General features: G+C 44.3%; 3 protein-coding genes and 1 long non-coding RNA gene across 12 annotated transcripts in view; 2 read left to right on the top strand and 2 right to left on the bottom strand.

The window, feature by feature from the left end:
• Window positions 1–11,878: 11,878 nt before the first annotated feature.
• Window positions 11,879–66,005, bottom strand: PRRG2 (proline rich and Gla domain 2). 4 transcript variants are annotated; one of them, XM_040433973.1, is made up of 8 exons: window positions 65,664–66,005; window positions 65,282–65,364; window positions 31,347–31,449; window positions 30,489–30,652; window positions 24,127–24,175; window positions 21,553–21,685; window positions 17,568–17,723; window positions 11,879–13,291 (listed from the first exon to the last, which is right to left on the bottom strand). In XM_040433973.1, exons 3-8 carry the CDS (start codon window positions 31,438–31,440, stop codon window positions 13,261–13,263), a joined length of 627 nt encoding a protein of 208 aa, XP_040289907.1. In that variant the 5' UTR covers window positions 31,441–31,449; window positions 65,282–65,364; window positions 65,664–66,005; the 3' UTR covers window positions 11,879–13,260. The 4 variants fall into 4 exon arrangements, with proteins under 4 accessions (XP_040289907.1, XP_040289914.1, XP_040289904.1 ...); XM_040433980.1 differs by lacking the exons at window positions 65,282–65,364; window positions 65,664–66,005 and adding an exon at window positions 59,174–59,758; XM_040433970.1 differs by lacking the exons at window positions 65,282–65,364; window positions 65,664–66,005 and adding an exon at window positions 32,545–32,714.
• A 200-nt stretch (window positions 66,006–66,205) lies between these two features.
• Window positions 66,206–73,448, top strand: LOC121002539. The gene is made up of 3 exons (XR_005779298.1): window positions 66,206–66,338; window positions 69,676–69,735; window positions 73,195–73,448. It is a non-coding gene; the product is annotated as an uncharacterized LOC121002539 (long non-coding RNA).
• A 28,698-nt stretch (window positions 73,449–102,146) lies between these two features.
• On the top strand, window positions 102,147–136,816 carry LOC121002552 (nitric oxide synthase interacting protein). Of its 5 annotated transcripts, none has more exons than XM_040433996.1 (9): window positions 102,147–102,242; window positions 115,856–115,955; window positions 117,422–117,527; window positions 122,240–122,321; window positions 123,451–123,592; window positions 123,742–123,863; window positions 131,307–131,494; window positions 135,919–136,027; window positions 136,569–136,816. In XM_040433996.1, the coding sequence occupies exons 2-9, from the start codon at window positions 115,886–115,888 to the stop codon at window positions 136,638–136,640; spliced, it is 891 nt and encodes a 296-aa protein (XP_040289930.1). In that variant the 5' UTR covers window positions 102,147–102,242; window positions 115,856–115,885; the 3' UTR covers window positions 136,641–136,816. The 5 variants fall into 5 exon arrangements, with proteins under 5 accessions (XP_040289930.1, XP_040289955.1, XP_040289943.1 ...); XM_040434021.1 differs by having other exon boundaries at window positions 123,745–123,863; XM_040434009.1 differs by having other exon boundaries at window positions 102,150–102,242; window positions 115,866–115,955.
• A 5,468-nt stretch (window positions 136,817–142,284) lies between these two features.
• Window positions 142,285–144,179, bottom strand: part of RCN3 (reticulocalbin 3) — a 10,994-nt gene continuing 9,099 nt past the window's right edge. For both annotated transcript variants that reach the window (XM_040433988.1, XM_040433990.1), the window contains exon 7: window positions 142,285–142,663. In XM_040433988.1, the coding sequence (XP_040289922.1) occupies window positions 142,556–142,663 (108 nt within the window). In that variant the 3' untranslated portion in view covers window positions 142,285–142,555. The remainder of the gene's footprint in view (window positions 142,664–144,179) is intronic.

Raw genomic sequence — 144,179 nt, forward strand, 5'->3', positions numbered from 1 at the left:
TGCGGTTTTGTAACGACTTTTGGAAACTTAACGAGGTTTCCAAATTCGATGCGTATCCCATGCCTCGGGTGGATGAGCTCATCGAGAGGTTAGGACAAGCCCGGTATTTTTCTGTTTTGGACCTCACAAAAGGGTACTGGCAGGTGCCCCTAACTATGGCTGCCAAAGATAAAACTGCTTTCATCACACCTGAGGGGCTGTATCAATATATGGTCTTACCCGTTGGTCTGCATGGTGCCCCTGCCACTTTCAGCGACATCTGGACATTGTGCTTCGTCCACATAGTCGGTAAGCTTCAGCTTACCTGGACGTTATTGTCATCCACAGTACCGACTGGGAAAGTCACCCACCCAAAGAGCAGGCTGTAGTGGACTCCCTTCGGAAAGCTGGCCTAACCGCTAAATGTGCGATAGGGTTAGAAGAGACTAAGTACCTGGGGTATGTCATTGGGTGCAGAGTTATCAAACCCCAAGTTTACAAAATACAGGTGATATGGAATTGGCCCCAACCTGTCACCACTAGGCAAATAAAGTCATTCCTGGGAATGGTGGGCTATTACATGAGGTTTGTTCCCCACTTTGCTACTCTTTCCGCGCCCTTGACAGGTCTCTTTTTGATGGGACACAAGTCAAAAATAGTTCGCTGGGATGATCGGGCGGAAGAGGCTTTCTCCGCTTTGAAGTCAGCCCTGTGCGGGTCCCTTGTTTTGGTGACGCCCGACTTAAAGAGGGAGTTCGTGGTACAAACAGATGACTCCGAAATAGGCCTTGGTGCTGTACTGTCTCAGGAAGTCAACGGGGAGGAGAATCCCATTGTCTTCCTAAGCTGCAAGCTCACCCCAGCCAAAACCAGGTACAGTATAGTGGAGAGAGAGAGTGCCTGGCTATCAAGTGGGCACTCAAGTCTCGACGCTACTATTTGTTGGGGAGAAAGTTCCGCCTGGTGACCGACCACTCCCCTCAAGTGGATGAGCCAGGCCAAAGACAGGAATGCCCGGGTCACCAGATGGTTTTTGTCTCTTCAGAACTTTAAGTTCTCTGTAGAACACAAAGCAGGCCGGGTGCAGGGAAACGCGGATGCCATGTCCCTGGTGCATTGTCTGGCGTGTGTCCACCCCCTCAGGGTTGAACAAAGGGGGGCGAGGGTATGTGACACAGTAAGGGGTTGTGTCTGGCAAGGCAGGTATTTTCCTCCCAGCATGTGCAGCTGGTTTCCAGCCAGGTGAGGTCAAATACCGGACCGGAGTTTAAGTGCCGGTCCGGGTTTTGGCAGCACTTGGCTATCCTTAAATAGGAAGCTGGGCTCAGCAGAGATGTCTCTGTTTTTGGGATCTGAGGCTTTGTGCCCCGCTGGAGGGCTGAGAGCCGCATGCTGGGGAAACAGGTCCCCTAAAGCCTGCTGTGGACTACTGGAGGCAGAACTGCCAGCAAGGGGACTTGTGTTATATGAACTTTCCATTGTGTGTGAATTAACACCAAGACTGCAAAGTTACGTGCTGTTTTGTGCAATTGTCTCAAGTGTGAATAAACACTGATGTTTTGAGTTAAGAACTTGTATTTTGCCTCTGTACTGAGCCCGCTTACCCTATCTACAAGAGCGAAACCCCACAACATGATAGAGATTATATATATATATATTATATATATATATATATATAGCAAAACCCTACTATATACAGTCATGGCCGTAAATGTTGGCACCCCTGAAAATTTTCAAGAAAATTAAGTACTTCTCACAGAAAAGTATTGCAGTAACACATGTTTTGCTATAGATGTGTTTATTCCCTTTGTGTGTATTGGAACAAAACCAAAAAAGGGAGGAAAAAAGCTAATTGGACATAATGTCACAACAAACTCCAAAAATGGGCTGGGCAAAATTATTGGCACCCTTAACTTAATATTTGGTTGCATACCCTTTGGAAAAAATAACTGAAATCCGTTGCTTCCTATAACCATCAATAAGCTTCTGACACCTCTCACCCGGAATTTTGGATCACTCTTCCTTAGCAAACTGCTTCAGGTATCTCTTATTGGAAGGGCGCCTTTGCCTCGTTTACATGACACAATAAAAGCACACAGAGCTATGGGGACTGGATATTGCGGATGTGCTAGCGGCCATCTAGCAACCCATGTCCTTAGTTCTATACCCAAAATCCGGTTGACAGGTTCCCTTTAAACACAAGACAAATAGGTCCCCCATAGTGTATATCAAGAGTGCTCTATACGACATCTGCTTATTCTTTCCGATACACTATTGAAATTCAGACTTACTAATGGCACATACAATCTCCATTTCTAATGAAATGATTAGCACTAGTTTAGGTTGGATTTAATGACATGCACGATAAGTAAAGAAGAATATGTAATTGCTGATTAGCTAATCAGTTCATCAACTATCTTCCGCAGAGATCAAGCCAGAGACCTTCTTTGCTACAATGTGTGTACTGTGTGCATGCTACAGATAGGGGAAGGCATTTTCTTTGGTGTTTTCTGTATGTGCAGCGTTCTAGAATGTGCACATAGAAACCCATACGTTTGTCTTCCTATGAGCTGTGGACATGGCCAGCAGACACATAGCATGGTCACAGCCTGCGGGATGCTTCAGGCAGTTTGGAATATGGATGTGTTATAGGCGCATATGAGCAGTGCTGATCTTTAGCCTAGATAGTATATGTTATTATATAGTCTTTATAAGATGGGTGATCTGATTATTATTTTTCTTCATCAATCCAAAATTATTTTACATCATCATTAACACAATTAGCTGTATTTGTCAGGATAGGTTCATTTCACCCATTGACTCAGTGGCGTAGCTAGAAATTACCGGTCCCCACATCAAATTTTTGAATGGGGCCCTTCTTCCCCAGTAATATTTTCACAACCCCTTCCATTCATGCCGCCCCATTTTTGTGGCTAGTAAAAGATCGCTCTCTCAGACCAGGCCCGGCAGCTTTTCCATCCGTTTTCTACACTGTCTATGCTGTCACTGTATATAATTTCATTGTGTAATACTGTTGAGGGGGCCCTGACAAATTTTAGTCCTCCTCCTCCTGGATGGGCCCCCTTCTGGGTCAGGGCCCCAAAGCAGCTGCTTCCCCTATAGTTACGCCCATGCATTGACTTGAACATATTAATTTCATAGTTTCTTTTTTGGGTGTGTGTTTGACACAGCTGGTACTGTAGAAGCAGTTTTAGGAATTGCTGTGATAAGAACAACCCTATTGTCGTCTTTAAGGTCAAGATACTCCCACCAATGTAGGGTGGCTGAGGTGCCACTTCCAGGGAAAGGCCTCATTCACAAGTCAGTGGTTTGGTCAGTGATTTACATTTGAGCCAAAACCAGGTGCGGTTCTAAACACAGAACAGGTGCAGATCTTCCCCTTATACCTTATGTCTGTGGAGGCTCCAATCCTGGCTTTGGCTCACAATCACTGATGGAAATCACTGACCAAAACACTGATATGTGAATGAGGCTAAGGCCTCATGCACACGACCGTTTTTTTTCAAGGTCCGCAAAAACGGTGTCCGTAATATTTTTTTTGTCCGTGGGTCTTCCTTGATTTTTGGAGGATCCACAGACATGAAAAAAAAGTCGTTTTGGTGTCCGCCTGGCCGTGCGGAGCCAAACGGATCCCTCCTGAATTACAATGCAAGTCAATGGGGACGGATCCGTTTGACGTTGACACAATATGGTGCAATTGCAAACGGATCCGTCCCCCATTGACTTTCAATGTAAAGTCAGGAGTCCCTTTTATACCATCGGATCGGAGTTTTCTCCAATCCGATGGTATATTTTAACTTGAAGCATCCCCATCACCATGGGAACGCCTCTATGTTAGAATATACCATCGGATTTGAGTTAGATCGTGAAACTCAGATCTGACAGTATATTCTAACACAGAGACGTTCCCATGGTGATGGGGACGCTTCAGGTTAGAATATACTAAAATAACTGTGTACATGACTGCCCCCTGCTGCCTGGCAGGTGCTGCCAGGCAGCAGGGGGCAGCAGGGGGCAGACCCCCCCTGTATTTAACTCATTGGTGGCCAGTGCGGCCGGCCCCCCCCCCCCTCCCCTGTAGTTAACACATTGGTGGCCAGTGCGGCCGGCCCCCCTCCCTTCCCTGTAGTTAACACATTGGTGGCCAGTGCGGCCGGCCCCCCCTCCCTCCCCTGTAGTTAACACATTGGTGGCCAGTGCGGCCGGCCCCCCCTCCCTCCACTGTAGTACTGTAGATTCATTGGTGGCCAGTGGGCCCCCCCTCCCTCCCTCATCTAATTAAAATCTCCCCCCCTATCATTGGTGGCAGCGGAGAGTGCCCTGGATGTGCATCCTTCAAACCTCCATCAACTGCAAGATGCTATCCTATCAATATGGGCCAACATTTCTAAAGAATGCTATCAGCACCTTGTTGAATCAATGCCACGTAGAATTAAGGCAGTTCTGAAGGCAAAAGGGGGTCCAACACCGTATTAGTATGGTGTTCCTAATAATTCTTTAGGTGAGTGTGTGTATATATATATATATATATATATATATATATATATATATATATATATATATATATATACACACACACACACATACAGCTGTAGTGTAGCCAGGTAAATGCCATATATAATTATTTTTTAATTTTTTTTAGAAAGCGGAGTTCAATTTAACAAGCTACACCAAGTGGCCAAATGAAAGGGAGTATGAAGATAAGACTTACATAATCGAATTCAGCATCACTTACACTATACACCTCTTACTCTAGTTCAGGGGGTGTTTCAGAGCTGACAAGTTCCCTTTCAATAGAAAAAACAAACAAGCCTCAGCTAATACTGTATAAGAGCATGTACACACTATATAGCCTACAGATATGTTCTCTGAACAGGAACAAGAAAAACATACCTCAAAAATATAAAAAAATATCAATTTTATTACACAAAAATCAGAAACAAAATATAAAAACACATTGAGTCGGGGATAACAATGTCAGAAATAGGTGACAATGACCTTAAATGATGTATGGAAACACAGGCCTACAGCCCTATTGCCCCTGAAAAGAATGTATTACATGCCCCAAAGAAAAAGGGGATAACAGGTGAGACCAGATATTAAATGAGAGTAATATATAACCAAGCATAGAGGGATGTCCCATAATGATAAAGGCTGGAAAAATAATCAAGCAAATCTAAAAATATTAGCCCCTGCTGGGCTCACCTGTAGACGTGATCAGGGGAAGAGAGCTGTAGTGTAGCCAGGTAAATGCCTTGACGCGCATTTCGCTCTAGTAGCTGCGTCAGGAGGTCAAACATACACATGGCGTCATTATACTGTATATCAGACTTTGGTACCCAAAAGGAATTGAACATAGGTGGTATGTACCTGCCGCGTAATCACTGGGTGATGCGTGCCGCGTCATCGCAGCAGCATCAGAGGGAGCAGTGGACCGCAAGCCACGCCTCCATCAGCGATCCAGTCTGCTCTCAAAGGACTAACACGGCGCCTCCACGTGACGCAGCCACCAAGAGCACCCTAGTGACGCGCTCCACCAACCTATCTGGCGCACATAATTCCGTTACTACAGAAACCAATAAACAAATTAAAATTTAACGCTGGGCATAACCCTCATAACCAGGGGCGTAACGATCGCGGTCACAGAGGGTGCGACCATGACCGGGCCCGGCGGGGAGAGGTGGCCCGTTGCATTTACGTGTAATGGGAGCACTCTGACGGGGCCGGCATGAACTACAGTGACAATGCCAGACCCCGTCAGAGCGCTCTTCAAACATGAGTGGGCACAGAGGCAAGGAGGGGAGGAGGGAAGCCGCACTCACCCGGCCCGGCAATTCTTGTTACTGCTGGGTTGTTTGTTTCCAGAGTGAAGCAGGGAGACCTCTTCGCTCCCTGCTTCACTGTTCTTCAGAGCTCAGGCGCTCCCCCTGCAGGCTGCACATCGCGCGATGTGAGTGTGGGAGCGCGTCATCAGGGAAGAGGGTAAGTATGTGTTTTTTTTTTTTGTCTTCTCCATAAAGATGGAAAAAGGGGGCAACAACTACAGTGAGGGGGCACAAAAGAGCATAACCACTGTGAGGGGCACATATCTGGGTATAACTACTGTGAGGGGGCACATATCTGGCATAACCACTGTGAGGGGGCACATATCTGGCATAATCACTGTGAGGGGGCACATATCTGGCATAACCACTGTGAGGGGGCACATATCTGGCATAACCACTGTGAGGGGGCACATATCTGGCTATAACGACTGTGAGGGAGGCACAAAAGTAGGCATAACTACTGTGACAAGATCATAGGTGGGCATAACTGCTGTGAGGGGCCACAAGGAGGACATAACTATTTTGAAGGGACAACAAGGTGGGCATTAGTACTGTAAGTGGCCACAATGTGGGCATTAGTACTGTGTAGTAGAATTTAGGGGAAATATCCTAGATTACCCTGCTATACATTGGCATTGCTCTGTCTTACAGGCCAGCACAGCGCCCCCTGCTGGTGATTTCAGAGGGGCAGTCACCATCCCTTCCTTATGTGATTATTATTTTTTGCCTCTATCACCACAGGGTCCTTGTTCTGGATCCAGCGGACATCACGCCGACACCAGCGACACCCTGGATGAGGTAGTACCAGATTTTATTAGGATTGGGTGAGTGTATCCATGCATTGGGCTTAGGGCTCTTTAAGGCTGGGTTCACACGAGCATGTCCGGATTAGTTTCGGATGCGTCCCGGTGTGTTGCGGCAAACCCGCGCGAGTTGGAATGCAATTGCAGTCAGTTTTGACTGCGATTGCGTTTCGATGTTCAGTTTTTATCGCGCAGGTGCAATGTGTTTTGCACGCGCGTGATAAAAAACCGACTGTGGTACCCAGACCCGAACTTCTTCACAGAAGTTCAGGTTTGGGTTCGGTGTTGTGTAGATGTTATTATTTTCCCTTATAACATGGTTATAAGGGAAAATAATAGCATTCTGAAAACAGAATGCATAGTAGGTGATCAATTGAGGGTTAAAAAAAATTAAAAAAATTAACTCACCTTCTCCTCTTGTTCGCGTAGTTCTCCCGGTCTTTAGTTCTTTAAAAGATAAACTATGGGCTAAAGGACCTTTGGTGACGTCAGATCACATGCTCCAATCACATGGTCCATCACGCGGTGATGGACCATGTGATTGGAGCATGTGATCTGACGTCACCAAAGGTCCTTTAGCCCATAGTTCATCTTTTAAAGAACTAAAGACCGGGAGAACTACGCGAACAAGAGGAGAAGGTGAGTTAATTTTTTTAATTTTTTTTAACCCTCAATTGATCACCTACTATGCATTCTGTTTTCAGAATGCTATTATTTTCCCTTATAACCATGTTATAAGGGAAAATAATATAGTGAATAGACTGTCACCTAGCAACCATGCGTGAAAATCGCACCGCATCCGCACTTGCTTGCGGATGCTTGCGATTTTCACGCAACCCCATTCACTTCTATGGGGCCTGCGTTGCGTGAAAAACGCAGAATATAGAGCATGCTGCGATTTTCACGCAACGCACAAGTGATGCGTGAAAATCACTGCTCATGTGAACAGCCCCATAGAAATGAAAGGGTCAGGATTCAGTGCGGGTGCAATACGTTCACCTACCGCATTGCACCCGCGCGGAATACTCGCCCGTGTGAACGCAGCCTAACACAAGCGGATCCTGTGCAGGTAATCCACTGCGTGAAAGCGAGCCAAGCCCCATTCTGGACAGCAGAGACTAGGAGCATTAACATGATTGATAATGCTCCATGGCTCTCTGTGATCTTTTTACTACAAAATCACGGTGACAACTTTATCTCACTGTGATTTTGTAGTAAAAAGATCACAGAGAGGCACGGAGCATTATCAATCATGTTACTGCTCAGTGTCTCTGCTGTCTGGAACAGGGCTTGGCTCTCTATTATGCAGCGGATTACCCGCACGGCATCCGCTCGTGTGAAAGAGCCCTTAGTGTAAAGAAAATCTGCCGCCTCTTTGTAAAAATGGGCCCGATCCAAAGTTTGCACTGGAGCCCATAACACTCTAGTTACGCCACTGCTCATAACCTAAATATGGATGGAGATATTGATCCATAAGGAACAAATGCTCAACTATAATATATCAGAGAGACCAAAAAATAAAATGCGATGCACACTCTTTACTACTGTATCGTGTATGATGTTAATAGTGCCTTAAAGTGACAGTGCACCAAAAAAGTGAACAATAACACACATCATATGAAAATACAAATCCAAAAATTATATAAGAAATAGAATACAATTATGAATCATAAAGTGCAAGTGCAAAGTGCAATGTGAATAAAAGTTAAATAGAACCTGTCTAACAACATTAGGTAGGCAAAAAGATCTCAAAAAGCAACACATCATGGCCCAATCTGAAGAAATTCAAGAAAGAAAGTAATTGACATCAGTCTGGAAAAGGTTACAAAGCTATTTCTAAGGCTTTGGGACTCCGGCAAACCACAGTGAGAGCTAATACCAGCAAATGGGGAAAACATGGATCAGTGGTGAACCTTCCCAGGGGTGGCCGACCTATCAAAATTACTACAAGAGCGCATCGATGACTCATCTAGGAGGTCACAAAAGAACTCAGAAAAACATCTAAAGCAATATAGGCCTAAGGCTACTTTCACACTGGCGTTTTGGTTTCCGTTTGTGAGATCCGTTTCAGGGCTCTCACAAGCGGTGTCCGCCTGACGATGCAGAGGCAAACGGATCCGTCCTGACACACAACGCAAGTCAATGGGGACGGATCCGTTTTCACTGACACAATATGGCACAATAGAACGGATCCGTATCCCAATGACTTTGAATGGTGTTCAAGACGGATCCGCTTTGGCTAGGTTACAGATAATACAAACAGATCCGTTTTGAACGGATGCATGTGGTTGTATTATCTGAACGGAAGTGTTTGTGCAGATCCATGACGGATCCACTCCAAACGCGAGTGTGAAAGTAGCCTAACCTGCCTCAGTTAAGGTCAGTGTTTATGATTCAACAATAAGAAAGAGACTGGGCAAAAATGGTATCCATGGGAGAGTTCCAAGGCGAAAAAAACACTGCTGACCAAAAAGAACACAAAGGGCCCTCTCACATTTGCCAAAAAACATCTCAATATTTCTCAAGCTTTTTGGGAAAATATTCTGTGGACTAACGAGACAAAAGTGGAACTTTTTGGAAGGCGGGAGTCCCGTTATATCTGGCGTAAAACTAACACAGGATTTCAGAAAAAGAACCTCATACCGACAGTCAAACATGGTGGTGGTAGTGTGATGTCTGGGGCTGCTTTGCTGCTTCAGGACCTGCATGACTTGCTGTTATTGATGGAAGCATGAATTCTGCTCTTAGTCTCTACCAGAAAATCCTGAAGGACAATGTTCAGCCATCAGTTCATGACCTTAAGCTGAGGAGTACTTGGGTTCTGCAGCAGAACAATGATGTGAAGCACACCAGCAAGTCCACTTCTGAATGGCTGAAATAAACAAAATGAAGGTTTATGAGTGGCCTAGTCAAATTCCGGACTGAAATCTGATTGAGATGCTGTGGCATGACCTTAAACAGGCCGTTCATGCTCGAAAACCCTCCAATATGGCTAAATTAAAACTATTTTGCAAAGAAAAGTGGGCCAAAATTCCTCCTTAATAAATGAAATCATCATTTAAAAACTGCATTTTTTGTACTTACCCAGGTTGTCTTTGTCTGATTTTCAAATGTGTTTGATAATCTGAAAAACTTAAAGAGGACCTTTCATCTGTTTTACTTATAGGAGCTAAATACCTGTACTTGCTGATGCTGCCACACATTTATTTATTTTTTAAACATCACTCCTACGCCCCGATGCGCCCTCCTGAAGTTTTCACGCTCAGTATGTAAATACTGAGAATCGGTACAGGGAGGAGGAGACGCCAGGGTTTCTCAATGGGCGTCTCCTTCTCCCTGGCTGTGCCGCGATCCAATCACATCGGAGAGCGTCACAGCCAGGGAGGTTTTTCCGAAGCTATTGGATCGTGGCACAGCCAGGGAGAAGGAGACGCCCATTGAGAAACCCTGGCGTCTCCTCCTCCCTGTACCGATGCTCAGTATTTACATACTGAGCGTGAAAACTTCAGAAGGGGCGTAGGAGCGATGTTTAAAAAAAATAAAAAATAAAAATGTGTGGCAACATCAGCAAGTACAGGTATTTAGCTCCTATAAGTAAAACAGATGAAAGGTTCTCTTTAAGTGTGACAAATGTGCAAAAACAAAAGAAATCTGTAAGGGGCAAATACTTTTTCTTCACAGCACTAATATATACACACACACACACATACATATTATCGCGAGTCGTCAACAAATGGGCGGATTCCATCTACCAGCGCCCAACATGGCACTCGGCTGACGCTCATATGATACAAAGAGAAGTGATGGTAGCAAGACATCTTAGGCTACTTTCACACTAGCGTTCGGGTGTCCGCTCGTGCGCACCGTTTGAAGGGGCTCACGAGCGGCCCCGAACGCATCCGTCTGGCCCCAATGCATTCTCAGTGGAGGCGGATCCACTGAGAATGCATCCGCCTGCCAGCGTTCAGCCTCCGCTCCGCTCAGTGAGCGGACACCTGAACGCTGCTTGCAGCGTTCGGGTGTCCGCCTGGCCGTGCGGAGGCGAGCGGATCCGTCCAGACTTACAATGTAAGTCAATGGGGACGGATCCGCTTGAAGATGACACAATATGGCTCAATCTTCAAGCGGATCCGTTCCCCATTGACTTTCAATGTAAAGTCTGAACGGATCCGCTCAGACAACTTTCACACTTAGAAAATTTTCTAAGTTTTAATGCAGACGCATCCGTTCTGAACGGATGCGAACGTCTGCATTATCGGAGCGGATCCGTCTGATGAAACATCAGACGGATCCGCTCCGAACGCTAGTGTGAAAGTAGCCTTACCCTGATGATGTCTTCAATGGAGCTGAGCTCTGTTCCAAAACTACCGTAAGTGTTCTCTGCTCTCGTGGCCCCTCCTAGCCCCACTTAAAGGTCAGTATGTAATCAACACTTGATTTGTACTGATGTCATTATTCTTAAATATTTTGAAAAAATTTAATAAAAATTTCATGTTAAAAAAAAAAAAAAAAAAGGTCAGTATGCATGTATAGTTACCTCATACTGCAGGAATGTGGCAGGTATAGACATCACTAAATAACTTCATGACGTTAAAGGGGAGGAACTAATTAAAAACCTTGCTTTACAACACACATTTTATATATCTTTTTTGGGGACAATCCCTTTAGCAAAGCCAGGGGAGCATCTATATCTGTGCCCGTCTACATTCTGATTTAAAATGGATCACAGTTTCATACCACCTTATTCCCATGATATACTGGGACCTGGGGAAGTAGGTCGGTACATAACAAATTCACAACACTTCAGCCTGTATACTACATATGGGGGTCATTTACTAAATATTGTTGTGTCACACGTCCTAAATAGAAAAAAATCCTGCTGGAGGAAGATCCGACCAGTTATTAAAGGGGTTGTCAGGTTTTCTCATATTGATGACCTATGCTCGGGATAGGTCATCAATACCAGAGCGGCGGGGGTCCGACACCCAGCACCCCTGCTGATCAGCTCCTTGAAGAGATCACAGATAGCCCATAGAAACATCAGATTTGACCTTTCATTTTTCAGAGCACCTTTAGAAAATGAAAGGATGCATCTGCTTGGTTGCCACGGGTCAATTCACAGCACCAATTTTGATAAATCTCCCTCAGTAAGTCATAAAATGTTTGCACAAATTGCCTTTGTACCAAATTAGCGATTTTTTTTTTTTTAAATAACAGCCCACAAGGTTAAACCTTCTTAACAAATTATCTTTATTTAAAAATACAAATTTAATTAAGGCAACTTTTCAGTGAAATGTGTTTCTAATACAAGAAGGAAAAAAAATTCTGTCCAAAAGACACCCCTTTCCACATGCCACAATTAAGAAAGGCACTCAGTGGCATATGAAAGCAAGATCCAGAGACCAATCACCACCCTGCAGTCTGTGTCACACGACTGTGCCGATACATCGACAGCCTATGAAACAGTCCGTAAAACGGTGGGTCTCCTGCCCTGCCCAGTAAATATATCATCTTCACCCCCGGCAGAAACACTTGTGTAATAGAACAAACCTGACATTGTGGGTTATAACTTAATACAACTCTGTGGAGGCAGCCATTGTTGCCTAATGCGTCCCATGTAGTTTCAGTCAACAAAATGGCAGCCTCCACTGAAACACACAACCCATCTTACTATGCCTTTCAGGAATGGAGTAACTTGCTCATACCGATATTTCTGTGGGGAAAAAAAACCATATAGAACTACAGTATATCATTGCAAATCTGAACCCAAGTAAAATATCTGCTCCACGTAAGTTGAAGAGATCCTATCTTGTCAACTGTTCTTTTATATATTTAAAAAGCCCAAGTGAGCGGTGCGTAGGTGTACTCATCCCACCGCCCAATAGGTATTCACAGCATGTTTTTTTTTTTATCAAGTCTTAAATCCCTCTTTCTGGTGACGTGGCTGACATTGCATTGCCTTGAGTGTAAACTGTAAGGCCTTAGAAGAGAAAGAACCGATGCCTTCCAGAGACGGAGAATGACTTGTGAAGTCACGTTGTCACGGATTGAATGGAATTTCCTCAGGAGTCTGTAGCACTGTTGGATATTGTTGTGTAGTCATAGCAATTACCCTTAAAATATCCAGTGGATCTGAACTAAATGGTAAGCGACCAGGCACAAAAAATCCCTGCTGGAAAATGTGAATTTTCACAGCGTTTTTGGTCAGCATTACTGAAGAGTCTTCCCTCATAGGACATCCCTGTAATTTTACATTTTTCATTGATTACACAAAATATTCCAGTCCAAAGAGAGGGACAGAATTACACCAATTCTCGTCTTCTAGTAAATCGGCTTCTGCAGAGCAGTCCTGTGTCTGCGAAATGGATAACAAGCTCATAGTTAATTACAACATCAGCTACCGCGACCATGTCCTGGGGTCTGAACAAAGCGATCTCTTCCAGTAGAGCGTAAACATTAATAAAATCCTCCATGCCGGTTCAGTGGTCTTCTCTTTGGTAACGGTTTATTTCAGTAGTGTTAATAAAATCCCTGGATAAAGTATTTTGCTCCAAAAAAAAAAGTCCTCCTCTGAAATCACACACCATTCATACAGAGACAAAAAAACAAGACATCATGTTGACTCTGAAACCTCAGCTGGGTTGATTTGATCTGGCTGAACCTCTGTGTAAGAAGAAATAGCAAAATGAGTAAATAATATAATAGATATTCAAAACTAAAGGCGTATTCCTTCCGTCTCAGAACAGGCCCCCTGAACTTCTCCTGCCTCCTAGCCGTTGTGTGTTCTGCGGTCCGCAAATTGCGTATGGCATCCGTGTGCGTTCCGCAATTTGCGGAACGGCACGGACAGCCATTAATATAACTGCCTATTCTTGTCCACAAAACGGACAAAAATAGCACAGGTTATATTTTTATTTTTTTGCAGACCACGGAACGGAGCAACGGATGCGGAAAGCACACGGAGTGTGCATCTTTTGCGGCCCCATTGAAGTGAATGGGTCCGCATCCAAGCCGCAAACACTGCAGCTTGGATGCGGACCAAAACAACGGTCGTGTGCATGAGGCCTAAGTGCGAAGGTCAGGGGTGGTCGGGACTACGGAAATGGCTGAGTTAGGCTACTTTCACACTAGCGTTCGGGGCTCCGCTTGTGAGTTCCGTTTGAGATACATGGAGCTAAAAACAACAATAAATTACTAATAGGAGTCTACTATAAACCACCTAATATACCAGAGTCCACAGAAAATCTACTACTAAACGAGATAGACAAGGCGGCAAATCATAATGAGGTGGTTATTATGGGGGACTTCAACTACCCAGATATAGACTGGGAAACTGAAACTTGTATATCTCATAAAGGAAACAGATTCTTGGCAATAACCAAAGACCATTATCTCTCCCAACTGGTTCAGGACCCGACTAGAGGGACGGCCATACTGGACTTAATATTAACCAATAGACCTGACAGAACAACAGACGTGCAGGTTGGGGGACACCTGGGAAATAGTGACCATAAAGTAATAACCTTCCAATTATCATTCAAAAGAGCGTTTCTACAGGGAGAAACAAAAATACCAAACTTCAAAAAAGCTAAATTTAGCCAACTAAGAGAGGCCATAGGCCTAACTAACTGGGACAAAGTCCTCAAAAATAAAAATACAGCCAAAAAATGGGATATCTTTAAAAACATCCTAAAATCTCATTGTGAGAGGTACATACCGTATGGGAATAAAAGGTTAAGGAACAAAAAGAAACCAATGTGGATAAACAGAACTGTAAAGAAAGCAATAAATGACAAAAAGAAAGCATATAAAACCCTAAAACAGGAGGGTAGCACGGAAGCACTGAAAAACTATAAGGAAAAAAACAGAACATGTAAAAAACAAATAAAAGCGGCCAAACTAGAGACCGAGAGATTAATTGCCAAACAGAGTAAAACTAACCCTAAAATGTTCTTCAATTATATAAATGTTAAAAAGTATAAATCTGAAGGTGTCGGCCCTTTAAAGAGTAATGAGGGGGGAGTCGCAGAGAGCGACGAGGAGAAAGCAAAGCTGTTAAATATTTTTTTCTCCAATGTATTCACTGAGGAAAATAAACTGTCAGATGAAATGCTGAATGCTGAAATAAATTCGCCATTAAAAGTGTCCTGTCTGACCCAGGAAGAAGTACAACAGCGACTTAAAAAAATCAAAATAGACAAATCGCCAGGACCGGATGGCATACACCCCCGTATCCTAAGGGAATTAAGTAATGTCATAGCCAGACCCTTATTTCTGATATTTGCGGACTCTGTACTGACAGGGAATGTCCCACAGGATTGGCGCATGGCAAATGTGGTGCCAATATTCAAAAAGGGTCCAAAAACAGAGCCTGGAAACTATAGGCCGGTAAGTTTAACATCTGTTGTGGGTAAACTGTTTGAAGGTTTTCTGAGAGATGCTATGTTAGAGCATCTTATGGGAAATAAGCAAATAACGCCATATCAGCATGGCTTCGTGAGGGATCGGTCATGTCAAACTAATTTAATCAGTTTCTATGAGGAGGTAAGTACTAGACTTGACAGCGGCGAATCAATGGATGTCGTGTATCTGGACTTCTCCAAAGCATTTGACACTGTACCTCATAAAAGGTTAGTATATTAAATGAGAATGCTCGGACTCGGAGAAAACGTCTGTAAGTGGGTAAGTAACTGGCTCAATGATAGAAAACAGAGGGTGGTTATTAACGGTACATACTCAGATTGGGTCACTGTCACTAGTGGAGTACCTCAGGGGTCAGTATTGGGCCCTATTCTCTTCAATATATTTATTAATGATCTTGTAGAAGGCTTGCATAGTAAAATATCAATTTTCGCAGATGACACTAAACTGTGTAAAGTAATTAACACTGAAGAGGACAGTATACTACTACAGAGGGATCTGGATAGATTGGAGGCTTGGGCAGATAAGTGGCAGATGAGGTTTAACACTGAGAAATGTAAAGTTATGCACATGGGAAGGAATAATGCAAGTCACCCGTACATACTAAATGGTAAAACACTCGGTAACACTGACATGGAAAAGGATCTAGGAATTTTAATAAACAGCAAACTAAGCTGCAAAAAACAGTGTCAGGCAGCGGCTGCCAAGGCCAATAAGATAATGGGTTGCATCAAAAGGGGCATAGATGCCCGTGATGAGAACATATTCCTACTACTTTACAAATCACTGGTCAGACCACACATGGAGTACTGTGTACAGTTCTGGGCTCCTGTAAACAAGGCAGACATAGCAGAGCTGGAGAGGGTCCAGAGGAGGGCAACTAAAGTAATAACTGGAATGGGGCAACTACAGTATCCTGAAAGATTATCAAAATTAGGGTTATTCACGTTAGAAAAAAGACGACTGAGGGGAGATCTAATTACTATGTATAAATATATCAGGGGGCAGTACAGAGATCTATCCCATCATCTATTTATCCCCAGGACTGTGACTGTGACGAGGGGACATCCTCTGCGTTTGGAGGAAAGAAGGTTTGTACACAAACATAGAAAAGGGTTCTTTACGGTAAGAGCAGTGAGACTATGGAACTCTCTGCCTGAGGAGGTGGTGATGGTGAGTACAATAAAGGAATTCAAGAGGGGCCTGGATGTATTTCTGGAGTGTAATAATATTACAGGCTATAGCTACTAGAGAGGGGTCGTTGATCCAGGGAGTTTTCTGATTGCCTGATTGGAGTCGGGAAGGAATTTTTTATTCCCCTAAAGTGAGGAAAATTGGCTTCTACCTCACAGGGTTTTTTTGCCTTCCTCTGGATCAACTTGTAGGATGACAGGCCGAACTGGATGGACAAATGTCTTTTTTCGGCCTTATGTACTATGTTACTATGTTACTATGTTACTAAGGCTCTCACAAGCGGCCCCGAACAGATCCGTCCAGCCCTAATGCATTCTGAGTGGATGCGGATCCGCTCAGAATGCATCAGTTTGGCACCGTTTGTCCTCCGCTCAGCAGGCGGACCCCTGAACGCAGCTTGCAGCGTTCGGGTGTCCGCCTGGCCGTGCGGAGGCAAACTGATCCGTCCAGACTTACAATGTAAGTCAATGGGGACGGATCCGTTTGAAGTTGACACAATATAGCTCAATCTTCAAACGGATCCGTCCCCCATTGACTTTCAATGTAAAGTCAAAACGGATCCGTTTGCATTATCATGAACAAAAAAAAAAAATATTATTATTATTTTTTTTTTTTGTTCATGGTAATGCAAACGGATCCGTTCTGAACGGATCTAAGCGTTTGCATTATAGGTGCGGATCCGTCTGTGCAGATACCAGACGGATCCGCACCTAACGCAGGTGTGAAAGTAGCCTTACCCGTCCTATACTGTTTCCATATCTCCTATACAAGTGAGACGGAGCTGAAAAGTTAAAGGGGCTGGCCAGTTTATGGAAACTTTTAGAAAGGTGCTGGAAGCAGTTTACGACTAGGCTGTGATCGGAGCATGTCCATTGCTGTCCACATCTGTGCAGCATCGGACCCCTTGTGCTGACAGCTTATTCCTCTGTAAACATAAAGACCCTTCCCCTGACATGGCTGGTGATAGACCGGTGCATCAGCAGCCTCCACAGAATAACAGTGTGTGTGGCATGGGCAACCAGTAGATTGTTGATGGACGGGTCTAGTCACCTTCCCGTCCATCAGTTGCCATGTTGGGGGAAGAATCATTATGCTTACACAGGAACTGGCTGTCAGCACAAGGGGTCCAATGCTGCACAGAAGTAGACAGCAATGGACATGCTCTGATCACAGCCTATTAGTAAACTGACTGCTGCCAGTACCTTTCTAAAAGTTACCATAAACTGGACAACCCCTTTAGCATAAATCCTGGTGAAGTAGTTTGTAAAACAGGGCAGCTGGTGCGATGCCATGCAACACTGAAGTTTACCATGAGTTTAAATACCTGTGATAAGGTGGAGGGGGAGCATCATATGTGCCCGATGCCTCCAACGCCTCTTCATAGGATGGCAACCCTGGGGCGGTGGGATCAGGTAATGGCGGCTGGTTCAGAGGAAGTGCTTCAGGAAGTGGAGTATTACTAGTGAGGTGTACGGGAGCCCTGAAAACAAAAGTAGAATTAAATGAGACTGTCAAACAATACGAATTAAGAATTATTTTTTTTTTTTTGCAAAAGCTGGTGTAAAACTTTACCCCTTAAAAGGGGTTGTGTCATCAGAAAATGACCTATTGTTTAAATCACGTTTTTATGTTTAACATATTTTTAAATAATTTTTAATGGTCATTTTTAATTTTCCATGTCAATATCTAGATTTAAAAAACATTAAATCCTGCAGTTTTCGTACTGGCCACTAAGCCTAATATTACACTTTACTGCAGTTACCTTCTTGTCTGTCATTCTAATCCTGCCTGTAATGATATCACCTCTTTGTATAGATAAGACAGGATCCACCATTCACAATAGGTGATTATCAGAGCTTATCTATTCTTTCCTTGTGCAATGACCTCTGCACAGGGCACAGAGCATGTCTAGAAAACTCTACCATAGAAGTCAGTGAGGTCCCCTCCTGACCATTGTGTCTATGTACTGTTGGGTTGCCGTAAAGCAATTTTCTTAATGCTGTCTAAATTCTGTTAAAAACAGATCAGGCAAGATGGCCGCCCGCATAACCATGTTCAGAAAATAGAATACATAAATCTGCAATCAGAAAATAAAAATAAATAGTTTACAAAAAAAGATGTGCTGCTATCTGGTTTTAACTGGCAGATAAAATGTTTGATGACACATTTCCTTTAATGGGTAGACACTGTGGGGGAGATTTATCAAACTGGTGTAAAGTAGAACTGGCCTAGTTGCCCATAGCAACCAATCAGATTCCTCCTTTCATTTTCCACAGCTCCTTTGGAAAATGGAAATCTGATTGGTTGCTATAGGAAACTAAGCCAGTTCTACTTTACACCAGTTTGATAAATCTCCCCCTGCATTTCTGTTTTTAGTATTTTCATCCCTGCATTTCAACAGCCATAATTTTTCCACTGACGTGGCCTTACGTGGGATTGTTTTTTTTTTTGTGGGACGAGTTTTATATTTTAATGCCACCATTTTGGTGTACATCTAATGTATAGAAAACATTAATTTTCATGATGCAATCTATAGGAATGGTTTATATTATTTGGTCGCTTTCCTGTATTTTTCATTTATTTGTGCACAATATGTTGCTGTACGTCATTTGTACTCCCTCTGGGGAGGGGGTGAAAAAAAACAGCAATTTCACCATGGTTTGTCTTCTTGTGGTCTGGGGTTTGTGCACATTTTTTAGTTGACTATGCTGTGTGAGGGCTTGTTTTTTTTACCGGTTTTCATTGGCATAGTTTTATTGTTCATAAGACTTTTTGGATTTCACTTTTTATACAGTTATTTTTTTTTTTTTTTTTTAGGAAAGATGAACAAGAACTCTTTTTTTGTTTGTTTCACCATGCAGGATAAATGCATAAAAAATGTTATAGTTCATGTTGTTAAATAGTTAAATTTTTTTCTTATTTTTCATAAAAAAGCATTTTTTCAAAGCGGCTGAAGAGGAGATGAGAATAATCCTTTGCAGTGGACCAAGCTTTTTTTTTATAGCTTACAAAAATAAATAAATACCATTCACACTATGATCTTTACAATTTTTAGGCAGCAGTAAGGACCTTTGGTGACGTCACTGCGCTCATCACATGGTCCATCACCATGGTGATGGACCATGTGATGAGCGCAGTGACATCACCAAAGGTCCTTTTCTCCCAGGTCCTCAAAGAAGAAGACAGAAGAGAAGCCAGGCTGCGCAAACAAGTGGATGAGGTGAGTTTAATTTATAAAAAAAAAATATTTAACCCCTCCATCCCTAATGCTATTATTTTCCCTTATAACCATGTTATAAGGGAAAATAATAAAGATAGGGTCCCCATCCCGATCGTCACCTAGCAACCATGTGTGAAAATCACACCGCATCCGCACTTGCTTGCGGATGCTTGCGATTTTCACGCAGCCGCATTCACTTCTATGGGGCCTGCATTGCGTCAAAAACGCACAATATAGAGCTTGCTGTGATTTTCACGCAACGCACAAGTGATGCGTGAAAATTACTGCTCATGTGCACAGCCCCATTGAAGTGAATGGGTCCGGAATCAGTGCAGGTGCAATGCGTTCACCCGCGTGGAATTCTCGCCCGTGTGAAAGGGGCCTAACACTCATTTGTCAATTTACTCATACATTATTGGGAGGAATAGCACAATATAGCGTTCTAAGAAAAAAATACACTCAAGCATTATAATTTTTTTTTTTTTTATACGTGGAACAGTTTTTCAATCAGAAATGTTGGCAACAAATCTGATGTGTGTGAATATACCCTTACTACAGATATGTTAGGAACGCTGACAGGTGCTCTTTAGTTCAATCAAAAACCAAATTATAAAATATCAAGTCGTTATACTACTTTGAGTTTCATGGCCTTTTAACTGGTTCAGGTCCAGGATATTTTTAGTACTAGACACCACATTTCTGTCAGAGTTAGTTTAATAAATAGAACCCTTATTTGACTACTTTCACACTAGCGGCAGGGTTCAGCAAAAACGCTTCCGTTACTGATCATATAACCATCTTCATCCATCATGAACTCCATTGAAAGTTAATGGGGGACACATCAATTTTCTATTGTGTCAGAGAAAACGGATCCGTTTTGCTCAGCATCCCAGGACGGAAAGCAAACCGCAGCATGCTGCAGTTTGCTCTCCAGTATGAGAACGAAATGGAGCATTCCGTTCTGTTGAGTTACGTTTTGTCCCCATTGACAATAAATGGGGACAAAACGGAAGCGTTTTTTTTCCGGTATTGAGACCCTAAATAGAAACTCTAGTGTGAAAGTAGTCTTTGTTGGGCTAGAAACATGACTTTTGTGTATTTTGTTTGCTTTTATTGAACAATGCAGGTTTTTCTTCTTATTTTTATAAACACGATTTATGATACTTTCTTAGACTTACCATATGAAAGTCAAAATAATAAAATAATACCCATTTTAGCCTAAAATAAACATTTTATTAGGATTCATCATTGTCTGATTTTTCATGCATTGCCTATCCAATTTAGGGTCGTTGGGTCTCGACTAGCGGTATGACAGTGAGTGGCAGGGAGCAACATTTTTTGGAGTAGGTTATTTTTTGTGCAATTATTATTTTCATTTACTTCTAATTTTGTTTGTAAATCTGTTAAAGGGCAGAAACTACCATGGTTATCACTGTTAGAGGTCCTTTTTCTACTGGCATCCCAAAGATCACTTGATTAGGGATGAGTGAACTTCTGTTTTCAAGTTCAGCATACAAGGTTCGGGTTATCTAAGAACTCCATTATGGATTCCGCTACCACGGACTACAAGTTATGGTCCGTGGTAGCGGAATCCATAACCAAATTCTTAGATATCCCGAACCCAAACCTTGTACGCCAAACTTAAAAACAGAAGGTCACTCGACACTACACTTGATCAATCACCAATAGAGGCAGCAGCAGCAGTGATGTTACCTTTTTTGATGTACAACCTTCTGTACTCTTCTTCTCTCCTGGTTCCCCAGAAGTATCTGACAAAAGGGGGCCCAACATTTGGCTCCCTGAATGTGGATATAGATGTGTAGTGGATATAGAATGGTGCGGGCTTTAGAGAACCAGCTAGTCCATAACCAAGGAAAAAATAGTTTTGTAAAGATCTGTTTCCTAGTTTGATTGAATATTCCTTTCTTGAAATGTTGTAGTATATAGGATATAGCAGAGCTGCAGAGGGTTCACGTTTGTGCTAGCAGGCTATCACAGAGGTGGTTGAGCTGGAGGAGGGTTGTCTATTAGCTCAGTATACCATATGAAGTTATGAGAAGCAGGCAACTTCCTTATAGTGCTCACTTACCTCCCATGTCTTGCCCGCTCCTTGGCTCTGTATCGCACACAGTACATGATAAGAACGCCCATCATTACTAGCAATACGAACCCTCCCACCAGTCCTGCAACCAGTCCGGCAATATCTAAAGCAGGGGAGTTTCCTGCAGGCACAGAAATAAATGTAGAAATTAGGCCATTCAAATCAACCATCGCCCACATCCTCTACAAGTATACAGTACAATGAGTATGTGGGAAACCATATCCTGTACCCCGACTTGTAAATATAGAACAGACATAACTACATGTGAGGAAGGACTATATGATGTGGAAGCCATGATATAAGTCATTACAAGCATAAAAGGCTACAACCTCTGTCAGCACAGCAGTATATGTTGGCACTATATAGGACAAGCCTCCTCATACATCAGTCTGGTATTCTATTGAGATCAGACTATGACACTTCATTGGGTACAATTTCTGCAATGGACTTACAAGGACTTAAGTGCCAAATGGTTTTATGCCATGAAAACTGCAAGAGCAGTCTCTACGGCTTCTAGCTTTCAAGTAACTAGTGGCATAGGTTGTAGATCAGGTACTAGGGTCCCAGAAATCTTCATGAGAATGTACCAAATCACCTAATCACCAGTCTAATGTTACTTTAAATCTTTTCCTGTCTGACTCTTCCATTGAAATGACTTTGGTTACCAGGCCTGGCAGATCATCTAATGTAATGCGCTCAACTATTCCACAGCAATGCACAGAGATTGCCATCACTTATATCAGTCCCTGTCTGGGGCTCACAATCTAAATTCCAAATTTACTTATCAATATGTTTCTGGAGTGTGGGAGGAAACCAGAGTACCCGGGCCGGCAGTAATCCACACACAAGGCGAACATACAAACTCCATGCAGATGTTGATCTTTGTCAGATTCAAACCCCAACACTGAAAGACAACAATGCTAACCACTGGGCCACTATGCTGTATGTGTAACACCTCAGAGTGGCATTACCACTTCTTCACCCTGATACTGTCTCTAATGGGCTAATATAATGTCACCTTATATATTTATTCCAAGTTCTCCACAATGTGCTTTTCTAATGTTTGCAACTGTTTATTTCATGTAATGTACCGGGTTCACCAGCAGGTGGCAGAGCTACAGTTAGGTAGAATGGAGCTTTCCATTCCATTCTTACCTCCCATGTCTAGTCCCACTTCCTGCAGGAAGGGTGGGGATCAATTCTAGTTTAGTCTAGCTTACCCCCTGCTTGGGGAAGGTGTGCAGAGCACGTCTCTGCTGGACGTGCCCAAGCCAGCCACCCTCAGCTCTGCTGGCCATGGAGTCAGAAAGCTTGAAGCCTCAGAAGCCAGGAGTATAGTACCCTGGCCTAATCTAAAGACATACCACAGAAAGTGAAGTGCAGCATCAAGAAGAAGCTATACAGCCAGCCTGTCAGTACAGCAGAGCATAGAGAAACAGATATAGCAGAGTGGAGTTTGCCTGCCAAAGTACATGTCATACTTTTATTCCGGCCGCCTCTCGGCATGCTTGCCGTGCTGCCGCAGGAATTCCGGCCAACCCCCATTACAGTCAATGGGCCGGAGTCGTAGTACTGGGGCACACGTGCACTAGCGGCAGCACGGATCTGACAGGCTGAACAGCCTGCTAGAGTTCCTTGCCGCTAGTGTGAAAGTACCCTTAAGCTTGAAGATTGTTTATGATGAACATTTATTCAAGTAAAGCTGCCATTGAACTTCATCAATACAAGGTCTGGACTCAATCTATCTTTCAAAGTCCAGCCGTATCCAGGAAGGACCCCCGTGACACACATAAAGGGACATTTTAGGGAGCACTACACCACTCTGCATTTCCTACGTCTGGGTCGCATTATAGAGGGCCCTAGGGGGAGGCGCCTGTTGCATATGGAATGCTTGGCTAAGGCTCGTTCCAACTCCAAAGCTGCTATAATGGCTGCCTGTATAAATTACAATAGGAAGCACAGCTCTGGAGCTCATACAGATGCTCTACAATTATAAAACGGTGTAGACCAGGAACCTTTATGCACACATGTAAGTTTTATTTATTTTAAAGCAGAAGGTACAGCTATAGACTCTAGTGATTTTGTAAGGATTAGTAACAGTCCTAGCAAAGTAGTTACACTTGTGCAGATTTCCTAATCCTACCCAATAGAAGCGTAAAGTGAGAAAAATGAAGTTTTAATATGTGCAAATTAGCCTCTAAGTAAGAGCAACGGAGGTGGTGTTGCCATTACACCTAGAGGCTCTACTCCCTCTTCAACTGCTCTGCCCTCTCCATTTTGACTTTAAGAGAAGTCAGGGCCAGGTGTGATCACACTTGCCTGGGCCTGTCAATCAAAGAGGAGAGGGCACGGCAGTTGAAGAGAGAGCAGAGCCGCCTAGAAAGCTCCTAACCTACACAGGGGGTTTACATAAGCCCTGCCCATCTTCCGCCCAGGACAGACTGAAATTTGCAGGGACTGTCTCTGAAAATGAGGGACGGCCCTACAAATTCAGGACTATTGGCAACTATAGAAATCTGGACTAGTCCCATAATGTCTTACTGTAAAACCCTGACCACTTACCTGAGCTCCCTCCCTGTCCATTGTGTGCATAGCTTTTCCAAAAGTTTTTCTGAAATAGACAGAGATACATAAAAGAAAATATCAGCATTACATGTTTAATACGTAGAAATATATATTTAAGCCATGTCAGATACACTGGTTTGACCATGTAAAGGGAACCTGTAGGAGATATACGCTGACCCAACACCAGTAGCCACCAAATAAGAGCAGTTCCTACTCTGGTGGAAGATGTTTGTCCACGTATTACATGCTGAGCAATTCATGCGACTGTCCGCTTTTACTACATTTCTTCTGCAGCAGGTATGGTACCGTATATAGCCAGCCCCCGGATCCTACAGTGATAGCACTTTATATACTACAAATCTCCACCATTAACTCCCTGCTCAACCTAATTCACTTTTTACACACCACAGATCCATTGGCTTTAAGTGAATTCTGATGAATCGCCACTAGAGGGCGCATGCTGTTTCTGCAGAACGAAAATGGTCTTGCTCGTGGTATTGAAAAGGTCACAAAAATTATTTTCAATAAATCACATCAGGAATTCATATAACAAATACCTAAAAGAATGTAAAGCCTGTCTATCCTTGAACACTAATGAAAAAATGAAATAGAATTTTATTTCTGGGTTTACTTTTACTGGTGCAGCGAAGGCAAACATGAGACAACCCCGCAGTCGGGGGCCATTTATCAATCAAAGCAAAGAAGCAAGCAATGTCAAATCCTTAGTCATACAGCATGCAATATAACAACTAATGCATTACATTCAGCATAACAGGCACTGTAGACAGACAGACCGACAGACGCCTGCAGTGGGTGATAACGCATACAAGGCAACCAATACAATTATTATAATAATCTTTATTTATATAGCACCAACTTATTCTGCAGCGCTTTACAATCTGAGGGTTCATATACAAACAAAACCATAGGACCCAGCAACAAACAAGTCAACAATAAAAAAAAAAAAAAAACGGAAGGACTTCCCTGCCCGCAAGAGCTTACAATCTATTCTGTTGAAATTTTAACCAGTTTTGCACTCCTAAAGCAGAATTTGGTCATATTGCGTTGATTTTACTTATTTTTCCATTTTTTTTATATTTTTATGTAAGAATTTGCAGGAGAAAAACAAAACAAAACAAAAAAAAAAATACATCCTTGTTCTACACTGCATCATCTGCCATCATTATACCCCCATACAAGCAATGCCTCCCCCCTTCTTTAGAGCTCTGCAAAAGGGTTTTGGTAGGAATAGCCATCTGGCAGCAAATCACTGCCGACACAGTTCAATCAGCTCTCAAGTATCCATGGCAACCGCACTGCCAGAACTGTCAATCACCTTGCGTTCAGCTCTCCATCATTAAAGGGACTGGATTACGTGACTGCACAGGAGCCGGTCTCTCCAGCTTATGCCTTCCACTGCATACCATAGCTGATTAAAAGGAAAAACTAAGCCACGGTACAGAGGGCTTGTCAGGATCTGGAGGAAATCAATGTCGTCACACAACATATGATTCTTTTCTGTCTTTTAAATGTGTCATTCATGGTAGCTTCAGCCACTATGGATATCACCGCTGAGCAGGACATACAGAGCCGGCACCCATTTGAAATATTGCTGCGGATAATTCCCAATCTACCTATTATTCCTTACACATTTACGTCATTCTGTCATACTCTGGGGTCATGTATCAACAGTGTTCTCTATACAATGCTTAAAGGGTTTGTTCCACAAAAAAAAAAAATTCTATATTTTTCAAACCGGCACCTCGATCTGAATACTTTTGTAATTGCATGTAATTAAGAATGTATTGTATCCATTAAGTTATTCAATAAAATCTATCTGTATGGCACCACCTGCTGTTTGCTCTTTTTCTAATTTCTCTGTCCTGCTAGCTGAGATGGAAGCACATGCTCAGTCCAATCTTTTAACTACCACCAGGTGCAGTAGAAAGGACACGCCCCCTGAGAAAGGACACGCCCCCTGAGCTGCCAGCTTGAAATAAATCTAGCAGAGCAATTGGAGCAATGAACGGATATATCTCTGGATCCATGTGAGGTACAGGGCTGGTTCTAGCTATGTTAGAAAGAGATTGTCATGTACTATATGATTTTCATGTTTTACATATTTACATTAGTCATGGGATAACCCCCTTAAACTGTGCAGCATGTTACCAGCAAAGATTCCACTGATATGTGGGCTTCCCCCAACTTCCCCTGCCCTCCAGACACAGACTTTTTTTTCCACTATTACTGTGCATAGGGAAAAACCTGTCCATCAGCAGCTGGGAGCCATATCCTTCCTGCGGCAAATCCTTGCTTCCTATAGAGTCTAACATGGAAGAACGCAAGTAATGATAATGAAGTCAGTGCCTGTCCCTACAATACGCTACCTTCTCTGACTGGTTTCCTTTAAAGAGGTTATCCACCTTTGGGACATTTTAATTGTGGGCAGCAGATTGAAAATAATCATGCTCACTTGCTCCCTGCCACCCCATTCTGACTCCCTGGCTCCCATTTTTCCGAGTCATATGCACTGTTACAGCCAATGACTGGCATCTCCAATGATGCGATATAAAGTGACACATGACCCAGTAGTGACGTGCCACCTGGTGCCCCTTCCTTGTTGAGACCAGTAATTTGCCACAGTAGTGCACGTGACCCCATCCATCCGACTGTTTTCTAGGACAGGGACTGTTGAAGGGAGCCGGAACGGAGCTGCAGGTGAGTCTCAGTTTTTCCAAAAAGGTACAACATGCTGTTGTCCAAAGTTAAAAATGTCTCAAAGCTTTTATAACCTCATGTGCTCTATTAGGTCATATGGACAGGGGGTTGGCTATAACTATAATCGTCACAAGTATGGCACAAATGAATTCCAATGGAAATCTGTCCGAAAATTTGGGTTCATGCTTTAAAAATGTTCTTAGATGTTAGTAGTGAGGCTTCTTGCACACGTCCGTATGGCTTTTTCAGTATTTTGCGGCCTGCAAAAAACGGATCCGCAAAAAATACGGATGATGTCCGTGTGTATTTTGTTTTTTGCGGAACAGCTGGCCCCTGATAGAACAGTACTATCCTTGTCCGTTATGCGGACAATAATAGGACATGTTCTATCTTTGAACGGAACGGAAAAACGGAAATACACAAATGGAAGGCATACAAAGTACCTTCCGTTTTTTTGCGGATACATTGAAATGAATGGTTCCGTATACGGAACGCAAAAAACGGAATGTAAACAGAAAAAAAAATAAAGTTTGTGTGCAAGAGGCCTAAATGTTACATTTAGGGCTCATCACATGACCGTATGAATGGATCCATATCCGTTCTGCAATTATACGGAACGGGTGCGGACCCATTCATTTCAATGGGGTCACAAAAGATGCGAACAGCACACAATGTGCTGTCCACATCCCTAGTTCCGTTCCGCGGCCCCACAAAAAAAAAAGAAGGAGCATGTCCTATTCTTGTCTGCAATTGCGGACAAGAATAGTTATTTATATCATAGTGCCGGCCGTGCGTGGTCCGCAAATTGCGGAACGCACACAGGCTGATATCCATAATTTGCGGACCACAAAACACTATGATCGCCTGAATGTATCCATACCATGTTGCATTTTTTATTTAATTTGCATTTCAAATGCAATTGAATTTCTTTAATTATCAACCCTGTTAACATTCAAAACTCAGTCCACCCAGGGGGATAAGTCAAAGAGAGGGAGAGAAGGAGAAAAGCGACGCCACGACGAGCATGTTATAGGTTGGGATGACTTTCTAACATTAAGAAGTCTTGCCAAAAATAATCTCCCTAACAAGTTTTTTTATTTTTATTACCGTAATTAGATAAGGAAGTGAAAACAGATCTATCTCCTGATATACAAACACACAGATCGCGTGGTATAGTAAAATTGACCTTACATTCCAACTTTGATAAAAATTATATCTGATAAACTCTTGTAATAAAGTCAGCATCAGAGACATTACATCTGGGGCAGCAAAAAGATGGGTGAACACACAATTTTGCACAAAAAAGGAAAATAATAAAGTCTATAGGAGTCATTTATGAAGACCCGTGTTTTTTGACACCAGTCTTAATAACCCCTATATCTGGCAGTGGATCTGCTGAAGTTATAAAGAGGTGTTGGTCTCTACATAACTTCGGCGCATCCAGTGCCAGTCTAAATGTAAGCCAGCTTACATTTAGACCATTTTCTACGCCTAAGGCTACATGCACACGATCGTGCTGTTTTTTGCGGTCCGCAAACCGCGGATCCGCAAAAAACGGAAGCCGTCCGTGTGCCTTCCGCAATTTGCGGAACGGAACAGGCGGCCCATTGTAGACATGCCTATTCTTGTCCGCAAAACGGACAAGAATAGGACATGCTATATTTTTTTTGCGGGGCCACGGAACGGTGCAACGGATGCAGACAGCACACCGAGTGTTGTCCGCATCTTTTGCGGCCCCATTGAAATGAATGGGTCCGCATCCGAGCCGCAAAAACGGTGGCTCGGATGCGGACCAAAACAACGGTCGTGTGCATGAGGCCTAAGGGTACTTTCACGCTAGCGGCAAGGAACTCCGGCAGGCTGTTCCGGCGGGTGAACAGCCTGTAGGATCCGTGCTGCCGCTAGGGCACGCGTGCCCCTAGTCTACCACTCCGGCCCCATTGACTATAATGGGGGCGGGCTGGAGCTTCGGCAGGCGGAATAAAATTATGACATGTTGTACTTTAATTCTGGCTGCCTCTCGGCATGTTTGCCGTGCTGCTGCCGGAACTCCGCCCCGCCCCATTATAGTCAATGGGGCCGGAGCGGTAGTCCGGGGGCACGCGTACACTAGCGGCAGCATGGATCCGACAGGTTGTTCATCGCCGGAACAGCCGGCTGGAGTTCCTTGCCGCTAGTGTGACACTAGCCTAAAACAAGTGTAGAAAATGGTGAATGAAATATTGGGCAATTTCACACAGGCGTATTCAGCGCAAGAAATGAGATCCGTGAATGCTGCTCCTATGACATGGACCCACGCAATTAAAATGATTTATAATGCTGTGTGTTCCTGCCTGATCTTAGCGCTAATGATTTATACTCGCATAATGCCAACTGTACAAATTATTAGAGTTGAGATTGGGTAGGAACACACAGCATTATAAATCATTAATTTACAATGCTGTGTGTTCTTGCCCAATCAGAACTCTAAGGCCGAATGCACAGGACCGTGGAACCCGGACGTGAGCGGTCCGTGGTATCCCGGCCTGGCATCCTGCTGAGAGCAGGAGAGCATGGAGTCATTGGTTGCTATGACGCCGCGCGCTCCTGCAATGCCAGTCCGGTATTTCACAGACGGTGTTCCACGGACATCTGCATGAGGCTTTACAGTTTATAGGATTTCTCAGTACTTCCCATTAAGCCTTGCCTGAGGAAGGGCTTAACAAGCAGTTTACTATGGCAGGCCAAGGAGCCTTCATATGGCCCCAGGTTCCTATATTAACCAATCAGCATCCCATGACTTTGCTGTGGTGGTGTAGATCAGAGGTCAGGGGTATCCCCCTCGCACGAATAACCGCTCAGATTCTGCAGTCGTTATTGACTGCAGCATTTGAGGGGTTAAATGATTAGTAGTTGCAGCCAGGTGTAAGGTGTATTACACAGCCGGTACCCCACTGCTCTGGAACATCAGTCAAACCAGAGGGGCTGGAATAAGGGCATGAAATAATAAATAATAAAAGATGCAGTACTCACCTAGTAAATGCCAATACTGTTCCAGTGTTGCCACTCCGTTGCTCCTGACCAGTCAGTTTACACGGTTGCAGCAATGACATAACATCTAAAACATATGACTGCTGCAGCCTATCACTGGCCTCAGTGGAAGGCTGCAGTGGTCAAGTGCTGTACAGGTTACATCATCACTGCAGTTAACAGACCAGACCACTGGAACAGTAGGGTGATTTACTAGGTGAATAATGCGTTGTTTATTAGGTTATGATATTTCCCCATTTGGGCAAATTTTGCACTATACTGGAAAGCCTTTTTAATTCCATTGGAGCCCCGACCCCTATAGGACCTAATAGTAGAAGTACAGACTTCCCTCAATAAAGAAACCAGCACAAAGGGCAATTAAACCAAAGCATTGGAAAAGTGCGGTCTGCATGAAGCAAAAGGATCGGTCAAGACAACCTGTAGCCTTTAGTTCACTATTATAAAAGAAAACGATTATTTGGGGCAATGCAAATACATAATAATCCAAAATGGGAAAAAGTCCATATTTTGGGGAATATAACACCAAAGTCCACAGACAAGAGTGGTGCCAAGCCTTTCTCTAATCTCATACAACCACATCCTTACAAGACATAGGGAATAGTTGTACTTACTGTTTTGTCATCGTCTTCAAAGCACTCCCGTGCCTCCTCGTAGTTACACACTTCCTCGTAACATTCTCGCTCCAGGTTACCCTGAGTAAACATCTCAAAATCCCAACTGTTGTAGCGCAGCTTGCGGGTAATGAAGGAATTTGCATCTTCATCATCCAAGAACACTAAAAGAAGAAGGAAGAATTCAGGACAATCTTACATGCAATTTTCTGCATTAATCAATTACCCCAATAAAATAATTGTATTGAAACACTTTATTCCAATGGAGTCTAATCTCATAGATCTTTCTATACTACTCCCTGTTCATTTTTAGGGTCATTCAGGTTGTAAAGAACATGCCCAGCCCCCCGCCCTTGATTTCTCATCTAACATTCCCATCTGACTAGAAGTTATTGTCCTAGCATGCATGTTTACTTCTATACAGTGAGACATACATCAACGGCAACCTTGAACATCTGGTCAGAACAAGTCTACCTGGTTGGTCAAAACACCGACCTACACCCAAGAAAGTTTAGATCTGATTCATTGTGTCTATGGAAACATAACAGACTACTACAGGATTAAAAAATATATATATGGCGGCTTCATTCCAAAAACAGTGCCACATCTGTCCTTGGGTCATGTCTGCCATTTCAGCTCAGCTCCACTGAAGTGAATCGGGCTGAGCTCTAATACCACACACAATCCATGGACAATGGCTCTGGTTTTGGATAAAAAAGAAAAACAAGGTTCAAAATTAGCAGACTTGTTTCTTTGACTTTCTCACAATAGATAAATCACCCCCAATTTTTTTGGAAGATTTTTTTTTTATTATTATATAATTATACTGGATAATGATCAGTTTTAAGAAGTGCTCACCTGCTCTTCCTGACCTCAGCATCTGGGGATCAGGAGCAGTCCCAGTGGTCACTATATATGCCTGAATTAGCAGGAGGCATCCTGCCCACCGCATGGTGCCGACCTGCAGGGGAACAGCAACAGTTTTAAAACATGTCTCCAGAAGCAAAATTCGACATACATGTTTGATGACTCATTTTCAGATTTTTTTTTGCTGTACAGGAATGGAAATTATTATGTCAAGTATCTGACAACCTGCTCTAGATGTAGAAGGGTAAGTTCACACAATAGAGTTTCTGCATGGATTTCTGCACAGCATCTGCCTCCCATTCTCTTAAGGGCTCAAGCGCACGACCGTATGTATTCTGCTGTCTGACATCCATGTTGCATCCGTTTTTTTTTATGTGGATCCTTTGTAACAATGCCTGTCCTTGTCCGTAAAACTGACAAGAATAGAACATGTTCTATTTTTTTTTCCCCAGCACCATTGAAATGAATAGTTCTGCATACAGACCTGTAAAAAAAACGTAACGGGAGAAATATACGTTCGTGTGCACGAGCCCTTAATCTGTCTTCAAGAACAGACATATCCTTGTCTGCACACACATCAACTCCATTGAATGGCGCCAAATCAGTCGGCAGATCCGCAGCATGCAAAACCATGGCAGAAATTCAGGGGTCAGCCTCAAAAAAAAAAAAAAAATGCCGCGTGAACTGTGGCCTCTCTTGTAATGATCCTTCCACCTGTGTCAGTTCAAGACTGAGACTAATTTAAAATGTCTAAATGTAAGATTTCCATTCACTGACAACAAACAGAAAGTTATTTTACATAGCAAGGAATAGAAACAGCAAATTAGGAAGGTGCAGAACATTTTTGTACATAAAACTAAAAAATTACTGCAGTAAACAATCATTTCGACAAATCGTAGAGAGAGAGCTGCTATGGCAGAGAGGGGATCCCGTTCCAGATTGTACTATTCCCATTTTCTCAAATGGCGACAACCTGGACATGGATGTTATCTGCACAGGTACTGCATACAAAAACGTGGAAAATGTACTTGAAGTATAAAAACTCTGATCAGGGCACCAAGGATTGTGGTGGTGTCGAGCAGCTCCTGAAAGGGGCCTAAATACTATCTGTGTCCCAGTCCTCTACGTTATGTCATTGTCCCCAACCTTGTAAGAAACACAAACTGATAACTTTGCGTAAAGCTCTGACCTGTAACAATGTATGAAGAATGATCCTACTCATAACAGTCCTCTTGCATGATTTTCAAGGCTCCTTGAACATAGATCCATCAGAACAGAGGCTCAAGAAAGAGAAAGGAAATCAACTTCATAAAAACTTTCTTCTAGCTCTAAAGCTATGAACCGTTTCCTCAGCAAAAAGGTCAATGTGCTGTCTACGTCTAACTGGCAGAAAGACAGGAACACTCCTTTATAATACAGTATTTGTATTAGTCATAGATGGGCTGTCCCTTTAACTCTTTGGATACAAGTGGAACTCCTTCATACCATACCGAACAAATAGGGTCCAGTCACACAAATGTATCTTGGCTGTGTGTTACCTTTCACCATAAAAATAAAATGTAGTCTGCTACCATGGGAATGCATGGGCCAGGGGTGCACCATCAATGAGGCAAGGTGAGACAATTGCCTCAGGCGCCACCAGGTATGGGCAAGAGGGGGGCAGCAGAAGGGGGATTTTCCGTTTCTGTAGTATAGAATTGGGAAGCACAGTGGGCACGTATATGGTGCAGTATTACCCGGAAGCTCTGTATGTAATGTTTTCCAAGTAGGTCTTTAACAGTAGGCTTGCAGGGAGGTGGTTAGGTTAAAAAATTACAAATATAATGGTAGGCACTCTCCACCTGGCGCTGCATGGATCAGTCAAATAGCCTTATAGTCACATGTACAACAATTTATTAAAAACTTCTAAAAATATAGATTCAATAAAATAAAACTGAAAAAATCCCAAAGAGGTAGATACAGATATTCAATTGCAGTTGTTCATTGGTATTGTTCAAACACATATGGTGGCCAATATATTATATATCTGCATAATATATTCCAATGGCAGTATATTGATCATATTGTCTAGTTTTTATCGCTTTTATGACACCAAATATGGCAGTTCTTTCTTAGGCTACTATCACACTGACGTTTTGGCTTTCTGTTTGAGAGATCCGTTCAGGGCTCTCACAAGCGGTCCAAAATGTTTCAGTTTTGCCCTAATGCATTCTGAATGGAAAAGGATCCGCTCAGAATGCATCAGTTTGCCTCCGTTAAGTCAGCATTCCGCCCTGGAGGCGGACACCAAAACACTGCCTGCAGCATTTTGCTGTCCGTTTGACGAAACTGAGCCAAACGGATCCGTCCTGGCACACAATGTAAGTCAATAGGGACGGATCCGTTTTCTCTGACACAATCTGGCACAATAGAAAACTGATCCGTCTCCCATTGACTTTCACTGGAGTTCATGACAGATCCGTCTTGGCTATGTTACAGATAATACAAACGGATCCGTTCATGATGGATGCATGCGGTTGTATTATTGTAAAGGATCAGTTTTTGTAGATCCATGACAAATCAGCCCAAAACGCGAGTGTGAAAGTAGCCTTAGACGTTCTAATTAACCCCTTCCTGACCTTTGACGTACTGTTACGTCATGGGAACCACTGAGTTCCCACAATTTGACAAAATAGTACATCATAGTGATCGCGCGGGCACCGGAGCGGTGCGCGCGCGATCAATGCAGGGGCCAGGAAGTCTGTGGTAGCAGGGCCCCTGCTGTATCCGCCGGCATCGCTGTAAAACCCAGATTAACCCCTTCTATGCCGCGGTCCGCGCTGACCGCGACATAGAAGAGGTTTGTGTCGGGTGACTCAGTGTCATACACTAACAGGCAATGCATTACAATACAGATGTATTGTAATGCAGTGCAGAGGGGACCAGACCCCCAAAAGTGAATGTCATAAATAAAGCAAAGTAAAAAAAAAAAAAAAAAAAAGTGTTTTTAATAAAATTAATAAAGTAAAAAAAGAAAAAAAACGCAAGATAAATATCTTGGTCAAATGCCAACTTTGTATAAAAAAATGGGAAAAGTTGTCTTTTGCCAAGATATTTCTCTCACCCAGCATGGGTATATGTAAAATGACACCCCAAAACACATTCCCCAACTTCTCCTGAGTACGGCGATACCAGATGTGTGACACTTTTTTGCAGCCTAGGTGGGCAAAGGGGCCCATATTCCAAAGAGCACCTTTCGGATTTCACTGGTCATTTTTTACAGAATTTGATTTCAAACTCCTTACCACACATTTGGGCCCCTAGAATGCCAGGGCAGTATAACTACCCCACAAGTGACCCCATTTTGGAAAGAAGAGACCCCAAGGTATTTCGTGATGGGCATAGTGAGTTCATAGAACTTTTTATTTTTTGTCACAAGTTAGTGGAATATGAGACTTTGTATGAAAAAAAATAATAAAAAAAATCATCATTTTCCTCTAACTTGTGACAAAAAATAAAAAATTCTAGGAACTCGCCATGCCCCTCACGGAATACCTTGGGGTGTCTTCTTTCCAAAATGGGGTCACTTGTGGGGTAGTTATACTGCCCTGGCATTTTCCAGGGGCCCTAATGTGTGGTAAGTAGGTAAATGACCTGTGAAATCCTAAAGGTGCTCTTTGGAATATGGGCCCCTTTGCCCACCTAGGCTGCAAAAAAGTGTCACACATGTGGTATCGCCGTATTCAGGAGAAGTTGGGGAATGTGTTTTGGGGTGTCATTTTACATATACCCATGCTGGGTGAGAGAAATATCTTGGCAAAAGACAACTTTTCCCATTTTTTTATACAAAGTTGGCATTTGACCAAGATATTTCTCTCACCCAGCATGGGTATATGTAAAATGACACCCCAAAACACATTCCCCAACTTCTCCCGATTACGGCGATACCAGATGTGTGACACTTTTTTGCAGCCTAGATGCGCAAAGGTGCCCAAATTCCATTTAGGAGGGCATTTTTAGACATTTGGATACCAGACTTCTTCTCACGCTTTGGGGCCCCTAGAATGCCAGGGCAGTATAAATACCCCACATGTGACCCCATTTTGGAAAGAAGACACCCCAAGGTATTCAATGAGGGGCATGGCGAGTTCATAGAAAATTTTTTTTTTGGCACAAGTTAGCGGAAATTGATATTTTTTATTTTTTTCTCACAAAGTCTCCCGTTCCGCTTACTTGGGACAAAAATTTCAATCTTTCATGGACTCAATATGCCCCTCACGGAATACCTGGGGGTGTCTTCTTTCCGAAATGGGGTCACATGTGGGGTATTTATACTGCCCTGGCATTCTAGGGGCCCTAAAGCGTGAGAAGAAGTCTGGAATATAAATGTCTAAAAAATTTTACGCATTTGGATTCCGTGAGGGGTATGGTGAGTTCATGTGAGATTTTATTTTTTGACACAAGTTAGTGGAATATGAGACTTTGTAAGAAAAAAAAAAAATAATTCCACTAACTTGGGCCAAAAAAATGTCTGAATGGAGCCTTACAGAGGGGTGATCAATGACAGGGGGGGTGATCAATGACAGGGGGGGTGATCAATGACAGGGGGGGTGATCAGAGAGTCTATATGGGGTGATCACCCCCCTGTCATTGATCACCCCCCTGTAAGGCTCCATTCAGATGTCCGTATGTGTTTTGCGGATCCGATCCATGTATCCGTGGATCCGTAAAAATCATACGGACATCTGAATGCAGCATGACAGGGGAAGGTGATCAATGACAGGGGGGTGATCAGGGAGTCTGAATGGGGTGATCACCCCCCCTGGAAGGCTCCAGGGAGACGCCTGTATGTGTTTTGCGGATCCGATCCATCTATCAGTGGATCCGTAAAAATCATGCGGACATCTGAATGGAGCTTTACAGGGGGTTGATCAATGACAGGGGTGTAATCAATGACAGGGGGGTGATCAGGGAGTCTATATGGGGTGATAACCACAGTCATTGATCACGCCCCTGTAAGGCTTCATTCAGACGTCCGGATGCGTTTTGCGGATCCGATCCATCTATCAGTGGATCCGTAAAAATCATGCGGACATCTGAATGGAGCTTTACAGGGGGTTGATCAATGACAGGGGTGTAATCAATGACAGGGGGGTGATCAGGGAGTCTATATGGGGTGATAACCACAGTCATTGATCACGCCCCTGTAAGGCTTCATTCAGACGTCCGTATGCGTTTTGCGGATCCGATCCATGTATCAGTGGATCCGTAAAAATCATGCGGACATCTGAATGGAGCTTTACAGGGGGTTGATCAATGACAGGGGGGTAATCAATGACAGGGGGGTAATCAATGACAGGGGGGTGATCAGGGAGTCTATATGGGGTGATCAGGGGTGATCAGGGGCTAATAAGGGGTTAATAAGTGACGGGGGGGGGGGGGTGTAGTGTAGTGTAGTGGTGCTTGGTGGTACTTTACTGAGCTACCTGTGTCCTCTGGTGGTCGATCCAAACAAAGGGGACCACCAGAGGACCAGGTAGCAGGTATATTAGACGCTGTTATCAAAACAGCGTCTAATATACCTGTTAGGGGTTAAAAAAAACACATCTCCAGCCTGCCAGCGAACGATCGCCGCTGGCAGGCTGGAGATCAACTCTCTTACCTTCCGTTCCTGTGTGCGCGCGTTCACAGGAAGTCTCGGCTCGCGCGAGATGACGCGTATATGCGTGACTCTGCGCAGGGCTGCCACCTCCGGAACGCGAATCTGCGTTAGGCGGTCCGGAGGTGGTTAAAAAGTGCGTTTTGGAAATTTTCCAAAAAATTTCAAGATTTGCTTCCATACTTCTAAGCCTTCTAACGTCCCCCAAAAATAAAATATCATTTTCAAAATGATCCAAACATGAAGTAGACATATGGGGAATGTAAAGTAATTACTATTTTTGAAGGTATTACTATTGTAAAAGTAGAGAAATTGAAATTTGCTAATTTTTCAAATTGTTTGGCAAATTGGGTATTTTTTTAATGAATAAAAATGTTTATTTTTTTACTTATTTTTACCACTGTCATGAAGTACAATATGTGACGAGAAAACAATCTCAGAATGGCCTGTATAAGTAAAAGCGTTTTAAAGTTATCACCACATAAAGTGACATGTCAGATTTGCAAAAAATGGCCTGGGCAGGAAGGTGAAAACAGGCCCAGGGTTGAAGGGGTCAAGTAAATCATGGTGATTTATTTGGCAATATTTGGCATGGAAAAAGAAGAACCATCACTCTACAACTAAAAATAACAAACATGGTATATGTGCCTAAGGCCTCATGCACACGGCCGTTGTTTTGGTCCGCATCCGAGCTGCAGTTTTGGCATCCGTTGCTCCGTTCCGTGGCCCCACAAAAAAAATAAAAAATAACATGTCCTATTCTTGTCCGCGCTTTGCGGACAAGAATAAGCAGTTATATTAAAGGCTGTCCGTGCCATTCCGCAAGTTGTGGAACGTGCACGGACACCATCCGTGTTTTGCAGATCCGCGATTTGCGGACCGCAAAACACACAACGGTCGTGTGCATGTAGCCTAAAACGCATGATTGAGGAACTTTTTCATCCACAAATGCAGCTATACAAATCGCTCTAGGACCCGGCGCATCAAGTGTAAGGCCCCTTTCACACGGCGAGAATTCCGTGTGGGTGCAATGCGTGAGGTGAACGCATTGCACCCGCACTGAATCCGGACCCATTCACTCCAATGGGGCTGTGCACACTAGCGGTGATTTTCACGCATCACTGGTGCGTTGTGTGAAAATTGCAGCAAGCTCTATAGTGTGCGTTTTTCACGCAACGCAGGCCCCATAGCAAGTGCAGATGCGATTTTCACGCATGGTTGCTAGGAGACGATCGGGATGGGGACCCGATCTTTATTATTTTCCCTTATAACATGGTTTTAAGGGAAAATAATAGCATTCTTAATACAGAAAATTAAGGATGGAGGGGTTAAAAAAATAAATAAAAAATATTAAACTCACCTCATCCACTTGTTTGCGCAGCCCGGCTTGTCTTCTTTCTTCTTCTTTAAGGACCTGGGAGGAAAAGGACCTCACCAAAGGTCCTTTTCCTCCTAGGTCCTCAAAGAAGAAGAAAGAAGACAAGCCAAGTGGATGAGGTGAGTTTAATATATATATATATATATATATATATATATATATATGTATATAAATATATATATATATATATATATATATATATATATATATATATATATATATATATATATATATATATATATATATATATAATTTTTTTAACCCCTCCATCCCTAATTTACTTAGCATTCTGTATTAAGAATGCTATTATTTTCCCTTATAAGTATGTTATAAGGGAAAATAATAAAATCTACAGAACACCTAACCCAAACCCGAACTTCAGTGAAGAAGTCCGGGTTCGGGCCTGGGTACCACATTCAGGTTTTTTTTCTCACGCGCGTGCAAAATACATTGCACTCGCGCGGAAAAAACTGAAGAATGCAACGCAATCGCAAACAAAACTCACCCTACTCGCAGGCAAAAATCGCACGATTTTCCCGCGACGCACCCACATCCTAACCGGCCCTCACACGCGATGCCCGTGTGAAAGAGGCCTTACAAACAACATCTCTTAGCAACCATCAGTGAAAAACGCATCGCACCCGCACTTGCTTCCGAATGCAATGCGTTTTTCACTGAAGCCCTATTCACTATGGGGCCAGGGCTGCGTGAAAAACGCTGAATATAGAACATGCTGCATTTCTCACGCAACGCAGAACTGATGCGTGAAAAAAAAAACGCTCATGTACACAGCCCCATTGAAATGAATGGGTCAGGATTCAGTGCGGATGCTATGCGTTCACATCACGCATTGCACCCGCGCGGAAAACTCGCTCGTGTGAAAGGGGCCTAAGGACTGCCGCCCGATCATTTGGGACGCCATTCCAATCTGACCGGCACAGACAGCGGAGAACTGTGGGCACTGCAGCGCAAAGTCTACAAGTGGTAACGTAACTAATAATCTGTGTAAAGATTTCATGCATGCACATACCATGCCACAGAGTGCCTTGTGAGTGTTGAGAAAGGCTAGTAATTTTACATAAAGAACATTTGCTACTTACCTATCGGGATTGGGAATCCATGAGGTACCAATGGAGGATGGATCAATGACTGTGCTATTTAATAAGAACGTCTAAGAAAGAACTGCCATATTTGGTGTCATAAAAGCGATAAAAACTAGACGATATTATCAATATACTGCCATTGGAATATACACTGCTCAAAAAAATAAAGGGAACACTTAAACAACACAATGTAACTCCAAGTCAATCACACTTCTGTGAAATCAAACTGTCCACATAGGAAGCAACACGGAGTGACAATCAATTTCACATGCTGTTGTGCAAATGGGATAGAAAACAGGTGGAAATTATAGGCAATTAGCAAGACACCCCCAATAAAGGAGTGGTTCTGCAGGTGGTGACCACAGACTACTTCTCAGTTCCTATGCTTCCTGGCTGATGTTTTGGTCACTTTTGAATGCTGGCGGTGCTTTCACTCTAGTGGTAGCATGAGACGGAGTCTGCAACCCACACAAGTGGCTCAGGTAGTGCAGCTTATCCAGGATGGCACATCAATGCGAGCTGTGGCAAGAAGGTTTGCTGTGTCTGTCAGCGTAATGTCCAGAGCATGGAGGCGCTACCAGGAGACAAGCCAGTACATCAGGAGACGTGGAGGAGGCCGTAGGAGGGCAACAACCCAGCAGCAGGACCGCTACCTCCGCCTTTGTGCAAGGAGGAACAAGAGGAGCACTGCCAGAGCCCTGCAAAATGACCTCCAGCAGGCCACAAATGTGCACGTGTCTGCTCAAACGGTCAGAAACAGACTCCATGAGGGTGATATGAGGGCTCGACGTCCACAGGTGGGGGTTGTGCTTACAGCCCAACACCGTGCAGGACGTTTGGCATTTGCCAGAGAACACCAAGATTGCCAAATTCGCCACTGGCGCCCTGTGCTCTTCACAGATGAAAGAAGGTTCACACTGAGCACATGTGACAGACCAGTAATGGTGTGGGGTGGCATTTCTTTGGAGGGCCGCACAGCCCTCCATGTGCTCACCAGAGGTAGCCTGACTGCCATTAGGTACCGAGATGAGATCCTCAGACCCCTTGTGAGACCATATGCTGGTGCGGTTGGCCCTGGGTTCCTCCTAATGCAAGACAATGCTAGACCTCATGTGGCTGGAGTGTGTCAGCAGTTCCTGCAAGACGAAGGCATTGATGCTATGGACTGGCCCGTCCGTTCCCCAGACCTGAATCCAATTGAGCACATCTGGGACATCATGTCTCGCTCTATCCACCAACGTCACGTTGCACCACAGACTGTCCAGGAGTTGGCAGATGCTTTAGTCCAGGTCTGGGAGGAGATCCCTCAGGAGACCGTCCGCCACCTCATCAGGAGCATGCACAGGCGTTGTAGGGAGGTCATACAGGCACGTGGAGGCCACACACACTACTGGCCCTCATTTTGACTTGTTTTAAGGACATTACATCAAAGTTGGATCAGCCTGTAGTGTGTTTTTTCACTTTAATTTTGAGTCCAAATCCAGACCTCCATGGGTTGAAAAATGCGATTTCCATTTTTTTTATTTTTGTGTGATTTTGTTGTCAGCACATTCAACATTCAACACATTCAATACTCAGAAGAATATTAAATTAATTCAGATCTAGGATGTGTTATTTTTGTGTTCCCTTTATTTTTTTGAGCAGTGTATTATGCAGATACATGATCGCAATATATTGGCCACCATATGTGTTTGAACAATACCAATGAACAACTGCAATTGAATATCTATGTCTACCTTATTTTATTGAATCTATACTTTTAGAAGTTTTTAATAAATTGTTGTACATGTGACCAGAAGGCTATTTGACTGACTGATCCATGCAGCGCCAGGTGGAGAGTATTATATTTGTATATTCATTTTAAATTGACATTTGGGTGAGTCTGTTGGTTTGAGCACCCATTCCTTGTTTGAGTGGAGTTTTGAGCCACTGGATACCTGTTTATCTAGGGTAAGAAATTGGCATGGGAGTGGGGGGAGCGGTTCAGTTTTCGCCTCTGGCAGCAGAAAGGCTAGGTGCACCCCTGGCATGGGCAGCCAATTTCTATTCAAGACTATTTGTACAGTTGCTTCATTTTTTATTTTGGATGGATCGGTGCAATTAAAAATGGTTGTGAAAGTGGACATAGCTTTTAATCACCGAGAATAGTTTAAAGGGGTTTTCCCGGAGTTTAACATTGTTAACCTATGCCGCCATTAATATAAGGTTGGTGGGCGTCCAACACCCTGTAATCCCACTGATCAGCTGTTTGAGGAAGCTGTGGCTTCCTCGCAGTTTACCAAACACAGTGCCATCCATTGGATAGTGGCTGTGCTTGGTATTGCAGCTCACCCCCATTCACTTGAATGGGACTGAGCTGTGCCTAGGCCATATGACCAATAATGGTGGCATCACTGTCCTAGCACAGGGCCACAACGCTTACTGGCCTCTTTAAACAGCTGATCGGCAGGGGTGCTGGGAGTCAGATCCCCACCCATCAAAAATTGATGACCTATCCTGAAGAGAAGCCATAGGGTGGCCACTGGCTTCACCCAAGAAAGCCGGACCTCACCGGCCATGCCCCCAAACTGATACACCACACCCACCTCCATGAAGCCATGCCCCCGCCTCCGTGAAACCACACCCCCATTGCCGTCCGGGGAAAAAACTGGGGGAGGTGAGGGAAGAAATTTCTGTGGGAAAGGTGAGCTGGGGGCAGCCGGGGTGCTTCTCTCCCCCTCAGTCAGCCATGTCTGCGGCTCTAGTGACTGACTGGAGGTGAGAGAAGCCTCAGTCAGTTGCTGCAGCTCACGCTTAGACAGCACAATGCTACTGTCTGAGCGTGAGCTACTGAAAGGGTGGACATCCCTGTGTCCGTCTAGGCCCTGCACCAGATGGAGGAAAGGGAGACAGAAAACCGGACTGTCCGGCCTAAAACTGTACGTCTGGCCACCCTAAGAAGCCATCAATATCAAAATGGCATTTATCATGTAGAGAAAGTTAATAAAAGCCACGTACTAATGTATTGCGATTGTCCATATTGTCTCCTTTGATGGCTGAATTAATTTTTCCATTACATTATACACTGCAATCCAGAGGCGGTGGTCGTGCTTGCACACTATAGGAAAAAGTGCCAGCCTCTCAAGTGGCCAGGACTGTGAGATTGTGTATAGGCATGTGCAGCAGCTCCCATCCTGGCGACCTCATATCTGCGCTGCAAAGGTGCAAATATGGTCAATCGCAATACATTAGTAAGTGCCTTGTATTAAAAGGGTATTCACATCTCAGACAATGGGGGCATATCGCTAGGATATTCCCACATTGTCTGATAGGTGCATGTCCCTGAGGAGCATCTACACAGAGAATGAAACGGGGAAGGTGGTGGCCGGAGGACCCCGGGTTTTCCCACCATCAAACGCTTGCTCCATAGTAGTGAATGGAAGCACACCGCGCTTACATGGCCACCGTTCCCATTCATTTCTATGGGGCCGACGGAAATAGCTGAGCCAGGGCTCGGCTATTTTCGGCTGCCCCATACAAATGAATGGAGGGTGGCTGCGCATGCACAGTGCGCCCTCCACAACTTTCAGGGCTCTGTTCTCAGTGCAGGTGTGGGGCCCAGAGGTGGGACCCACACCTATCAGACAATGGGGGCATATCCTAGTGATGTGCGCCCATTGTCCGAGATGGGAAAACCCCTTTAACTTGATAAATACCATTTGGTGAAGTGAGACAACCCCTTTAAGATGCAGCTACTGTATGTGACAATAATCTGATCATAATAAAGAGTCACCAGTCAGGGGGAGTAAGTTACAAGCATTTAATAAGAATTACAGAACAGTTCTTATCAGACAAGAAGCATGATCCTGACATAGTGAGGCTTTGTTTTGCACGGCCCACACAGCTTATCTATTACAGCTCTGCCTTTATGAAGTTTTAGCTCCAAGTGAGAATCTAGGAATATCGGAGGTGCTGCCAACATCTTCTTTCTGCACTCACCTTGTTTCTTAAAGGGGTTGTCTGGTTTTTACTATTGATGACCTATCCTCTGGAAAGGTCATCAATATCAGATTGGTGGGGGTCCGACAACCGGCACCCCCGCCAATCATTTGGCTCTGTACTATTCACTTGAACAGAGATGGTCCCACAGAAGTGAATGGTTGTAATTTGCTGCGGTGTAGAGGTAAACAGACAAGAGAAGGCAGCACTGCTTACTTTTTAAACAGCTGATCGGTGGGGGTGTCGGACCTCCATCCTGAGGATAGGTCATCAGTATTAAAAAGTGGAAAACCCCTTTAAGGCCCCGGCTAAGCAGGCAAGTGCCAGGAACAAACAGTTTGCCTACTTGTTAGAGGAGGTAAAAGCTGCATTTACCTCCGCTGTATAGAGAATCACTGTTTCTGGGCAGCAGAACGACCTGCTTCCCATCAACAAGCACTTGTTCACTGGGTGATCAGAGACACTTTTACACAGGGCAATTATTGGGAACAGGCATTCATAGGAATGCTCCCTCCTGATAACTGCCCCATTGTTAGGCCTTGTGAATGGATCTTTAAGTGTCCATTCTGAACAGATCAGTTTGTATTACCTTTAACATAGCCAAGATGGAAAGTCAATGGAGGACGGATCCTTTTTCTATTGTGCCAGATTGCGTCAGTGAAAACGGATCCGTCCCCATTGACTTACATTGTGTGCCAGGACGGATCCGTTTGGCTCAGTTTCATCAGACGGACACCAAAACGGTCCGTCTCCAAAGCGGAATGGAGACTAAACTGATGCATTCTGAGCAGATCCCTATCCATTCAGAATGCATTAGAATGCATTAGAATGCAAACTGATCCGTTTTAGACTGCTTGTGAGAGCCCTGAACGGATCTCACAAACGGAAAGCCAAAACGCCAGTGTGAAAGTAGACTTAGTCACTGCTGGACAGAGCCGTACGCTGCCGGAATTCCATCCGGCCTCATTCACTATAATGGGAACCGGCAGAGACCCAGAAACATACAGAGGAGCGGCCAGAAAAATACAATTAATAATTATTAATAATTTTATTTTGAAGCTCAAGTTGGAGTCAGTACATTTCTACTACTGACTGACTCCACAACTCAGACTTCACAGACCTGGCACGGAGGAAGCTTATGGCTCTTACAGGAACAATTTCATGCCATGCGGTTGCAGTGCAAACAGCTTTTACTGAACAGTTTACTGTACGGAGGTACACACTTGGGCGTTTCTCAAAAACAACAGCTCAGTTTGGATGACGGCAAGTTCATCAGAGTGATATACATGTTTTGTAACTGGTGGTGGCTTTCTCCTTGTCCAGGTGCTATTCTACCCTCTAGGCCAGGGATGGACAACCTGAGGCTCTCTAGCTGTTGCAAAACTACAATTCCTAGCATGGTGGGAGTAGTAGTTTTACAACAGCTGGAGAGCCGCGGGTTGTCCATGCCTGCTCAAGGCAATGTATCTCTGCAATGTTTCCAAACCACTGCCTGGGGTCTGGGTCTCGTTCTTTTAGAGGTGATTCAATGGCATGTCAGCAACCCAGGCATGTCTCGAACTCTGCAACCTCTCTCTTTCTACAGACTGCAACACAGAGCTTCACAGTAATGACCTTCTCACTAGCCACAGTTATTGCCTCCCTTTTGATCCCTTGTTTTTCCCTGATCACGTCCAAATGGTCACAAGAATGCGGTCCCACCATACACTTGCATTCTTAATGTCCCTCCAAAGAAAAAACTCTGAGACAAGGGATTTTGATAAAAGATATAGGTGCTGATGCAGACAACATAGGACCAAACTGTCAAGAAGTCAATCCTTCGGACTGCAAAGAAGGTTGTCCTATACGGGTGAGCCCTGTCCATATGCCATTAGGGTATATGGACATCTTGATTTTCCAACTCTGGCAGTATTGAGCCGTCTCTCATCCTAATGGCCCTACAGAGGTGCAGTGTAGCCGATTTCCTGATGCTGCCGTTCTGATGTTGGCCAGGTCCCCTGAGCCAGTGATTGGCGGAGGGCATTTCCTGTGTGTCCAGACAGGAGCAGGAAGTGGAGAGCAGCGCTGACCTGGGCACCATTGGAATGGCGACAGCGGGGGATCAACAAGGCGAATATAATCTTTAATGTTTTTAAGCCACTCTGAGCCTAATGCCACCAATTATGTAAGTATGTCATAGAAATTTAAAGGAAACATGTAAAGCTATTCTACAAATTAAGCAGTCAGACAGGACTGTAAGTATTAAATGATACCAGTAATTACTACACTTGGATTTTTTTTCTTACGTGCAGTAATCTGCAGATCATACTATACAACACACCAGCATTCATTAAATATGCAGAGCTTTCACTTTAGCCAGTATTACCACTCTGCCAGCACTTGTATTAATTCCAGTTTACATTTCTGTAGTCCCCTAAGGGGATTTTGGTCAATTCATTATGAAATAGCATAAGAAGGGTGTGAGTAGGCTGGCTCTTAAAACACAATCCACAAGCAGTTGCTGCAATGTGCACGTTCACTAACTGAGGCGTGTGTTGCCTCAATCCTCTCCTGTCAAACATCAAACAGATTAGTTTAGAAATATATTCTTACTCAGCGTAGAATTTAAGGTAAATCATCGACCCTCTTCTCTGCAGAAAAGAAACAATGAATGTTCCTGTTCCTCTGTTACTCCACACAGTCTAAAACATTGAGTTACAATATAATTTGCCATTTATCAGTTTGCGTCCTGTCCTAAAACTCCATACAATGGTTTCTTATGTCTGGGTATACTGGTGAGCCATTGATATCCCACACAACCTAACACTAATCCAAGTGGCCACAGTTCAATGGCTCTAACACATTAGATAAATCATAAAACTCAAACAAATTTGCTATTTTCAGCAGGTTTGGCTTATTCCGATCTGGGACATTTATGACAAAGCTATAGAATATGCCATAAATGCCCGATAGGAGAAAGTCCCACCTCTAAGACCCACTTCTATCTCAAGAATAGGGCCCGGAAATGAATGGAGAGCAAGCCATGCATGTGTGGCCACTCCTTCATTTACTACCATGAGACTTCCAAAAATAACAGCCAGCGCTTTGCCATTTTCAGAGGTCCTACAGTGGTGAACAGAAAGGTGGCTGCACAAGTGTGGCTTGCTCTGCCTTCATTTTGAGGCCCTGTTCTTGAGACAGGAGCAGGTCTCAGAGGTGGGACCCACACCTATCGGAATTACAAGATGGGAATACCCCTTTATCATGTAACGTGGCCTCCCAACAGATTTAGGGAGGCCACCTATTCTGTCCAGAAAAAGAATATGGAAGCGTTTGGTCAAATGGAGTCCAGAGAAGATGCCTTTGGACTTTGCCTCTAAAGTGAATGGATCTGTGCACCGCGTGATCTCCGCATCCATATGTCCTTTCCACAGCTCCGCAAAAGAAAGATAGACCGTCCCATTCTTGTCCATATTGTGGACGGAATAAGAATTGTTATAATGGGTCCGCAAAAAAAAACAAAAAAAAACGGGTGCAACATGGACACCATCCATATTTTTTTCGAACCTGCGTTTTGCGGACAGCAAAATACATACATTCGTGTGAATGCATTCCCTGCTCATATTGTGGCACGCAAACAGTGGATCCGCAATATACAAACACCGGCTGTGTGTGCTCCGTATCACGAATGGGGACCCATTCACTTGAATGGGCGCAGGATCCACAAGGTACGGAGCGGTGCAGAAGCCCATGGAAGCTTGGATTTCAGTCCGTGCATCCGCACTGCAAAAAAGATAGAACATGACCAAACTGATTCTTGCAGATTGTGGACCCATTAAAGTGAATGGGTCTGCATCTGCAAACGGCGGGCACACAGCCAGTGCCCGTGCATTTTCCTATTGAAAAGTACAGTTTGTACAAATATACAAATGTTGTGATAAGTGGTTTCCCTTTACCACAAAAATGTCCTGGCGTAAACTGCAAACATAATATAGCAAGGGTTCAAAAACACAGTCACATTGTATGAATGGGAAGTCATAATCCCATAATATCTGCCTTGGTGTAATTTTACATGCTGCACCTGACAAATGCCACATAGATGCCCTGTGATTAGAGGTTATCCCAAAACTGGCGATAGGCTTCGGTAGTTCACAATTTTCAGCAGGAGTTATATTAGAAATTCAGAAAGAAACCATAAGTTTGGTCAAATATGACCACTTTAAGACAAAATTCCTTTCTTTGAAGCAAGTGACCTCATTTTCCTGAATAACATGGTGGTTGAGATAATTTTATAAGGACTTCTATCCTAGACCCAGTGCAAAACAATATTTTTTATTTCCATACTCCCTACAGTGCCTTAAAAAAGTATACATACCCCTTGAACGTTTCAATTTTTTTACATTTTTAATGTTGCACCCGCAAACCTAAAATGTATTTTATTGTATTATAATATAATATATATATATATATATATATATACACACACACACATATATACATACACAGTACAGACCAAAAGTTTGGACACCTTCTCATTCAAAGAGTTTTCTTTATTTTCATGACTACACTGCTCAAAAAAATAAAGGGAACACTTAAACAACACAATGTAACTCCAAGTCAATCACACTTCTGTGAAATCAAACTGTCCACTTAGGAAGCAACACTGAGTGACAACCAATTTCACATGCTGTTGTGCAAATGGGATAGACAACAGGTGGAAATTATAGGCAATTAGCAAGATGTAGTGTACGGGGACTGTAATACCCGTCACTACCAAAGTGTCACTTGGTGTGCTGTCGTCCCTCCTTAGTTATGGAGAAGTTGGTATATGTCAGTTTTATAAAATGTCATGTAATGCAATGCTATGTGTTTCCCTGTTACTATGACACTTGCATGTACAGGCCTGCTAGGGGTGTCATTCCAGCTTCTAGTCACTAGAGGGAGCTAGGGAGCCCTAGTCTATATAAGGCCCAGATAGGGAAGCAAAAGTCAGTCTAGTGGAGAGCTCAGAAGTTTCTAGAGCCTCAGGAAGCTGAGAGAGACCGAGGCAAAATGCAGGGAAGCAAGAGGTACTAAAAATAACAGAGGAGGTACTTTCTAAAGCTATAGCCAAGGATATAAAGCCAGAACTAGGTTATTGGGCCTTGGTGAAGAATTGCTATATTCCAGGATCAGACAGAAATAGAGTGCAAGCTCCTGTACTGCAAGTCCTGTGTTCAACACTCTGTAATCACCTTGCTAAATCTGTAATTGCCTGCATCAACCGTATTGCAAAATCGACTGTATGCCAAGGAACTGCGATTCCAATATTGTCTCTGCATGAAAACTACTAAAGTTGGAGTTCTGTTTTAATACCACGTGTTCCTCAATTTATTCCTGCTATCCGCAAACGGCGTGCCACCGTTTAATTGGCACTGGCGTCACGAACAATTTCTACCATCACCTGCTTATGCAGAGAGTCAGCCGTCTCAGGTTAGTGTCATTGCACTACTACACCCAGAAACTCTACTACACACAACTTGAGTACGCTGCACCTCTCTTTTGGCGTCACGAACAGGATACGCACGCTTTCTAGTGCAAGAAGCGTGAACTTTGTGCCTTATACAGTTGCCCTGTGACCAAAGTGACAAATTGCCTGTTTATTGAAAGTGGACTTTGTAGATTGAAAATCATACCCAAAGTGTACCAAAAAATTCTAAAAAGCGCTGTGTAGTGTTGCGCTACCAAGAGGAAGAAAATCGCCGCATTGGAGTGTGGTTTTGTGGACTTTTAACAATCCTGCTTGCTGTCAGTGAATGGACAGCGTTTTGCTAAAGATGGCCACCGGCTGCCTGGAGTAAAGTTTCCCGCGCCGCTGAGGACATTCGTGGGCGGATCCCTGCAAAGACACAGAGAGTCCCGCCCCTCTTCATCATCGCACCGCCGCGGCCCTGCTTCTTCTACGTCATCGGGTGCTCAAGACGTCCGGAACCTCGCGAGACTTGGCCTGCGCAAGACCGGCGATACCGGTAAGCACTTGTAACCGGAGGGAAGGGGAGTGTACCGGCCCCTTTAGTCGCCAGCGGCCACCTCTCAATCGACTAACATGTCAGAGCCAGGAGTGCCTGAGCAGCCGGCCCCAGGAGAGCTTGCGGATCCTGATCATCCCACGGCCCCCAGCATGATGCCCTTTACCATGCCTTACTATTTCGGGGCCCCATGGTTCCCCCGCTACAGGGGAGAGACCCATACCCTAAGGGACTTTAAAGAAAAGTTGCTGGCACTATTCCGACTGTACCCTATAAATGCTGACCAGCAGATGGAAATCCTGCTGGCGCAACTGGAGGGAGCTGCCCGCAGGGAAGTGTTATCCTGGCCTGCTACTGAGCGGAGTACTTTAGAACAGATCTTCGCCCGCCTCAGAGCCACTTTTGAAACTAGGACCGCCTCAGAGATAAAGATGCACTTCTTTGGCAAGAAACAGAAGTCCGGTGAGTCCCTCCGTGACTATGCCCTATCACTTCAGGAGGCTTTAGGGGCTGTAATCCAGATAGATCCCAAACAGGCTGATAACCAAGACCAGACCCTGAGGGAACAATTTATCAACCGGGTGTCTAGTGAACAAATAAGGACCCAGTTAAAGATGCTGTCTGCCCAGCACCCTAACAGTGCCTTTCTAGACTTTAAAGAACTGGCTATAAAAGATCCTGGGGTCCACAGTATCTCCTGAGTTGAGCGCCCTATCTGAGTCATCAGCCTGCAGGCCAAAACCGCTTATCACTAACCGAGCTGAGGCCGGCCAAGCTGTTCAAGTGTCAGCTACCGATACTATTGCCATGCTGACAGAGCAAGTAAATCACCTCACTAAAAGTTTAGAGAAAGTGTGCAGAAAAATAGAGGAATGGGAAAAACCCATAATGACAGAAGAAGAGTTCCTGTCATCTCCTAGGCCGTTCCCACCTCCATACCAAGAGACTCACCCCAGGGATCCTGGGAGGCGTAATAGAGGTCGCAAGAAGCCCGTGTGTACATACTGCAAAAAGCTGGGACACACAGAATCCACGTGCTGGCAGTTAAACGGGCAACCCCTGAGGCTGAGGACCACCCCTCGGGAGGTAGAACACTAGGTCCAGAGGATCCAAATTGGATGCCACGTTATGTAGGATCCCATCCTAAAATCAATATAGAGATCAACGGGGTCCCCTTTGAAGCCCTATTAGATACTGGGTCTCAGGTCACTACTATTCAGCTGCCTGCATTTGAAAAGTTCTGGGACACCAACCAGTTGACCCAACCGCCTGAATCCTGGGTGGAAATTATCGCCAGCAATGGCAAACCAGTAAAGGTTCATGGATACTGGGAACCCACCCTGCAGGTGGGAGAAGTAACCCTGCCTCAACAGGGAGTGATCGTAGTACAGGCCGGTGACAGAGGAGGACATCCTGTCATTCTAGGCACCAATGTCTTCAAAAACTGTTATTCAGAAATACTTGCTGTATTACATCAGACTTTACCCACAGTTTCCTCTGCATCCAGGAGGGTGATTCAAAAGACTATTACTGTGTTAAGTGCCCAGCAGAGGTTTGCTAATGGGAAAGGAGAAATTTGTACTGCCAGGATTAGTGATATTAAGCCTGTGACTTTGCCTCCTAATTCTCAAACTCTCTTATGGTGTCGTGCTGTCCTGGGAGTCCAAGGCCGAGACTATCCAGCCCTGGTGGAACCAATCCAGATGGAGGATTACCCTTTTGTGAGAGCTGCCAAGTCCCTGGTGAATGTCTCCCAAGGTAAAGTACCTGTCCGTCTGATTAACCTGAGTGATCATCCTGTGGCGCTTAATAAGCATTGCCGTGTTGCCCAGCTTTCTCAGGTATCCTTCCAAGACATCATTCGTCTTCCAGTGACAGAAAAGCCGCCAGCCACAGTCAGCGGATGCTCGCCGATGACCCAGCCACAAGTGCCCTGGTGGGAGGAGCTCCATGTCGGGGACGAGACTACCCCCCAACAACAACAAGAAGGGATTATACAGCTTGTTAAGGAGCACCACCAGGCCTTCAGTAAGCATGCCACTGATTATGGAGAGGTGAGTGCCATACAACACACCATACCTACTGGCTCTCATCCTCCTATCAAGGAGAGATACAGACCTTTACCGCCTACTTCATATCAGACTGTAAAGGAAATGATCCAAGAGATGAAGGACTCTAATGTAATCCGGGACAGCCGTAGTCCGTGGGCTGCACCCCTGGTCCTTGTAAAGAAGAAGGATGGTGGTATCCGTTTCTGTGTGGATTATAGGAAAATTAATCAAATAACCCACAAAGATGCATACCCACTGCCCCGCATTGAGGAGTCACTAACCGCTCTGGGCTCCTCTGCCTATTTCTCCACATTGGACTTAACCAGTGGCTATTGGCAAGTACCCATGGCCCCTGCAGATAGGGAAAAGACTGCTTTCACTACTCCCATGGGCCTGTTCGAATTCAATTGTATGCCGTTCGGGCTATGTAATGCCCCAGGAACTTTCCAGAGACTAATGGAACGGTGTTTGGGTCACAAAAACTTCGAAACAGTGCTGCTGTATCTAGATGACGTCATTGTGTATTCAAAAACATATGAAGACCATCTGAAACATTTGGCAGAAGTATTTGAAATCCTTATCAAATATGGCTTGAAGGTAAAGCCATCCAAGTGTCACCTGCTCAAACCTGCAGTAAGATACCTGGGGCATGTAGTAAGCGGAGAGGGAGTGCAACCTGACCCTGATAAATTAGCAGCTGTCCGTAATTGGCCGGTTCCTACTACCGTCAAAGAGATGAGGAGTTTTCTTGGTTTTGCCGGCTACTATAGACGTTTTATCCCCCATTTTGCTCAAATAGCTGATCCTATCCAGGAACTCTTGAGGGGGCAACCCAAAAAGAGTCCTAGAACTCCTGTGCCCATTGAGTGGAATGAGAAAAGAGAGATTGCGTTCCAATTGCTAAAAAAGAAACTGACCGAGCCTCCAGTGTTAGGTTATCCAGATTATAGCAAGCCCTTCCATCTCTATACTGATGCTAGCAAGCGAGGCCTGGGAGCTGTGTTAGCCCAGATCCAAGAGGGAAAAGAGAGAGTGATAGCATATGCAAGCCGCTCCCTGAAAGGAGCTGAGAAAAATGACCAGAATTATAGTTCCTTCAAACTAGAGTTCCTGGCATTAGTGTGGGCGGTGACAGAAAAATTCAAGGATTATCTAGCCGCCACCCCGTTCATTGCATTCACTGACAATAACCCTCTGGCGCATCTAAATACAGCTAAATTGGGGGCCTTGGAGCAGAGATGGGCCTCTCGCCTTGCCAACTATAATTTCTCTGTAAAGTATCGTGCTGGACGTACTAATGATAATGCTGATGCTTTATCCAGGCTTCCCACAGAGACAGCTCCTGATAATGTGCGAGATGCTTGGGAAGATGTAGAGATGCCGGCTTTCTATAACAAATTTGCTCAACAGGATCAGGCTCGAGCTACCAATAACAGAGCTGCAGTTCCTTCACCCTCCAGTAGGCCTGATCCTAAAGAAGAAAGGTGGGTGAAACTACAGTCTGAAAGTAGAGTGCTGGGTGAGTTGTTGGACTTCATTACTAGTGGCAGAGCCCCTGAGAGGATTCGGCGTAAGAGTGCAGATCCTGAGCTCATCAAACTGTGGAGACAGCGCTATCAACTCTTCATACAAAAGGGCCTATTGCTACGGAGAAGCCTAGACCCAGTGTCCAACGAGAGAGTGCACCAGATTCTCATACCCCGACGAGATGCAGGTATGGTGTTGGAGATGTACCACAATCAATCCGGTCACTTTGGGGTCCAAAAGACTGAAGCTACTATCCGCCAGCGGTTTTACTGGGTAGGCATGAGAGAAGACATGGAGAAGTGGTGTCGAGAGTGTGTAGCCTGTGCCTTGAAACGAAGTGAGCACCATGATCAGAGGGCACCACTGAGACCCATTGTAAGTACCCGTCCTCTTGAACTTGTCGCCATCGACCATGTAAAACTGGAGCCTAGTCGCTCAGGGTATGCTTATGCCATGACTATTATTGATCATTTCACAAAGTTTGTTGTAGCAGTGCCTGTGAGAGACCAGACAGCCAAGACTACAGCCGAAATGTTCTGGAAGCACTTCCTCCTGCCCTATGGATGTCCAGAAAAGATCCTCACCGATCAAGGACCTGCTTTTGAGTCCCATCTGTTCCATGAACTGTGCCGCTTACACAACTGTAAGAAGATCCGGACAACGGCCTACCATCCTCAAGGTAACGGATTATGTGAAAAAATGAATCAGACCTTGATAGAGATGCTGAGGGCCGTACCTCCTGAGAACAGAGGAGATTGGCCCAGTCTGTTGCCACAGCTCATGTTCACATACAATCATACCATACATTGTTCCACCGGGTATACCCCTTTTTACTTGATGTTTGGGCGCCAAGGGACATTGCCTGCTGATCATTCATTGGACATACATGTGCCTGATTGCATTAACCCATTACCTAACACCGACTGGGTTGCTGAGCACCAAAGGCGATTGGATGCAGCCAAAGCCATTGTTCAGGAACGTATGGACTTTGCTAGAGACCGACAGCAGAGAGACTATGATCAGACAGCCCATGCAGAACCCTTGACCATAGGGGCCGTGGTATGGTTAAAGAATAACCGTCGTACCAGCAAATTGGACAGTAAGTGGGAGCGAAGTCCTTATGTTGTCACTGCAATCCCAAATGTTGGAACTCACACTTATGAGATCACCCGGGAAGGCAAGGGATCCCAAATTGTACACCGAAACCGGTTAAAGCTCTGCCTGACACCAGAACCTAGTGACGAGAGTTCTGGATCTGAATATCCTGTGTCAGGGTCAGCACTACAGCCCGAGGATCCTATGCAGGCTGTTAGTAATCTGAGGTATGACGCTGATCCCATGCATTGGCTTCTGACACCTTGGTTGAACTTGCTGGTACCTGCTCCGGCACCTACTGTAGCTTCACCTCCAGAAGAGCCGGTTCAAGATGCTCCGGATCCAGTACCCCCTCTCGTGGATATTGTTGTTCCAGTTGTTCCTGTTGTTCCAGCTGTTCCTGACCAAGGTCGCACGGATGGAGACCCTCCTGTTGCTCCTCTCCCTCCTACCTCGTTGCTAAGGGAAGAGGAGACCCCTGTGTTGAGACGGTCTACCCGGATGACTAGGGGACGCCCGCCAGTCCGTTTAGGAGACTTTGATTATTCTGGTGGTGTCTCCTCCCAAACAGTTGCCACTGGCAATACCTTACTTGACATTTCTGCGCAAGAATGGACTCCTCCACGTGAGCCCTTGCCTGTGATACACCCACAGGAAACTCCTGGGTAGTTCCGTTATTTTGCTGTTCTATCATGGACTTATTCATTGTCATGGATTATCCTGGTTATAATGTTACGCTGTGCCAGGTCAGCGCCCCCGTTCCATTCACTATCCTGAGAGAAGAGAACGACGCCCCTTGTCACTACCCTTCACCTTTGCCAATTGGACCTGATGTAAATGTAAATGCAGATGAATTACATGTATGTATGCCTGCATGTCTCTATTTTCTATTTCAGGTAGAGATTCCAGTTGGGTGACCCATGATGGAGTACGAGGTCGTACTCAGCTTAAAGCAGTGGGGTATGTAGTGTACGGGGACTGTAATACCCGTCACTACCAAAGTGTCACTTGGTGTGCTGTCGTCCCTCCTTAGTTATGGAGAAGTTGGTATATGTCAGTTTTATAAAATGTCATGTAATGCAATGCTATGTGTTTCCCTGTTACTATGACACTTGCATGTACAGGCCTGCTAGGGGTGTCATTCCAGCTTCTAGTCACTAGAGGGAGCTAGGGAGCCCTAGTCTATATAAGGCCCAGACAGGGAAGCAAAAGTCAGTCTAGTGGAGAGCTCAGAAGTTTCTAGAGCCTCAGGAAGCTGAGAGAGACCGAGGCAAAGTGCAGAGAAGCAAGAGGTACTAAAAATAACAGAGGAGGTACTTTCTAAAGCTATAGCCAAGGATATAAAGCCAGAACTAGGTTATTGGGCCTTGGTGAAGAATTGCTATATTCCAGGATCAGACAGAAATAGAGTGCAAGCTCCTGTACTGCAAGTCCTGTGTTCAACACTCTGTAATCACCTTGCTAAATCTGTAATTGCCTGCATCAACCGTATTGCAAAATCGACTGTATGCCAAGGAACTGCGATTCCAATATTGTCTCTGCATGAAAACTACTAAAGTTGGAGTTCTGTTTTAATACCACGTGTTCCTCAATTTATTCCTGCTATCCGCAAACGGCGTGCCACCGTTTAATTGGCACTGGCATCACGAACAATTTCTACCATCACCTGCTTATGCAGAGAGTCAGCCGTCTCAGGTTAGTGTCATTGCACTACTACACCCAGAAACTCTACTACACACAACTTGAGTACGCTGCAAAGACACTCCCAATAAAGGAGTGGTTCTGCAGGTGGTGACCACAGACCACTTCTCAGTTCCTATGCTTCCTGGCTGATGTTTTGGTCACTTTTGAATGCTGGCGGTGCTTTCACTCTAGTGGTAGCACGAGACGGAGTCTACAACCCACACAAGTGGCTCAGGTAGTGCAGCTTATCCAGGATGGCACATCAATGCGAGCTGTGGCAAGAAGGTTTGCTGTGTCTGTTAGCGTAGTGTCCAGAGCATGGAGGCGCTACCAGGAAACAGGCCAGTACATCAGGAGACGTGGAGGAGGCCAACAACCCAGCAGCAGGACCGATACCTCCGCCTTTGTGCAAGGAGGAACAGGAGGAGCACTGCCAGAGCCCTGCAAAATGACCTCCAGCAGGCCACAAATGTGCATGTGTCTGCTCAAACGGTCAGAAACAGACTCCATGAGGGCCCGACATCCAAAGGTGGGGGTTGTGCTTACAGCCCAACACCATGCAGGACGTTTGGCATTTTCCAGAGAACACCAATATTGGCAAACTCGCCACTGGCGCCCTGTGCTCTTCACAGATGAAAGCAGGTTCACACTGAGCACATGTGACAGACGTGACAGAGTCTTGAGACGCCGTGGAGAACGTTCTGCTGCCTGCAACATCCTCCAGCATGACCGGTTTCGCATTGGGTCAGTAATGGTGTGGGGTGGCATTTCTTTGGAGGGCCGCACAGCCCTCCATGTGCTCGCCAGAGGTAGCCTGACTGCCATTAGGTACTGAGATGAGATCCTCAGACCCCTTGTGAGACCATATGCTGGTGCGGTTGGCCCTGGGTTCCTCCTACTGCAAGACAATGCTAGACCTCATGTGGCTGGAGTGTGTCAGCAGTTCCTGCAAGACGAAGGCATTGATGCTATGAACTGGCCCGCCCGTTCCCCAGACCTGAATCCAATTGAGCACATCTGGGACATCATGTCTCGCTCTATCCACCAACGTCACGTTGCACCACAGACTGTCCAGGAGTTGGCAGATGCTTTAGTCCAGGTCTGGAAGGAGATCCCTCAGGAGACCGTCCGCCACCTCATCAGGAGCATGCACAGGCGTTGTAGGGAGGTCATACAGGCACGTGGAGGCCACACACACTACTGAGCCTCATTTTGACTTGTTTTAAGGACATTACATCAAATTTGGATCAGCCTGTAGTGTGTTTTTCCATTTTAATTTTGAGGGCGACTCCAAATCCAGACCTCCATGGGTTGAAAAATTTGATTTCCATTTTTTTATTTTTGTGTGATTTTGTTGTCAGTACATTCAACTATGTAAAGAACAAAGTATTTCAGAAGAATATTCAATTAATTCAGATCTAGGATGTGTTATTTTTGTGTTCCCTTTATTTTTTTGAGCAGTGTATGAAGGCATCAAAACTATGAATTAACACATGTGGAATTATATACATAACAAACAAGTGTGAAACAACTGAAAATATGTCCTATTCTAGGTTCTTCAAAGTAGCCACCTTTTGCTTTGATTACTGCTTTGCACACTCTTGGCATTCTTTTGATGAGCTTCAAGAGGTAGTCCCCTGAAATGGTCTTCCAACAGTCTTGAAGGAGTTCCCAGAGATGCTTAGCACTTGTTGGCCCTTTTGCCTTCACTCTGCAGTCCAGCTCACCCCAAACCATCTCGATTGGGTTCAGGTCCGGTGACTGTGGAGGCCAGGTCATCTGGCGCAGCACCCCATCACTCTCCTTCATGGTCAAATAGCCCTTACTTTCAAAGTTTTCCCAATTTTTCGGCTGACTGACTGACCTTCATTTCTTAAAGTAATGATGGCCACTCGTTTTTCTTTACTTAGCTGCTTTTTTCTTGCCATAATACAAATTCTAACAGTCTATTCAGTAGGACTATCAGCTGTGTATCCACCTGACTTCTCCTCAACGCAACTGATGGTCCCAACCCCATTTATAAGGCAAGAAATCCCACTTATTAAACCTGACAGGGCACACCTGTGAAGTGAAAACCATTTCAGGGGGCTACCTCTTGAAGCTCATCAAGAGAATGCCAAGAGTGTGCAAAGCAGTAATCAAAGCAAAAGGTGGTTACTTTGAAGAACCTAGAATATGACATATTTTCAGTTGTTTCACACTTGTTTGTTATGTATATAATTCCACATGTGTTAATTCATAGTTTTGATGCCTTCAGTGTGAATCTACAATTTTCATAGTCATTAAAATAAAGAAAACTCTTTGAATGAGAAGGTGTGTCCAAACTTTTGGTCTGTACTGTATATATATATATATATATATATATATATATCTATATATCTACAGTCAGAGCTACAATGGAAAGGTTTAGATGAAAGCATATTCATGTGTTAGAATGGCCCAGTCAAAGTCTGCGATCAGGGAAAATCGTGCGAGTGCGTATGCAATTTCAGTCCGTTTTGACTGTGATTGTGTCGTGTTGCTCAGTTTTTTCCGCATGAGTGCAATGAAGTTCGGGTTTGGGTTAGGTGTTCTTTAGATTTTATTATTTTCCCTTATAACATGGTTATAAGGGAAAATAATAGCATTCTCAATACAGAATGCTTACTAAAATGTGTCATGAGGGATTAAAAAATAAAACAAATGAACTCACCTCATCTACTTGTTTGCACAGCCGGCACACCACTTGGTGACGTCAGCGCAGGTCCTGCTGAATGAAGATAGAGGATCTTCTATCTTCATTCAGCAGGACCTGCGCTGACGTCACCACGCTCACCACGTGGTGAGCGCGATTAAGTCATCAAAGGTCCTTTTGCAGGTCCTGAAAGAAGACTATGCCGGCTGCGCGAACAAGAGTATAATTTTTTATTTTTATTGTTTAATCCCTCAAGCCACATTTTAGTAAGCATTCTGTATTAGGAATGCTATCATTTCCCCTTATAACCATGTTATAAGGGAAAATAATACAGTGATTAGACTTTAATGGGGTTGCTCATCCCTATCATCTCCTAGCAACCATGCGTGAAAAATCGCACTGCATCCACACTTGCTTGCGATTTTCACGCAGACCCATTCATTTCTATGGGGCCTGCGTTGCGTGAAAAAACGCAGAATATAGAACATGCTGCGATTTTCACACAATGCACAAGTGATGCGTGAAAATCACCGCTCATTTGAACAGCCCCATTCAAGTGAATGGGTCCGGATTCAGTGCGGGTGCAATGCGTTCACCTCACGCATTGCACCCGCGCGGAATTCTCGCCCATGTGAAAGGGGCATAAATCTACCGAATTGACAGGGAGAATCTGATCAAATAACCGTGGTAATTGTGAAACGTACCGCTCATGGTTTGTACACACAAATAGTGCCATGTGTAAACTGTCCCAAAGCCTGCCTCACTTGGGAAAGTCAAATTCCTTTGGTCAGATACCAGATGTTCAGTCACCCAGCAAAATGCCAAGTGCAAGATGTCAAAGAAGAGAAAAAAAAAAATTATGAACAATAAAAGATTTCAAAAACTATGAGCATGGAATGCAAGCTTTTGTTGTACAGCTTCATTGAGGCCAGATATTGTCAGCATGCCAAGCCAATGGAGATCCATGTGTATTCCACCTTTGGTTGTTTCTCAGTGGGAATCCACGTCTTAGTTTTTACGATGAGATTTAGAAAAACAAGTATGGATGTGTCAATTCTTTTTGCAGCAGGTGGCCACTACTCAACTGAAAGGGACTAACTCCAAGGGCAGATCCACAACATGTACTACTGCAAATCTACAGCAGAAATCCAAGGGTCATCCTCAAATTTCTGCAGCGGATTATTCAGATGGAAAACAAATCTGCTATCTGAACATACCTGAAGATTGCTGTTGGTTAATGACTATCCCCCTGACTCTGTCATAAACATACATGTGTGGATCAGCGGATATCCAATGTTGACTGCCAGACTCCTCCAGTAAAGCCTCATTTACACATCCGTGCTCAAATCTGTGGGAAGGTGACCAGTGATGCATCTGTGAAGCATTCGAGTGCTGTCCGTTTTTTGCTGTCCGTGTGCCATCCGTGTTTCGCTGACTCTGCATAGTTGAAAAATATTTTTCAAAGCATCTCTTCCTAATGATCCGTGAAACACGGATGCAACATGGATGGCATCCATGGCTTTCACAGACCCATAGACTATAATGGGTGTGATAGATCCGTGAACACGGACAAAATAGCACATGCAACCGTGCTAAAACACTGATGTGTGAATACACACATTAAAATGAATGGGGACATGTTCTGTCTGTGGAGAACATGTAAAGCACATGTTCGTGGAACACTGATGCGCGAATGAGGCTTAAAGGGGGACATACCCATAATTTCACCCAGGCAGCCCCCTTGATGTTAACATCTGGGTATTTCATGCTCCGATGTGCTCCCTTGCCCTGCGCTGGATGCGCCCAGCAGTGTGTTCGGTGACGTCTCCGGCTCTGATGGGCGGGCTTAAGCGCTGCCCTAGCTGTTTTACAGGATAGGGCAGTGCTAAAGCCTGCCCATCAGTGCCGTTGAAGTCACCGGGCTCACTGCTGGGAGGAAGCCTCGGCCTGGCAGCCCTATGGATAGCCCGATACGTCACCGGAATTCCAGAAAATGCCTTTGCCCTGCGCAATTTAGCGCAGGGCAAAGGAGAACATCGGAGCATGAACTGCTCCGATGTTCAAGTCAGGGGGGCTGCCTGGGTGAAAATAGGGATATTTATATTGAACCCGGACAACCCCTTTAATGCTTGGAACACAGACTTTAAAAAATTATAACATATTACAACAATTTTTGTCAGCTGATAAACATAAAAAGGGGTATCCCAGATTCTGGAAATATAATTTATTCATTGCGTGCATTCCTAATAGACTTTTATACAAGTTCTGCTTCATATTCAGGATCTGAGTTTGTTTTTATTTCTCAATTTGCTGTGAAAAAGTGAGAGCGGAGTACTTCTTGTAAACATTTTTGATAAAACAATACCATTATATCAGCTTTTCCTGGAGTGTTTCTTTAAAGTAGTGATTTAATTGGCGAATAAGGCTAGGTTCACATCTCCGGTGTGTACTCCGGTAGTCTGTCCCAGCAGAGGAACACACTACCAGAGTACACTGTATCCGACATAGCTGGACATTGCCAGATCCCCATTAACTATAATAGGATTCGGCTAGTTGCATGCAGCGGTTTTTCTTCGGCAGAAAGCAGGCATTTATGTTGGTAACCCGCCGGATCCCATTATTGTGAATGATGAAACGGCGGTGTCCAGCGGCGTCAGATACAGTGTGTTCACCTGCTGGGACAGACTACCAGAGTACACAACGGACATGTGAACAAACCCTAAGAAAAACACCACATATTATGATACTTATGGGGTCATTTATGAAACTGTGGTAATGTAGAACTGGCTTAGTTGCCCATGGCAACCAATCAGATTCCACCTTTCATTTTTGACAGTTCCTGGGCAACTAAGCCAGTTCTACATTACACCAGTTTGATAAATGACCCCAATAGTCTGCCTATACAACACTGTAAGGTGGTCATACATGAGAGCAATGTCATCTGAACCACTGTTGATTGATGGCTGATACATGATTGATCATTCAGTGAAAGATATTTTGTCCATCTCATCAATACATCGTCCATTACTCGCCTGGTGTAACTGAACACGTATGGCCGTTCTGTGAGGGTACGGCCACATGGTCAGGTTTCTTGATGCAGTTTTGGAAGCCAAAACCAGGAGTGAATTAAAAGAATAAAAGATAAGTCGTATTTGTCCTTTCTCTCGTTTCATGATCCGTTCCTGTTTTTGGCTTTAGAAAACCTGACCACGTGGCCGTACCCTAACAGCCAATCTATATGATCACATCTACTCACCCTGCTGTAATTTATCACCTCAGTTATGTAATGAGTTGTGAAGGGACAAATCCTTTGTCTTTAATCAAAAGCTGACGGTGCAATTTCACGCACATCCAGAACCAGCGGCCAAATAACTAACTGATAACATGTTTCAAAACATGGAGCATTATGGGGGAGGGAGGACACTGGTTGAGAATGCTGGCAAGAGATGGTTTTCTGCATCACACCCTAGCTTCTGGGCAAGAATTATTAATTACCACTCATCTCCCAGTCTGCAGAGCATGGTACTGAATGCACTGGGACAGATCATGTCAGGCAAACAGAGTCTTAGGCCGAATGCACACGGCCGTGAGCGGTCCGTGGTATCCCGGCCTGGATTCCTACTGACAGCAGTAGCGCACGGCGTCATTGGTTGCTATGACGCCGTGCGCTTCATGCCGCCGCTGCACTACAGTAATAAACTCGTATAGATCATACGAGTGTATTACTGTAGTGCAGCGGCGGCATGAAGCGCACGGCGTCATAGCAACCAATGACGCCGTGCGCTACTGCTGTCAGTAGGAATCCAGGCCGGGATACCACGGACCGCTCACGTCCGTGTTCCACGGCCATGTGCATTCGGCCTTAGGCCTCGTGCACACAGCTGTATCATTTTTTGTGGTCCGTTAAGCGTGGATTCGCAACACACAGATACTAGCCATGTGCACCCTACATTTTCCCTTCTGCAGGTCCCATGCTATGTTAAAAATGTCAATTCTTATCCCCAATACGGAAAATAGAAACAAGTGTTAGGCTACATGCACACGACCGTATGTGTTTTGCGGCCCACAAATTGCAGATCTGCAAAAAAAAACTAAAAAATGGCATCCGTTTTGTTTTGCGGATCCATTGTAACAATGCCTAAAACGGACAAGAATGGGACATGTTCTATTTTTTTGGCTGGGCTATGGAACGGACATACGGATAGCACACGGTGTGCTGTCCGCATTTTTTACGGACCCATTGAAATGAATGGGTCTGCATACTATCCGCCAGAAAACCCCACAAAAACAAAATACGTTCATGTGCATGAGGCCTTAATGCTGACTAACAACTACTCCAGTCAAGGGCTGGAGTAGTTTTACACCAGGCGCACAGACTGCCAAAGGTGCGCCTAATTTATGATTGGGCGTACGCATCGTCAAATTATGTGTATCCTTCAGTGGCGCAGAGGGCAGACAAAGACCGGCGAAAAATGCTGGTCTTTGTAAATGACCCCTGCAATGAATATCAAGGTCATCCATTAGTCAATGCACAGAGCAATTTTCCATCTTATAGAAATGTGTTCTACTGTACTTTTTCTTTAACAAAAATGTTGCAGTCACCTATATATTTGTTTATACCCCTACTTAGCTCCCCTTAAGCCATCCATGAGCCCTATCGGATATATGGACAGGGGTTGTCTTAATGAGACAACCTATTTTGGCTGGGTTTACATGCTGTGGGTACTGCACACAGACAATACCCCACCTACCTGTGGCGGCCAATGGCCGAAGTATTTTCTGGGTAAAACTAAGGCCTTTTTTACACGAGCGTTACGGATTAGGTCAGGGTGCGTTCAGTGAAACTCGCACCATTTTCCAAGCAAGTTCAGTCAGTTTTGTCTGCAATTGCGTTCAGTTTTATCCGCGCGGGTGCAATGCGTGTTGATGCGTTTTTCACCCGCGTGATAAAAAACTGAAGGTTTACAAACAACATCTCCTAGCAATCATCAGTGAAAAATGCATTGCATCCGCAAGCAAGTGCGGGTGCGATGCATTTCTCACTGATGGTTGCTAAGAGATGTTGTTTGTAAACCTTCAGTTTTTTATCACGCGGGTGAAAAACGCATCAACACGCATTGCACCCGCGCGGATAGAATTGAACGCAATCACAGACAAAACTGCATGAACTTGCTTACAAAATGGTGCGAGTTTCACTGAAAGCACTTGGAGCCAATCCGTCACGCTCGTGTGAAAGAGGCCTAAGGCATTAGTTTCAAAACTGTATGGCCTCTTTCACACGAGCGTGACGAATTAGGTCTGGATGCGCTCAGGGTGCGTTCAGTGAAACTCGCACTACTTTGCAAGCAAGTTCAGTTTTGTCTGCGATTGCGTTCAGTTGTTCAGTTTTTTCCGCGCGGGTGCAATGCGTTTTGATGCGTTTTTCACGCGCGTGATAAAAAAACTGAAGGTTTACAAACAACATCTCTTAGCAACCATCAGTGAAAAACGTATCGCACCCACATTTGCTTGCGGATGCAATACGTTTTTCACGCAGCCCCATTCACTTCTATGGGGCCAGGGCTGCGTGAAAAACGCAGAATATAGAACATGCTGCGATTTTCACGCAACGCAGAACTGATGCGTAAAAAACAACGCTCATGTACACAGCCCCATTGAAATGAATGGGTCAGGATTCAGTGCGGGTGCTATGCGTTCACGTCACGCATTGCACCCACGCGGAAAACTCGCTCGTGTGAAAGGGGCCTATGACTGCTGTCTGCTGCAGGTGGACAGGGTAAAATGGTTTCCCACAAAACATTTACAGAGTATCTAGTCGGCTATTTCCATATTCCACATACACTCATAACTGGGCACCTCCATTCTTGGTAAGGTGCCCTAGTGATGATCGGCAGGGGCTATATTCAAATTCGCAATATTTCACAAATATTTTGTAGAATATTTGTCCTATATTTGCAAATTCGAGATTATTTTAATGAATGCGAAAAATCGGCAATGTCAAAATTGCGTAATGCAAATTCGTAACGCGAAATACAGGCGTGGGTCACTTTGGCTACATTTTTAAAGCTGCTAGAAGTTTCATGAGAAAATGGTTGGCACGGCAGAACATTAGAATAGCTTTATATGCAGATAGAGTCAAGTGCTCCAATATATTTGCAATTGCGCTAATCGGGAGGGATTCGAATATTTTTTCGCACTACGTGCCACTTCACGTTTTAGCAGGTCTGACCACAGATTACCGATTGGTGCACTAAGTATTGTTGTGAACTTGACATTGCTTCCTTCTCATTGGCCCACAAGCAAGAAGCAGAGATTAATCATGTGTTCAGATGGAAAAAAAAATTACGAATATTTGATATAACGAATATATAGCGATATATTCAAAATATTTGCGAATTCTTGAAGTGGCGATATTCGCGATAAAAATTCGCGCTCAACACTAGTGCTTATGTGGTTGTTATAAAATGGGATAAGGTGGGCTGCCTAGTGACAGGCGACACCACAATGCTTCTGTCAAGATCTAGGGGTGTCTTCACTTTACAAGGCTGCCCCTCTGGGAAGGGGGTCCCCATTGCTACAGCATGGGCAGTCAAAGTGCTGTTTAGGGGAAGCAGTCTGAGTAACATCCCTACATGTGGGTTTCTATGAACTTGGGTTGTAGAACTAATTCCAGCAAGAAAAAACTAATTAAAAATGCTGGCCAAGTTTTGCCCTAAAAGTCATCAACAAATATATGTACATACACATATACACATACAAACAAACATACAGCATTTATAGGAGATGACATATAAAAAAAAATAATCAAGTACTTATCAAATTCCTGGGATCAATGCAATTACAGGATTAGAGGCTTTTGAGGTAATCCTACTACACAGGGTGGGTAGATGTTGTGCTTTAAGGAGAAAAATGTGTCACTTTAATCACTTCATGAGCCACGTACAAGTTAGACATAACAACAACAACAACAACACCACAATCCACTTGACCATCTGGTGGACTGCAATACATAAAAAATACTAAGAGTACAGCCACATGGGCAAGTTCTGATTTTGGCTTCCAAAACTAGAGTAGATAATAAAATGAGAGAGAGAGTAAAAAAGACTCATTTTTTTAATCCCCTCCTAGTTTTGGCTTCAAAAACTGCATAAAAAACCCTGAACGTGTTGCCGTACCTAAAGGAACTGTACTTACCCCTTGTAGATTTTGGCAGGTGATGAATCACACCCTGATATTATAGCAGCTGGAGTGCAGCCTGTCAATAGCAAATTAATTGTCCTTCAAAAAAAAGTTGGTTGCTGCTTTCAAAAAAATAAAATAAAAGAGAGCAGTAGAAATCAATAACCCTTTGCCCAGGACATGTCCAGCTTCAGGTCACTGCAGACCCAGCAGGTTATTTAAAACCATGCGGCCCAGAAATGCAGCCACTAAACATATTGCAAGACGGAGCTTCTAGTAACACTTGGATTAAGGAAACAAATCTCAAGTGATCTGCAGCAGTGAAGGCTCCAGCATCAGGGGTCTACTTTCCAATGCTGATTCACAATGTTCCTCCTTTTCCTGTAAGCGCTCCCTCCCCCCTCTCCTTTCCTGTGCCAGTACAGCCCCTGCGACTAATATGAGGTTTGGCTGTCAGCCTCAGGTAGCTGGAGGAGGAGGAGGTGTGTTGTCCAGGTCACATGGACAGCTGAGGAACAGGTAGAACGCTGTACAAAGGGCTGGAGGCAGGTGCATGTGGGGGATCCTGCATTCCTCTCTATGTGAAGGCTTAGCTTCATCAGGAGCGAGCCTACGTAAGCTCTCTGCAAATTCTCTCTATGAGCCCTAATTTGATCGCACTGGAGTGTGCAAGGGAGACAGGCGGATAAGGTCTGATTATTACAAACACATGCCTTTATTTCATTTCTCCAAATCTTCCTGGTTATCCGGCTAAACACAGATCTCGGGATTGTTCATTGTCTGCTATTTGTTATTCTCCTTGGAGGATCTGCCAGGCTCCTATGACTCTGGTCCTTGTTTGGTAAGGCCTCATGCACATGACTATATGTAGTGTTGAGCGAACTTGTGTTTCAAGTTTAACGTGCAAGGTTCGGGTTATCTAAGAATTCCGTTATGGATTCCGCTACCACGGACCACCATAAGTTATGGTCTGTGGTAGCGGAATCCATAATGGAATACTTAGATAACCCGAACCTTGTACGCCGAACTTGAAACACAAGGTCGCTCATCCCTAACCATATGCATTTTGTGGTCCACAAAGTATGAATACCGGCTGTGTGCATGTCGCATTTTCCTAATAGAACTGCCTATTCTTGTCTGCCAAACGGACAAGAATAGGACATGTTCTATAAATTGTGGAACGCCCGCATGGATGCAGACAGCAAACCTTTGGAGCCCCATAGAAATGAATGGTTCCGCGTATGATCCACATAAAATGCATATTGGATACGGACTCAAAATTCAGTTGTGTGCATGAGCCTTGCCGTATCCCACGGCAGAAACCACTGCGCCGTGGGTTTTGCCATGGGTCTTTATGCGCATCCGCTCGCATGTCCTAAATCGGGCATCCTCAAACTGCGGCCCTCCAGCTGTTGCAAAACTACAACTCCCAGCATGCCCGAAGAGCCTACAGGTTGCAGTTTTACAACAGCTGGAGGGCCGCAGTTTGAGGATGCCTGTCCTAAATCCTCTGTCTGAACCTACCCTCAAAGTGAAGATTTCCTATAATTACATGATGCTGAGGGTTATTAGTTTTGAACTCTCAGTGGTCTATCTGTGTACTGAGCTCAGCACATATGTCCTTTGTTTTCTACAGTAAGAAAGAAATAATTTATGTATTTGAAATATCGTTACAGGTCCGTGATGATGGTTACCAAAAACTTTCCCAAGCCAGGATTTCTGAAAACTGCCCTTGTTGTCCAATCACTGCGCATGTTTCATTTTGTACTCTACTCTTAACAAAATGAAAGCTGTGCTGTGATTCGTTGCTATGGGCAACAATGACTGCTTTTCTTTTAGACAGTTCCATAAATCTGCCCCAATGTGTTTAGTACTCAGAATACAGCAACCGCTTAATGTCAGCCTATGGTAACCAATCAGAACACGTCTTACATTTCCATCTCTGTCTTAAAAACAATTGGATTATGTGCTGTGGGCAATAATGACACTTTGTTAGAACAGTTCCTACGCATAGAGGTACAGCTACGTACCTACCCGTCATGGCCAGGATCGCAGTGTAGCGGTGATCCCATGGAAATTAATAGGGTCACAGTACGAGTTGCATGTGTGCCACGACTGCGATTCAGGAGTCTCAGTCACGGCACTCGTGCTGCGACCCCATTCATTTCTGTGGGATCACCGCTACACTGCAATACCTCTGCAATCTGTCCGTGCCTCCGCACTGCAAAAAAATAGAACATGTTCTATTTTTTTGCGGTGCGGACGGATCACAGACCCATTCAAGTTGAATGGGTCTCGATCCGTCCCAGCCGCCGCACGGACGTTACCCGTGCATTGGGGACATCGTTGCGTGCCCTTGCCACCACGCCTAGAGGAAGAAGGTACGAGGACAGAGCACATCAGAACTGTAAGTACCTTTTCTATCTGCAATGCACCCCTGACCAGCGACCTCTGCGTTACATGCACCCCTGACCAGCGACCTCTGCGTTACATGCACCCCTGACCAGCGACCTCTGCGTTACATGTACCCCTGACCAGCGACCTCTGCGTTACATGTACCCCTGACCAGCGACCTCTGCGTTACATGTACCCCTGACCAGTGCCCTCTGCGTTACATGTACCCCTGACCAGCGCCCTCTGCGTTACACGCACCCCTGACTAGCGCACCCTGCGTTACACGCACCCCTGACTAGCGCACCCTGCGTTACACGCACCCCTGACTAGCGCACCCTGCGTTACACGCACCCCTGACTAGCGCACCCTGCGTTACACGCACCCCTGACTAGCGCACCCTGCGTTACACGCACCCCTGACTAGCGCACCCTGTGTTACACGCACCCCTGACTAGCGCACCCTGCGTTACATGCACCCCTGACTAGCGCACCCTGCGTTACATGCACCCCTGACTAGCGCACCCTGCGTTACATGCACCCCTGACTAGCGCACCCTGCGTTACATGCACCCCTGACTAGCGCACCCTGCGTTACATGCACCCCTGACTAGCGCACCCTGCGTTACATGCACCCCTGACTAGCGCACCCTGCGTTACATGCACCCCTGACTAGCGCACCCTGCGTTACATGCACCCCTGACTAGCGCACCCTGCGTTACATGCACCCCTGACTAGCGCACCCTGCGTTACATGCACCCCTGACTAGCGCACCCTGCGTTACATGCACCCCTGACTAGCGCACCCTGCGTTACATGCACCCCTGACTAGCGCACCCTGCGTTACATGCACCCCTGACTAGCGCACCCTGCGTTACATGCACCCCTGACTAGCGCACCCTGCGTTACATGCACCCCTGACTAGCGCACCCTGCGTTACATGTACCCCTGACTAGCGCACTCTGTGTTAGGCCTTATGCACGCGACCGTAGTTCTTGTCCGCATCCGAGCCGCAGTTTTTGCGGCTCAGATGCGGACCCATTCACTTCAATGGGGCAGCAAAAGATGCGGACAGCATTCCATGTGCTGTCTCCGCATCCGTTGCTCCGTTCCGTAGCCCCGCAAAAAAATATAACATGTCCTATTCTTGTCCATTTTGCGGACAAGAATAGGCATCTCTACAATGGGCCGCCCGTTCTGTTCCGCAAATTGCGGAAGGCACACGGGCGGCTTCCGTTTTTTTTTTGCGGATCTGTGGTTTGCGGACCGCAAAAAATGGAACAGTCGTGTGCATGAGGTCTTACACGCAGAATCAATAGTATTAGTTGCACACACCAACAACACCCACAGGGTTATTTCACAAAAGGGTGAAGAGTTTGGAGAAGTGAACAATATAGGACAACATGGCCGATTTGAAAAAGATTCCCCAATTCAGCTCACTTTCCTATTCAGTTATGTTGTCCTAGATTGTTCCCTTTTTCAAACTCTTCACCCTTTTGTAAATAAGCCTGTGAGCGTCTGTTCATTGGTCTTCTTTAGTGACATGTTTAACATATGGGATTATTTACACAGCCCTGGTGTTTGCTGAAACTGCTTTAAACTATAAAGAAAAGTTTGAGAGTGTTTCTCTCTTTCTCAGGTCTGAAGCAATACCGAGGAAGAAAGGAAAACTCTTGAAAGCTTGTCTTTTAAGTATTAGGTTACTACAATAAAAAGGTATCCCTGCATACCGCAATACTCTCGTATTTTGAAATCTTATTTATATATACTTATTTTGGGTTTTTTCAGTAGTTTGATTAAAGAGGACCTTTCACCGATTCTTACCCTATGAACTAACTATACAGACATGTGGAGCGGCGCCCGGGGATCTCCCTGCACTTACTATTATCCCCGGGCGCCGCTCCGTTCTCCTGCTATGTCCTCCGGTATCTCCATTCCCTAAGTTATGGTAGGCGGAGTCTGCCCTAACGCTGGCCAATCGCATTGCAGAGCTCACAGCCTGGGAGAAAATAACCTCCCAGGCTGTGAGCTCTGCGCTGCGATTGGCCAGCGCTAGGGCAGACTCCGCCTACCATAACTTAGGGACTGGTATCTCCGCCTACTATAACTTAGTGAGCGGAGATACCGGAGGACATAGCAGGAGAACGGAGCGGCGCCCGGGGATAATAGTAAGTGCAGAGAGATCCCCGGGCGCCGCTCCACATGTCTGTATAGTTAGTTCATAGGGTAAGAATCGGTGAAAGGTCCTCTAAGTCGTGAAAATTATTAGTGCCCCTCCCCCCTTTTGCACTGTGGTATCTTATGTGCCCTCCCTATATATTGTTCCTAGAGTCGCCACTGGTCCGGATATCAGATCCATACCTACTGTATATACACACCCACACATGAGCTCTCCAAGGCTGTTATTGGTCCTTTGAGCTTGATGACATATAATCCCATATCTTACACCAATATAATTTTATCTACCCAGGAATGCAAATAAAACCACACCACTTTGGGCACATTTGGATAAACTATGCTACAATGACCTTGATGGTGAGAAAATATTCACTTTGCCTGATCCTTCTCTCCCCCAACATCATCTGTCAGGGAAGAGTCGGAAACTCCTCATACACGTTAGACTGTCCACTGAACCTACTGAGAACAGCGGGTTCGCCAGACAATACACTAATGTTTATGGGGGCCTTTGAGGTGGACATACTCATTAGTCTAAAATTGTTCAAGACACATAAGTTCAACCAAAACAATTGTTTGTCAGCTTAAATTTTAACATAAACGATCGTTTAAGGGTACTTTCACACTAGCGTTTTTCTTTTCCGGCGCTGAGTTCCGTCCTAGGGGCTCAAATCCGGAAAAGAACTGATCAGTTTTATCCCCATGCATTCTGAATGGAGAGTCAGTCCTTCAGGATGCATCAGGATGTCTTCAGTTCAGTCTTTTTGACTGATCAGGCTTTTCAGAAAAACGTAGCCTGAACACTTTGACTGAACGCCGGATCAGGCTTTTTTCCCATTGACTTGCATTAACGCCGGATCTGGCGCTGTGTGTTCAGTCAAAACGGATCCGGCTTTTGCATGTTAAACCCGAAAAATGTGAAAAAAAAGTTAAAGTCCATAAATGGCGGATCCGTTTTTTCCAATGCATTTTTTCATTGTGATCAAAATCCTGATCAGGATTCAAATGTAATCCGTTTTCACACGTTTTTCCGGATCCGGCGGGCAGTTCCGGTGTCGGAATTAAACGCCGGATTAAAACAACGCTAGTGTGAAAGTAGCCTAAGCTGGCCAATGACAGACTATTATCATCTGGAAAAAAAGGTCGGTCATGTTTGAAATTTTCATCCGATTGTCGAAAGATCTTTCACTGAAACACCATTCCCAGGAAGATCTTTCACCAATCGCCCGGTTTCATTGAATTTTTATGATGAGTTTGAATAACTATAATGGCCAATATGGACTACAATGTGTATGGTTGAGTCGTTGAAATGAAAGTTTGCCAGAAGATTGTTCAATCATTAACCAACTTTAATGTGTATGGCTCATGCACACGGCCGTAGCCGTTTTTGTGGTCCGCAAATTGCATACAAAAAATACGTTCATGTGCATGAGCCCTTAGTAGTAGTTTAAGTGCCAGTATACTCCTTGCTGATCCTTGGAAGACCCGCTGAAGACACTTTTGGCAGACTACTGAGATTATATCTGTTGCGTTCTTGAGTATTGGCAGCGCTGAGGTCCATGCTGGCTTTTAAATGCACTGTGTGAACGGAATTTTATAAAATCCCATTGACAAAATCACAACTGTGTAACATATGGCCGCTACAGAGCTATTCATGCCCTTGATATAAATTGCAGCTATAGTAATGTACTGGGCACTGTAGCAAACTCTCAATCCACACTCTTTCCCCTTTGGCCTATGGCAACCTTCATCCTGTTGCCCCTAGTTCATGACAAGAACTCCAGCACTACAGTGAAGGCTGACATACAGACAAAGCTGCATGATCGTTGGAACGGATGTAACACAAGAATACAGATTTAGGCCTCTTGCACACGACCGTATGGCTTATTCTGTATTTTGCGGTCTGTTTTAAACGGCTCCGTTTTTCTTTTTTTTTTTTTGTTTCAGTAGCGCTTCCGTTCCGTTTTTCCATTTGGGTTCTGTTTGTGATCCGTTTTTTGCGGATCGCAAACAGACGCATACAATGATGTTTAAACAGTAAGTACATAAAAAAAATTGGGCTGGGCATAAAATTGTCAATAGATGGTTCCGCGAAAAACGGAATGGATACGGAAGACCTACGGATGCATTCCGTATGCATTGACTTGCATGGAGCCACGGAACGTGATTTGCGGCCAATAAAAGGACATGTTCTATCTTTGAACAGAAATACGGAAACTGAATGCATATGGAGTACCTTCCGCTGTTTTTGCGACCCATTGAAGTGAATGGTTCCGCCTACAGACCGCAAACGGAACACAAAAAAACGGAATGGAAATGGGAAAAAAAACCCGTTTGTGTGCAAGAGATGGTGCCTGAAAATCTAGGAGAAAGGAACACTAGACCTAGAAATGAATGCTGGTGTAAGTAAACAGGTGACCCTGCCCTGTTTGTCAGTCTGCTGCATTTCTTCATGTTCCTGTTGTGCAGAAAACATGAGTTAACTTCCTGCTGATCTGCTTCAGCGTAGAACATAGTAAATGAGACAGGACATAATCCTTTTTTTCTGTCCTACTGCTGACAGTAGTGAGGGAGGCTCCTGCTGCAGCCAGACATAGGACAGTGAGGAGGAGGAGGGGGACATGATCTCCCCTGGGACACAGAGAACATTTCTTTACATATTTCTCAGTTTACGTGTAATACAATTACTTAAGGGGGACCTGCACAATCAGTGCAAAAAAACACTACATGCAGATGATAGTTGTAAGTCGATTACGCAGTAAAAAACGCAAGAAAAAAACCACACTGTGAAAGCCACCTGCGTTCTAACTACAGCTGCAGCATAAAACCTGTATGCACAATTATTGCATCGCTGAACCAAAGTAATAAGGCCTGTGATTTTTATGGTGGGATTTTTAAGTTTTGGTTTTCTTTGCTGTGACTCACTAGCATGGAAAAGGAAGTTGTTTCTTTTTTACACGTGTTTTTTTTTTTTTCGTTTCAGGTTGTGGATTTTCTAGTCATTAGCATTGTAGAAACCATCCTCAAGCAGCGAGAGCAAACACATGACCTCAGGGGTTACAGCTAATGATCTCACAATTCCAATCCTTCAAAACATGTCTGCTATTTCTACAGATTCCTCCCGCTGAGGAGGATATCACTCCATACCAGTGACCCCGACCATTGTCAGCAACTAAGGGAATCAAATCGTGTTCACCATCAAACATCATCCTACACAGAGGTCACACAGACGCCTAATAAGTGTGTTTCCGACACTCCAATTTACAGTAAAAAAAATACCATAACATTTTTTTTTTAAAACATTATTGAATATGTATTTAGACTTATTTGAAGGGGGGGGGGCGGCAGTGGAGGAGGATTCTTCTGGAACTGGTCAGTCATCCCAGTGAAAAACACAAGCAAATCTGTCACCCCGATTTTGGACCATTATCTACAGTAATACATGAGTAGTACTGCAGATATAGAGTCCAGATCACTATTTTTTATTTTCCTACTGCCCCCCATTCCCCCACTGTCAGCTCTCAGTGCTGCATTGAAATACATTGTCAGGACTGCTGTGTATTTCAGTGCAGTTTTGAGTGCTGACAGCAGGGTAATGAGAGGCAGAAGGAAAATAAAAAATCTATAGTACTATGAATGTATTACTGTAGCTAAAAGTCCAAAATTGGGGTTACAGATTACCTTTAATGGGCTATTCTCATCTCAGACATTGGTGGCATATCTTAGCTATATGCAACCAATGTCATATTTGTGCAGGCGACACCTCTGAGACCAGCTCATAATGCCAGAACGGGCTCCCCAAAGTGAAGGAGAGCGCACCACACAAGTGCAGCTACCCTACATTCACTGATCTGAGACTTCCAAAAATAGGTGGCCTGGTAATTTCTGGAACTCCCCTAATGATAAATTGATTGGTGGCTGTTTTTTTTTCGGTACTCCCATAGAAGTGAATGGAGAGCACACACCTATGCGCAGTGTGCTCTCCTTTCACTTTGAGGAACCCGTTCTGGAGATTGGAGCAGGTCACAGAGATGGGACCTGCATCTATCTGACATTGGTGGCATATTGCTACAGTGTATGATAGGCTAACCACAGAGAACAGATTAGTGTGGGGGAAAATGGCAGTGCGTCTTATAGAGCGAACACTAGTGAGTGCTTCCATCGTGTAAGCGTTTCTAGAACCCAACGTCAGGTTCCAGTGCAGCGCGGGGCTAGAGAAGACCAGGGAGTGGTGAGTGTAGTGCGCTGAATGGAGAGGTCTATTTAGTTATTTTTCATTTGATCAGAGGCCTGATATGGGGGTCTGATGAAAATTTGGGGTTCTATTTTTTTCTCATTTTCCTCTTTTAAAAACTAGGTGTGTCTTATAATCGGGTGCGTCTTATAAAGTGAAAAATACGGTGTATTCCACAGCTTACCAAATAAAAAGTGTGCCTTTAAAATCATATTAGACTATTGCAGGGGTCAGATATTTGCCCAGACTTTTACACATATAGTCAATCTCTTCACAAGTCATTAATGCAATAGCTAATTTGTAGGATACAGTTAGGCCTTTTTCACAGGGGCGTCACGTGTGAGGGCCAGATAGGATGCGGGTGCGTCGCGGGAAAATCTTGCGATTTTTATTTTATTTTTTTTGCCTGCGAGTGGGGTGAGTTTTGTATGCGATTGCGTTACGTTATTCAGCGCAAACAAGTGGATGAGGTGAGTTAATTTTATTTAAAAAAAATTTAACCCCTCCATCCCTAATTTACTTAGCATTCTGTATTATTTTCCCTTATAACCATGTTATATAGGAAAATAATAATGATCGGGTCCCGATCGTCACCTAGAAGCCATGCGTGAAAATTGCACCGCATCCGCACTTGCTTACGGATGCTTGCAATTTTCACGCAGCCCCATTCACGTCTATGGGGCTTGCGTTGCGTGAAAAACGCACAATATAGAGCCTGCTGCGATTTTCACGCAACGCACAAGTGATGCGTGAAAATCACCGCTCATGTGCACAGCCCCATAGAAATGAATGGGTCCGGATATACTGCGGGTGCAATGCGTTCACCTCACGCATTGCACCCGCGCGGAAAAACTCGCCCGTGTGAAAGGGGCCTTACAGTTGATTTTTTATTTTTTGTCATTCTAGTTTTCCCTCATCTATTCTCCTTAGGCTACTTTCACTAGCGTTTTTTGGGGATCCGTCATGGATCTGCAAAAACGCTTCCGTTACAATAATACAACTGCATGCATCTGTCATGAAGGGATCCGGTTGTATTATGCCTTTTATAGCCATGACTGATCCGTCACGAATACCATTGAAAGTAAATGGGGGACGGATCCGTTTTCTATTGTGTCAGAGAAAGCTGATCTGTCCCCATTGACTTACATTGTGTGCCAGGACGGATCTGTTTAGCTCCGCTTCGTCAGGCAGACAGCAACACGCTGCAGGCAGTGTTTTGGTGTCCACCTCCAGAGCAGAATGGAGATGGAACGGAGGCAAACTGATGCATTCTGAGCGGATCCTTTTCCATTCAGGATGCATTAGGGCAAAACTGATTAGTTTTGGACCGCTTGTGAGAGCCCTGAACGGATCTCGCAAACGGAAAGCGAAAACGCCAGTGTGAAAGTCGCTTTAGACTGACCGTGGGTCTCCTCATGATTCATCTAAATTACAGGTGTCCTCTAATGCTATGAAATATGCATTTAGTGGAAGACAACTTGATGTGAGTATAATTAGAGTCTGCTTTGATTCATTTACAACTCGCTTTGATGATTTTCCTTTACAATAAAAAATCAACACTATGTGTGTGGATTTACAGAACTAGCTCCTTGTCACCCCGGTCGAACAAGCAGATTTCCCTCTTCAAAATAAAACCAGCAGGAGGGTAATGTTCTTAAAACCAGCCTGACAAGCCAAGGGATTGTATAACATACTGTACTATCAACATGTAAAAGAGTTGAAAATAAGTGCGTCCCCCCCACACATGGAAACCATATCCTGTACAGTTAACATGTTGCTATGGGTTATAGATAGCGCCTGTTGCGGTTGTCACTCCACCTAGTTAAGCCGTTATGTGACTGTGCTATGCTGGATTACTGAGCAGGACATCAGTAATGTATAGGTTAGGCTACTTTCACACTAGCGTTTTGGCTTTCCGTTTGTGAGATCCGTTAAGAGCTCTCAAAAGCCGTCCAAAACGGATCAGTTTTGCCCTAATACATTCTGAATGGAAAAGGATCCTCAGTTTGCCTCCGTTCAGTCAGCATTCCGCTCTGGAGGCGGACACCAAAACGCTGCCTTCAGCATTTTTCTGTCCGCCTGACGAAGCGGAGCCAAACGGATCCGTCCTGACACACAATGTAAGTCAATGGGGACGGATCAGTTTTCTCAGACACAATCTGGCACAATAGAAAACGGATCCCTCCCCCATTGACTTTCAATGGTGTTCATGACAGATCCGGCATGGCTATAGAAGACATAATACAACCGGATCTGTTCATGACGGATGCATGCGGTTATATTATTGTAACGGAAGCGTTTTTGCAGATCCGTGACGGATCCGCCCAAAAAAAACGCTAGTGTGAACATAGCCTTATTTGTTTATTGCATACTATTAAATCTCAGCGGTCACGTGCTGTCCATGTACACGTCACCGCTGATCGTGACGTGCATGTAGATCAGGGATGGGCAAATTCGGCCCTCCAGCTGTTTTAAAACTACAAATTCCCATCATGCCCTGCTGTAGGCTGATAGTTGTAGGCAGACCTGGAATGATGGGATTTGTAGTTTAACAACAGCTGGAGGGCCGAGTTTGCCCATCCCTGATGTAGATGGAACATCTGCTCTAGAGGGCGTCGAAAGCAATGGAGACAGGCTGTGGTGCAGTAACTGGGACCCATTGAAAAGATAGGGAACCTGTCACCATGAAAATGAGAATTAACATGTAGGCAGCATGTTATAGAGCAGGAAGAGCTGAGCAGATTGATATATAACTACGGTATGTGAAAAAAGATGCAGTATAATTTGTATTTCATCCATTGAAATTCGTGCTAATTCTAGGCTTTGAAGTCCAGGAGGCGGTCCTATTAGTGATTGACAGCTATCTGTGTATACACAATCCTAGAGGGAAGGCTGTCGGTCACGGATAGGACCGCCTCCTGGACTTCAAAGCCCAGAATGAGAGCAAATATAAATGAATGAAATACAAGTTATAGAATTTTTTTTTTTTTTAATAAACCATATATCAATCTGCTCAGCTCCACCTGCTCTATCACATGCGGCCTGTACAGCCTGCGGGATCCGTACTACAGTGTGCACACGTGTGCTGCCGGAAGTCCGCCCGGCCTTATTCACTATTATGTCAGAAAAGATAAACACCAGTGTGAAACTGGCCCAAGCGATCACACCCTTCCAAACTACCCTGCAAAAGTGTTTGGGTTTTGGTCAAACCCTTTAAGTTACACCTGTGTCTGTGTCCATTCAAAATATCATCCTTCTATCTTCATTCAGCAGGACCTGCGCTGACGTCACCACGTGGTGAGCGTGATTACGTCATCAAAGGTCCTTTTGCAGGTCCTGAAAGAAGACGATGCCGGCTGTGCGAACAAGTGGATGAGGTGAGTAATTATTATTATTTTTTTAACCCCTCAATCAACATTTTAGTGAGCATTCTGTATTAAGAATGCTATTATTTTCCCTTATAACCATGTTATAAGGGAAAATAATAAAATCTACATAACACCTAACCCAAACCCGAACTTCTGTGAAGAAGTCTGGGTTCGGGTCTGGGTACCACATTCAGTTTTTTATCACACCAGGGCTCCAGATGGCGACCAAAATGGTCGCAAATGCGACCTAGAATTGCAAAATGGCGACAAGACTTTGTAGTCTTGTCGCCATTTGCGCCTAGACCCTCCGCTGCTCCGCCGCTTTAAGAAGAACGGGATTTCATACAGCAGGCAGACAGCAATCCAATAACAGAGCTCCGCACAGTACAGAGCTCTGTTATTAGAGAGGAGGCTGCTGATTGGTCATAGTATCCGCGGGCTGCCCTGCCATTGGCTGCTCCTCTCACACCCCCATTCTCCCGCACTGAACACAGTAGCAGCTTGCTCTTCAGTCATGAAAACAGGGAGCCGCTCCATGCCGACTGCTCCACAGAACAGGTTAGCTTCAGAAGTTTTTGATCGCATACTTAACATTCCACAAACAGTCACAGTCACCCCTGCGCTGCTAAAGGCTAATCCTTATGTCTTTAAGACCCTGATAACACTCAGGGGGCTGCTGCTGGTGCTTCGTGTGAGCTCCCTGCCTGGGCTCACTAAAATTATCTTAATAAGGGAAGAAAAGGGTTAATAGGAGCCCCGCACTGGTCGATACTAAAAAGCCAGTGAACGATATCTCTTTCAATAGTCCGTGCTTAGTAGGAGGAGATAACCTCCCCTCCTACTAAGCACAGACTATTGAGAGATATATGGTTCACGGGTAGTGTTGAGCGAACTTGTGTTTCAAGTTCGGCGTCTAAAGTTCGGGTTATCGAAGAATCGCGTTATGGATTCCGCTACCACGGACCATAGGTCCGTGGTAGCGGAATCCATAACGCGATTTATCGATAACCCGACCCCGAACTTTAGACGCCGAATTAGAAACACAAGTTCGCTCAACACTATTCACTGGCTTTTTAGTGTCTTGACCAGCGCAGGGCTCCTATTAACCCTTTACATACTTAACATTAGCAAGTGGCGAGATGACTGATGATCACCTCACCACTTGCCAATGGCTGCCGCCTACCTAACTCTCTCTGCGAGTTTCCTATTTTATGCTGAAGTGTGGGGGGGGGAAGGGGGGCTTTTCTGGTGAGAGCCCGATAAGTGCGATTGTGAACAGTTCCATCGGTTGGCGCATGTGCGGCGGTATGAGGGAGCACTCCGCCATTTGTACAGCCTACGATGTGGAGATGCCACCACGCTGTTGAGGCTCAAGTGTGGCTGGCAGTGAAGGTGTTAAGGCCGCAGGGCTGCCGGTCGTTAAAGTAACGAGCCTGGTATAACAGGCTGATATAAGGGGCAGCCGCGCAGCTCACCCACTCCTTGCAGGACTCTGATCATGCACCCTCCCTATCCGCCCTTCCCAAACTATGGGCCCACTTACCGGCTACAGCCCCCCTACTACAAACCCAAGGGGCCCTACTGGAAGCCTCCCTACAAGGGGGCCCCAGGGCCCATGAAGTCTGCCCTTCCCTTTGACTGCCTGGATAACTACCGGTGGGCTCAGCTGTAGGGCTTGCTCAGCCAGTTGGGGCCGGAGTTGGGGCTGACTGAGCCGCTCTTACACCAAAGAAGTAGGGGTTCAGGTGAACCCCAGAGTGGACGTCTCTGTTCAGTGTTCACTGGGGCACCGTACGCTGAAGAGCCGCAAGAGATGGCCCCTACTGTGCCGTGTGTACTATGCACAGAGCTGCAGGGAGAGTGTGAGGTTCTATTCACCCTGATAGAGCTCTATCAGGGTGAATAGGACAAGGGATGAAAGATCCCAGGTTCTAGCCCCTAAGGGGGGGAAATAGTTATTGAATAAAAAGTTTAAAAAAAAGTTAAAAAGTTAAAATATATAAACAATACAAAAAAAATACATATCGCCACGCCCGAAAAAAGTGCGAACTATTAAAATATTTAAAAATATCTCCTATGCGGTGAACGCCGCAACAGAAAAAAAAAAAACGTGCAATTTGCCATTTTTTTTAGTCACCTTCTATTATGGTCCAGACGTTCCATAAAATCTGTAATGCACGCGGCTTTTTTGGTGTTTTTATTTTTTTAACGTGGTATCTAGTATCGCAATACTTTTTTATGGTATCAAAATAGAGTCAAAATTTTGGTATCGTGACAACCCTAGGTAAGACCTGTTATTATTATTATACCGTAATTATATGTATTTTAAATTTGGCGACTAAAAATGTTAATTTGGCTCCTAAATTTTTCAGGTTAGGAGCCAATGGCTCCTTGATATTTTTTTTGTCTGGAGCCCTGCACACGTGTGCAAAACGCATTGCACCCGCGCAATAAAAACTGAACAGCGCAATAAAAACTGAACAACGCAATCGCAGTCAAAACTGACTGAAATTGCGTGTGCACTCATGCGGGTTTCCCGCAATGCATCCGGAGCAAATCTGGGACGCCCGTCTGAAAGAGGCTTTTTGTGCTAGTTCTCCTGACATGTCTCTAAACTTGTATTCCACATGAGATAACAGTCCTGGAACATTTGTTAGAACTGTGCATTGTTCTATTCCTCTGTTATTACGTAAAGGATAAACTTACAGCTGAGTGTTACCCTTGTCAGTAGGGTCTATCCCTACCCAGTCCGACAATGCTGAATCAGCGCATACAGTATTAGGTGTGTAGGGAGGGACCCCATTGGCAAGGAGAATGGTAATAATCCAAGGTGAATTTCTTTAGTCATACATTTCTAGGAAGAATAACAGGTGAATAGCACAATTCAAAGTTCTAAGAAAAGGTGTGCCAGAATTGATATTTTATGGGGAATACATGTAAAAAAAAATACTACAGTGAGCCGCTGGCACACTGCACACATGGGTCCGCGGGTGCACTGCACAAACGGATGACATGAACTCTTTAAGTGATAAAAGTTAATTCATTATATTTTCAGTATAACTGCAGCTGGTCAATGACCCTAAACCTACAGCCAGAGCCACAATGGAATGGTTTAGATCAAAACATATCCATGTATTAGAACGGTCCAGTCAAAGTCCAGACCTAAATCCCACTGAGAATCTGTGGCAAGAATAAAAAATTGCTGTTCACAGACGCTCTTGATCCAGTCTGACTGAGCTTGAGCTATTTTGCAAAGAAGAATGAGCAAAAATGTCAGCCTAGATGTGCAAAGCCGGTAGAGACATACCCCAAAAGACTTGTAGCTGTAATTGCAGCGAAAGGTGTTCCTACAGTGTATTGACTCAGGGGGGCTGAATACAAATGCACACCCCACTTTCCAGATTTTTTTTTAATACAAATTTTTAAACTATGTATCATTTTATTTTTACTTCACACTTACTTGCTACTTTGTGTTGGTCTATCACATAAAACCTCAATAAAATACATTTAAAAGGGTTGTCCGGGTTCAGAGCCTGGACATATCCCCTTCTTCACCCAGGCAGCCACTCTGAGGCGCTGCATCACAGGACAAGGGCTTAGTTTATATTTTTACACTGCTAGGTGGAGGCTTCTGTCTAGCAGTGTTCCCTGTGACAACACCGGCACTAATGGGCAGGCTTTAGCGCTGCCCCAGGCTGTTTTACAGGCTAGAGCAGTGCTAAAACCCACCCATGAGTGCTGGTGACGTCACCGGGCTCACCACTAGGCAGAAGCCTCCGCCTAGCATTCCCATGGAGAGACCCGGTTCAGCTCTGAACCCAGACAACCTCTTTAAGTTTGTGGATGTAACGTAAAAAAAATGTGGAAAAGATCAAAGGGTATGAATACTTTTTCAAGGCCGGCATCTCTCCATAACTTCGGTGGATCCACCACCAACTAAAGGGGCTATTAAGACCGGCGTCAAAAATGACCCACTAGGTTCGTTAAATGACTCCTGATATGTATGCTTTAGATTAGTGGCGTAACTACCGGGGAAGCGGCTGCTTCGGGGCCCAGGCTGACAAGGGGCTCGTCCGCCCGGGAGCAGTGTCTAAGTGTCTGACAACATGAGGATTATCTCAGGCCGGGCCCTTCACTTACAGTGTGGTCACATCACCATCAGTCCCTGACCACCGACAGCCAATCCCCCCGTTGATTTTCCTTACTGCCTGTCTCTGCCAGCATAGCTCGCTATGCTAATTAAGCCCACCTACTAAGTTCTTGTCCTGACTGGAGAGTGTGGCAGGAGAGAGAGAGGAAGCGCGGCAGGCAAGAGGAGCAGCACAGCAGCGGCATAGCAGCGAGCGCACATCACTCACTCCTCGGCATTCCAAGGTATTTGCGCGCTGCCTGTGACCCCCTGGCACTTTCAGTGCAGCACCAGGACCTTATCTGTGCCCCCCCTGGCCCTGTCTACACCTCCCTGGCTCTGGCCCCTGTCTATGCCCCCTTGGCCCTTATCTGCACCCCCCTGGCCCTGGCCTGTGCCCCCCGGATCCCCTCTGTGCCCCCTTGGCCCTTATCTGTACCCCTCTGGCCCCTGTCTGCGATCTTGACTAGCCAAAGGATTGGGGTTTGCATGGCAGGATTGAGTTGCGAAGTGCGGCGTGGGTTGGGCCCATACAAAAATTTGCTGTGGGGCCCAGTCACTTCTAGCTACGCCCCTGCTTTAGACCGTGATGACTACCCATCCGGCACACCAGCTGTGGTAAAACTACAACTCCCAAGATGTACACTTGCTTGGCTGTTCTCAGAACTCCATAGAAATGAATGGAGCATGCTGGGAGTTGTAGTTTCACCACAGCTGGAGTGCCGGAGGTTAGCCATCACTGCTTTAGACCCTCCAGAATTTTTGTAGCCCGCCTTTGCACCTGTTCCTTTTTAACTACCGTATATCTTTTTAAAGGTGAAGTCTCCATAACTGGAAACAGCATTCCAGATGTGGTCCCACTAGCACTTCATACAGTGGGATCCAATCTCTCTTACTGGTTATACACTATACAGCCAAGCATCCGACCGGATTTCCCAGCCGGCTGCTTATACTGTGCATTCATTTTAAAGCTGGCTGATATTAGGACTCCTATATCCTTCGCTAACACAGAGCTGCCAATATGATACTCAGCTAGAGAGTTCCTTCTCCCCGAGTGTATGTCAATAAAACTGTGTCAGGCTTTTGTTGTCAGTCCTTTCCTGATATATGCGTATATAATACTAACACAGCAGTCGCCCCCAGCACTGGGCCTATCCTCCCACACAGCTGACTCTACTCTTCACAGGAGGTGCTTTCACTAGGATGAAAAACTGGTTTGAAGGTTTTTTTTATAAGCTTCGGTCAAGAGACTAACGTAATACCAAAACTGTAAGCACGATGAATGTTTATGACACTATTTTGCACATAAATTCGGGTTTTACCATACTGCAGCTGTATTAATGTTCACTTGGACTTGTAATGCAATTTGTAATTCAGACTTAAAGGAAATGAGTCACCAAAATTTTAAACCAGATGGTAACACACATCCTTTTTTCTGATTGCAGATTTATGTATTCTATTTCCTGAACATGATTATGGGGGCGGCCATCTTGCCTTAGCTGTTCTTAACAGAATTTAGAAAGCAGTAAGAAAATTGCTTTACGGCAGTCCCATGGGCCAAAGACACAATGGTCAGGAGGGGACCTCATTGGCTTCTATGGGAGAGTATACAAGGCATGCTTTGTGACCTGTGCGGAGGTCCTTGTACAAGGTAAGAATAGATCAGCTTTGACAACCACCTGCTGTGAATGGTGGATCATGTGTTATCTATACACAGAGGTGATATCATTACAGGGAGGATTAGAATGACAGATAAGCAGGTAACTGCAGTAAAGTGATCTGTGGAGACCAAGAAGTGGTCAGCGTGAAAACTGCAGGATTTTATGTTTTTTGTTTAAATACAAATAGTGACATGGAAAATTAAAAAGATCATCAAAAATTTGTTAAAAATATGTTAAACATAAAAACGTGATTTAAAGAGGACCTTTCACCACTCCCAGTGGCGTAGCTAGAAATGACTGGGCCCCACAGCAAATTTTTGAATGGGGCCTCCTCCCTCAGTAATTTTTTCGCAACCACTTCCTTTCACGCCGCCCCCATTCCTGTGGCTAGTAAAGATCGCTCTCTCAGACTAGGGCCGGCAGCTGTTCCATCCGTCTATACTGCCACTGTATATAATTTCATTGTGTAATACTGTTGAGGGGGCCCTGACAAAATCTTTAAGTCCTCCTCCTCCTGGATGGGCCCCTTCTGGGTCAGGGCCCCAAAGCAACCTCTTCCCCTGCTTCCCCTAGGTACGCCCCTGACCACTCCTGACATGTCTGTTTTAATACATCCCCATGTAATAATAATTCTGGAGCATCTTTTCTTATGTCTGTATGTTGTCCCTTTCCTCTATTATTTCTACTAGAAGTTATGAATAATTGCTAGCTGTCTGCAGTAAGGGTACAGAGGGGAGGTAACCAGTTGGGGGAGGGGGGGGGGGGGTACCTGCACAGTCTGAACATGGCACCACTGATTGGATAGAGTGAGACTGTGCAGGTACACCCCCCCCCCCCCCCCAACTGGTTACCTCCCCTCTGTACCCTTACTGCAGACTGCTAGCAATTCATCCATAACTTCAAGTGGAAATAATAAAGGAATGGCACAAGATACAGCCATAAAAATAGATGCTCCAGAATTATTACATGGGAAATACATGGATCTATTAAAACAGACGTGTCAGGAGAGGGGACAGGTCCTCTTTAAACAATAGGTCTATTTATTTATTTATAAGAGAGGATCGAGAAGGATGATAAGGATCAACATAGCTACACAAGGATATCTACACTTAAACCATTTCTCATGTCCCATCTTATCTTCAAACACGAACTACCAGCATTTTCTGAACTGACCAAGTGTCCTTTTACACGGGCTGATTTCTGACTATAACAAGTGCTGACTGACGATATAACAAGTCTATCTGTGATCATTTAAAAGGCTTTTTACACAGCAATTCTTAAAATTCATAGCAAATTTTAAAACCATTAAAAAACTCTGAAAACACAGTGTGAGAAGGATTAAAGCCCTTTTATAGACGCCATAATCAGCCAAACAAATGTTCATAAGAACACTCATTCCTCATCCACTGTTTGTATTTAGGGGTACCTTCACCCCATTCCTTACCCATAGTAGTTTAGCCATGGGTTTACTGCATTTATCAATGTCCTAAATAATTGGATTTAGCTCTTGTTCCTTTCCCCATCTATCTCAGTGAAGTTAATGTCGGACATTTCTAGTCTTGCTGGAAGATCCCATCTTCCCCAGGGAAGACAATCAGCATGTATGGGTGCATAAACAAAGACTGCCTTCTACATGGATGAGTGGGCTCAGAGAATGTCACGAAAACATTCCCCAGACCATAACGCTGCCACCACCAGCTTGTGTTCTTCCAGCAATGATTCCAGGGTGTTTGATGTTTCTGGTCTGACACGTCAACGTCCATCCATTCGATGAAGCAGAAAACATCGGAGAAGGCAACCCTTTACCAATCACCGGAGGTCCAATATCAATACTGCTGCGAAACTTGAAGCTTTTTCTGCCAATACAACTACATTAGCAGAGGTGTGGTGACCATCCGCCTGCTCCGGAGCCCCAAACGCAGTAGGGTTTGCTGAAGTGTTGTTTTAGACACACATCAGGTAGGCCCCTGGTAAATTTTGGTGGTGAGATGCTCCCCTGTAGCATGTCGGTCCACCCTTGCGGACTTTTGCTGACACTCATCTCTCACATCAACGGCATGTGGTGCCCCGGAGTTCCCAGGTTGTTTATTCACAATGGTGCCCTTTCTCCACTCACAATATACTTTCACCACTGCTGCATCACGTGAACAGTTCAGAGACAGCACAGTTTCAGAAATAAATGACCGCAACGAGGGATATGTGTTCCCCGCTCACCACACGTGGCTTCCTTCATGAGCTACACACTGCAGATGTGGAAAGTAGGAAGTGGTCATAATACGTAATGTGACTCGATGGTGTAAAATACCCATATCCTCCATGACTGTTCTTTCTGTTCTGATGGATCTCTTATTAATATGGGCTTGAAAACCAAGCAGTTCTAAAAATGTTTTGGGTGGAATTATCCTGTAATTACACATAAAGTATTATAGGAAAGGACCATAAACTTTTATTATTATATAGTAAATCATCAGTGATGAGTAATAGTCAATATTAATGATGGAGAAGCTGCTTCTTTAATATGAGCAGAGCTAAAAAAAAATATCACGATTGGGATAAAACAACTGAATTGTTGAGCACTGTGGGTGAAAACCGGACGTTAGCATCAAGTATGCCTACGTCTGATAAATGCATTCTCTATAATACAATAGAAGGAGAAACCTTTTAACATATCAGTGGATATATGCCAAAAGAAATATTTGCTGCAGGCTGCAGCTTGTCACATAAAATGTTTTTTTGGGAGCGCAATACTGATGATTGGTGAGGGTCCAATTCCTGGCAGCCCTACCGATCAGCCATTTGAAAGGGACACAGTGCTGTGGCATCTTCACAGCATACCAAGCACAGTGCCATACATTGTATAGTGGCTGTGCTTGGTATTGCAGCCCAGGCCCATTCACTTGAACGGGACTGACCTGCATATAGGCCATGTGACCGATGAATGTGATGTCACTGGCCTAGGAAGACCCTGGAGGGCCACAGCCTCTACAAACAGCTGATCGGCGAAGATGTCGGGAGTTGGACCTATCCTGAGGATAGGTCATCAATATTTTACTCCTGAAAAACCCCTTTAAAGAGGAACTCCAGCACCAATGATTTCTAGCAAAAGTGGACTGCATAGCTTTGTTCCTTATAACACTTTGGTACAGCCTAAAGATTTGGGTTCCTGGAAATATTTGGATGCAACATTAAGAGGAAATGATCACTGATCTGAATGGCCCTTTGTCCAGAATGCTGTGTCAGAGGTTTCCAGTGATCTGCCAGTGGCACAGTAAGAGTGCCCGCGCACGCAGAAAAATTTGTTGCAGAACTTTCTGTGCTTGAAAATCATTTCCATTCATTTGAATGAGGTTGTTTTGGTGGTAACCACATGGATTTCAGCAACCGCCATTCAAATACATGAACTGATTTTCAATCGCAGAAATTTCAGACTCTGCGGCAGGTGAAAGCTCCCTAAATGTTTAGCAGCTCTATAGTTAAAAAAAAAAGACAAAGATCTGCACTCACAGTTTACATGATATAATTCACTAATATGTCTCAAGATATATTTCAGGTGGAGATCCCCTTAAATCAGGTATATCCAGCCATCTAAGGGCAGAAACTGATAGACGCAGTGACTCTGAAGTCCATGATTTGATTCAGTAACTTCATTTTAATAGCCTACAAAAAGAGTCCTGCCTTCCTCACCCACACACTGCTGATTAATAGGTGAACCTGTATCGGTGTGTTTGCAAATATGGCAATATTTTATATTTTCCTTTTCACAATGATGGCCATGCAGAGCTAAGGAGATACCTTTTTTTCTGGTATAAAATGCTCTAAACCCCTGCATAGACAGTATCGTGCTCCTCGAGGTACAGGCCAATAGGATGTAAGCAAGACTATATCTAAGATAGGATACTGCACTAAAATTACATCCATGGTCTCAGAATAGACTGAAGTTTAATCACCAATTGACTTATGGTCTGGAATTCAAGGATCCGATTACTGAAGTAAAGGTATTGTCCTAGTCGTGGGATATCTATGTTCTGAACAAAAAAAAATAAAGGGGGTAAAGATATATAAAAATCAACATATTTCTGAATATACAGTACAAACCCTACTGAGGTCTAGTTTCTGCATACTTGCTATCACTTAAAGGGAAATCTGTAAGCAGTTTTGACCATGCTGAATTGCTGGCAGCCCTAGGTAGGGGCCGGGAAATGCAGTACAAACATGGTTTTTGTGGAGCTTTTATAATCAGGAGTAAAGTAAATATGAAGTTTAACAGAATCTGCTCCTGAAGATGGAGCTTCACAGAAAACAGATCTCTGAATTGCGCTGCTTGATATTCGTCCCTTCGGCTCTGCTGCTTGGATGCTACAGTTGTCACTCATAGCACAGAGAAGGGGCTGTGAACAGCTCAATACATGCAGCACTTCGCATTGAAGCTCCGTCTCCAGTACACTTGCAAAAGCATTTAATAGAACAAAACTTCATATTCACACTACTCCTGATGATAAAAGCGCCACAAAAGGTATGTTTGTACTGCTTCCCCCAGCCCTCCCTAGTACTGTCAACAGTTTAGCAGACTGCATTTAAATCTCCATCACAAAGTTAACAAACACCCCTCTTTGTAATATAAATTTGATATACTTTCTATGGCCTTAAAAGGGTTTTCTGAGATGTATTTTTACTGATGACCTATCCTCATCTTTAGGTCATCAGTATCTGATCAGTGGGGGTCTGACACCCAGGGTCCCCATCGATCAGCTGTTTTCAGAAGATACTGGCGCTCCTGTGAGCAGCGCACCAAGCACAGTGCCATACATTCTATAGTGGCTGTGCTTTGTATCACGCTCAGCCCCATTCACTTAAATGGGGCTGAGCTGCGCCTAGGCCACGTGATGCATGAACATGTCGCCACTCAGCCTAGGGAAAGCATAGAGAAGGCCACAGCGCTACTGCGAGCACTGCTGCCTTCTCAAACAGCTCATCGGCAGTGGTTCTGGGTGTTAGACCCCCCACAGATCAGATACTGATGATCTATCCGGAGGATAGGTCATCAGTAAAAAAATGTTTAGAAAACCCCTTTAATATCGATTTATTTTTAAAACCCTATTTGATTTAATAATATTAGGGGGATATTATTTAGAGTGTGACGAGGTAAGTGGAATCCCTATGACATCTTAGGAGGTACTTCCAGTCCTTAGAGTGATATAAGATTCATAAGAAGATTCCCAGTTCTGATTGGGTGAGACGGTCTTGCGTTTTTTGTTTTTTTTAAAGGCTGAACGGCAGGCTTTTTAAATAAGATATATTTATAATATTTATTGTTAGGGGCATTTAATTTGAGACTCTTTGGATAGATATTTTGTAAAATATGCGTTTTTTATGAGAATGTATATGCATTTGATATATGATGTAATGGAAGGGGCAGCACATAAAAAGCCCTTGAAGACGCAGAACAAAACTTGGGGTGGGCAAGCCTGGACTGAAAGGCTTTGATTTTATCTATTTGCACATTTATTTTATCTGTTTGTGAGTATAATAAACTCATGGCTTTTTAATCTCAGAATGACGGTACTTCACTATTGGTCTTCTTCCTTGAATTGAATCTAAGAGGAGACTGGAGTGAAAAAGGAACACGCTGGGGAATGAATTGCAGTGACTGATTATGGAGTCTGTGTCCATGTTGAATTTTTATTGGAGGTATCACAGAGGGATTACTGTGCTATTTTTTTTTTCCTCTTCACTTGCACCATATGAATCCAGAGACAGTGGCGGCCCAGATCCGGTAAAACTTACATTGAAGAGGAGCTACTTCAGTGGATCTTGCATCACCTGAAAAGGACTGTTTTGTTGTTTTTCTATAAATTTGCATACATTTCTTTGCTTTCCAATTCACAGGGCAGTCCACTGAAAGTCAGGACTGTTGGCAAGTACGTTTTCAGGTTCTTATGTGTTTTCCGTTATTTTTTGTGTATCACTCTGCAATCTAAGACGTTTTAAATCCCTATCTAAAATCATCCGTGATTGCAAAATAGATTATGTGGGAAGCAATCTGCATAGTTTTTATGTAGAAGGCATCACTCTGACCGGATGACCGGACCAGGTTAAATAAGGTATACAAGGAAGAGAATACTTACATCTCAGGCATGAGAAGCCTTTCAGATTGTGCAATAATGAAGTACATATGAGCACAACTTATCTCTAGTACACATGAAGAAATACCCTCCAACATTCTGAAGTTAGACCAGGTATATCCAGCCCCCATCCTGGGCAGGAGGGTGGAATGCAGCCCACAGTCCTGAAATAACAGTGCCATGCAATCTTACTATACCTCTATTAGTCCTACCTTTTGGAAATACCTGGATTTCTGCATTGGTTACTTATGTGTTCAGATTGTTTTCTAAGTAACGATTATAGACAAACACAATCTGACTGAACTTGAGCACATTGAGTAAACAGTGCATGGAGAAAGGGTAGGTGATTTCTGGAACTTAAAGGGGTTTTTCGAGATTTTTATACTGGTGACCTATCCTCAGTTCAACAGGGGGTTTGACACGTCGATCAGCCGTTTGAGAAGGCACCGGCGCTCCTGTGAACCTGCAGTCTTCTCTCTGCTTTTCCTAGTCTAGGGACGAGATTTCATGATGTGGACTTGACTTCCAAATTCTATAAATCCCAATCCTGTGAGGTGCTGGAAAACTAATCTCGTAACTTTCAGGTCATAAAGGGGGGAACTTTTCTGGCAGATTTTTTTCCCACCATTTGCACAAAAACTGTTGTGCAAGTGGTGTATCTCCACAGCACTTGCTACTTTCCTGAAAAGGAGGAGTTGGTGGGAGCACGGAGGGGGCAGGACCAGTGGCCCCGGCAGATTTACGGTATCTCCTTTTACGCAGTTTTGTGGGGTCGATTTTAAGGAGCACAACCTGTCAGAACCTCTGTCTAATTTATGAAGAGGCACACGCAAGGTGATATCATAGACCTGCTTATAACGCTGGCCTATTTATTTATTTTACTTGCTTATATAGCGCTGACATTTTCCGCAGCGCTTTACAGACATTAGCATCCAACTGTCCCCAATGGGGCTCACAATGTAAGGTCCCTATCAGTATGTCTTTGGAGTGTGGGAGGAAACCGGAGTACCTGGAGGAAACCCAATCATACACAGGGAGAACATCAGGGGCGGATTGGCCATAGACCTTACAGGGAAATTTCCCGGTGGGCCGAGCCCAGGGGGCTGCCTGGGCCCTCCTTACAGCAGGCCAGTGGAAGTTTTTGGGGATGTATTTCATGCTGCTGGAAGTATTTTGTGATGGACTGTGGTATTAGGCTCTCTTGGGGAAGTATAATGTGCCACAATATGGTATTGCTGGCCTTGGACCCGACTACAAAACGGGGCCACTTTTAGTATTTTTTCCAGGGCCACTTTAAAGAGGATCTGTCACCTCTCCTGACATGCCTGTTTTAATAGCTCCATGCATTCCCCATGTAATAACAATTCTGGAGCATCTATTCTTATGTCTGCATGTTGTGCCATTACTTTATCATTTGCAAGTTAGGGGGGTACCTGCACAGTCTCACTCTATCCAATCAGTGCTGCCATTGTCAGACTGTGCAGGTACACCCCCCCAACTGGTTACCTCCCCTCTGTACCCTTACTGAAGGCTAATAGCAATTCATTCATAACCTGGTAGAAATAATAAAGTAATGGCACAACATACAGACAGAATTGTTAGTACGTGGGGAATGCAAGAAACTATTAAAAAAGGCATGTCAGGAGAGGTGACAGGTCCTCTTTAAGTTCCCAGTCCGCCCCCTGGCGAACAGACAAACTCCATGCAGATGTTGTCCTTGGTTGCATTGCAGGGCCATAGATAAAAAAATTTCCTGGGGGAAGTTCAGCTTTCTCAAATTATAAGAGTCATCATCCACATCCACAGATATCTCCCACCCCCCATAACAGTGTCCCTGACAGTGTCCCTATTGTAAGACGGACCCGCCGTTCCTTAGTGAGCTACTTGTGCAAAGTATATGTACTACTACTATCTAATAATCTATCACTAACTTACTGGGACTGGGACTGTCAGGACTCCAGATAGGCTCCAGGCTGGCTCTCGCTCTTCAAACACTAAAACTAGGCGGCAGCGTAACGTGATGTGACTCACTACGTCACGCCGCAGGCGCATGCTCCTCCCACTTTATTAATGAAGGCGGAGCAGGCGCGTGACGTCGGATTGAGTGACGTTACGTGGCCGGCCGCCGGGAGACGGAGCACAGGAGCAGTGGGGGTGGACTGAATACACTGTCTGTATGTGTCTTTGTGTCATAGTTACCATCTGTGCAGTCGCCGGTCGGACACTAGTGCGGGGCTGGCAGGCGGCAGTGCAGCAGGCGGAGCACAGGGGTGTGATTAGAGTGTGCCCAGGCACACCCCGTGCGCACGCCTATGCTGCCCCCCCTATCCCCCCCCATCCCCCCCCTTATCTATGCCCCTGTTGCATTGGTCTATGATAAATCACCTGCTGCTAACATCTTGGTGTTAGATACCACAGGACACCTTTAGAGATCTTGTGGCAAGTAATATTTTCATACAAATGGTTGCCATAAAATGTCTACTGTATAATCGTACATAACAGTAGATGGATTGTCTACACATTACTACCATAAAGTCTCTACCTAGTAGCGCCATGCTGTGAACACAAATAATAGATCTACATAGTGCACAAATAATATACAGTGCCTCAATAACATAACACCCGATGCCATGATAATGTGGTGGGGCAAGGTGCTGAAGGCCCACACCCTAAGCTCTGCTTGTGACTTACAAATCAATTTTTTTTTCCTTGGGACTGGATGTCTGCTAGAAAATATGCAGCATAATCATTAATATTTAAGAAGAATCAATATTCATTTGCCTGAAGAAGACAAATTTACTTTAAGTGCTAATAAGAAACCAATTTCCCACACAACTTTAACATGAAGTGTAGTCAGTTTCTCAAAATATGAAATAACTGTTAATAATTAATAACAAGAAGGAAAAAAGTGAAGTGAGATACTGAAATTGTCATCTACATGTAATATTCATACATTCATACTAACAGCGTTCTGTAACATCAGGACCCAATATTCTGGAGGACCTCACAGTCAGGAGACGTCCAAACGGCGAGGTCGTGCCATCTTTGCGACGTTGTTGTATGGTATCCCCAGTGCTGCCGGTCCAGCCATTAAAGGGGTTGGCCACTTTCTGGCTACTTTTGACCAATGTGTAGGTAAAATGACAGTATGGCACTTATTAATATAGACTATGTTGATATTCTGTGCCATTTGCTATATTTAATAAGTCATGTGCCCTTTTTAGGCAAATCTTCTCTGCTGATCACACAGGAAACCTGTCCTTAAGATGGCCGCTGATGGAGGGTCATGTGACCAGGCAAAAATAACTTCAGACACATTATTCAGCCTTCTCCACTCAAATACACCACATCTGCCATCTGCACTTGCAATGTTGAGCTATTTGTGCAGGTGTAGTGTGTTTAACCCTTTAAGGACCCATGACGTAGCTGTACGTCATGTGTCCGATCACTAAACATGGCGCCCGCTTGTGCGTGCAGCGAGCGCCTTAGCCGCAGGGTTTCTGCTATTTTCAATAGCAGAGACCCGCGGCATATGTATGCGATCAGCCATAAGGCTGATCGCATACATCTTACCTTTCAGATGCCGTGGTCAAATGTGACCATGGCATCTGATCAGCCCGGAAGTCGCGCGGTAACAGCGTTCCCCGGTTGAGATCGGGGGACCTGTTACCTCGATCTAATTGACCGAAGCCTCAAGCAGGCTTCAGAGTCAATTAGATGTATATATCAATACAGGCCAATAGGTGGCAGCCTTGTATTGATATAGTGCAAATGTAGTCTTCAATGATGGCTATTTAGCCATTACTGAATACCATGGGCAATCGAATGATTGCCAGTTATTGTCACCCAAAAAAAGTAAAAAAAAGTTTTTACAAAAAAATAAAAATAAAAAAAACCTAAACGTTCAAATCACCCCCCTTTCCTTTTTTTTTTTTTTTTAAAGTTAATGTTTTTATTTTCATTTTCAGCATATAAGAAATAACAAGAGAACAGACAGCGAACAAAAGATATAAACAGTGATGATTCCCAGTTATACACAAAAGTTTGTTACATAATTATCATTAATCATCAGGGGTCTATAATTATCCTGTTTTTTTTTTTTCCTTATATCCTACATATATAATAACAAGTTATAATAACAAATTATAAGCCCCCCCCCCCTCCTTGGTTGTCTTGGTGGTTTCTACAGAAAAAAAAAAGAAAAAAGAGAAGAGATTGATTTCTTGATCTCATATCGGGGATTTCAGTCTGGGATCTCAATCCTCCCTCCTTCGTTTTTTTTATTAATTCTAAATTTTAAGCACGTCTCACCTACTCCTTATCTCCCCTCTTTCCTCATATCCGTTTACCTTCCCTGTTCATTTTATTTTATCTTACAGGCATATTCATATCTCTGCACCCTATCACATAGGTTCTTCCACTCTTTTAAAAAAATAAAAATACTTAACCAATAAATAAGAAAAACATCATGGGCATCGCCGCGTGAGAAAATGCCCATACTATTAAAATATAACAATATTAATGGGATACGGCAAATGGCGTAGCGGGGAAAAAAATTAAAACAGACAATTTGCCATTTTTTGTCACTTCAACTACCCAATAATTTTTTTTATAAAAAGTGATCCAAAAGTCGCACACACTTAAAATTGGTATCACTGAAAAGAACAGATCGTCCCGCAAAAAATGAGCCATCACACAGCCCCGTACACATAACTACAAAAAAGTTATAGGGGTCAGAATATGGTTATGAAAAAAAATTTCAGTATTAAAACGCAAGAAAAATTATACAAGTGTGGTATCGTTGGAACCGTACTGACCTAGAGAATGAAGATAACAAGTCAATTTTACCGCATAGTGTAATTGTCATCTACATGTAATTGTCATCTAAACAAAAAATAAAAACCTTTATCAGAATTGCGTTTTTTCCCAATTCTACCCCATTTGGAATTTTTTTCCCCGCTCCCTACTACATGGTATGCAACCGTAAATGGTGCCATTAGAAAGTACAACTTGTCCCGCAAAAAATAAGCCCTCATAAGGCTATATGAATGGAAAAATAAAAAAGTTAGGACTATGGGAAGGCGGGGAGTGAAAAACGAAAACACAAAAATGGAAAATCCCAGGGTCCTTATGGGGTTAAATGAAGGAGACTGAGTGATTTGTGTGGTCACATGACCCTCCACCAGAAGCCATCTTATAGACAAGACTTGGGTGTGGATAGCACAAAAGCGTTCTGGTGCATTCCGTTTCGTTCAGTTCAGTTTTGTGACCATTGACAATGAATGGGGACGAAACGGAAGAGTTTTCCCCCCGCTATTGACGTATCTCAATAGTGGAAAGGGAAAGCACAGATGTAAAAGTAGCCTTATTCTTTTATGCCATTGTTCTAGTATACAAAAATTGCTAATTTTGGCGCAAATGCCATTGTACTTTTCTGACACCTTTGCCAAATAAAATAAAAAGTTGGTGGGGTATGAGATTGCATTTTCTGGCACATGGAAGTCCTGAAGATAGGCCAGAATTATTAATTCTTAAAAATTCAGGACTTTCTGATGCATCATACACCAGCGGCTTTTAATACATTCCCGTGTCCTACTGTGATGATGTCAAATCACCTGCTGTGTTCTATTTTGATGATGTCATAATAGGGGTTGTCTATATTCCTGGCCAGTATTTTACTGTGATATCAATCATAAGTATATAGTTTTTCGCTGTGTTGTATTGTGATGATGTCACAATAGTGTTTGTCTTAGCTGTATGCTATTATCATGATGTCAAAATATCCTATGTCTTTATTTCTCATCCGTATTCTAGTTTCATGATGTCACTATAGTGTTTGTCTTTATTCTTAGGCTGTTTTTATTGTGATGATGTCACAGTGGTGCTTGTCCTAATTCCCAGCCCATGTTCTATCATGCTGACGTCAACAAAGTGTTTGTGACTTTCATTTGTTGCTATCTTCTATAATCATGATGTCACAATAGTGTTTGTCGTTGTTGCTAGGCTGTGTTCTATTGTGATGATGTCACAAAATGCTTGTGCTTTCTCCTAGTCTGCATTCGATTATGATGATGTCACAGTAGTGTTTGTCTGTATTCCTAAAAGGTGTTCTGTTGTGATGATGCCACATTTGGGCTTGTCTCAATTACTAGACTGCGCTTTATTTCGTTGTTTGTGATTATTTCTAGGCTGTGTTCTAAACTTATATTCTACTGATGATGTCACACTTATGCTTATCTGTACTCCTAGGCAGTATTTTACTGTAATAATGTCATAAACGACAAACATTGGTAACGCGCTTTTCTTACATAGTGGACTCAAAACCAAAGAAAGGTTGTGCAGCTGTGGCGTCTCCCTGGAGAGTCAGTGGATGCCACATAGGCGCTCATCCGCAACATGCAGCGCTCACTAGGGACAATTTCAAAGGAAGACAATCTATCTATAAGTATATTTTTGAAGTGTGGGAGGAAACCAGAGTACCTGAAGGAAACTCACTCAAACACGGGGAGAATATACACAGCTCCTATGCAGATGTTGCCCTTAGTGAGGGACCCCAGTGCTTCAAAGCACCACTGCTAACCCTTGAACCACCATGTTATGATAGTGTTCGAATCCATTCTTAGGGTAGGTTCACATCTGCAACAACATCTACGGTAGTCTTTTCCGGCAGAGGAACAGACTTTAGAAGTTTACCGTATTTGGCATAACTGGATGGTGCCGCAGACCTCTGGATCCCCATTCACTATAATAGGATCTGATGGAGATCTGGCTGCTTTCCAGCACAAATGGCAGCTTTCAGCTGGACGAATACCACTGCAGTGGTATTTGGTAAAAAAATTGCATTTATGCCGGGAAGCAGTTGATTACCATCATAGACACTGTTGACCACTCCCTTCTGTTGCAAACTCTCTCATCTCTTGGCATCACTGGCCCTCTCCTGGATCACATCATACCTCACAGACCGGAGGTTTAGCGTCTCCCACTCCCGCACCACCTCCTCGTCTCATTCCCTCTCTGTTGGTGTCCTGCAAGGCTCTGTCCTAGGACCCCTGCTCTTCTCTATCTACACTTTTGGCCTGGGACAGCTCATAGAGTCCCATGGCTTTCAGTATCACTCCTACGCTGACGACACACAAATCTACCTCTCTGGTCCAGACATCACCACCTTACTATCAAGAATCCCACAATGTCTATCTTCTATATCATCCTTCTTCGCCTTTCGCTTTCTTAAACTTAACATGGATAAGACAGAATTCATAATCTTTCCCCCATCTTGTTCAACCCCCCCAACAGACCTATCTATCATGATCAATGGCTGCACACTCTCCCCGGTCAACAAAGCCCCCTGCCTTGGAGTGACCTTGGATTCTGCCCTTTCCTTCCGACCGCACATCCAAGCCCTTTCCACCACTTGCCGCCTCCAACTCAAAAACATCTCCCGCATCTGTGCTTTCCTTAACTTTGAATCTGCGAAAATGCTTGTACATGCCCTAGACTACTGCAACATTCTCCTCTGTGGCCTTCCATCTAGCACTCTCGCACCCCTCCAATCTATCCTCAACTCTGCTGCCCGACTAATCCACCTCTCACCCTATTACTCCTCTGCCTCTCCCCCCTGCCAATCCCTTCACTGGCTACCCATTGCCCAACGAATTCACTTCAAAGTACTAACAAATACATACAAGGCCGTCCATAACCTGTCCCCTCCCTACATCTCTGAGCTACTTTCCCGATACACCCCCACACGCACTCTCCGATCCTCACAAGACCTCCTTCTCTCCTCTCCTCTCATTGCCTCTTCCCACAATCGACTCCAAGATTTCTCCCGTGCATCCCCCATACTCTGGAACTCGCTACCCCAACATATCAGACTCTCACCTACAGTGGAATCCTTCAAAAGAAACCTGAAAACCCACCTCTTCAGACAAGCCTACAACCTGTGACCCTGCTGCCTCTATACCGCCATGACCAACTTAACCCGCACCTACTGTGTCCTTCTCCCATATCATGTAGATTGTAAGCCCTCACGGGCAGGGCCCTCTCTCCTTCTGTACCAGTCTGTAACTCGTCTTGTTTATGATTAGTGCACTTGTCTGTATTATGTATGTGCACCCCTTATCATATGTACAGCGCTATGGAATGAATGGCGATTTAATAATAAATAATAATAATAATAATAGATCGTACCTGTGGTTAAGGCCAGAAGGAGCGCAACTTCCCAGCTACTTCTAACTGCAGCTACGATTTAATCTTGCAATATTGATTCCTTATTCATGTTTTTCAATATGATTTGTTCTTTTATTCCTATGCTACTGTTTGCATAACGTTTTAAAAGGTGTATACATTTATTATTTGATTACAACATGTGACTTGTTGAAGTGATTCAATTGGTTGGAATTGGACACATAAGCCTGTTGGAATATGCACAGCATTGTCATGGATTGCTTCCTTTTGATCCGAAACGCGTAGACGCTGTACATTTTCATTGTGTACTCTTAGGCTAGTTTCACACTACCGCTCGGGCCCCATTGACTATAATGGGGGCGGGGCAGAGTTCCAGCGGCAGCACGGCAGCGCACCCCGAGAGGCCGCCGGAATAAAAGTACTACATGTTGTACTTTTATTCCGGCGGCCTCCCAGCGCGCGCTGCCGCCGGCACTCCACCCCGCTCCCATTATAGTCAATAGGGCCAGAGCGGTAATCCGGGGGCATGCATTAGCGGCAGGACGGATCTGACAGGCTGTTCACCCACCGGAACAGCCTGCCGGAGGTCCATGCCGCTAGTGTGAAAGTACCCTTATTTGGGTTTTTACCACGCTACAAAATAAAGGTCAGTATTTTTAACAGAAGCTGGATTCATCTCCTTGTTTTGTTGATTTCGCTGTGCTGCATCCAAAGCTCTTCCCTGCCTCCATATGTAATTATACAGTACAGACCAAAAGTTTGGACACACCTTCTCATTCAAAGAGTTCTCTTTATTTTCATGACTATGAAGGCATCAAAACTATGAATTAACACATGTGGAATTATATACATAACAACCAAGTGTGAAACAACTGAAAATAGGTCATATTATAGGTTCTTCAAAGTAGCCACCTTTTGCTTTGATTACTGCTTTGCACACTCTTGGCATTCTCTTGATGAGCTTCAAGAGGTAGTCCCCTGAAATGGTCTTCCAACAGTCTTGAAGGAGTTCCCAGAGATGCTTAGCACTTGTTGGCCCTTTTGCCTTCACTCTGCGGTCCAGCTCACCCAAACCATCTCGATTGGGTTCAGGTCCGGTGACTGTGGAGGCCAGGTCATCTGGCGCAGCACCCCATCACTCTCCTTCATGGTCAAATAGCCCTTACTTTTCAAAGTTTTCCCAATTGTTCGGCTGACTGACTGACCATTATTTCTTAAAGTAATGATGGCCACTCGTTTTTCTTTACTTAGCTGCTTTTTTCTTGCCATAATACAAATTCTAACAGTCTATTCAGTAGGACTATCAGCTGTGTATCCACCTGACCTCTCCTCAACGCAACTGATGGTCCCAACCCCATTTATAAGGCAAGAAATCCCACTTATTAAACCTGACAGGGCACACCTGTGAAGTGAAAACCATTTCAGGGGACTACCTCTTGAAGCTCATCAAGAGAATGCCAAGAGTGTGCAAAGCAGTAATCAAAGCAAAAGGTGACTACTTTGATGAACCTCCTAGAATATGACATATTTTCAGTTGTTTCACACTTGTTTGTTATGTATATAATTCCACATGTGTTAATTCATAGTTTTGATGCCTTCATAGTCATGAAAATAAAGAAAACTCTTTGAATGAGAAGGTGTGTCCAAACTTTTGGTCTGTACTGTATATAATACAGGTGAGCCCGGCACTTTGTTTTTCTGGACCCTTCTATGGCAGTATTGTTGTTCTGGATTTTTTTTTTTTATTATACAAATTCTGTGTCATTTCGCACTTGTAAGTGATACTCTCTATACCTCCTGGATAGCCTGAGAGTCTCTCATAAAAGGGAAAACTCTCATATACTGGGCAGATCTGCTGGGCATAAGAAGGCAACCATTATCAACCCCCACCAGGCAAAGAGCAGTCCTCTGCCGCTGTCATCAGCAACAGGAGAGGCATTCACATATGAGCTCCCTCCAGCTGCCATTACTTATGGGTAGCGACGGGTCGTTCATGACTGATCTGGTACAAATAGCCGGCTCCTTTACCTGAGTGATGGGAGCTGGATCCCAAGTGAGAGTGAGCCGAAAGCACAGACAGGGCAGAGGGCCGGCACAGCCCTACTAGTCTCCTGATTAAGCAACAAACATTAGATTACATTATTCAAAAACTGGAGTATACCTCCCAAAACAGAAAGAGGGACAATATGTGCGGTGCGCGTAGCTTGCTGCAGCAATTTTTTTCATACTAGGCCATGCCTCTAATTCCACCCAAAACATAATTATACACACTTTGTCCCATTAATGGCCCCACATAGTCATTAGTCCCCCTTTGTGCCAGCACACAGTAGTAATGCCCACACTGTGCCCCGTCACAGTAATGCCCACATTATGCCCCTCACTGTCGTTATGCCGACATTGTGCCCTTCACAGTAGTTATGGCCAGATATGTGCCCCCTCACAGTAATTCTGACAGATGTGACCCCTCACAGTAGTTATGGCCAAATATGTGCCCCCTCACAGTAGTTATGGCCAGATATGTGCCCCCTTCAGAAGAAGTGGAAAAAAAACAAAAAAACAGTAAATACTCACAATACTTCCTCCGATGATCACAGCTCAGATGCTGGCGCTCCGCAGCAGCAGCACGGAGGATGCATATTAAGCTTGATGTGTAGTAGGAGAAGAGGCCTACTCCCGGCCGGCACGTTCCTCCTATACAGTCCAGCAGCACAATGTGGGAATGTTGTGCTACTGCTCCAGTGCGCCGACAGCTGAATGGTGGAGCATGGATAGCTGAGAGTGGGACGTACCTTAGCCGTTCCGGGACCATGGGACAGTCAATGAAATCCAGGACTGTCCCACTGGATCTGGGATGGTTGGGAGGTATGGACTATGACGTCATTATTGAGCCCTCCTCCTCCTCAGTTCTTCAGAGAGAATATTCAGCAAAACAGGGCAAATAGTAACAGATGGAAGAAACCACATCAGCCCCTGTAAACTGAAGCACTTATTTATTAAGACTGGCGTTTTAGACGCCGGTCTTAATCCCCCTGCTGGCGTACAACAGCTTCCCTGCCCATGGCACACCGTTTTATTTAAACTGGTGTACATGGAGTGGAAAAAGTCATAGATTCTGCCGGAAATCACCTTTGTGAGAAAATCTGCGCCAAATACACCCCAAAAGTGGATACATTTTCTATTGTGTCAGAGAAAACGGATCCGTCCCCATTGACTTACACTGTGTGCCAGGACGGATCCGTCTTGCTCCTCACCACATGGCAGACAGAAAAACGCTGCAGGCAGTGTTTTGGTGTCCACCTCCAGAGCGGAATGGAGACTGATCGGAGACAAACTGATGCATTCTGAGCGGATCCTTATCCATTCAGAACGCATTAGGGCAAAACTGACCCGTTTTTGGACCGATTGTGAGAACCCTGAACGGATCTCACAAACGGAAAGCGAAAACGCCAGTGTGAAAGTCGCCTAAGTTCTACTAAAAGAAGAGCTATTTGAGAGCCGAAAGAGACAGTTCTTTTTGATGAGCTGAGCCAAATGATCAGAATCAGAGATGAGTGAACTTGTATTTTCAAATTTGGCGTATAAGGTTCAGGTTTATCCAAGAATTCTGTTAAGGATTCCGCTACCACGGACCATAATGGTCCGTGGTAGCGGAATCCATAATGGAATTCTTAGATAACCCGAACCTGAAAACACAAGTTCGCTCATCCCTCATGATCACTAAAGAGTGGGAATGCCCATCACTACTTATGTTATGGGGGAGGAAACTGATAATGGGAACTATAGAGCTGTTACAGTACTGGGGTGAGGGGAGCCATTGAGGTGGGTCTTGTAACCCAAATTTCCATCTCAAGTCTATATTTTCTTTAACATTTGCCCTGGTGGAAACACGTCCTGCATTCATACAGCAAAGGGCTGATTTCCTATAGCATGGCGTACAGTTATAACTCCCAGCAGGTCTCGGCCACCTGAGAACCACCAATATTCACCTCAGCAAATGCCATACTGTATTAAACCCGTATTACAGAGCACATAGCCGGGAGTACAGTTATACGAGATTCGTGTTTATTGTGTCTCCAGTGTGTCAGTGACGTCACTGCCTCACACCGAATTGTTTACACAGATCCAAACCATCTATTTCCCGCCCAAACGTCCTAATCAGAATAGGTACATGATACCGTTCGCCCCGCCCCTCTCCTGGTAACGTGTCATCCACTGCCAGCGCTGTTACGTCATTACCTTGCGACTCCCGTGGTTCAGTGGAGAGCGACATTTCCGAGGTAAACAAGGTTCAGGGAGTGCAGGCTCTTGCCATCGGTGCGGTGAGTGTCGGCCGGTAAGTCGGTTCTCATCTCTTTAAACTGCGTACATTTTTCTGTAATTGACCTCTTTCGGACGCTTGAGGAGGAATGCCGGGACTTGTAGTTTGGAGCTGGTTTCCGTTGTGGTGTCTATGATGAAGTAGTCTCTGACCAGCTCTCCAGCAGTCTGTAGGACCACAATACTGTTATGTTAAATCCATAGCAATGCTGTCACATCTGAACATGTTTTCCAGGATTAGGATATTAAAGGGGTGGTCTCCCTTCAACAAATGGCACTTATCATGTAGACAACCTTAAAGGGGTTTTCAGAGCTATTTGTATTGATGACCAATCCTCAGGACACCTGCCGATCACTTAGAGAGGGCTGCCTTGGCTCAGCATGCACCTTCTCTTCAACCACCGGGACCAGGGGGTGTGGACCCCTGCCGATCTGACATTGATGACCTGTCCTGAGGATTGGTCACCAATACAAACATCCCTGAAAACCCCTTAAGGACTCAGCCCTATGGACCAGGCCATTTTTGTGCAAATCTGACCAGTGTCACTTTAAGTGGTGATAACTTTAAAACGCTTTGACTTATCCAGGCCATTCTGAAATTTGTTTTTTTTTTGTCACATATTGTACTTCATGACACTGGTAAAATGAAGTAAAAAAAAAATCATTTTTATTTATAAAAAAATAAATAAAAATTTACCAAAAATTTGTAAAAAATTGCACATTTCCAAGTTTCAATTTCTCTACTTCTATAATACATAGTAATACCTTCAAAAATAGTTATTAATTTACATTCCCCATATGTCTACTTCATGTTTGGATCATTTTGGGAATGATATTTTATTTTTTGGGGATGTTACAAGGCTTAGAAGTTTAGAAGCAAATCTTGATATTTTTCAGAAATTTTCAAAAACCCAATTTTTAGGGACCAGTTCAGGTCTGAAGTCACTTTGCGAGGCTTACATAATAGAAACCACCCAAAAATGACCCCATTCTATAAACGACACCTCTCAAGGTATTCAAAACTGATTTTACAAACTTTGTTAACCCTTTGGCCTCTTTCACACGGGCGTTGCTGGAAAATGTGCGGGTGCGTTGCGGGAACACCCGCGATTTTTCAGCGCGAGTGCAAAACATTGTAATGCGTTTTGCACTCGCGTGAGAAAAATCACGCATGTTAGGTACCCAAACCCGAACTTCTTCACAGAAGTTCGGGCTTGGTTTAGGTGTTGTGTAGATGTTATTATTTTCCCTTATAACATGGTTATAAGGGAAAATAATAGCATTCTGAATACAGAATGCTTAGTAGGTGATCAATTGAGAGTTAAAAAAAATAAAAAAAATAAACTCACCTTCTCCTCTTGTTCGCGTAGTTCCCGGTCTCTTCTTTACTTCTTTAATGATGAGCTGTGGGCTAAAGGACCTTTGGTGACGTCAGATCACATGCTCCAATCACATGGTCCATCACCGTGGTGATGGACCATGTGATTGGAGCATGTGATCTGACGTCACCACAGGTCCTAGCCGGTAGTTCATCTTTTAAGAAGTAAAGAAGAGATCGGCAACTACGCGAACAAGAGGAGAAGGTGAGCTAATTATTATTATTTTTTTTTTTTAACTCTCAATTGATCACCTACTAAGCATTCTGTATTCAGAATGCTATTATTTTCCCTTATAACCATGTTATAAGGGAAAATAATACAGTGAATAGACTGTCACCTAGCAACCATGCGTGAAAATCACACCGCATCCGCACTTGCTTGCGATTTTCACGCAACCCCATTCACTTCTATGGGGCCTGCATTGCGTGAAAAACGCAGAATATAGAGCATGCTGCGATTTTCACGCAACGCACAAGTGATGCATGAAAATCACTGCTCATGTGAACAGCCCCATAGAAATGAATGGGTCGGTACTCAGTGCGGGTGCAATGCATTCAACTCGCGGAATACTCGCCCGTGTGAAAGGGGCCTTTAGGTGTTCCACAAGAATTAATGGAAAATAGAGATACAATTTCAAAATTTCACTTTTTGGCAGATTTTCCATTTTAATAATTTTTTTCCAGTTACAAAGCAAGGATTAACAACCAAACCAAACTCAATATTTATGGCCCTGATTCTGTAGTTTACAGAAACACCCCATATGTGGTCGTAAACCACTGTACGGGCACACGGCAGGGCGCAGAAGGAAAGAAATGCCATACGGTTTTTGGAAGGCAGATTTTGCTGGACTGGTTTTTTTGACACCATGTCCCATTTGAAGCCCCCCTGATGCACCCCTAGAGTAGAAACTCCAAAAAAGTGGCCCCATTTTAGAAACTACGGGATAGGGTGGCAGTATTGTTGGTACTAGTTTAGGGTACATATGATTTTTGGTTGCTCTATATTACACTTTTTGTGAGGCAAGATAACAAGAAATAGCTGTTTTGGCACCGTTTTTATTTTTTTATGTTATTTACAACATTCATCTGACAGGTTAGATCATGTGATATTTTTATAGACCAGGTTGTTACGGATGCGGCAATACCTAATATGTATACTTTTTTTATTTTATTTATGTAAGTTTTACACAATGATTTCATTTTTGAAGCAAAAAAAAAAATCATGTTTTAGTGTTTCCATAGACTGCCCCCCCCATATGCCGGGCTTCTCACACTGAATATACTTACCCCGGTCCCCGCACCGCCGCTTCTCCCCGTGCTTGGATGAAAACATCGGGGGAGGGGGGGCAGGCAGCCAATGGTAGGTGACGGAAGGGACAAGCCTCCCTAGCGTCACCCGTGATACTGGGGAGGCACGTCCCCGTCACCGCTGCTCTCCCGCTCCCCGACACCAGATGTTTTCATCCAAGCACGGGGATAAGCAGCGGCATGGGGAGCCAGGTAAGCATATTCATTTGGGGGGAGGGGGAGTTTATAGTATTGGATAATCGTTTTAATAAAATTGTGACTAATACCTCAAAATAAATCTCAATACAAAATATTATAATCACATACAGTACAGACCAAAGGTTGGGAAACACCTTCTCATTCAAAGAGTTTTCTTTATTTTCATGACTATTAACCACCTCCGGACCGCTGTACGCACAGACGCGTCCTGGAGGTGGTTGATTCATTCCGAGTGGACGCATATACGCGTCATCTCGCGAGACGCGAGATTTCCTGTGAACGCGCGCACACAGGCGCGCGCGCTCACAGGAACGGAAGGTAAGAGAGTTGATCTCCAGCCTGCCAGCGGCGATCGTTCGCTGGCAGGCTGGAGATGTGTTTTTTTTAACCCCTAACAGGTATATTAGACGCTGTTTTGATAACAGCGTCTAATATACCTGCTACCTGGTCCTCTGGTGGTCCCATTTGTTTGGATCGACCACCAGAGGACACAGGTAGCTCAGTAAAGTCCCACCAAGCACCACTACACTACACTACACCCCCCCCCCCGTCACTTATTAACCCCTTATTAGCCCCTGATCACCCCTAATCACCCCTGATCACCCCATATAGACTCCCTGATTACCCCCCTGTCATTGATTACCCCCCTGTCATTGATCAACCCCCTGTAAAGCTCCATTCAGATGTCCGCATGATTTTTACGGATCCACTGATAGATGGATCGGATCCGCAAAACGCATCCGGACGTCTGAATGAAGCCTTACAGGGGCATGATCAATGACTGTGGTTATCACCCCATATAGACTCCCTGATCACCCCCCTGTCATTGATCACCCCCCTGTCATTGATCACCCCCCTGTCATTGATTACCCCCCTGTAAAGCTCCATTCAGACGTCCGCATGATTTTTACGGATCCACTGATAGATGGATCGGATCCGCAAAACGCATCCGGACGTCTGAATGAAGCCTTACAGGGGCATGATCAATGACTGTGGTGATCACCCCATATAGACTCCCTGATCACCCCCCTGTAAAGCTCCATTCAGATGTCCGCATGATTTTTACGGATCCACTGATAGATGGATCGGATCCGCAAAACGCATCCGGACGTCTGAATGAAGCCTTACAGGGGCATGATCAATGACTGTGGTTATCACCCCATATAGACTCCCTGATCACCCCCCTGTCATTGATCACCCCCCTGTCATTGATTACCCCCCTGTAAAGCTCCATTCAGACGTCCGCATGATTTTTACGGATCCACTGATAGATGGATCGGATCCGCAAAACGCATCCGGACGTCTGAATGAAGCCTTACAGGGGCATGATCAATGACTGTGGTGATCACCCCATATAGACTCCCTGATCACCCCCCTGTCATTGATTACCCCCCTGTCATTGATCACCCCCCCTGTCATTGATCACCCCCCCCTGTCATTGATCACCCCCCCCTGTCATTGATCACCCCCCCCTGTCATTGATCACCCCCCCCTGTCATTGATCACCCCCCCCTGTCATTGATTACCCCCCTGTCATTGATCACCCCCCCTGTCATTGATCACCCCCCCTGTCATTGATCACCCCCCCTGTCATTGATCACCCCCCCTGTCATTGATCACCCCCCCTGTCATTGATCACCCCCCCTGTCATTGATCACCCCCCTGTCATTGATCACCCCCCCTGTCATTGATCACCCCCCTGTCATTGATCACCCCCCTGTCATTGATCACCCCCCTGTCATTGATCACCCCCCCTGTCATTGATCACCCCCCCTGTCATTGATCACCCCCCCTGTCATTGATCACCCCCCTGTCATTGATCAACCCCCTGTCATTGATCAACCCCCTGTCATTGATCAACCCCCCTGTCATTGATCACCCCCCTGTCATTGATCACCCCCCTGTCATTGATCACCCCCCTGTCATTGATCACCCCCCTGTCATTGATCACCCCCCTGTAAGGCTCCATTCAGAAATTTTTTTGGCCCAAGTTAGCGGAATTATTATTTTTTTTTTCTTACAAAGTCTCATATTCCACTAACTTGTGACAAAAAATTAAATCTCACATGAACTCACCATACCCCTCACGGAATCCAAATGCGTAAAATTTTTTAGACATTTATATTCCAGACTTCTTCTCACGCTTTAGGGCCCCTAGAATGCCAGGGCAGTATAAATACCCCACATGTGACCCCATTTCGGAAAGAAGACACCCCCAGGTATTCCGTGAGGGGCATATTGAGTCCATGAAAGATTGAAATTTTTGTCCCAAGTTAGCGGAACGGGAGACTTTGTGAGAAAAAAATAAAAAATATCAATTTCCGCTAACTTGTGCCAAAAAAAATAAATTTCTATGAACTCGCCATGCCCCTCATTGAATACCTTGGGGTGTCTTCTTTCCAAAATGGGGTCACATGTGGGGTATTTATACTGCCCTGGCATTCTAGGGGCCCCAAAGCGTGAGAAGAAGTCTGGTATCCAAATGTCTAAAAATGCCCTCCTAAAAGGAATTTGGGCCCCTTTGCGCATCTAGGCTGCAAAAAAGTGTCACACATCTGGTATCGCCGTACTCAGGAGAAGTTGGGGAATGTGTTTTGGGGTGTCATTTTACATATACCCATGCTGGGTGAGATAAATATCTTGGTCAAATGCCAACTTTGTATAAAAAAATGGGAAAAGTTGTCTTTTGCCAAGATATTTCTCTCACCCAGCATGGGTATATGTAAAAAGACACCCCAAAACACATTCCCCAACTTCTCCCGAGTACGGAGATACCAGATGTGTGACACTTTTTTGCAGCCTAGGTGGGCAAAGGGGCCCATATTCCAAAGAGCACCTTTCGGATTTCACTGGTCATTTACCTACTTACCACACATTAGGGCCCCTGGAAAATGCCAGGGCAGTATAACTACCCCACAAGTGACCCCATTTTGGAAAGAAGACACCCCAAGGTATTCCGTGAGGGGCATGGCGAGTTCCTAGAATTTTTTATTTTTTGTCACAAGTTAGTGGAAAATGATGATTTTTTTTTTTTTTCATACAAAGTCTCATATTCCACTAACTTGTGACAAAAAATAAAAACTTCCATGAACTCACTATGCCCATCAGCGAATACCTTGGGGTCTATTCTTTCCAAAATGGGGTCACTTGTGGGGTAGGTATAATGCCCTGGTATTTTAGGGGCCCAAATGTGTGGTAAGGAGTTTGAAATCAAATTCTGTAAAAAATGACGAGTGAAATCCGAAAGGTGCTCTTTGGAATATGGGCCCCTTTGCCCACCTAGGCTGCAAAAAAGTGTCACACATCTGGTATCTCCGTACTCGGGAGAAGTTGGGGAATGTGTTTTGGGGTGTCTTTTTACATATACCCATGCTGGGTGAGAGAAATATCTTGGCAAAAGACAACTTTTCCCATTTTTTTATACAAAGTTGGCATTTGACCAAGATATTTATCTCACCCAGCATGGGTATATGTAAAATGACACCCCAAAACACATTCCCCAACTTCTACTGAATACGGAGATACCAGATGTGTGGCACTTTTTTGCAGCCTAGGTGGGCAAAGGGGCCCATATTCCAAAGAGCACCTTTCGGATTTCACTCGTCATTTTTTACAGAATTTGATTTCAAACTCCTTACCACACATTTGGGCCCCTAGAATGCCAGGGCAGTATAACTACCCCACAAGTGACCCCATTTTGGAAAGAAGAGACCCCAAGGTATTTCGTGATGGGCATAGTGAGTTCATGGAAGTTTTTATTTTTTGTCACAAGTTAGTGGAATATGAGACTTTGTAAGAAAAAAAAATCAAAAAAAAAATCATCATTTTCCGCTAACTTGTGACAAAAAATAAAAAGTTCTATGAACTCACTATGCCCATCAGCGAATACCTTAGGGTGTGTACTTTCCGAAATGGGGTCATTTGTGGGGTGTTTGTACTGTCTGGGCATTGTAGAACCTCAGGAAACATGACAGGTGCTCAGAAAGTCAGAGCTGCTTCAAAAAGCGGAAATTCACATTTTTGTACCATAGTTTGTAAACGCTATAACTTTTACCCAAAGCATTTTTTTTTTACCCAAACATTTTTTTTTTATCAAAGACATGTAGAACAATAAATTTAGAGCAAAATTTCTATATGGATGTCGTTTTTTTTTGCAAAATTTTACAACTGAAAGTGAAAAATGTCATTTTTTTGCAAAAAAAATCGTTAAATTTCGATTAATAACAAAAAAAATAAAAATGTCAGCAGCAATGAAATACCACCAAATGAAAGCTCTATTAGTGAGAAGAAAAGGAGGTAAAATTCATTTGGGTGGTAAGTTGCATGACCGAGCAATAAATGGTGAAAGTAGTGTAGGTCAGAAGTGTAAAAAGTGGCCTGGTCTTTCAGGGTGTTTAAGCACTGGGGGCTGAGGTGGTTAAAATTGTAGATTCACACTGAAGGCATCAAAACTATGAATTAACACATGTGGAATTATATACATAACAAACAAGTGTGAAACAACTGAAAATATGTCATATTCTAGGTTCTTCAAAGTAGCCACCTTTTGCTTTGATTACTGCTTTGTACACTCTTGGCATTCTCTTGATGAGCTTCAAGAGGTAGTCCCCTGAAATGGTTTTCACTTCACAGGTGTGCCCTGTCAGGTTTAATAAGTGGGATTTCTTCCCTTATAAATGGGGTTGGGACCATCAGTGGCGTTGAGGAGAAGTCAGGTGCATACACAGCTGATAGTCCTACTGAATAGACTGTTAGAATTTGTATTATGGCAAGAAAAAAGCAGCTAAGTAAAGAAAAAATGAGTGGCCATCATTACTTTAAGAAATGAAGGTCAGTCAGTTACCCGAAAAATTTGGAAAACTTTGAAAGTAAGGGCTATTTGACCATGAAGGAGAGTGATGGGGTGCTGCGCCAGATGACCTGGCCTCCACAGTCACCGGACCTGAACCCAATCGAGATGGTTTGGGGTGAGCTGGACCGCAAAGTGAAGGCAAAAGGGCCAACAAGTGCTAAGCATCTCTGGGAACTCCTTCAAGACTGTTGGAAGACCATTTCAGGGGACTACCTCTTGAAGCTCATCAAGAGAATGCCAAGAGTGTGCAAAGCAGTAATCAAAGCAAAAGGTGACTACTTTGAAGAACCTAGAATATGACATATTTTCAGTTGTTTCAAACTTGTTTGTTATGTATATAATTCCACATGTGTTAATTCATAGTTTTGATGCCTTAAGTGTGAATCTACAAATAAAGAAAACTCTTTGAATAAGAAGGTGTGTCCAAACTTTTGGTCTGTACTGTATGTGGGTGAAAATTACAGGGCGTCAGAGGACTAAATAATAGTCCATTCTTACTCACGGTTTGATTAGTAGATAGGGGTGCTGATGAGTCCGGAACATCTTCTCTGTAATGTCCCTAAAACTATCCCTGCCTACAGGCCGAGCACCCGTCCTAAAAGGGTCATCCCCACCTCTCGGTGGCTTAACCTATTTGCAAGCCCTGTATTCACGCTGAAAAAAATTAGATGTCCCACTTACTAATGTATTGTGATTATCCATATTGCCTCCTTTGCTGGCGTGATTCCTTTTTCCATCACATTATTCACTGCTCGTTTCCAGGGGTGACGGCCACCGCTACAGAGCAGATATGAGGGGGCTGGGATGGGAACTGCTGTGCATGCTTATGCGAGCTCGCACGGTCCTGGCCACCAGAGAGGCCGGCACGTTTTCCTCTAATGTGCAAGCACGACCCCCACTGCTTGATTGCAAGGTTGTCGTAACTATGGACACAAGCAGTGTATAATGTGATGGGGAAAATGAATCCAGCCAGCAAAGGCGGCAATATGGACAAATTACAATACATTAGTACGTGCCTGGTATTAACTTTCTCTACACAATAAATGCCATTTGCTGAAGTGAGACAACCCCTTTAAAGCTGCATCCACACGACTATATGTATTTTGCAATCTGCAAAATATTCGAATAATGTCTGTGTGACGTCCGTGTTGCATCATTTGTTTTTGCAGACCTGTTGTAACAATGCCTATTCTTGTCTGCAAAATGTTCTATTTTTTAGCAGGACTGTAGAACAGACACGTGGATGTGGACAGCACAGCACATGGGGTGATGTCTACATTTGTTGTGGCCCTGTTGAAATGAATGTGGACCAAAAATACAGTCGTGTGAATGGGGCCTAAAAGAACACATTTCTTGTCCAGGACTTGGCACAACCATATTAAATGAATGACTTACAATACAACATTATGATGACTTTTTTTTTTTTTGCATAGCTTATTTAACACCCACATTCCCAGATATGTAAAGATTGGGGGTCAGCTGAAGTGTCGGTAATAAAGGGTCACCAAGACTATATAGAAAAGAAAGTCACTAGGGAATGAACAGAACACTGATCTAGTGCCCTTTTTTCATCTTCTCAGCCGCAAATCTGCCAATTCCCAAGGTTCTCTCCTGTCATCCCAAGATGGCTGTGCCACTTCTCGGACTTGCTGATGAACACATCGGCAGTGTTAAGACAATTCCTGATTGCCCAGCACTGCTCTTGGGTTGGACGGTCGCTTTAAAGGTTTTTATAGGTCTTCCGTATCTGATCAGTGGGGGTCCGACACCTGGGATCCCAGGCTGATCAGCTGTTTGAGAAGGCAGTGGCGCTCCGTTGAGCGCAGCGGCCTTCTCTCTGCTTTTCCTAGGCCGAATGACGACACATTCATCGGTCACATGGCCTAAGAGCAGCTCAGCCCCAAGTGAATGGGGCCGAGCTGCCATACCAAGCACAGTTGCTATACAATATACGGCGCTGTGCTTGGTGAGCTGCGAGAAGACTGGGGGTCCCTGGTGTTGGACCCCGATAGATCATCAGTATTAAAATCTCAGAAAACCACTTTACGTTTTGCTCATTCAGTGTAAATCGGTAACGCATAGCTCTCACCACTAAAAGCATAAGAAGCAATCGCCTCCTTGCAAGTGGATCCTTGTGTCGAGAAAGAGGTTTTCAAAAATAAGACCGTTAATTTCAGGGCATCTGTAAGATACTAAGGCTGCCTTCACACAAGTCTGCGGTTTAAAGTCGGTTCCATTCACTTAAAGGGTTTCCACCCCCAGAAATACCGTTATGTAGCTGACTGACATTAGCGATGCGATAATGTCAGCACTACATAACAGTGTGTTTTTTTTATCATCATTAACTCACTGCGCCTGCGCCGAATACAGAAGTGAACAGCGCAGGTGCGGGATTTCGTCAACAATGCTGCGAACTGTCACATCAATCAAGAGGAGCGGGGCGGGCTAAAGGGTGAGTGGACGAAGCCTCTAGGTGCTGATTTTACGCCCACATAGCACCTAGAGGCTAATTAGCATATAATAAAAATGCTTATTTTATCAGAACGGCTGCAGGAAGAAAGGTAAAAAACATACTGTTATGTAGTGCTGACATTCTTGCATCGCTCATGTCAGTCAGCTACATAACAGTATTTCTGGTGGTAGAAACCCTTTAAATAGGGCTTGCAGAAATCTATATGCTTCTCACACAAAAAAAAAAATTCTAATAAATGGAACAAATTTTCAGTCACAGAACATTTTCTACATCAAAATCGGCCATGTAAAGGAACCCTTAGGGCCAATCACATTGTCAACATTGGTGGTGTTCATGACGAAATTCCACTGGCAAATTCCGCCTTGTGTACAGGCTTCTAGGGTAAGTGCACACAGGACAGAATTGCCACAGGGTTTTACCTGTGGATTTACATAGGTAAAATCCACAGCTGAGTGGATGAGTTTATAAATCTCGTCCACGTGCTGCCAGAAAGTGACATGTGGTCTGGATTTTAAATTTCACAGCATGTCAGTTTCTGTTGCGGATTTTTACCCCACAATGCTTCATTCAAGCGTTTCCATGAGGTGAGTGGGAACATTTCTCCAAGTGGTGTAGACGGCCGCACGAAGGCCATCTACTGTCTGGAACTGTTGTCCATTTTTGTAAACTTCCCTTGCCATCCATCCCCAAAGGTTCTCAATTGGATTTAGATCAGGGGAACACGCAGGATCGGCCAAAAAAATGATGCTATTCTCCTGGAAGAAGTCTCTTGTCCTGCGGGCATTGTGTACTGTAGCGTTGTCCTGTTGAAAAACCCAGTCGTTACCACACAGACGAGGGCCCTCAGTCATGAGGAATGCTCTCTGCAACATCTGGACATAGCCAGCGGCCGTTTGACGCCCCTGCACTTCCTGAAGCTCCATTGTTCCACTGAAGGAAAAAGCACCCCAGACCATTATGGCGCCCCCTCCACTGTGGCGCGTAGAAAACATCTCAGGTGGGATCTGCTTGTCATGCCAGTAACGTTGGAAACCATCAGGACCATCAAGGTTAAATTTTTTTTTCTCATCAGAGAGTAAAACTTTCTTCCACCTTTGACTGTCCCATGTTTGGTGCTCTCTTGTGCTCAAAGTACAAACGAGCAGTTCTGTGGCGTTCAAGGAGACGAGGTCTTTGAAGACGTTTTTTGTTTTTGAAGCCCTTCAGTCTCCGATGCCGTCTGATGGTTATGGGGCTGCAGTCAGCACCAGTAAGGGCCTTAATTTGGGTCGAGGATCGTCCAGTGTCTTGACGGACAGCCAATTGGATCCTCCGGCTCAGTGCATTTTTTTGGGTCTTCCATTTGACTTTTTTGTTCCATAACCCTCAGGATCATTTAAGAAATTCCAAATGACTGTCTTACTGCGTCCCACCTCAGCAGCGATGGCGCGCTGTGAGAGACCCTGCTTATGCAGTTCAACAACCCGACCACGTTCAAAAAGGGAGAGTTTTTTTGCCTTTGCCATCACAACGTGTGACTACCTGACAGAAAAGGACAATAAATCCACATCTTTGCACAGATTTGGCCTTTTAAAGGCATGTGGTCCTAAACTTTTGATCAGCTGAAAAACAGCCTGTTTCAGTTTATTCGTTGTTTTCATTAAATTGAATGCTCAAAAAATGTTTTGTCTCACTCCCATTTCTTCTTGTTGCATGTTGAAGCTCTACTTGGAACCTTGTTAAGATCCAGCCATGCTAAATATTATCTTTTGCCATTTTTTTAAGTGGTCTTAAACTTTTGATCAGGACTGTGGGCCAGATATATCATTAGGCTAAGTCACTTTTGTGGAGTCAAATAGTCGCAAAAAAATGCGCAAGTCAAAATTTTGCGACTTTTTCAAGGCAAGCGCTAATCACTCCAGTTTTGAGTAAATGGGCGTTTTGGCTTATGCAAATGATTGGCTAGACAAATTTACTATTGCGACTTTTTAAAATAGTCGCAAAAAAGTCCCAATTTCACTCCAGCGAGGACCATGCTTATCTTTTGAGACTTTTTAATAGAACATGCGACCTTTTTCATAAAAACGTGCGACTTTTTCGTTAAGATGTGCGACTTTTGTAAAGCTGCTTACTGACGGATAAACTGCTACCGTCAAACCACATTTATTACAGTCTTAAAGGGCCGATCATAAATCTGACTTGGCTAAAACTGACTTTAGCCATATGTTAAAGTGGAGTGAGCTGTCAGCGGAATGATAAATCTGGCCCTGTATGTTTAGGCCACGCTCACAGTAGTACGAGCTACATGCAGCATGGTATTGTCATTTTGGAAAACAGCTCCTGGGTCACTTTGGAGAAATGGCTGTACAACTAGTTCCATAACCAAATCAATGTAACGCCGAGCTGCTAGTGTACCTGAAATAGAGACTTGAGGGGTCCAGCTACCGTACATTATGCCACCCCATACCGTAATTCCAGGAGTGGGACCTGTGTGACTTTCCCATGTGGACGCATCTTCATGGCCTTGTCCACATGGTGTCCAAACCAATCTCCAGCTATCATTGCATCCGAGACAAAAACAGGATTAGTCGCTGAAGAGAATAGACCTCCGTTCCAGCCCCCAATGCCGTCTTGCTGTGCACCATGATAGCTCTTGAGAGCGGTGCCGTGAGGTCAGTGGAGCACCTGGAGCTGGATGTCTGGCTCGTAGCCCAATATCATGCAAACGAATTCTGATGGTTTGTGTAGACACTGTTTGCTGTCCTGGGCTTGGGATGTGACGTCTAATCGGATGATCCGTCCATGCAGAGGTTCCTCCCTGTGCACCTCTTGCTGTCATTCCAGTTCGTCGTTGTTCTCCCAACCACCGGGACACACAACATTGAACAGCATTGACCTCTCAGCCTAGCCAGATAGCCATCTGCTGGAGGGATAAACCAAGGTCTCTCGGTTTAAGGATTCTGTCCCTCTCAGTTTGTGACAAGTGGAGATGACTGGCACGTTGATGAACAGGAGACATCACAAAAAATTCCCACATGATTTGTTTTCCGATTTTTTTTATTTTATTTTTTATTTATTTATTTTTTTTATTTTTTTTGTGAGGTTTCATGTGGCTAAAAAAACTTGCTTTTTATATGGCTTTTATGCGCCCCTTCACAGATTGGAGCTAGGTGCTTGAAAATGTCCTTTGCAGACTTTAGCGACACCTGCTAATTCCTTGATCTGCAGAACTTTACGCCTTTTTCTTCTTGGTTCTGCAGTTTCACCATTGAGGAGTGTGTGTAGTAGCTGTTCCCTATTTGCCAAATAGTGGCCCTTCTGGGCCTAATTGTTTGAGTGTAGGCCACATCCACAGCAGTTTTCTTCTTTCTTTCATGCATTACATGTTTTCGGCAAACATGCTGCTTTATTTCTTAGTTTTAATTTAATTTTATTGTAGTTTTTCTTACAGTCTTTTTACAAAAACAGAAAATGACAAGGCATGGAAAAAACTGCACAGCTGGGGCTGTCTACACCTACTATGAGAAAAAGAAAGATACAGGTTAGTAGCTTTTTTTTTTTCTTTTTTTCTTTTAAGGCCTCATGCACACGACCGTATGTTTTTTGCGGTTCGCAAAAAACCGATCTGCAAAAAATACGGATGACGTCTGTGTGCATTCCGTATTTTGCTGAAAGGAACAGCTGGCCCCTGATAGAACAGCACTATCCTAATGTGGACAATAATAGGACATGTTCTATTTTTTTTTTTTTTTTTGCAGAACGGACATACGGAAACAGAATGCACACGGAGTACCTTCTGTTTTTTTTTTTTTTGCAGACCCATTGAAGTGAATGGTTCTGCATACAGTCTGCCAAAAAACGGAACGGACACGGAAAGAAAATACGTTTGTGTGCATGAGGCCTCAATCTGTATTTTCAGTGTTGAAGCGTACAAGTCTATGCTGTTTCTATGCGGAATGTACACCCATACCTGGAAGTGTAGCTGCGTATGTGCAGTTGATATCTGCGCTGCTCTGGTAGCCTCTGTGCTTGTGCCCCTACTCTGACTAATGGTGCAGGCGTGTGATTGACAGGGCTAGGCAAGATGTCTGTCCCTGTGAATCAAGGGGGAGCTGCTCAAGAACTCCATTGGATGGATGTATTGGTTTGTAAGAATTGATTTGCTCGTCTCTAGAACTCGCTAATATCATGTCCGTTTAGGAGCGTCTGTCTCAGGACCGCTCTGATGGTACACTAGGACAGACAGGAGGGGTTTATATGGAATGGATATCTGACAAGTGATCTCTTGGGCTTCATTTACATTAGGGTTGTATTTTGTGTTCTGCTCTGTTCTAGGAGGGGTCCAGCATTTTACCAAACTGGCACAGGCTGCAGTGCTATTTTGTCTGGGATTTTTAAAGGAATCTGCGACGAAGGCCCCTAATGGAGCCTCCAATGCGGATGTGAAGGCAGCCTGATCTGCACTACTACACATGCATGTGGTGTATCATTGTAGTGTCCTTCATATACTGGTGTGTACCACATCAGCTGTATTATGTCTAAGGCCTGGTGATTCAACCAGACATCCCAGAGCACAAATTCAATGGGTTGGTATTAAGATTTTTTTCAATATCTGGTTCTTCTCTTGGAAAACTATTATATATCCTCCTACATTAAGTTCAAACCATACATCTCTGTATAGTCTTTATACATAAAAATCGGCAAGCCAGGCTCAAGTTGTAAGTCCTCATGTGATAAAACGATTGGGGGTGATCTCTACTGGAAGCAAACCTGCTTAGCTGTTAGAGAAATGTACGGCACATTGTGTCCATGAGGTATCCCCACATGTTAAACAAAGTATCTAGAGCAATTCATGGGGGTTCACTAGTATGGGGCATATAGGACGGCGTGATTTACAATGTTGGTTATGAGAAATAGAATCTCTGCAGAGCAGTAGATTCATATAGTTTAGCATGCAGGCATCCATTTCTGCTTCGATGATCATACATTGACTTCTTGTCTTTTCAGCTGCCTCTGGATACGGCACGCAGACAGTTCGTCTCAGCAAAGATGCCGTGAAAGATTTTGACTGTTGTTGCTTGTCCCTACAGCCGTGTAAAGACCCTGTAGTGACGTAAGTGTCCTAAGCAGGCGCCTCAATGAATCTGCATTAACCCCTTAAGGACTCAGCCCTATTTCACCTTAATTTTTTGCAAATCTGACCAGTGTCACTTTATGTGGTGATAACTTTAAAACGCTTTGACTTATCCAGGCCATTCTGAGATTGTTTTTTCGTCACATATTGTACTTCATGACACTGGTAAAATGAAGTCAAAAAAATTAATTTTTATTTATAAAAAAAAATACCAAATTTACCAAAAATTTGAAAAAATTGCAAATTTCCAAGTTTCAATTTCTCTACTTCTATAATGCATAGTAATACCTCCAAAAATAGTTATTACTTTACATTCCCCATATGTCTACTTCATGTTTAAATCAATTTGGGAATGATATTTTATTTTTTGGGGATGTTACAAGGCTTAGAAGTTTAGAAGCAAATCTTGAAATTTTTCAGAAATTTTCAAAAACCCAATTTTTAGGGACCAGTTCAGGTCTGAAGTCACTTTGCGAGGCTTACATAATAGAAACCACCCAAAAATGACCCCATTCTATAAACTACACCCCTCAAGGTATTCAAAACTGATTTTACAAACTTTTTTTAACCCTTTAGGTGTTCCACAAGAATTAATGGAAAATAGATACAATTTCAAAATTTCACCTTTTTGGCAAATTTTCCATTTTTCCTAGTAACAAAGCAAGGGTTAACAGCCAAACCAAACTCCATTTTTATGGCCCTGATTCTGTAGTTTACAGAAACACCCCATATGTGGTCGTAAACCGCTGTACGGGCACACGGCAGGGCGCAGAAGGAAAGGAATGCCATACGGTTTTTGGAAGGCAGATTTTGCTGGACTGTTTTTTTTGACACCATTGTCCCATTTGAAGCCCCCCTGATGCACCCCTAGAGTAGAAACTCCAAAAAAGTGGCCCCATTTTAGAAACTACGGGATAGGGTGGCAGTATTCTTGGTACTAATTTAGGGTACACATGATTTTTGGTTGCTCTATATTACACTTCTTGTGAGGCAAGATAACAAGAAATAGCTGATTTGGCACCGTTTTTATTTTTTGTTATTTACAACATTCATCTGACAGGTTAGATCATGTGATATTTTTATAGACCAGGTTGTCACAGATGCAGCGATACCTAATATGTATACTTTTTTTTTTTATTTATGTAAGTTTTACACAATGATTTCATTTTTGAAGCAAAAAATAATAATTATGTTTTAGTGTCTCCATAATCTGAGAGCCATAGTTTTTTCAGTTTTTGGGCGATTATCTTAGGTAGGGTCTCATTTTTTGCGGGATGAGATGACGGTTTGATCGGCAGTATTTTGGGGTGCATATGACTTTTTGATCGCTTGCTATTACACTTTTTGTGATGTAAGGTGACAAAAAATGGTTTATTTAGCACAGTTTTTATTTTTTATTTTTTACGGTGTTCATCTGAGGGGTTAGGTCATGTGATATGTTTATAGAGCCGGTCGATACGGACGCGGTGATACCTAATATGTATATTATTATTATTTTTTTTATTTTTTTTTCCCCCTATGTTTTACCAATTATTTTTTTTACTTTATTTGGGGAAAATGACGTTTTTGTTTATTTTTACTTGAAACGTAATTAACTTTTTTTTTCACTTTATTTTTTGGCCCACTTTGGGACTTGAACTTTTGGGGGTCTAATCCTTTACAATGCATTCCAATACTTCTGTATTGGAATGCATTGGCTGTATGAGTAATACTGTGTGTATTACTCATACAGCTTCCGGCCTGTGAGATCCAGGGGGCTGGATATCACAGGCTCTTCACCGGAAGGCAGCGCGATGACTTCCTTAGACATCGCGCTGCCTTCCATGCCATGGGGACCCGATGGCACAGCCGCCGCAACCGCAAGTAAAAGGTGCAAACCGCAGGTCTGAAATGACCCCCCTTCCCGGCCTTGTGACAGGTTTCCCGCTGAATGATTTCAGCGGGCATCCTGTTCCTATTAACCCCCGCCGCGCCGCAATGTCTGTTTAAAGTTTGGACGTACCCTTACGCCCTGGGTCCTTAAGGACTCGGGAAACAGGGTGTACCGGTACACCCTAAGTCCCTAAGGGGTTAAAGCCCCATAAGTTTGATAAAAAAAATTGTTCAAATTCTGGTGAATATTTAATTTGAGTTATCAGTCTGAAGTTACATATGGCGGTGAGAAGAATTTCTGTGCCTGTGTCCCTAGTACAACTTCTGTGCGCTGGAAGATTATATTTTCCTTAGGGGAACTGGGACTCATAGACGCCTTATAAAGAGAAGTTCACTTTTAAAAGCCATGGGACATTTGAATGGGAAGTAGTGAACTCTTGGTGATTAAACTTTGATTATGTAGCCATGGAGAAAAACGACTTCAGACAGCAGTCCAATAGCAATGAATCATTTCTTTGTTACTGGAGCCGAAGATAGTGCATTACAGTAACAACCTTTCGGGCCATAACATCATCCGGTCCTTTGTCAGGCCTGCTTAGGATCGACTTGATTATATAGCCATGTTCACTTCATATGGTTTTTCTAATGGACCATATATGTATACAACGTAATCCCCATTAAAGGGGTAATCAATTATGTTAAAAACATACAACATTATTTCAACTATATCAATGCATAAAATGTAGCCCTCTAGTGTAATTTTTACCCTTTCTACCATCTTTACTCACCCGTCTGCAGCTCTAGTCTCTTCACTTTCTGTGGGTGGGCAGAAGCTCCTCACATGTGCTTGTTAAGCAACTTCATCTCCCAGGAGCACATTACTGTCAGCTCAGTAACCTCGCCCCACAGTTTCCAAAGCTCTGTTCTCCGGTCTTCATCCCCTACATAGAAAATAGTCCTCATACAAAGGCCCAGCGATTCTACTAATATATTCCCCTCCCCCAGTTTACTCCTCCACTGTCTAGAGAGATATAGCTAAATATTTCTATGAATTTGGAAGTAGAGATGAGTGAATGAAAGATGTCTGGGCCGCTTCACTATGCTAGCACCAAGGGGAGGGGAAGGGAGCAGGGAAGCTACTGAGCAAGTTACGTCACTTCTGAATGCAGGAGAAGGTGGACCAGGAGGATGGACACCAGGGAGCGCTACCAGAGAGGAAACTGTCCTATACATAAAATCCTAACAAGTATTTTTATTGCATCTCTATTGTAATGAGACTTCATTTCAATGTGTCCTATTCATTGAAACGAATACTGTTCATGGGATTAGAGTTGTTGAGATACCAAATTTTTGATTCGGTTTCGATACCATAAAAAAGTATTGCGATACTCGATACCACGCGAAAAAATAAACCAAAAAAAGCCACGTGCATTCCGCATTTGAAAAAATGGCGAATTGCACAGTTTTGATTTATTTTTTTCTGTTCCGGCGTTCACCGCATAATTTTTTTTTCTTTATATTTTAATAGTTTGGACTTTTCTGACGTGGCGATATGTAATATGTTTATTTATTGTTTATACATTTTATTTGGGAAAGGGGGTGATTCATACTTAATATTTTGGTGGGGTTTTTAAAATATATATTATTATTTTTTTACACTTTTTATTTAATAACTTTTAGGGGGAGAACCTGGGATCTTTCATCCCTTGTCCTATTCACCCTGATAGAGCTCTATCAGGGTGAATAGGACTTCACACTGTCCCTGCTGCCATGTACATAGTACACACAGCATCAGGGATGTTACCATGGCAGCCAGGGCTTCAGTAGCGCCCTGGCTGCCATGGTAACCGATCGGAGCCCCAGGATTACACTGCTGGGGCTCCGATCAGAAGCTGCCACTGCACCACCAATGAGGGGGAGGGGAGAGGACCCTGTGGCCACTACCAACAATGATTTTAATACTGGGGGGATGAGAGGGGCGGGCGCACTGTGCCACCAATGATAATTATCCCTTAATACAGGAGGCGGGTACTGGCAGCAGATCAGCAGCTCCCTGTCGGTGGCAGGGTGTCGGCAATGCGATTCTGCTGCCGGCACCTTCCTCCTGTATTATTATGTGTTAAAGACGTGGGTCCAGACTTTAAGTATTAGGCTACACAGATCGGTGCCCAGCGATGTCCCAGCACTTACTATTATTCCTCCGTTCGCCCGCAGTGCCCCATTACCGTCTCCTCTCCTTCTCCATATGCTAACTGCTATCGAAGCGATGGGATGGAGACATAAGCTTCTCTAGTGGGCGTTCCTTCTCCCTGGCTGTAGCGCTGTCCAATCGCAGCGCAGGGAGAAGGAACGCCCTCTAGAGAAGCTGATGTCTCCTCCCCATTGCTCCGATAGCAGTTAGCATATGGAGCAGGAGAGGGGACGGTAATGGGGCACTGCGGGCGAAAGTAGCGGCACCCAGGAATAATAGTAAGTGCTGGGACATCGCTGGGCGCCGCTCTGTGTAGGAAAAGTCCTATCATTGGTGGCGCAGTGCGTCAGCCCCTCTCTCCGTTCATTGGCGGCAGCATATGGGGCGGGAGAGACTGCTTCCTTCTCCCCTGTGCTGCTGAATAACCATGAGCGCGCTGACAGCAGCGCGCTCATGTTCAGAGATGCTAGACTGCGCAGCAGCGCAGCCCAGTATCGAAAAAATGGAAATCCCGGTATCTTATCGATACCAAGACAAAAGTATCGATTGGGTATCGAAATTTCGATACCCGCAACAACCCTACATGGGTTAACCCAGGTGGACTAAGTCTTCTTTCTTGCTTTTCCAGGTCAGATGGATACATTTATGAGAAGGAAGCCATTTTGGAGTATATCTTACACCATAAAAGGGAGATTGCTCGTCAGATGAAGGTAAAACATTATTGATGATTATTTATTCTTAGAATGAAGATTGTTCGGCGAGTCCAGGCAGAGATGTTTTATATCTGCTGTGAATCTATATATAATATGAATTTCAGTGTGTGAAAGTCAGCAAGAAGCCCTTAAAGGTGCAGAGGAAAAAGTCTGATACGTTGGCGGGTTTATAGTACTCTATTTGCTAGCTTTTTCTTGTAAATTTGCTGCTGGTTGTGCAGAATCCAGCACTGAATGTGGCCTTTGGTTGTTTTCACATTGTGGAGAAATCTGCCGTGTATTCGTTCCGTTAGGATTTGGTTGTATGAAATCAAAACGGGAAAAAAACTGATCTGTCACAATTGACTTACATTGTTTTCAGTACCAGATCGTGTTTTTTTTTTTTTTCTTCTTTTAGTTTTTGTGACTGGATACAAAACGGAATGTTGCTGGAATGGAAGACCTCGTGAACGGATCTCTGCCATTCAGAATGCATAAGCACTAAGGCTACTTTCACACTTGCGGCAGAGTATTCCGGCAGGCAGTTCCGTCACCGGAACTGCCTGCCGGATCCGTAAAAACGTATGCAAACTGATGGCATCTGACAAATGCATTGAAATGCCGTATCTGTCTCTCCGGTGTCATCTGGAAAAAACGGATCCAGCATTTATTTATTTTTTCCAATTTTTTTTGCGGTCTGAGCATGCGCAGACCGCAATGCCGTATCCGTTTTACCGGAACACTCCGGTCCAGATCCGGCATTAATGCATTTCAATGTGAAAAAGTGTTCCGGAATTTTGGACGGAGATAAAACCGCAGCATGCTGCGGTATTATCTCCGTCCTGAAAAGGCAAAAAGACTGAACTGAAGACATCCTGATGCATCCTGAACGGATTGCTCTCCATTCAGAATGCATTAGGATAAAACTGATCAGTTCTTTTCCGGTATTGAGCCCCTAGGACGGAACTCAATGCCTGAAAAGAATAACGCTAGTGTGAAAGTACCCTAAACGGAGACATTTTTTTCCAGTATCCTCTGACGGATCTCAATGCCGGAAAACAACAATGCAAGTGTGAAAGTAGCCTAACCCACAAATACAGTAGTTTTCAGCATTGGATAATACAGTGTATTGTTCTGTATCACACAGGCCTATGAGAAACAGAAGAACGAGAAAAAAACAGAAATGGAGGAATTAAACAAAGCTGCCAAAGAATCTAAAATGAAAGGATTCCTTGAAAAAGAAATGTCAATCATCAGTAAACCACTTAATCCTTTTACAAGCAAGGCAGGTAATGTCCTCACCTCATGTCTGTCATACGACGTGCTCTGCACTGTCACCTTTATTGAACTGCATATAAGAAGAGCAGAAAAATACCAGTGTCTGATTTTACTTTACATTTGTGATATGAAGTTTTTGTTTTGATACCTTTTTCATCAGCAGAGAGCAGCCGGACAGCAGCAGAGGCGGGCAGCAGCAGTGAGGATAAGTCTAAGCAACTTCCTAGCTTTTGGATCCCGTCACTGACACCAGAAGCAAAAACTACACTTGTGAAGAAGCCGGTGAGTCTCACTCTCCATGATCAGATCCCCAAGTGGTAGAACAGTTATCTCTGATCCTGGACATTGGGCATTAAATACGGTTGAGAATGGCATTTATCACATAGACAAGTTAACACATGGCACTTACTAATGTATTGTGATTTTCCATATTGCTTCCTTTGCTGGCTGGATTCATTTCCCCATCACATTATGCACTGCTGGTTTCCATGGTTACGGCCACCCTGCAATCCAGCAGCGGTGGACATGCTTGCACACTACAGGAAAAGTCACCGCTCTGTGCGCGCTCCCACAGTCCCGACCCCCAGAGAGGCCAGCACCTTTTCCCATAGTGTGCAAGCATGACCCCCAAATCTGGATGGCTTAGCCTACAAATAATCCTTCAGTATTCTAGTCCTGGAAAGCACCTTTAACTCTACCAGTCTCCTGCACTAAGTTTGTGTCCCATTTCTGTGAAGGTTTCTGGCAAGGGTTCTTACCACAGATACTAGGGAGTCAGATCAGGGGTTGTGGGGAACTATAAGGTGCATTTGACATCACAAGTTCTTATCAGACTGCTGCAGTGAAGCCACTCAAAGTAGTATTTGTAAATGTACCCATCTCAGTAGAAGCAACTGTATATACAGCAGCACACTGCTCCATGCGCAAAGACGCATGCAAACGCTGGAAAAGTGGGTAAATCTGAATTGCATTATTGCTATGTTTACTATATGAAAATTAGGAGCTCTTTGCACAGATTTTTGATAAAAATTGTGTCAGGCCCATCTACCAGCGACAAGATGGCTTCCACAGTTGGGGCCTACACTTACAGACTTGCCTCTCCTGGGCTTTCTGACCTACAAAACTCCGGAAAATGTAGAATCCAGCTATATTTCACTCTAATTAGAAGCCCCGGGGGCCCTTCTCAGTAGAGTCTGCGAGTGAGGATCCCCACCGATCTGTACAATGAAAAGGCCATTGTGCCACTTTGTCTTTTCGCTCACAAATCTTTGATCCACGCTTTATTGACCACACTGCTAATGGATAGGTCATCAGTATCTGATCAGTGGGAGTCCAACACCTGGGACCCCTGCCAATCAGCTGCTTGAGAAAGCACCTGTGCGCCGCGGCCTTCTGCGTGCTCACCAAGCACAGCGCCATACATTGTATAGCGGTTGTGCTTGGTATTGCCAATAAGATCTCAGGATGTACATTGCCTTTGTCGCTTTGTACCCATGTACATAAATTGTTATACATTGTATGTTTGCCCATAAAGGGAAAATCCAGTCAAATCAATCTGATTTTGACTGGATTAAGATGTTCGCAGAGGTGATGTACAGTACTGTGTAATAGTTTTAGGAGGGTGTGGAAAACATGCTGCAAAGTAAGAATGCTTGAAAACAATTGAAGTGTTAATAGTTTATTTTCATCAATTAACAGAATGCAAAGTGAATTAATAAAAGATAGATACATCTAAATTAAATCAGTACTTGGTGTGACCACCCTTTGCCTTCAAAACAGCATCAGTTCTTTGAGGTACACTTGCACACAGTTTTTAAAGGAGCTCAGCAGGGAGGTTGTTCCAGACATCTTGGAGAACTGACAACAGATCTTCTGTGGATATAGATATGCCCAAAAGTCTCTTCATGTAATCCCAGACAAACTCGATAATGTTGAGATTAGGACTCTGTGGGGGCCATATCATCACTTCCAGCCCTTGTTCTTTATGCTGAAGATAGTTTACATTGGTTTTCCAGGATTTTAAAATTGATGATCTATCTTCCAGACCCTGCTGTGCAGCTGGTCGAAGAGAAGGCCGCGCTTCGTTCATTGTTTACCTGCTAGCCGTCAACATCGCAGCGGTGAGCGGGTGTAATTACAAGATGTCTCATTCACTTCCACGGGACGCTCCTTCCTATTCAAGTGTATACTACATAGTCGTCCCATAGAAGTAATTACACCTGCTCACCGCTGCGATGTCAATGGTGAGCAGGTAAACAATAAGGCCTCATGCACACAAATGTATTTTCTTTCAGTGTCCATTCCGTTTTTTTGCGGACAGTATACGGAACCATCATTTCAATGGGTCCGCAAAAAAACGGAAGTTACTCCGTGTGCATTCCGTTTCCGTATGTCCGTATTTCCGTTTTGCAAAAAAATATAACATCTATTATTGTCCGCATCATGGACAAAGATAGTACTGTTTTATTAGGGGCCAGCTGTTCTGTTCCGCAAAACACGGATTGCACACGGACGTCATCTGTATTTTTTGTACCTTGGAAGGGCTCTGAACAGGAGCAACAGCAAGCCAGCGTCAGGGTAGAACCCCCGGCTGAGGAGAGATAGAGAGTCAGTGAACACTCAACTCGCTGGAACGTACTCCCCATCATATGCGCAATGGCGTATTGATGAGAACAATATCATGACCGACTGGAAACGAGGGGGCCCATGGAGATGGGTGGTGTCTAGGACACAAGTGTTGCAGGCAATCCCTCTGGGAGGACAGAGGATGTCACAACCATGCTCTAGACAAGCACCGAACGATAAGAAGGATACAATGTGGCAACAGCTACCGTATCTACTGGCGGCACCCATACGCCACTAGATGCAGAGCACCGGCACCCGTGATATCGACTGTTGCCATGCCCCAGTGTGAAAAAAGCTAAGGCATCTAGAGCCGTGGCCTAGGTGAACTGCAGCAACCCAAGATGCTTAGGTATTCCCCTGTAGCGGATAACTTGTGAAAGTGGGAATGCAACAGGAAACACCGTGATGGAGAAGGCTAATGCATACGGCAGGTACAGAACCCAGTGGAGATGCAATGCCTCCACCTACCAAAGGGGGAATGCATATGTCCAGCACTGAAAACCAGTGTAACTGTACTTGGTCCACCTACACAAGGGACAATTATATAAGGCAAGGACTGTATCCTGTAGTAGTGTAATTACTCATTCTATGGAAGCAGTAATTCATACAACAAGTACTGCTAGCGGAAGTGGCAATGCATACAGCAGGAACTGAATGCAATGGTAGAGAGATACGCCATCTATGGAAGGGAGTAATGCATATGGCGAATCCAGTACACCGTGAGGGTGCAATTACTCCACCTAAGGAAGGGGTAATGCCTACGGTAAACACTGTAACCGGTGATAATGCCATAAGCCACCTATGGAAGAGGCTAATGCATATGGTACGTACTGTACCCAGTGGGAATTCCGTCCCCTATGGAAGGGGGAACGCCTATGGGTGACACTGAAAACAGCGCTCTAGCAGATAGTTCACCTATGGAAGGATGCAGTAGTGGAGCAATACTCCGCCTGAGGAAGGGGGGTAATGCAGACGACAAGAACTGCTGGCTACCATGGACGCCATCATGGAAAATTGCAACGGATTCGAGTCAGAGCCTGAACCCCTGATTCCCCCCCCTTCCCCCTCAGACCGAACCTCTCCAGGGATGGGAGGGTGCGTCTGAGCGAGACCCTAGGAAGGAAAGGTGGGGGTGCGTAGTGACCGAGGTGAAATATGTTCTGCTCTGGCCCGCTTGCGCGCAGTTCTAGCTCTATGAAACTTGCCCGTGGCAGTTGCAGGCTACGCCGGTGGGGATATATCAACCAAACTACCCAGAGGGTGGAGCGGGAACTAGAGGTCCAGCCACCGGATTGCGTAGACGGAGCTGTATCAACCAAACGACCCCGGAGGGTGAATTGGGAACTTCCAGAGGTTCTGCACTGGATCGCGCAGGTGGAGAATTGTCAACCAAACAGCCCCGGAGGACGGATTGGGAACTAGGGTCCTTGTGAAGTGCACTAGAGAACTATCAACCACACAACCCAGAGGGAGGATTGGAATACTTCAGCTGTTCTCCCTGAATTTGCGCAGGTGGAGGATAATCAACCAACGATCCTGGAGGCGGATTGGGAACTATGATAGGTCCTCCCTAGTCCGGTGTAGGACACGGGCCCAGCCTGGTACCACACAGACAGGGTGTTCCTGCGGTCATGAGGGCTGAGGAGGGGAGCCCGTATAACGCACATTTTTTATTGAAAAATGGGCAGAGACAGGAAGGGGTTAACTGCTTCAACTAAGGCACATTGCACTGGAGATAGAACCCCCAGAATGTCTGTTGCTGACCTAGAGAGGTGGCTGGCCAGAAAGGGTTAAGCTGCCTTTTAGAGGACCGGGGGCGGGGCCCAGCGGCTTCTGGGGGGAGTGAGTGAGGCGGGAAAAATTTGTGCCGGATTGCACCCCCACCCCCATACCTGTGGATATACAGTCTTGTGAAAAAATTAGGACACCCTTTGAAAGCATGTGGTTTTTTGTAACATTTTTAATAAATGGTTATTTCATCTCCGTTTCAACAATACAGAGAGATTAAAGTAATCCGACTAAACAAAGAAAACTGAAGAAAAGTCTTTTCAAGATCTTCTGTAAATGTCATTCTACAAAAATGCCTATTCTAACTGAGGAAAAAGATAGGACACCCTTGCCCCTAATAGCGAGTGTTACCTCCTTTGGCTGAAATAACTGCAGTGAGACGGTTCTTGTAGCCATCTACCAGTCTTCGACATCGGTCTGAGGAAATTTTACCCCACTCCTCAATGCAGAACTTTTTCAGCTGTGAGATGTTTGAGGGGTTTCTTGCACGTACAGCCCTTTTCAAGTCACCCCACAGCATCTCAATGGGATTCAAATCTGGACTTTGACTTGGCCATTCCAGGACTCTCCATTTCTTCTTTTTCAGCCAATCTTTGGTTGATTTACTAGTATGTTTTGGGTCATTGTCATGTTGCATGGTCCAGTTCCGCTTCAGCTTTAATTTTCTAACTGATGGTCTCACATGTTCTTCAAGCACCTTCTGATACACAGTAGAATTCATCGTGGATTCTATGATGGTGAGCTGACCAGGTCCTGCTGCAGCAAAGCAGCCCCAAACCATGACACTTCCACCTCCATGCTTCACAGTTGGTATGAGGTTCTTTTCTTGGAATGCTGTGTTTGGTTTACGCCAAACATGTCCTCTGCTGTTGTGTCCAAATAATTCAATTTTGGACTCATCTGTCCAAAGAACATTATTCCAGAAGTCCTGGTCTTTGTCAACTTTATCGCTGGCAAATGTCAGTCTGGCCTCGATGTTTCTCTTGGAAAGCAAAGGTTTCCTCCTTGCACACCTCCCATGCAAGTTAAACTTGTACAGTCTCTTTCTGATTGTAGAGGCATGTACTTCTACATCAACAGTAGCCAGAGCCTGCTGTAGTTCTCGAGATGACACTTTAGGGTTTTTGGATACCTCTTTTAGCATCTTGCGGTCTGCTCTTGGGGTGAACTTGCTGGGGCGACCAGTCCTGGGCATGTTGGCAGTTGTTTTGAAAGCCCTCCACTTGTAGACTATCTTCCGGACAGTGGAATGGCTGATTTCAAAATCTTTTGAGATCTTTTAAAATCCCTTCCCAGACTCATAGGCTGCTACAATCTTTTTTCTGAAGTCCTCTGACAGCTCTTTTGCTCTCACCATGGTGCTCACTCTCACTTCAACAGTCAGGAGCACACCAAACTAAATGTCTGAGGTTTAAATAGGGCAAGCCTCATTCAACATGCAGAGTAACGATCTACTAATTATGTGCACCTGGTGTGATATACCTGTGTGAGATCTGAGCCAATTTAAGAGGGAATACATGTGAGGGTGTCCTATCTTTTTCCTCAGTTAGAATAGGCATTTTTGTAGAATGACATTTACAGAAGATCTTGAAAAGACTTTTCTTCAGTTTTTTCTTTGTTTAGTTGGATTACTTTAATCTCTCTGTATTGTTGAAACGGAGATGAAATAACCATTTATTAAAAATGTTACAAAAAACCACATGCTTTCAAAGGGTGTCCTAATTTTTTCACATGACTGTAGCTGCGGCCTAGTAAGCAGTGAAGCCTGGCCTAAGTTTATGCGCACGGACTGTCGGTCGGCCGGGGCCCAGAGGGACCCGAATAGTCAGACGGAAGCACCTGCTTGTACTCACCGGCCGGGGGTGTTCACCCCGCAAGCTGGGAAGAGCGGGAGCCAGATCTCTTGCAGTGCCCGGCCAATCGTCCGGGCGTTAACCCATCCGGAGCAGCGGAGGTAGCTGCGGGACTGGCTGGGGACACAACGGTGCTCGAGAGGGCAGCGCACTCCCTCACCTGCGCATTACATATAGTGGAGCTTCCTCCGCTCCTTCCCTGCCTGTCCGACCGGTGCATGGTCCCGGTCCGCAGCGGCGCGTCCGGCCTCCCGCTCTGTCTGGTTATTAACCCCCTAACTGCCCGTAGCTGACAGCAACTCCGCTGTAGAGGGGGAGTAAGAGTGGGTCTTGGGCTACAATAAATAAATAAAGCCCTACAATTGTCTCCTGGGACTTGAACTATATTCAAAGCGCATTACCCTGTTAACCCTAGAAAAACTTCTAGCCACCCTTAGGGGACCAGAACCGCCGATCTTCTGATCGCATGTTCCACAGACGAATACCGAATTAGGCTTATCCACATGACTGAGTGGAGCTTCCTCTTTTAACACCAAGAGGGAGGGAGGGGGGAGGAGAGGGTTAACATACTCACCTAGTCCCGTGTACTCGCCTCATCTTCCTCCTCTCCTCTTCTCTTCACCCTCCCTAAGTGGGCCTATAAGGTCACCTTCTCCAGCAGGGTCACCTCCTCAGCAGCTGGCACCGGAGTGGCAGGAGTCTGGTATGGCGGGAGGGTCTTCTCTTTGGCAGACCTAGGTGACCCTTTGGCTGGTGGGAGCAGGGGAGCGAGGCTGCCCTGGTCCACCTTGTCTTGTGGGGGGAGGAGGCAGCGAGGCGACCACTGTCTCCCAACTAAAAGAAGAGAAAAATAAATAAACTAAAATAAAAAATCTTCAGGACTTGCCTCCTATTGACACTAGAAAAAACTGAAGCTCTCTCTCCAGGCTGGAGGAGGTATAGCTGCCAGGGGAGGAGCTAACAGCTTTTACTAGTGTCAACGCCTCCTAGAGGACATAGCTATACCACGGTTCCTGTGTCCCCCAATGAATATGAGCGAGAAAATAGCCTAACGCATCTATTTCTGAAAGCGTTCTTACTTTGCAGAATTTTTTCCACACCTGCCTAAAACTTAGTTTTACTTAGTACTGCCTATGAAAACACAACGTTGTAAGCAAAGCATCATGGATTTGAATGACGGTTCATTTAGAAGGGGGTCATCTATAAAGGGTTTGAGGCACTGGGGTACTCTTTAGAAATTGGCAATGATCTCATCTGAGACATAGAAGAAAATATGTCAGAAGATTACAGCTATCGGGTGGTCATTTTTGGCGGAGTTCACCTTTTAACTTTTATTATCCGTGATTAGATTTATTTACTTCTGTTCAGCTCAGGTGCCATCTGCGTCACTGTGAGAAAAAAGAAAGGCGGCAGCCAGTTATCAAGGACCAGTTAAAGCTGTTTCTGCTGTTTCATATAGGACAAGACTGTGTACTGCCCCATGAGCGGGAAGCCCCTGAAGATGAAAGACTTGGTCTCTGTGAAGTTTACTCCAGTAGATGACAAGGTGGATCGCGTTGGTCTCATAAATCGGCAAGACAGATACGTGTGTGCCGTCACTCGAGATATGCTGGGCAACTCCGTACCTTGCGCAGTTCTGCGGCCCTCGTAAGTTGTTAGAGCAGCTTGTATTACTGTGATCTCTTAAAGGGGTTGTGATGTGATTATTAAGTGATGGCCTATCTTAAGGGTAGGTGGCCGGACACACGGCGGGAATAATACCTACCTGATCCCCCACCGCTGGATTCCAGCTCCATTGCTTCACCTCAGGCGATTGGGTCTCCCCGTGTCAACTTTCAATTTGGTTTGGGTCACGTGGCCAGTGACTGGCCGCACCAGTGATGTGTCACCCATGTGTTATGTCACTGGACCACTGGGCATGGATCAGGTAAGTATGATTCCTACCGTGGGTCAGGCCACACTGTCTGCAGAAAAGGTTCCCAGGGGTTAACAACCATTTTAATAAAAGATGGACAACCCCCTTTAGTTGATCAGTGTCATAAGTTTTATATGTAATTAGTCCAACTAACCAATATCAAACCCATAAAAATAAGTACCACTATATCATGAGGAGTGTGATACTGATGCCGTGTGCTGACCCCATTCTCATTCACATATAGCATGTGGATATACAGTGAGGAACAGAAGTACTTGAACACCCTGCGACTTAGCAAGTTGTCCAACTTAGAAATCATGGGGGGGGGGGGGGTCTGAAATTCACATTGTAGGTGCATTCCCACTCTGAGAGACCATTTATTTTCTTTTTTTTAAATCACATTGTATGATTTTTAAAGAATTTATTTGTCTTGCACTGCTGAACAGAAGTATTTGAACACCTGACAAAATCAGTGTTAACATTTGGTACAGAAGCCTTTGTTTGCAGTTACAGAGGTCAAACGTTTCCTGTAGTTCTTGACCAGGTTTGCAGACACTGCAACAGGGATTTTGGCCCACTCCTCCACACAGATCTCCTCTAGATCTGTCAGGTTTCGGGGCTGTTGCTGAGCAACACAGAGTTTCAGCTCCCTCCAAAGATGTTCTATTGGATTTAGGTCTGGAGACTGGCTAGGCCACTCCAGAACCCTGATCTGCTTCTTACAGAGCCACTCCTTGGTTATCCTGGCTGTGCACCTACAATGTGAATTTCAGACCCCTCCATGATTTCTAAGTGGGAGAACTCGCTAAATCACAGGGTGTTCAAATACTTCTGGTCCTCACTGTAGGTCCTCATCTCTAATGACCATTTTCATTTTATCTATTTTTAGTGATGCCACTCTGACTAAGGGTCCATTCACACGTCCGCAATTTCGTTCCGCATTTTGCGGAACGGAATTGCGGACCCATTCATTTCTATGGGGCAGCACGATGTGCTGGCCAGATCCGGAATTGCGGATCCGCACTTCCGGGTCCGCAATTCCGATCCCGGAAAATATAGAACATGTCCTATTCTTGTCCGCAATTGCGGACAAGATTAGGCATTTTCTATTAAGTGCCGGCGATGTGTGGCCCACAAAATGCGATGTGGATCCGCAAAACACACACGGACGTGTGAATGTACCCTAAGCATGAGCTTGTTGCATGTGCTGTTTTCTTCCTTGCTGATTTAGATTTCGGTCTCCATTAGTGATGCGGACATCCTTTCTAGTCTGCAGTCTAGACATCCAGTTTTTTTCCCCCTGTATTCCAGAACATGTGTGATTCAGTCTTTTTTGTAGGCTTCAGCTTTGTAGATCTATGCTGACACCTGGTGGTTGAAAGTGGTATTGACTCATGATATGGTGGCTATGGCTGTATGTGCACTGAGCAGCTTCAATAGTAACACAACTTACTGATTGGTTTCGCTTGTTGCCTCTTGACAGGTACCATTACCAGTCAGTGTGCCCATGCTGACCCCTATCCACTGACCAAAGTACTGGTCCATGGAATTATGGAAAGAGCAAAAAGGTGGCCGGTCTGATAAATCACTTCCTTTTTTTTTTTTTTAACATCATGTTAATGGCCAGGTGCATGTGTGTCGCTAAGACTATAAAGCGGTGGCTGCAGGATGCCCTATAGGAAGAAGGCAACATTCTGCTGGGAAACCTAGGGTGCTGGCACTCATTTGGATGTTAGTTTGACATGTACTACATAGAAACATATAATGTGTCGGCAGATAAGAACCATTTGGCCCATCTAGTCTGCCCAATATACTGAATACTATGGATAGCCCCCGGCCCTATCTTATATGAAGGATGGCCTTATGCCTATCCCATGCATGCTTAAACCCCTTCACTGTATTTGCAGCTACCACTTCTGCAGGAAGGCTATTCCATGCATCCACTACTCTCTCAGTAAAGTAATACTTCCTTATATTACTTTTAAACCTTTGCCCCTCTATTTAAAACTGTGTCCTCTTGTGGTAGTTTTTCTTCTTTTAAATATGCTCTCCTCCTTTACCGAGTTGATTCCCTTTATGTATTTAAAAGTTTCTATCATATCCCCTCTGTCTCTTCTTTCTTCCAAGCTATACATGTTAAGGTCCTTTAATCTTTCCTAGTAAGTTTTATCCTGCAATCCATATACTAGTTTAGTAGCTCTTCTCTGAACTCTCTCTAGAGTATCTATATCCTTCTGGAGATATGGCCTCCAGTACTGCGCACAATACTCCAAGTGAGGTCTCACCAGTGTTCTGTACAGCGGCATAAGCACTTCACTCTTTCTACTGCTTATACCTCTCCCTATACATCCAAGCATTCTGCTGGCATTTCGGCCTGCCCTATTACATTGTCTTCCTACCTTTTAAGTCTTCTGAAATAATTACTCCTAAATCCCTTTCCTCAGATACTGAGGTCAGGACTGTGTCAAATATTCTATATTCTGCCCTTGGGTTTTTATGCCCCAGGTGCATTATCTTGCACTTATCCACATTAAATTTCAGTTGCCAGAGTTCTGACCATTCTTCTAGTTTTCCTAAATCCTTTTCCATTTGGCGTTTCCCTCTAGGAACATCAACCCTGTTACATATCTTTGTGTCATCAGCAAAAAGACAAACCTTACCATCGAGGCCTTTTGCAATATCACTTATGAAGATATTAAACAAAATTGGTCCCAGTACAGATCCCTGTGGAACCCCACTGGTAACATGACCTTGTTTTGAATGTTCTCCATTGACTACAACCCTCTGTTGTCTGTCACTCAGCCACTGCCTAATCCACTCAACAATATGGGAGTCCATGCTCAATGACTGCAGTTTATTGATAAGTCTTCTATGTGGGACAGTGTCAAAAGCCTTACTAAAATCTAGATATGCGATGTCTACTGCACCTCCACCCTCTATTATTTTAGTCACCCAGTCAAAAAAATCTATAAGATTTGTTTGACATGATCTCCCTGAAGTAAACCCATGTTGTTTTTCATCTTGCAATCCATGGGATTTTAGATGTTCCACAATCCTATCCTTTAATAGGGTTTCCATTAATTTGCCTATTATTGATGTTTATGTACTACCTACATAAACATTTGTTGCAGACTGAGTGCACCCTTTCAAGGCAGTGGTTTTCCATAATGGTAGTGCCTTCTTTTAGCATGATAATGCCCATGACACACTTTAACGACATGGTTTGAGGACAAAGACAAGGTGTTGAGTTGGCCTCCAAATTCCCAAGATCTCAATCTGATCAAGCATCTCTGGGATGTGCTGCAAAAACAGGTGTAGTCTAGGCAGGATGCCTGCAATCCATAATGTACAGGATTAGCTGCTAATGTCTTTGGGCCAGATACCACAGTCAATGCCTCGACGGGTGAGAGCATGAGGGGGGATTTAGACAATATTAATAGGATTTAAGGCATTTTCTGAGATTTGAAAAAAAAAAAAAAAATTGACACAGAGCAGGGACCTAACAATATAAAATTTAAAAAAAATCAGTACTCTGCCTTAAATGTCCACCGCTCCAGTCCCCACTGATTTTGCAGCGATGACTTTAGGCTCATTGTTCCCGTGATCACTGCCTGTAACGACAGACCTCAGTGGTCACGCGCCATTCATGCACACGTGAGCGCTGAGTCCAATGGTTGGCTTGCACAAGTCACATGAAATATGAAGGGCCTGTGATCACTCGAGGACCAGTGGGGGAAGTGTTTTTTTTTTTTTTTTTGACCAGCCAAAGTAGTGCAAGCACCCACATTTTTCCTGCAGACCAGAAGTCGCAATACACATAGAGAATTCATTGGATCCATGTGTCCATGGTGAACACTGACCGCACATGGACGTGAATGGCTGATGTGTGAATAAGCTCTTACCTGTTGCAGTAGTCTTCTGAATCATGCTATCTACGTCATCCAGTAATACTTTGTGCACGGCATGGTTAGATGTCTTGTGACATAAGGCTAGAGAGCCCTGGAAGAAAATATTCACTGGAACTGGTAAGCCTCATTAGTTTTGACCTGAATATTTCTTTTATAGATTGTACAGGACATGCCGGACGTTCAGATATCGGTGACCAATGTCATGTAATTTTCCTGAATAATGTCATATTTTATGTTCTGCTATTTAGAGGAGCAGTGGTCACCCTGGAATGTGTTGAAAAACTCATCAAAAAAGACATGACTGATCCAATCAGTGGGGATAAGCTGATGGAGAAGGACATCATCGTGGTGCAGAGGGTATGTAGAGTTTCTATGCCCAGATTTTGTATTACAGGCAGCAAAATTGAAACGCACAATTATGTTGGCTCTGCTTCCTGATTTGGTATTGACAGGATTGTATGTATTAGGCCTCATGCACACGACCATTGTTTTGGTCCGCATCAGAGCTGCAGTTTTTGCGGCTTGGATGCGGACCCATTCACTTCAATGGGGTCGCAAAAGATGCGGACAGCACTCCGTGTTGCTGTCCGCATCCGTTCCGTGGTCCGCAAAAAAAAAATATAACCTGTCCTATACTTGTCCGTTTTGCGGACAAGAATAGGCAGTTATATCAATAGCTGTCCATGCCGTTCCGTAAATGGCGGAAAGCACACGGACGCCATCCGTGTTTTGCGGATCTGCAATTTATGGACCGCAAAACACACAACGGTCGTGTGCATGAGGCCTTAGGCTGTGTTCACAGCTATCTTTTGATGGGAAATTCTAACTAATTAAAGAGCAGGCTTACCATAATGTGATGGCTGTGGCTGATTTATGGATCATATTATTTCTATTACAGGGAGGGACAGGATTCTCTGGATCTGGAGTTCAACTGGAAGCTAAAGAAGCTCGGCCAGTGATGCAGGCGTGAAGCGTATACAGTGTCATCTGCTTGTCTGCAGTCAAGAATCCCTCTGTGTCCTCCCAGCTCATTTCTCCTCTTTCCAATTAAGACTTAGGCCTATTGCACACGACCGTATGGCTTTTTCAGTTTTTTGCGGAACGGAACAGCTGGCCCCTGATAGAACAGTACTATCCTTGTCCGTTTTGCGGACAATAATAGGACCTGTTCTATCTTTGAGCGGAAATATGGAAACGGAATGCATACGGAGTACATTCTGTTTTTCTTGTGGACCCATTGAAATTAATGGTTCCGTATACGGAACGCAAAAAATGGAATGTAAACAGAAAAAAAAACCGTTTGTGTGCATGAGGCCTTACAGATCTCTCATGTTCTGGATTATCAACTCAAGGACTGTTTGCAAGATTCCTTTAATTTGGGATCGGATCTATCAGATTTTCTAGACTGTCGGCATTCCAAAGGAGGAATTCTGATATTTTGGAAAAATAAGTCTCTCTTCTGCATTTGGCTACATGGTGGACTTCTGGTTTTTTAATTCTTTTAGTTGATGTCATTCTATTTTTGTGTGTATAATTTGTCATGTCTGTAGCCTCTCCTGTTCTAGAGGTGCGATGTGCAGACCAGACAAATTAACATTCCATTTGTTTAAAATTAAAATTTCACAGTTAAAGGGGAATTCCAGTTATAGAACATTATCCCCCGACCCCCACTGATCATGAAAAGGAGAGCCCGGCCCCCCTTCCCCTCAATTGGACGTAGCGACTGGTCAGAAAAGCACGCCGCTACTTCATTTATTTCTATGGGACCGCTGAAGATGACCGAATGCTGTACTCTGGCGCTCCCATAGAAATGAATGGAGTTGTGATGCGCTTTTCTGACCAGCTACTCTGTCCATTTCAGGGGGCTACACAGGGTGCTAACGCTGGGACCCCCACTGATCTGATGGTCATCCCTATATTGTGTATAGGGTATACATTTCTGTAACTGGAATATCCCTTTAAACTTTATCCACTTAGAACTGAATGACCCCATTAAACCCCTAACCGTTTTACTCAAGCACTGCTCAGGCTTTAAGAAAAGGACCCCACAGTTCAGCCTGAGCAGAGCTCGGCCAGCAGGGTAAGGGGGGCTGCTTTAAAGGGCATCTGTCAGCAGATTTGTTCCTATGAAACTGGCTGACCTGTTACATGGGCACTTGGCAGCTGAAGGCATCTGTGTCCACATTGCTGAGAAAAATAAAGTTTTAATATATGCAAATGAGCTTCTAGGTGACAGGTCAGCCAGTTTCATAGGTACAAATCTGCTGACCGATGCTCTTTAACCCCTTATATCTTGGGCTCTGTAGCAGCTAGAGATGGAGGCCTTTACAGAGAGATATAGCCTTTAGAAATCGAGTCGGAGTGATAGAGTAATAAGCTAAATTTAAAAAAGAAGAAAAAAGTTGACTGCTGAAACACAGGAAGGGGGAGAAATGTTACTGATGTATTTGCCATTAATTTGGGGACCGGACAGAAAAAATATAAATTAACCCTCCAGCAGTCATATTAAAATTGGAAAAACCCTCCCGATTTTTTTTATTTTTTTCATTTATTTTATTGTAGATTTTGAATTTGGCGCATAACTGAGATGACTGAAGTGCATTTTAACTCCTTAGTGACAACTAATTTTAGCCTTAAATGGGTTTTCCGGGAATAGTTTTTAGCAAGTGACCACAGCCGCCTTCACTAAACAGAAGATTCATATTTACCTGCTCCCTGCCACTCTAGTCCTCTTGTGCTGCTTCCACTGTGTTCCCGTTCTGCTCCTGGCAGAGTTGACGCGTGGTGCAGATGGGCATGGTCACATGCTCCGCTGCAGCCAATGATGACTGTGTTCAGCGGTGACATGCGGCTTGTGGCCACATCACTGCTGCAGTGGAACACGTGACCATGCAGCATCGGATGAAGCCATGAGGACTGCAACATGGGCACAGCAAAGGAACAGGTTAGTATTTAGAGAGGAAGGCTGCAGGCACTTGCTAATTGATTATTCCCGGAGAACTCCTTTTTTAAGGTTTAAAATTAGTTATGTCACAAAGGGGTTAAAATACACTTCAGTTGTCTAACTTCTGTGCCAAATTAAAAATTTACAATAAAATGACCTGGGAGGGTTCTTTCCAATTTTAATGTGACTGTTGGAGGGTTAACTTAAAGGGAACCTGTCACCTGGATTTTGGGTATAGAGCTGAGGACATGGGCTGCTAGATGGCCGCTAGCACATCCGCAATACCCAGTCCCCATAGCTCTGTGTGCTTTTATTGTGTAAAAAAACGATTTGATACATATGCAAATTAACCTGAGATGAGTCCTGTCCCTGACTCATCTCAGGTTAATTTGCATATGTATCAAATCGTTCTTTTTACACAATAAAAGCACACAGAGCTATGGGGACTGGGTATTGCGGATGTGCTAGCGGCCATCTAGCAGCCCATGTCCTCAGCTCTATACCCAAAATCCCGGTGACAGGTTCCCTTTAATATTTTCTCTGCCCCCCTCCCCCAATTTAATTGTAAATACATTAGTGTAGTGGATTTCCAGTTTAATATTGAATAAAGACACCACATCATTTTTGTAGTTCTGTCTCTTTATGTTGCACCCTTGGAGGAAATTCTTCTCATGTATACATGTAATGTGCCCACAGCTTACAGTAGCTGAATCTGCTCATGCACACAGCCGTGGTTTATGTACATTCTGTCAGCAAATTGGATCCGGACCCATTTATTTCCATGGGGCGGCAAAAGATGCAGACAGCACACAGTGTGCTGTCCGCATCCGTTTCGCGAACAAGGATAGGACATTTCTGCAGGAGTTAAAAAAATAAAATAAAAAAATGCATGCCCTTGGCCAGTATCTGTGTTTTATGGACCACAGAACATTCGGTCCTTGTGTATGAGCCATTAAAAAGTATTCTTTTGGAATAGGTTTGACTCGTATATGTTGGACAAACCTTTTTGTTTGCAATGTATGGGAAACCCAATGTGTTTAATTTCCCTGCAGCCTCCCCACAGGAGAAATGAAGCATTACACCATTCCCAGATAAAGCAATGGGTTATCGGTGTAAGGTTCCCTACACACACAGATTTGGTCTCGCATAGTTTTACCAGTAAAAGATAATGGAAGAATAAATCGCATGCATTTTATTTATTTATTTTGGCCACCTTTGTTTTTTGCACACTGTGGGGATTATTTACCAAGACCCCCTATCCCTAAATTTAGGCTCATGTGGTGTTTGTACACCATCCTCCCCATCTTCTGTAAAAAGGGAATGGTGTGGGTCAGTACATTCACTATCATTCCAGTTTACTGCCGTAAATAACGACTGAAATCTACATCTGCTAGGTCGACAGGCATCCTCAAACTGCGGCCCTCCAGCTGTTGTAAAACTACAATTCCCACAATGCCCGGCTGTAGGCTGATACCTGTAGGCTGTTCGGGTATGCTGGGAGTTGTAGTTTTGCAACAGCTGGAGGGCCACAGTTTGAGGATGGCTGTGCGAGGAGTTAGAGTAGATTTCAGTCTCTGTGCACAGACTGCCGGAGGATGCGCCTAGAAAAAAAAGACCTGCGCCTCATCATAAATTAAAGGGGTTATCTCATGGTTCATGTAAAAATAAAGCTTTATCTCCCAATCACTGATGTGTGAATGCAGAATTAGAGATGCTTTATATAGTTACTCTTTTTCTAGTCGGGGGGTGGGGGGAGAGAGAGAAAAAGGGGCATCCTCTAAACTGTTATTTAAAACGTCTACACAATCAAAATCCTGTCATTTTAATATTGCACCGGTTCCCTGCATGTAGTCATCAAAGGCTTTCATAATCCTCTTGTTCCATTCTGTTTCCCCCATTTTCTGAAATACTAGTATTTGTTGCCTGTAATCTGCAGCTTCAGTACAATAACAGTCTACACAGGTATTCTGTAAAAAATCCACACACTTTTATTTTATTTAAAGAATTAACTGTGGACAGTGGAAAAGGCAAACACATTGTTCAAATGGCTCAATAAAAATGTACAAAACCGAGCACTGGAAGATTCACATGTAAACGGATTGTAAGACTTGTGCAGGACAAGATTCTTGCGGGGGTCTGCGCCAGAGTATTGTCCTAGTCTATTCCAATACTGAGGCAGATACTGTTCTGTGGACATAAGGATCTACAGTCGTGATCTTGGACAATATTCTGGGGATCATGTAGAATATATATCTCACAGCAGAAGAGCGACGGACTTCAGAATAGAGAGTCAGAATACAGCACTGGAATGGTAGAAATTGTAAATGGGCAGATCTGATTGGTGGCCACGCAGCGGTTTACTGCTTTGCCGGGTAGAGTCAGTCGACAGACTGTGGCAAAGTTCCATTCTAATTTAGTTTTTGGGGCAGAAGAAAACAAAAATAACCAAATATATAAACAATGGGTCTCATTTATCAAATCTGTCTAAAAGGTACAATGACTGCTGGAGGCTGAAAAAGATAGGGCCGACGTTAGGAAATCATCATCTGAAATCCAGGTGTTTACTGGAGTTTTTACACATTGTTTTTTTTTCATGGATATTTAGAAAAATGCAAAATATGGTATTTAGAATGTATATTACGCCCTCCCATTGATTAATTGCAAAAAAACACACCACAAAATGCTGCAAGGAGTGTCATGCCACTTCCTGAGGCGGGTTTTTACAAATCACTGCATGAACAATGGCGGTGTATTGCCCATGGGAGGCCGATTTCAAAGTGTGTTTCGGCACATACTATGACTGCTTCACATTTAGCTGTGTGAACAGAAAAAGGCTGAATGCACGCGGCCGTGAGCGGTCCGTGGTAACACGGCCTGGATTCCTGCTGAGAGCAGGAGCGCACGGTGTCATTGGTTGCTATGACGCCATGCGCTTCATGCCGCCGCTGCACTACAGTAATACTCATATGATCTATACCACTGTATTACTGTAGTGCAGCGGTGGCATGAAGCGCATGGCGTCATAGCAACCAATGACGCCGTGCGCTCCTGCTCTCAGCAGGAATCCAGGCCGTGTTACCACGGACCGAACACGGCCGTGTGCATTCGGCCAAACTGGCATGGTCGACCAGAGGATTTTAAGAAATAAAAGCTACAGTCACGCGGCCCAGTTACTTCACCAGACAGTTTTGATAAAATGTGCCCCACTAAAAGGCCAGACACACACGAGCGAGTTCAGTGCAATAAACTTGCAGCGTGTATGACCTCCGCTGACAGGATCGCACAGCGTTATACCGATTTATAAAACTGTGACCCGGAGAGTCCTGGAATCTTTGATATTACTGACAGCATTATGTCAGTGTAATTCAGTAGATCTCAGGGTCACACAGCATTATAAATCAGTATAAGGGCCCTTGCACACGACTGTATGCCCTCCGAGACACAGTCCGTGAGCGGGCCATATGTCCCGGAGCGGCATTGATTATGCGCACAGCATCATAGATTACAATGATGCTGTGGACGTCGGCCTGCCCACGGGGCTATTGTCCTGCACTCATTTGAGTGCACAGAGTCATTGTAATCTATGACGCTGTGCGCACGATCAATGCCGCTCCGGGACATTTGGCCCGCTCACGGACCGTATGTCTCGGAGGGCATATGGTCGTGTGCAATCCTGTCAGAGGAGGGGAGGTCAGAAAGGGACCCCTCACTTACATGCTACAAGTTTATCACCTTGAACTCAATGGTGAGTGTCTGGCCTTACTGCAGGAAGGAGGCTAAAGGGACAGATGGCATCATCACCATGCGATCACCAGTCCTATGTCCTGAGCATTAGAGAAATCTTCAGTAACACTATACACAGCTTCAGAATCCAATCTGTAAGTAACCAGCAATGTGCTGAGGTGTTAAACGCTCGTTCAGGAGCAGAAAGGTAATGACGGTTAAAATTCATCATGCCGCCTGGTCAAGTCTTCACCGTAGTTAGTTGCCTGACTACCCACAAACATGTTCCAGTTGTCCAAGATTTCTTTCTTTGTCAGTTTATCGTCCTGAAGAAAAGTAGAATTCTTGATGTAAAATCACAGTAGACATTACACACACACACACACACACACACACAAGCTACTGCATTGTAACAATCTGATGTATTCACTTTTTGGCCTCTAGGGGCATCAGTCTATTACATAATATATTAAAGGGACACTGGTTAAAACTACGACACTGTTATACCTAGTGCAGATCCTGAAGGGGTGGAGGGTGACACAGGTATTCGCTATTTGCCGTTTTCAGAATCCCTGTGTCATGCTTTTTCAGTGTTTTGCTGTCCGTTTTTCTCGGATCCGTTCCGTTTTTTGTTTCCGTTTTTTCCGTATGGCGTATACAGTAATTACATAGATAAAATTGGGCATAACATTTTCCATAGATGGTTCCGCAAAAGAAACTGAACGGAAACTGAAGACATACGGATGCATTTCCGTATGTGTTCCGTTTTTTTTGCGGACCCATTGACTTGAATGGAGCCACGGAACGTGATTTGCGGGCAATAATAGGACATGTTCTATCTTTAAACGAAAATGGAATGCATACGGAATACATTTTTTTTTTGCGGAACCATTGAAATGAATGGTTCCGTATACGGAACGCAAAAAACGGCCAGTAAACAGGGGAAAAAAAACGGTCGTGTGCAGGAGGCCTAACATACAGGATCAGTTTTTTTTTTTTCCGTTTTCTGTTCTGATGGGTCAGAAGAATGGAAAACGAAACAGTGATGTGAACCCGGCCTTATCCGCTCCCTGGCACTCTGTTCCACCCTGGGCTGTCTTCACTGCACCTAAGTCCACGCATGTAAACGTCTGGCATGGACGTGGCGACGTGCTCCTGAGGCTAATGACCGACGTGTCCCTAAGCAGGACATTACCCAGCAGTGATGTGCTGCTTGATTGCTGCAGTTGCCTCCCCGCCGATCTAATATTGATGACCTATCCTGATGATAGACATAGTCGTCCTGATTTTGTCTTACAAATTTGCACTATCCCAGGTCGAAAATGGTCCGGGCTAAAACAAACCCTGCCCATAAGTGGGTGTTCCAAGGGGTTGGGCTTATACACCCCAATTTAACCAACTAAAATGTTGGCAAGTATGGATTGGTCATCAATCTAACAAAAGCAGACAGCCCCGTTAATACTACACCGGCCTATAGTTTAGTTCTTATTTGAGGTCACGTCTACGGCACAACCTGCAGGGTACATTTACTGCAGGACTGGATTAGGAGTTAGAGGAGCATATAAGACTTGCACTCAGCAGGATCCAGCGGCAGCCGATTATTGCATTTGCCTTTTTGTGGAGTTCAGTAAACACCTCGGTCGCGTGCACTCAGAAGTGTCAGCAATTAGCGCATCAATTATTGCCACCTCTCCTCCTGCTGAGCAAAGCTGAGGAACCCGAGACCCTACAGCTCCGATGCTGTGATCCTGCTCCAAGCCTCGCTGGGACTGGGTGATATGATAATGACATCCCTCCAGCAAGGGCCATGTGTAATTATTACATTAGGGAATGCCTACTTAC

Source organism: Bufo bufo, chromosome 1 (assembly GCF_905171765.1).
Source record: "Bufo bufo chromosome 1, aBufBuf1.1, whole genome shotgun sequence".
Classification (NCBI taxonomy): Eukaryota; Metazoa; Chordata; class Amphibia; order Anura; family Bufonidae; genus Bufo; species Bufo bufo.

What these genes read in the sequence shown, in the direction of transcription:
- PRRG2 (XM_040433970.1), bottom strand. Translation starts at nt 32,577, where the DNA reads ATGAGTAGGATCATTCTTCATACATTGTTACAG. An exon ending in TTCTTCATACATTGTTACAG is followed by an intron (nt 31,450 to 32,544) that starts GTCAGAGCTTTA and finishes GTTCCCCTGCAG; the next exon opens with GTCGGCACCATGCGGTGGGC. An exon ending in TGGACAGGGAGGGAGCTCAG is followed by an intron (nt 21,686 to 24,126) that starts GTAAGTGGTCAG and finishes CTGTGCCTGCAG; the next exon opens with GAAACTCCCCTGCTTTAGAT.
- LOC121002552 (XM_040433996.1), top strand. Translation starts at nt 115,886, where the DNA reads ATGACAAGGCATGGAAAAAACTGCACAGCTGGGGCTGTCTACACCTAC. An exon ending in AGATTGCTCGTCAGATGAAG is followed by an intron (nt 122,322 to 123,450) that starts GTAAAACATTAT and finishes TGTATCACACAG; the next exon opens with GCCTATGAGAAACAGAAGAA. An exon ending in TCCTTTTACAAGCAAGGCAG is followed by an intron (nt 123,593 to 123,741) that starts GTAATGTCCTCA and finishes CTTTTTCATCAG; the next exon opens with CAGAGAGCAGCCGGACAGCA.